At 32.4% G+C, this 113,302-nt stretch overlaps 16 protein-coding genes, 2 long non-coding RNA genes and 1 pseudogene across 57 annotated transcripts; 11 read left to right on the top strand and 8 right to left on the bottom strand.

The window, feature by feature from the left end:
* Positions 1 to 243: 243 nt before the first annotated feature.
* On the bottom strand, positions 244 to 6,509 carry ESP3 (RNA helicase family protein). Of its 4 annotated transcripts, none has more exons than XM_022883299.2 (10): positions 6,436 to 6,509; positions 6,071 to 6,319; positions 5,836 to 5,966; positions 3,232 to 5,700; positions 2,835 to 2,897; positions 2,422 to 2,545; positions 2,233 to 2,333; positions 1,690 to 1,752; positions 1,519 to 1,591; positions 244 to 627 (listed from the first exon to the last, which is right to left on the bottom strand). In XM_022883299.2, the coding sequence occupies exons 2-10, from the start codon at positions 6,192 to 6,194 to the stop codon at positions 557 to 559; spliced, it is 3,219 nt and encodes a 1,072-aa protein (XP_022739034.1). In that variant the 5' UTR covers positions 6,195 to 6,319; positions 6,436 to 6,509; the 3' UTR covers positions 244 to 556. The 4 variants fall into 4 exon arrangements, with proteins under 4 accessions (XP_022739034.1, XP_089624545.1, XP_089624546.1 ...); XM_089768419.1 differs by having other exon boundaries at positions 6,071 to 6,289; XM_089768420.1 differs by having other exon boundaries at positions 6,071 to 6,285.
* Positions 6,510 to 7,190: 681 nt separating this feature from the next.
* LOC111289664 (Leucine-rich repeat (LRR) family protein) lies at positions 7,191 to 13,170 on the top strand. Its single transcript, XM_022880907.2, has 10 exons — positions 7,191 to 7,516; positions 8,160 to 8,229; positions 8,427 to 8,473; positions 8,912 to 9,020; positions 9,171 to 9,256; positions 9,554 to 9,644; positions 10,786 to 10,871; positions 11,868 to 11,954; positions 12,067 to 12,199; positions 12,863 to 13,170. The coding sequence occupies exons 1-9, from the start codon at positions 7,418 to 7,420 to the stop codon at positions 12,175 to 12,177; spliced, it is 786 nt and encodes a 261-aa protein (XP_022736642.1). The 5' UTR covers positions 7,191 to 7,417; the 3' UTR covers positions 12,178 to 12,199; positions 12,863 to 13,170.
* A 9,130-nt stretch (positions 13,171 to 22,300) lies between these two features.
* LOC111290688 (uncharacterized) lies at positions 22,301 to 26,281 on the top strand. The gene has a single exon (XM_022882106.2). It carries the CDS (start codon positions 24,015 to 24,017, stop codon positions 25,689 to 25,691), a length of 1,677 nt encoding a protein of 558 aa, XP_022737841.2. The 5' UTR covers positions 22,301 to 24,014; the 3' UTR covers positions 25,692 to 26,281.
* A 2,092-nt stretch (positions 26,282 to 28,373) lies between these two features.
* On the top strand, positions 28,374 to 30,908 carry LOC111289726 (uncharacterized). The gene is made up of 3 exons (XM_022880995.2): positions 28,374 to 28,757; positions 29,367 to 29,837; positions 30,188 to 30,908. The coding sequence occupies exons 1-3, from the start codon at positions 28,479 to 28,481 to the stop codon at positions 30,713 to 30,715; spliced, it is 1,278 nt and encodes a 425-aa protein (XP_022736730.1). The 5' UTR covers positions 28,374 to 28,478; the 3' UTR covers positions 30,716 to 30,908.
* Positions 30,701 to 36,404, top strand: LOC111290521 (uncharacterized). Of its 19 annotated transcripts, XM_089768413.1 has the most exons (11): positions 31,474 to 31,614; positions 31,844 to 31,975; positions 32,415 to 32,474; positions 33,174 to 33,276; positions 34,055 to 34,652; positions 34,951 to 35,086; positions 35,247 to 35,414; positions 35,514 to 35,582; positions 35,669 to 35,735; positions 35,871 to 35,969; positions 36,057 to 36,404. In XM_089768413.1, the coding sequence occupies exons 2-8, from the start codon at positions 31,895 to 31,897 to the stop codon at positions 35,568 to 35,570; spliced, it is 1,203 nt and encodes a 400-aa protein (XP_089624539.1). In that variant the 5' UTR covers positions 31,474 to 31,614; positions 31,844 to 31,894; the 3' UTR covers positions 35,571 to 35,582; positions 35,669 to 35,735; positions 35,871 to 35,969; positions 36,057 to 36,404. The 19 variants fall into 19 exon arrangements, with proteins under 19 accessions (XP_089624542.1, XP_089624528.1, XP_089624526.1 ...); XM_089768416.1 differs by lacking the exons at positions 31,474 to 31,614; positions 35,669 to 35,735 and adding an exon at positions 30,701 to 30,835 and having other exon boundaries at positions 35,514 to 35,628; XM_089768412.1 differs by lacking the exon at positions 35,669 to 35,735 and having other exon boundaries at positions 31,347 to 31,500; positions 36,040 to 36,404.
* Positions 36,405 to 38,398: 1,994 nt separating this feature from the next.
* LOC111289527 (SNAP25 homologous protein SNAP33-like) lies at positions 38,399 to 42,154 on the top strand. Of its 2 annotated transcripts, none has more exons than XM_022880643.2 (6): positions 38,399 to 38,633; positions 39,417 to 39,976; positions 41,010 to 41,103; positions 41,288 to 41,418; positions 41,552 to 41,649; positions 41,887 to 42,154. In XM_022880643.2, the coding sequence occupies exons 2-6, from the start codon at positions 39,485 to 39,487 to the stop codon at positions 41,984 to 41,986; spliced, it is 915 nt and encodes a 304-aa protein (XP_022736378.1). In that variant the 5' UTR covers positions 38,399 to 38,633; positions 39,417 to 39,484; the 3' UTR covers positions 41,987 to 42,154. The 2 variants fall into 2 exon arrangements, with proteins under 2 accessions (XP_022736378.1, XP_089624524.1); XM_089768398.1 differs by having other exon boundaries at positions 38,427 to 39,307.
* A 637-nt stretch (positions 42,155 to 42,791) lies between these two features.
* Positions 42,792 to 43,152, bottom strand: LOC149516212 (uncharacterized). The gene is made up of 2 exons (XR_016346554.1): positions 43,025 to 43,152; positions 42,792 to 42,941 (listed from the first exon to the last, which is right to left on the bottom strand). It is a non-coding gene; the product is annotated as an uncharacterized LOC149516212 (long non-coding RNA).
* A 1,123-nt stretch (positions 43,153 to 44,275) lies between these two features.
* On the bottom strand, positions 44,276 to 44,766 carry LOC111289528 (uncharacterized). Its single transcript, XM_022880644.2, has one exon. It carries the CDS (start codon positions 44,701 to 44,703, stop codon positions 44,419 to 44,421), a length of 285 nt encoding a protein of 94 aa, XP_022736379.1. The 5' UTR covers positions 44,704 to 44,766; the 3' UTR covers positions 44,276 to 44,418.
* Positions 44,767 to 45,522: 756 nt separating this feature from the next.
* On the top strand, positions 45,523 to 50,010 carry LOC111289768 (uncharacterized). The gene is made up of 11 exons (XM_022881078.2): positions 45,523 to 45,800; positions 46,425 to 46,572; positions 46,977 to 47,048; positions 47,773 to 47,844; positions 48,344 to 48,415; positions 48,525 to 48,668; positions 48,776 to 48,856; positions 48,985 to 49,056; positions 49,164 to 49,235; positions 49,462 to 49,533; positions 49,631 to 50,010. The coding sequence occupies exons 1-11, from the start codon at positions 45,554 to 45,556 to the stop codon at positions 49,719 to 49,721; spliced, it is 1,143 nt and encodes a 380-aa protein (XP_022736813.2). The 5' UTR covers positions 45,523 to 45,553; the 3' UTR covers positions 49,722 to 50,010.
* Positions 50,011 to 50,317: 307 nt separating this feature from the next.
* Positions 50,318 to 55,562, bottom strand: LOC111289766 (heparanase-like protein 1). 7 transcript variants are annotated; one of them, XM_022881073.2, is made up of 11 exons: positions 55,312 to 55,451; positions 54,629 to 54,696; positions 54,203 to 54,465; positions 54,032 to 54,068; positions 53,730 to 53,913; positions 52,843 to 52,991; positions 52,525 to 52,758; positions 52,161 to 52,350; positions 51,941 to 52,066; positions 51,644 to 51,743; positions 50,318 to 50,914 (listed from the first exon to the last, which is right to left on the bottom strand). In XM_022881073.2, the coding sequence occupies exons 3-11, from the start codon at positions 54,410 to 54,412 to the stop codon at positions 50,525 to 50,527; spliced, it is 1,620 nt and encodes a 539-aa protein (XP_022736808.2). In that variant the 5' UTR covers positions 54,413 to 54,465; positions 54,629 to 54,696; positions 55,312 to 55,451; the 3' UTR covers positions 50,318 to 50,524. The 7 variants fall into 7 exon arrangements, with proteins under 7 accessions (XP_022736808.2, XP_089624522.1, XP_022736805.2 ...); XM_089768396.1 differs by having other exon boundaries at positions 54,203 to 54,473; positions 55,312 to 55,446; XM_022881070.2 differs by lacking the exon at positions 54,629 to 54,696 and having other exon boundaries at positions 55,312 to 55,562.
* Positions 55,563 to 59,781: 4,219 nt separating this feature from the next.
* LOC111290289 (uncharacterized) lies at positions 59,782 to 64,985 on the top strand (annotated as a pseudogene). Its single transcript, XR_016346658.1, has 7 exons — positions 59,782 to 59,808; positions 59,926 to 61,493; positions 62,014 to 63,071; positions 63,681 to 63,785; positions 63,961 to 64,116; positions 64,198 to 64,736; positions 64,852 to 64,985. The product of XR_016346658.1 is annotated as an uncharacterized LOC111290289 (transcript).
* A 1,118-nt stretch (positions 64,986 to 66,103) lies between these two features.
* Positions 66,104 to 68,448, top strand: LOC111290792 (uncharacterized). Of its 10 annotated transcripts, none has more exons than XM_089768387.1 (6): positions 66,104 to 66,360; positions 66,770 to 66,824; positions 67,028 to 67,261; positions 67,452 to 67,662; positions 67,840 to 67,921; positions 68,021 to 68,448. In XM_089768387.1, the coding sequence occupies exons 3-6, from the start codon at positions 67,072 to 67,074 to the stop codon at positions 68,210 to 68,212; spliced, it is 675 nt and encodes a 224-aa protein (XP_089624513.1). In that variant the 5' UTR covers positions 66,104 to 66,360; positions 66,770 to 66,824; positions 67,028 to 67,071; the 3' UTR covers positions 68,213 to 68,448. The 10 variants fall into 10 exon arrangements, with proteins under 10 accessions (XP_089624513.1, XP_089624514.1, XP_089624518.1 ...); XM_089768388.1 differs by having other exon boundaries at positions 66,228 to 66,360; positions 67,019 to 67,261; XM_089768392.1 differs by having other exon boundaries at positions 66,254 to 66,360; positions 66,750 to 66,824; positions 67,019 to 67,261.
* Positions 68,449 to 68,951: 503 nt separating this feature from the next.
* LOC111291026 (uncharacterized) lies at positions 68,952 to 71,172 on the top strand. Its single transcript, XM_022882572.2, has 4 exons — positions 68,952 to 69,242; positions 69,926 to 70,140; positions 70,213 to 70,336; positions 70,729 to 71,172. The coding sequence occupies exons 1-4, from the start codon at positions 69,217 to 69,219 to the stop codon at positions 70,790 to 70,792; spliced, it is 429 nt and encodes a 142-aa protein (XP_022738307.2). The 5' UTR covers positions 68,952 to 69,216; the 3' UTR covers positions 70,793 to 71,172.
* Positions 71,173 to 78,264: 7,092 nt separating this feature from the next.
* On the top strand, positions 78,265 to 81,031 carry LOC111290288 (transcription factor PIF7-like). Its single transcript, XM_089768386.1, has 6 exons — positions 78,265 to 78,742; positions 79,165 to 79,654; positions 79,761 to 79,859; positions 79,980 to 80,045; positions 80,154 to 80,552; positions 80,859 to 81,031. The coding sequence occupies exons 1-6, from the start codon at positions 78,621 to 78,623 to the stop codon at positions 80,970 to 80,972; spliced, it is 1,290 nt and encodes a 429-aa protein (XP_089624512.1). The 5' UTR covers positions 78,265 to 78,620; the 3' UTR covers positions 80,973 to 81,031.
* LOC149516211 (uncharacterized) lies at positions 80,036 to 84,787 on the bottom strand. Its single transcript, XR_016346553.1, has 2 exons — positions 84,139 to 84,787; positions 80,036 to 80,558 (listed from the first exon to the last, which is right to left on the bottom strand). It is a non-coding gene; the product is annotated as an uncharacterized LOC149516211 (long non-coding RNA).
* A 242-nt stretch (positions 84,788 to 85,029) lies between these two features.
* On the bottom strand, positions 85,030 to 89,505 carry LOC111290287 (uncharacterized). Its single transcript, XM_089768385.1, has 2 exons — positions 89,157 to 89,505; positions 85,030 to 87,947 (listed from the first exon to the last, which is right to left on the bottom strand). The coding sequence occupies exons 1-2, from the start codon at positions 89,209 to 89,211 to the stop codon at positions 85,363 to 85,365; spliced, it is 2,640 nt and encodes an 879-aa protein (XP_089624511.1). The 5' UTR covers positions 89,212 to 89,505; the 3' UTR covers positions 85,030 to 85,362.
* A 2,100-nt stretch (positions 89,506 to 91,605) lies between these two features.
* On the bottom strand, positions 91,606 to 93,644 carry LOC111291361 (uncharacterized). The gene is made up of 2 exons (XM_022883037.2): positions 93,412 to 93,644; positions 91,606 to 92,886 (listed from the first exon to the last, which is right to left on the bottom strand). The coding sequence occupies exon 2, from the start codon at positions 92,816 to 92,818 to the stop codon at positions 92,006 to 92,008; it is 813 nt and encodes a 270-aa protein (XP_022738772.2). The 5' UTR covers positions 92,819 to 92,886; positions 93,412 to 93,644; the 3' UTR covers positions 91,606 to 92,005.
* Positions 93,645 to 101,950: 8,306 nt separating this feature from the next.
* On the top strand, positions 101,951 to 105,137 carry LOC111290874 (flavin-containing monooxygenase FMO GS-OX-like 9). Its single transcript, XM_022882376.2, has 7 exons — positions 101,951 to 102,604; positions 102,684 to 102,754; positions 102,836 to 102,994; positions 103,133 to 103,215; positions 103,939 to 104,074; positions 104,443 to 104,616; positions 104,714 to 105,137. The coding sequence occupies exons 1-7, from the start codon at positions 102,052 to 102,054 to the stop codon at positions 104,900 to 104,902; spliced, it is 1,365 nt and encodes a 454-aa protein (XP_022738111.2). The 5' UTR covers positions 101,951 to 102,051; the 3' UTR covers positions 104,903 to 105,137.
* Positions 105,138 to 105,677: 540 nt separating this feature from the next.
* LOC111291102 (uncharacterized) lies at positions 105,678 to 111,626 on the bottom strand. 2 transcript variants are annotated; one of them, XM_089768383.1, is made up of 5 exons: positions 111,207 to 111,626; positions 110,616 to 110,680; positions 109,632 to 109,952; positions 108,091 to 108,904; positions 105,678 to 107,950 (listed from the first exon to the last, which is right to left on the bottom strand). In XM_089768383.1, the coding sequence occupies exons 3-5, from the start codon at positions 109,878 to 109,880 to the stop codon at positions 105,939 to 105,941; spliced, it is 3,075 nt and encodes a 1,024-aa protein (XP_089624509.1). In that variant the 5' UTR covers positions 109,881 to 109,952; positions 110,616 to 110,680; positions 111,207 to 111,626; the 3' UTR covers positions 105,678 to 105,938. The 2 variants fall into 2 exon arrangements, with proteins under 2 accessions (XP_089624509.1, XP_022738420.2); XM_022882685.2 differs by lacking the exon at positions 110,616 to 110,680 and having other exon boundaries at positions 111,207 to 111,575.
* Positions 111,627 to 113,302: the final 1,676 nt, after the last annotated feature.

Raw genomic sequence — 113,302 nt, 5'->3', positions numbered from 1 at the left:
AGCCGCTGCTAAACATGAAAGACCAAAAAAATCTACGAGCTTACACTGAATACTGGCTTTTGAGGAAGACCAACAACGAGGAAGATAGGATTCAAAAGCACACACCCAAAAGTGACAAAAGCCCAACCACAATTATCACAGTAGGCAAAGGTTGAAATCAAAGATGAACAAAGCATGGTTGATGAAACAGGGCAATCTGGCAATCCATATCCCATGAAATTTTTACAAAATAAAACCAGCAAAGAAAACATAACATTGACTCTTTTATCCCAAATTGGGAATTTACTATCATAATCGCGTCATACAACAGAATCATCTACAATAAGATGTTAGCTTGTTTTAACTATGATGATAAATTGATGGAGCTAATTCCTACAAAATTGTATTTACAGTTGTCCTCAAGAACTTGTGTCCCAAAACAAGCTGTGCACACCAAATTGTTCTCCTTTTTTTGTTCTTTTCTGTTTTTGGTATTTGAGACTGTCAGGATTTGATCCTGATCTCTAGAACTAAGACTCCAGTACTCTACCAACAGACCAAAGCAATCACGCCCCTCTCAAGACATAGCAGAAGCCAATGGTTGCTCTGCTGCACGCCCCTGTCCCTTTGGCATTTTCTTTGATCCAGCTGCATAGAGAAAAATGCCCCACCTATTTATGCATTCTAAACACTAAATACAAACACTTTATGCCACAAATCAAGCATTCTATACAGATGGTTATCATGTGACAACGAGCATAGATCCACCACTTCCAGTGGCTGCTACACAATTCCTTAAAAGTCATTTTCACTCAATATGTGAATGCAGAGTAAATATATCAGTACTATAATCTGAGTAAAGCACAGCAACCAATGCTATCTCCAAATTTTATTCAAGGAATGAAATATATTACTGGAAAACAAGCAGATGGTTCGTAAAAATGAAATAGGGTGATGATAAAGAATCCAAAGAATCTAATTGAGGGATTAAACTACTTTTATGTTGCTCCTTTTATTTTATATCAACTAGTGTTTTCTTTATTTTCCAAGTAATAAAGCTTTAGAGTTATGTTCGGTATTTAGTATTTAAACTAGGATTAAGAATTTAGCTTATAAGTACTATCTTATTTTAATTTTATATAGCTTATCAATAGTAACAATTTCCAACATTATTCCTCTTATGATTGTGTAAAGCAATCAACCTTAGGAGTGACTCCTAAGGAACCCCAAGTGTGAACTCTGGGAGGAGTCAAGTTATTACTAAAGATTTAATTAGATTTCTTTTTGACATAAAAGATTTAATTATATTTAATTGACAAGAAATTTATATGCATCTAAGAGATTAATGTTGTGCTAATCAATTAGTGTCCCCAACAACATTAACCATGATGAAACAAAACATCAGAATGCACTTGAATGCATAGAATGGTAGAACCGTGTGTATGTGTGGAAGAGAGAAATAGAGATTGAAGGGAGGGTGAGAAGGCAATCGGAGGAACTAGGGTTGAAGATTTTGAGGGGGACTGAGAAAGAGCATACCATCTTCAACATCCTTCATCTGGTAGTAATGCGGGGCTATTTCCACCAACCATTCTGGTTTCAGTTCAGTTACCTGCAATTGAACTCCCAGGTTTTGGCATTGGTCATCAACACATCTAAGCAAAGACCTGGCATAAGTTATTTTTATATTTCAAGAGGAAGGATGCTTACCTGTCTCATATATTCCTTGGTGGTAAGAACCAATTCATGGTATACAACCCATCTTGGTAGCGCCTGAGGACAGCAAAAAATTTTGTAAACAGTGTGGAACATCACAAGACTTGGTTTTATATTGGAGGCATCACCAAACTTGATCCACCCACACCCAGAGAGAAGGAGAGGAAAGAAAAATAAAAGCAGAACACACACAACCATCCTTAATAGACATGTCAATTGTATGCAGCTGAACATTGGCTTATGCAATTGGATACTTGTCAATTGACCGTAGATGAAATTATGGCATCAAGGTAGAATGGACAAACCCACTTTAGTGGCTAAATTTAGTTTTTCTTCAGATCAGAATGACAGACAGGATGATAAACCACTACCATATTCACTCTATGCAACAGCATAAGAAGGCAATTCTCATACTTTTTAGTCATCATAAAAAATTTAAAAACATTTGCAGAAGCAATTATGTTAATCACGCACTACATTTGGCAGTTAATTCCTTTAAATTTAATCATAAAAATAACTAATTGGACTTCAGCTTACTTGTGCCAACCCTGAGCTTGGATGTATGTAGACGGTCTGTGGATGCTTCACAGTCCGGTAAGAACCATTTTTCTGCAACCTTGCTGAATGAGGGAAAAATCCTGAAAGAAGATGTTGAACTTTACAGTCAACAACTGGAGCACTTCCATTTCAAAGATACTGCAAACGATATATATTTGCGAAACGTACCAGATGTTATGGCCTTCTTTATAGCCTCTAAATCATTTGAACTGGATGTTAGTTCAATTTCAACTCTCTCCAGAAGACCCTCTAATTGATCTCTAATGTCTCTGGCACGCTTCATGCTCCTGACCTAAAAAAATTGAAATCACAAATAACAAAAGAAATAGAAATAATAAGTTATCAACAAATAGGAAACAAAGGAACACCAGGAAGCCACGAAATATCATATATGTATATGTCATTTGCAAAAGTTGCGAACAAACAGATACAAGTATAAAGTCAGATATTCATTTTAAAACTCAGTAAATGAAAAAAAGCCTTAAAAGTTTAAAAAAAAAAAGTTAAGCACAGTTCAATCAAAAGCACAAGCATTGACAATAGTCCGCACAATAACAAAATCAAGGTAATTAGCATTATACCTGAATATAATTTTCATAACACCATTGTGTTGAGTAATTTGTTTCCCTCCAAGAGTTGTAAACCTAGAAAATAACAACAATGAAAAGGATCAACAAACCTCTTTTCAAAAATGACTTGAACCACACAATAAAAAATAATCTACAATCCAATGCATTGACAGATGTAAGAAACAAAGAGGAAATGGGGAAAGCAGGCAATCTAAAAGGTGCAATCTTAAGGACACTTACACTACAAATCCTAATAAAAAATTACAACTGCTCAGTTTAACATTTTAAATGAGACAGAAAAACCGGATTGACCAGCATATGTTTATCAAGTTAGTAAAATGCAAGAGCTTGAACGTAAGTAAGGAGTGCCAATCCTTATAAACAAATATTTATTCTTCAAATAACCAACCTTCATTAAAGCAATATGGTCACCCACATTGCCAGTATGAAAATTCATCCTTGCATTATCAGCATGAACTTGTTTGTCCTTTGGACGGTAGAAGATTGAATTCCCCACAGAAAGCATGGCAGCAACGGAAATAACCTCATCTGAACACTTGTACTTGTCGGAAGCAACTATCATTTTGGATAGCATAGGATCAAGAGGGAACTCTGCCATTCGCCTACCAACTTTAGTCAACTCTCCAAGTTTATTTAATGCACTCAATGCAAACAAAAGTTCCAATGCTTTCAGTAGAGCCTCAGCTGGTGGTGGATCCATAAAATCAAAATTTAACAAATCATGAATTCCAAGACTCTTCAAAGAAAGAACAACACTGGCAAGGTTGGTCCGTTGTATCTCTGGTGGTGTATTGTCATCCAATTCTGTATAATAATTGTAGGCAGTGTACAAGCGAAAACACTTTCCAGGACCTGTTCGCCCAGACCGACCAGCACGTTGATTTGCTGAAGCTTTAGAGATGGGACTTACCAGCAAAGACTCCATCCCAGTCCTTGGATTATAAGATTTCATCTTGCAAAAACCGGGATCAATGACATACTTAATCCCATCAATTGTTAATGATGTTTCTGCAATATTTGTTGCCAGGACTACCTTGCGTGCACCTTCAGGAGTAGGTTCAAATATTTTGGCTTGAAGCTCAGTTGGAAGGTTGGCATATATAGGACAGATAATAAGTTCTGCAATTTTTGTCCCAAAACCTCTTACTCTATGCTTCAAAATTTCTTCTGCTGTCTCAATTTCTTCTTGACCAGTGAGAAAAACCAAAATATCTCCAGGTGGCTGTGACACATGGATTTGAAGTACAGTAACAATTGCAGCATCCAAGTAATCAGCTTCTGGTGCTTTTGTGTAGTGTATCTCAACAGGATAACGTCTCCCTGGAATTTTGAAAATTGGAGCAGAATCAAAAAAATCACTGAACTTCTCCGCATCAAGTGTTGCACTTGAAATAAGTAATTTGATATCCTTTCTAAACCGTGCTATATCCTTCACTAATCCGAAAAGAATATCAGTTGACACAGTTCTTTCATGAGCCTCATCCACCATTATCACACTGTAGCTTGCAAGATCAGGTTCACCAAGCAATTCTCGCAACAGCATACCATCTGTCATATATTTCAATACAGTCTTTTCTGAAGTGCAATCCTCAAAGCGAATAGAATAACCGACCTCATGCCCAAGTTTGACACCCATTTCTTGAGAAACTCGAGCAGCAACACTCATAGCAGCAACTCGTCGAGGCTGTGTACAACCCACCTTGCCACGTTTTGTGTAGCCAGCTTCATGAAGATATTGTGGTATCTGTGTGGTCTTTCCTGAACCAGTTTCTCCCACAATAACAAGAACCTGATAATCTTCAACAGCTTGAAGTAGATCATCTCGATATGGATAAATTGGTAACATTTTTCTGTCCTCCTGTAGTTTCTCCAATTCTGATTTTGCCTTGGATGTCTCAGGTGAATCAGTTGATAACTCGTTATCAAACTTGTCACCATCCATCACTGATGCCTTAATAAACTCAATCTGGTCCTCAAACACAAATTGATAGTCATCAAACGTTTGCTTTTTATTTTTTGAGCCAAATTTCAATGTGGCCTTGCCAATTTGATGCTCTTCCCATGCCTCTTGTTCTGCAAATGGATTCATTTTATCCCCAGCAGTAGGGTCTCTGTAACGCTGAAGAGCCACAGCAAATCTCTTTTCCTGGTCAACAACCCCCTCTTGATCATAAGCTTCTGGCATTTTGTACTCACCAATATTATCTTCCTCCTCAGACCGCTTCTTTACAAGCTCATATATTTCCTTCTTGTACCTTAATTCAAGATATTCTGCTTCAGTAAGCTTCACACCATCAAAAAGGTATTGCTCATCTTCTATATCATCCCTGAGCTCCTCAAGCTTCTTTTGCTCCCTCTTTTTCAAGTACTCTTGTCTTGAAACTTTCCTTAAACTATTAATGTCATCTTGCTCCAAAGCTTTAGATCTTCGTATGGCCTCCTCTTCCTCCTTTCGGGAAAGCTTTGGCTCCATTAACTTCCTAGTTGATGCAGCATCACGTTCTCTTATATTTCTCTCTAAATCCTCCTTCTCTCTTTGGTCACGCAACCTTTCTTCCTCTGACTCTGAACCATCATCCTCATCTTGCAATGTCCGTCTTTTAAGTCGTCTCTCTTCTTCTACTCGTTTGATCTCCTCATCATCTTCATCTTCTTCACTTTCAATCTTCTTTCTGAATCGTTTCTTATGCTTATCTCCTTTTCCAGTCTCAGAAGCAGGAGCAAGCTCACTGGAAGACTGGTGATGAACACTGGAACTGATACTGGCATCATCTTCATCATCATCAGCATCTAAAATTGCATAAGTCTTTTGCTTCCGAGCAAACATAGCAGCTTCCCTTTCTTGTTTCTGGTAAAGCTGATGATAAGAAGAATAACAGCAGACAAAAGAATTACATCGAAAATTACAGTTGCACAAAGGAAAAAAAAAAAAAAGAAAGAAAAGAAATGATTCTTGCCAAACTTTTAAGTCGAATATAAAACATTAACTCACATTTTCACCGGATGCTTTACGAGGAACTCTACCAAAGATTTCTTGAGCAAATGAACGAACATCACTTGTGGATGGCAAGCCATATTCCTCTAGCTTGCCTAGTACATCAGCAGGTGATGCTGCTTGCTTAGCTGCAGCAACAGCAATAATTTAGTAAAAATACCATATTTTGACTATTTATCATCTATTGTAGATGCCTAGATGTACATAAGAAGAGAAGGTGACAGTGACTAACCTAGTCCAATGGCATACTCAACAAGCGTAGGCTGGGAGTATCCCAGCAATGACATTAACCTATCAGAGACCCAAGTCTTCAAAGAGTTACCTACCCCACCTTCGAATTTCGAACTGGGTATCATGGGTATATACTTCGCAAAATCAAGCAGGCTACAAAGGTAGATCGATCTTCAAACACCAGCAGAATCAGTTGAATATGGCTTTTTACGAATCCTAGCTATTTGAAAAGAATAGGCTATATGAAACCCTAAAATTTCAAAAGAAAAATCAAGAAAACAACTGAAATTCGAAGCGATTTATACACATAAGAAGGAAATGAAATTTAGGGATATAAATTCTAATTGAACCCCAATGTTGCATTACCTTTGATAAAAGATGGAATCAGAAATCAGACGAAGATCAAATAGGAAAAGCTTTGAATTAGAAACAGAGAGGGTAAGAAAACCCTTACGACGTTGAATTAATTTTTTAAAGGTTAAACTTACAACATAATCTTCTGTTAACTCAGTCATGTGGGCTTTTTTTTTAAAAAAAGAAAAAACCCTTGGAGACCTTTTTTAGTTAATATAATAATTTAAAATTTTAATATTATCATATTTAACTTTAATAAAATAAAATATAAACCTTATTTTTTTATATAAATTATAATTTATAATTTTTGTATAAATATATTATAAATATATAAATTTTAATATTTTACGTAATATAAATTTACGAATCCTTAAATTTTATTATAATTGATGAATTTATACAAATCATATATAAATTATAATGATTTATATTTTTACGAGAAGGTATTCATTAATAATATATTAAATATATGTTATATATTTTGATTAAATTTTTAAATTAAATGATTCAAATATTAAATTTAATAATTTATGTATTTATTTTATATTAAAAATATGAAATATTAAAATTATTAATATATATGTTAGAGATAAAAAAATATTTCACTTATAATTATTATAATATAAATATATAATCATTTAATTATAAATTAAAATTATGTACAATTTATCAAAATTTTGTAAAATTTATATTTATAAATGATAAATTTATATATAATATAATAAAAGAATAGAAGTGATACATATGCGGAGAAAACGGAACAAGACAACCAAATTAGTATCAAAACGACCAAATCAGAAAAAAAAAAAAAAACGACTGACGCCAAAAATCCCACGCAAAACTTAACCAAACCAACGCGGTTTTCGTTCTGCAAAACCAAAACCCCATATGAAGACTTAACCAAACTTGCGACCTTGTTGACCCATCTGCTCCTGACCCATCTCTTAAATCTCCTTCTTTTTTTTTTCTAAGAAAAATTTAGAAAGAGAGAAAGATGGGATGTTGTCCAAGTAAAAGCGCTGATTCCAAAGCTAACAGGATTGCTCGATGGCGATCAACTGGCATTGTTGCTTTACGTGACGCCAAATTGAAGGCAAGCCCCTTATGTCTATCTCGGGTTTTCATAATTTTTTTGTCTTTTATATATATGTTTTGAGTACTTGATGAAGTATATAGACATTTTAAATGATGATCGTTTCTGGATCTTGCTTAATTTCTTTGGTTTAATGTTGTTTTATAATTTTTAAGAGTCCTTAAGTTGCTGATGATAGGCCAATTCTGTTCCAATTCAATGCAATTTCTTATGTTTGTTTAGCTTTATATTAGTTCTGCATAAATGTCTATTGTTTATATGTACAAGGATATTCTCATGTTGGAAAATGATACATGATTTTGAATTTTATATATAACAATCAGGTTAAAACGGGTATTATATTTTTTGTTATTTGGTTATTTTTAATCAGCTATGTTTTTCTTTTTAGCAGTTCTTTTTTGCTTTATAGCACCTTTCTGAAAGTAAGTAGCCAAAGCGGCAATCAAAGAGAGCCTTAATCTAAACTGTAGGCCTTTGTGTGGGTATCAATTACAATTAATATAGATCAGGTTCATGTTAATTTGTTATTGCAAATTTTATGCCTTATTGGTTGAGAAACATGGTAGTTCAAATGACTTCCAATGGGGATTCTTGCATTTGTTCCTTGTGTGTATGCTTCTGATGTGTGCTTTGACTTGAACAGACATTTCCTGATGAAGTTCTTGATCTGGATAAATCTGTGCGAACTCTTGATTTAACGCACAATAAATTAGGTATGGCCTTTTCCTACTTGTGAAACACATCAGGCAAAAGAGGCTTCTTTTCATGGTAGATTGTGCCAAAGTCAGTCTAATACGCCATCCTTAGAAAGGAAGAACAAATATCATTTCTTTTAAATCTCTTAACCTGGCTCTTTGGAGCCTTGATTTTCTTAGGTACTGTTCTTAGTCAACTTTCTCGTTCCTTGCAGTTGAAATTCCTATGGAGATCAGCAAGTTAGTTAACATGCAGCGTCTGGTAAGAATCCTGCAAATGTTGTCTACAATATGTATAGCTTCTTTTGACACATAAATGTCGAATTATGCTGTTGTTATGTTTGATTTTTAGGTTTGTTGGTGGACCCTTTGTTCTATGTATCTGTTCAATTTTAGTAATTAAAGGAAAAAAGAAGGAAACAAAGTGAAGTAGAGCTTTCTTCATACTTTTTAATGTCACTTTTATATTTTGCTTATTGTTTGTGTGTTCATTATCTTTTAGGGCATTAGAGTGCACTGTTATCTTCAGAAAATGCATTCTTATTGGAATATATTTTGTCTAACATGAGTATCTGCATGTCCTTGTTAGCATATTGGCTTATTGTAGTGGATGAAGAGATTTCAGTTCTTTCCCTAAAATCAGGATACTGAAAACTTAGCTACCTTTTAAAGTAGCTTTTTCTTTTTTTTTCCCTTCCAGATCTTACCTACTAATCTTATTGAGCGACTACCAATTAATCTGGGGAAGCTTCAGTCTCTGAAAGTTATGATACTTGATGGGAACCAGATTACTTCTTTGCCTGATGAATGTAATATCCTTTTCTAAATAAGTAAGAAAATCTAATATTATACATTTCTTTGCCTCCATTGTTTGCAGATTTGCTTCATGGCAAAATCTGCAAACTTCACGGGGTAAGTGTACTGTCTCACAAGCTTCTAACTGCATTTCTTCTGCCCAGTGGGCCAGCTGGTGAGACTTGAGAAGTTATCGATCGCTGGAAATATGTTAACTTCCTTGCCTGAGACTATTGGCAGCTTGCGCAATGTAAGTGACTCTACTTGGTGAACAATGAACCTTGTGGTTCTGTTCATTTTATTCCTTGGTTTTACAAATATTTGCATATTTGCGTGGTTTAAGCACAAGTAATAATCTCGAGATCAGCCAACTTGATCTTATTTTGATTTTGTGAGTAATGATAATGTTAATGAAGAAAGAATACTAAAAGGGATCAGACATTCTTTAAAGCACTGATTGAATCTACAATACAAGAGTGGGGACATGATATGCTTAAGAATGTTTCAGATAGTTCCTGGATCTAATTTATGTTGTTTGGTAATGCAGTTGTCTCTGCTTAATGTGTCTAATAATAAGTTAAAGTATCTTCCTGAATCAATTGGGAGCTGCTTTTCTTTGGAAGAACTTCAAGCGAATGGTATGTTTATGTATGCATATTTACTATTTCTCACTTTTCTACTATAAAACTGCTTGTTTCTTTTTAAAAGAATAACTTAAATAATTTTTAGAAATGTTATCTTTGGGTTGTCTATTGACTGAGTGAGATTCTGTAAACCACTTTATGAAAGTAACATAAATCTTAAAACTTGTTATAATTTTGATTTGGTTTTATGAATTTAATGTAAGATTTTATGCTAGTTATTCTCTGCCCTTGTTGTGTGCTATGTTTTCTTCTTTGCCTTTATAAAGTAAATTATTTGTACCTAATCTTTGTTATTAGCAAGAGCTATTAGCAACAGCATTAGGATATCTCCGAGAAACTGTCACAAAATGAAAACTTTAGGGGTAAATTACACCCACAGTCCCTAAACTTTGGGTCACATCATTTTGGTCCCCAATCAATGTGTAACTCGTTGGTACTTATATTTTCAAAGTCATAATGAATTGGTCCTTCCGTTAATTCATCTGTTAGTTCTGATGTTAAATGCCATTTGGACAATTTGCGTTAAAGTCTCAATGTAAAAAAAAATCCAGTTTAACTAAAATAACTAAAATAAGGATAGGATTATTTCATAAAAAAAGAAGAAGATACATACCTTTAGAAAAAGTAGGAAGAGTTAAATGCACAATATGTATCAGATATTGTAGTGGTTTAAAGTGATTTAACTTTCTTTAAATGTTTTTCCATTATGAGCATGGAATGAAAATGATTAATACAATAATTAATATCAATGTATCTATTTGATTGAATGAAAAGGAACATAGAAAGAATTAATTGATAATGAATGAGGGCTAAAAAAAAGTGTTGACAAGTTTATCATGTCAAAGTACAAATTTTATAAAGAGAGGGTCACATGAAAAAACTTTGGAGGGGCCTCACCATAATTTTACCTTATTTTCAAATGAAAATGCAATGTGTTCTAAGGATGTCAAAAAACTTAGGGGGGGCCAACCCTTGCCAGCCCTGCTAGATTCGCCCTTGGTTCTTTGCCCAGTCTGCACTCTGTGTTGCACATAGATTTATGATTAGTGACTACAGTAGTTGTGGCACTACAGTTTCATGTATTTTAATCCTATTTCTACAACTCACAGCTTCATGATTTTGTGTAACTTGGCAGATAATCTTATCGAAGAACTTCCTGCATCTGTTTGCAATCTTGTTCACCTAAAGTCACTTTGCTTAAACAATAACAAAGTCAGCCAGGTAGATGTCCATCATTTTCTAACTTCTTCGTGCTGCATGATGACACTGGTAGATTTTTTATTGTCCTTTGTATAAGTTGTGCTGGTTAAACAAGGATCAGCAACCTGTATGCTTGTTTCTATTAGAAATTCTGATTCCTCTGATGTTTTTCTAGAAACATGTCAATATTTCCTATTATAGTTTCTTCTAGATTGGGAAGCTTTCATAGAAAGCCTTCAGATTTTGGTAGAGCCCTTATGGTTGTTTTGTATGAACACTTCTATATGATCAACAATTGGAATTAATTGATGAAATGTATAAATATGGCTGAATACAAAGATTTGAGCTGGTTAGGTAGGTCTAATGTTTATCACAACTTACCAATCACAATATAATCGAACTAACCTTGAATTTCTATGGAAGAGAATTAAATGTTTGTTGTACCATCTGAAGCTCTTTAATGTGACATTGACGCAAGATACCTATAAACAAGATTCCCAAAGTTTCAACTGCAAATTTGCTGATCACTGTAATTGCAGTGTTGCTTATATGCATTTCTTTAACATTGGAGAGCTTTTACAACTGGCTCTTATTTCTTGTTCCTCAAACTTATCCATTTTACGGTCTGAAAGAAGATCTTATTTATTAGTATCCCAGTATTTCAAAGCATGCCAGTCGGCATGATTTATGATGTAGAAAGGATAGTGCAACTTTCTGCTGCTGTTTGTGCGATTCTATGTGAACATGGAGGTTCATGCAATGACATGGCTGTTTGTGTACCATGTGGGCAACTATAGTCTTTGCAATCAATTATGAGCAAAGTAGAAGCAGCAATCACTCTAAAAAATTTAAGTGGACTTACCTTATTAACATAGAGGGTGGATACTTTCCCCCAAATAATTGTACCAAAAAAACAAAAAAGTCATAGCTTTCTATGATTTTTGTTCAATAAACACTTGTTGAGGGCAATGTTTTGTATTTTGTTTCTGTTATACTCTGATAACTCTTGGTTGACAGATACCTCCTAATATATTGAAAGACTGCAAAGCTCTCCAGAATATCTCACTACATGACAATCCTATTTCAATGGATCAGTTTCAGCAAGTAAGTATCTCCATGATTCACTGCCAGATGTGGTTCAAGTTTTCCAGAAAAAGCACTAAAGCTTCATATGCTTTAATTAACTAAAATATTATATATATATATATATATATAGATGGATGGGTTCCAAGAATTTGAAGCAAGGAGGAAGAAGAAGTTTGACAAGCAAATTGACTCTAATGTGATGATCGGTTCTAAAGGCCTTGATGAGGGTGTTGATCTATAACTCTGTTGCATTCACAGTTCTGGTAAGATTCAGTCTTACAGCAGACTTTTGATAGTGCCCTACTCAACTTTTGAAACATCTATTAAGGTCATTGTGCATATATGGGCAAATATATTTCAGAAGTCAAAACTAGACTAATTTGTTTATTCTGCACTGAAACACATGCTGTTAACGTTATTGATGGTATTCGATGTGATGCTCTCCATTTCTTTAATTTTTAAGTTAGAGGTTTTCTAAATTACCTAGTCAACATTTCTTGCTAGTATGCTATTATTAGATAGAAACTATAGTTATTGGATAAAACAACTTGCAGGATTTTATGTCAGTACAAAAAAAGCTTTTTAGGTCTCAATGTTGTATCAATTAATTTAGCTACATTTGCTACTTTTAGAGCTTTTGAAATTTAAGACTAGAGGATGTATTACATTAAACAGAAAAACATAAATATAAAATCAGCTTTTGCTGTTTATACACATAATTCAGATATCTAGTGATTGGATTTAGAAAATTCTTGTGCTGATGCAAATCGATAGTCTGTAAAGGGATACATGCAGGACCAGGTCCGCACTGTTGGCCGGACATCATGCAGATGTATATCTGATTAAGTTGTATTACAAATTTCGTTTCTTGTCTAATTATAAGTTTGATAGATTATTTAATTCAAACCATTATTTCTTCTGAACAGAACAGAGAAGGGTTGATCAGTTGAAACCAAGAATGGGTGTTTTATCTTGACTGCATTAGATTCAAACAGCTTGGGTGTCAGTTTGGGACAGATCATGTTAGTATTTACTTTTAGTCTTATTTAACAAGACAAATTAAATATATACTTACATAATTCAGTTGGATTTGTTTGTAAATAATAGCAGCCGTTTTATAGTTTTATATGCCTGTAATTTGCATACTTGTATATGAAACTACTGCTTGCCACTCTTGTTAAAGGACGATTTATTCCCATCAAATATTTACCTAGTGAATTACAACTTGCTAACATGTTTCATTGTCCGAATTTAACCCAGCATCCTTGCCTTTTACGATCATGAGGTTTTTTGGATATGGGTGAGAAAAAAAATAAAATTGACTTCTCATCCACGTTTGTTGTGTTTGACATAATTATGAATTTATGATAAAATAATTTTTGTATTTAACATATATTTAACAGTAAATAAATTAAATGAATACATGAATTGTCTTGTTTTAAAATGAGCTTATTTTTTAATGTAAATATAGTGGCTACAAGGATCTGGCATTTTACAATCGATGAACTTTCTGTGCATATGTACTGGGGGAGTGGTGTCACATAGACAGTATCCATCGGCCTGTAAATTGTTCCTTTCTGTTAACTCACCTTTTAGCATTCCAAAATCTATGTTCGTCCCAACTTGTAATGTTGAAATATAGACAAAACAATGTATCTCATTCGCTGAGGTGAAGAACATTGCCATGTCTTTCTGTCACTTCATTTGGCTGTTAATGATATTCCTGTCTGCAACTTTGAGATGCTGCTGGAGTGACGTTGCACAGCAATATCTCGAAAAATAATGGTCAAGAAACAAAGCTTTAGGCAGTCAAAAGGATAAAACTCCACTGAAGTGGAGCTACACCATTCTAATCTGCAGAAACAGTATATCTGATTGGAATATATTCTTTAAAAAATTCCAATGATTTACCCTTTTTCTATTTTCATTTGAAGTCAAGGACCTCGTTCAAATCTAATTACTACTTCTCATGCTTACTGATAGATATAGAGAGGCTTTCGTCATTAAAACTATAATAAAACAACAAATTCTTTGACAAGTTGACATAAAATATTACAGCACCCTCAACTTTACTTGATAATTTTAAGCATAATACGAAATTAAGTTACTCTTTTATCTTTATATAAAGATCATTATGACTCGCTAAACCTCATTTGCTTTCTGTCACGTTCTGTGGAATGCATTTTAGTAGCATCTCATTGCAATTGGAGGCTCCCAACTATACTGTCTCTCCAATTAAAATTTGGAGAGTAATTAATTGTTTAGTGTAAAATTAAAACAATAGATACTTTTAATTATGACAATCAATTGTCTGAATAGTTGATTTTATACTCAATTTCACCGTTATATTCCATTTATATCTAAATATACAATTTAATTATTAATTTTATTATTATAATAATTAATCTTATTATGACTGTTAATTTTAATATAATCAAAATTAATCTCATCACTTATTTAAATTGATTCTAATATAAATAACCTGACCTGTTCTATCCTAGTATTTAGCCGTGATTAAAAAAAGCCATAAGTCTTGTTTTAATCGAATTTATAGCAACAATAACATGGTATCGCCCCCTTGATAAGGAGTCTCAATCATAATAGCAGTTGTCCTTGTACTATTACCAAATACTTGATGGCACAGCTCGTAATTAAATGCAAATCACTACTTTCATTTTTGTGTGAAGAATCTGTCAACTTTTCCCTTTCATTTCCTTTAAACCTTTCATTTCCTTTTCTAAAGAGGATATTTAAGTTGCACTAATCCGATCAGAGATTGAGTGAATTCAAAACTTTGAAAAAGCTTGATTAACCTTGATTACATGATTTTTTTTATATGATAAGGTTAGGATATCTTAAATTTTATTTGAATCTAAATTTTTTTAATAATTTTAAAAATGTATTCTCTTAACTGATATATTATGAAATGAATTTCACAAAATCTAATTAATGCCTTTTGTTAAGAGCATTTAGTAATCCAAAAAGCATTTTGATCTTTTTTTTTATTAGATGATGTCAATTAATGACATTTTGGATATTTGGATTAACATGACATGTCGAACCAAATTGACATGTTTAATATCACATCAATTTGGCCATATCATTTTTATCCTCAAGAGTTTTTTACCTTCTATCTATAAATATGAATACTCAGTTATTATCATTCTAATTCATTTTATTTTCAATTCTTTTTTTTTTCTCCTTATGATCCTTTTGTTAAGAGCATTTAGTAGTCCAAAAAGCATTTTGATTTTTTTTATTAGATTATGTCAATTAATAATATTTTGGATATTTGGATTAATTTGATATGTCGAACCAACTTTACATGTTTAATACCACATCAATTTGGCCATATCATTTTTATCATCAAGAGTCTCCCACTTTCTATCTATAAATATAAATACTCAGTTATTATCATTCTAATTCATTTTATTTTCAATTCTTTATTTTTTTTTCTTCTGATTTTTTTTATTGATTTTTAACTTGTACATCGAAATACAAATACAAAAAATATTTTTTATCTTTACTTCTAACCGCTTTTTTTTCTTTTCAAAATTATTCTCATATCAAAATTCGACACAAATGCCTTTTGAACTAACCTTTGTGAGTAACATGAATTAGCGTAAAACTTTTGTTAACCTTGATTAACATGATTAATTGAGGGAAACCTTTTGTTAATCAATAATCATAATAGTTGATATGATGATGCAATTGATCATAGGTATGAAAAACCTTTTAAGGTTCCTATTCCAAACCTTCCAACCCAACTTTCTTTTCAATGTGGGTTTCTTAGTTTCCTTTCAATGTCAGCTATGGATTAGACTTGCTTGACCTTTCCTAACTTTAGTCGCCCTAAAGGTGTGTAAACTAATCTAGCTAGGATCTTATTTTGCAAGAAATATTCTGAAGGAGACCAGCTTTCAATATGCCAACATTTTCGTATAATTACTAGTCATCATATCTTTGCAAATCACCCATAAACTCAGAGTTAGATTCACTGAAATTATTATCTAGTAATGATTATCTAATGTATCGTTCACCTAACTCGTTAAAATTAAATATGATAATATGTGTATATGTATTATGTTTGTTTCGTATTTAACATATATAAAATATAAAAATTATCATATCAAATTTATATTTGACACATCAAACGTGAAATATATTTATATATAATTTTTTGATAAACTTTTAAATTATATCACTTTTATATTTTTTTTATATTAATTTTATATCGTATTATTATATTGAGTTTAAAATTATTAGATCTTACTATAGTTGATTTTTTTTTTTAATTCAAAATTTCAATTCCTTGGACCTTGAACTGACAAGATGAAATTCTAGGTGGCGTATGATTATGTGAGAAATTTTCCTGCTGATCAAAACTAAAGTATAATTACACCGCGTCTGGCGGCAGAAATTTGATGCAATTTAGTTACAGGGTTTTGGAAAATAATTGGCAATTTTGATTAGAATTAATAGTGGTTAGAAAGGTAAACAAGAATCATCATCAACTACACTAACTTCCATTTTTCTTTTTCCTCCAAGTCTAAAATGGTGGTGGAATGTGACCAATGCTACTCTTTTCTCTGGGTAATCATGAATTCTAAGGCAGATGATAAATCTTTTCCTTAGCAATGTTTTTTATTTTTAGAAAATTAATAATTGGTATTTTTTAATATTTGAAGTTGATAAAAAATAAATTTTGATCGTTGAAATTAAAATTTTAATATTTTATTAACATATCATATTGTTAGTATTAATATCGACAAATTATATTATCACAAACTAAATGCTACTTTATCTAATTATAAGATATAATTTAAGGATCATCCAACAATATTGATCGATATTGTTGATGTAATATTATCTCATATATATTAAAATTTTGGATTTTTTATTAATTTATATAAAAATTAGACATTCCAATCTATTGTCTTAATTATTATTATTATTATTATTATTATTCCTTATCACCAAAATATCTAAAAGTGAGTTTTATCAATTGATCACATCACATGCTTGTGTGGTATATAAATAGAGTAAAATGCTGACTGTTGATTAGGTAAGTAACTTGTTTGTAGGAGCCTAAGACTTTTCACTAACATGATAATTTTCTTGAAATTAATCCAAAGAGAATTTAATTATAATTGAAGTTCAATAATTTCTATGGTTTTAGCAGAATTGTCTTGTTTGTCCCCCGTTAATAATAAATAAATAATAAATTAAGGGGAATATTACGGAACTAGCTATTAATTATGAACGAATCTTTGATTACAACATCCACATGGCATTGGATAAGAAGAATATGCAACTAAGCAAAATGACTTCTTTGTTTGGTTATAAATCATAATGGATTGGATATCGAATTTTAAGTTAGTTGATTTTTAATAATTTTAAATTTTAAATTTTAATATTTACAATTATTTTTATTATTCTCAAATTGAGATATTAAAAATATGATAATATAATAGTAATTATTAAAATTAAATAGTAACAAAATAAGAATTAAATTAAATTGGAAGTGATAATGCTAGTGTGGGTGCTTACTCCAAAGTCCAAAATACCTAGCCAGGTGTGGTGTGGTCCTACATAATATTTAATTCTTTCTTTTAAAGCTTCTAAATTTTACTTATCAATTAAATGAGAAATTCATTGGCTCTCTTGAGTATGTCCTAAGAATTGCTGGTGAGAGCTAGCCCGCCTTCCTCACTAACAGATGCAGCATTATGACTCGTATTCAAGCCACACATGCACCTTTATTATTAATTAGGTCACACATAAAAGACAATAATATATATATACATAAATATCTCATTCATATTTACGTATCTATATGTATATACACGATATATTTTATATTTGAATCTTTAAAATGAAAGATACAATATATATATATATAAAATTACTTTTCATTTTGTAGTTCAAGATTCGTAAAATTTCGTGGATTAAAAAAACTCTCATCATCCAAACTAGTTGCAAATGTAACAAAAAGAATATACATCACAATTTTTTATCATTTATTTTGCTCAATAATGATGAATTATCAACAGATTTTATGATAAAAATTATGAATAAATGGTTTTAATATGTTGCGATAAATTTAGTGACGGATTTATGATGAAACTATAATGTATGATAAATTAGTAAAATTTGATTTCAAAATTTCACATAACAACTAATACATTAATTTTCAATTTAGATATTTATTAAGTAGTATTAACAGAGAGAAAAGTTTTACAAAGTGAAAATAGGCCCAAGGAGAAGATTCTCAACACCTTTCCACAACAAATTCCCTTTTACACTTTTTCCCAAATTATTATTTGTTTTTCAATATATATATTCTTTATTTGACTTGTCACTAAAGCGGTTGGAGTAAAAGAATGCCTCCACCGGCAAGATTTGCACCTATGATTTGATTAAAGCTTGATATGCTTATAATACATGCAACTTAATTTCTAATCATAATTTTAAAGCTTTATATTAATAATACATATATATATATATATATATAGTCAGTGATGAGTGTCGGCTGAACCTTAGCTGACCAATCAAAGTCACTCAAACCTTATGTACTAAAGTTGAAGACATCTAAACTAATTCTCTCAAGGTTATGCTTCTTCTTGTGAATTAACCTATATGGCCACAACCTTTTTTTCTTTTTGCATCCTTCAACCAACGTTTCCTCACTTTATTTTTTTCTCTTAATTTAATTTTTTTTTTGTTATGAAAGGGAAATAAATAAAGATAAGATATTATAAAATCTCAAAAAAAAAAAAGAAATACATCGACAAAACTCAGAACATATAAAAAAATCTCATAATTCACATTCATCTCACGATGTGACTTTGCCAAAACATCTCAATACATGCTGAAAAATACACTATCATCCTCGTAAACTCCCGAATATGATCTTCAATAATACAGTTAAGGGATTCATTTGTGCAGAAAATGGCTAAACGACTTTAGATTTTGCTTTGCTAGCTATTCCGTAAAGTTGTTTATATATTAAAGCATGGCTTCAAAATATAAATATAATGTCTAACAACTTGCATGTAATAGTATTTTATTGTTTAGAACATTAATTTACATTGTTGACTGATCTCTCTCTTCTCTATATAAATACAATTTACGTTGAGGCTGTAGAAATTATTTAATGCAAAAATGGCAATATACAAATTCCATATGATCTAACATGGGTAGCTATTTGTTTGGATTTGCACATCCCTTTAGTAAATTTATATAGAGTTTCACTTCCTGCTTCCAAGGCTGATGCTTGGCAAAAATGGATTGAAGAGGATTATACATACATACATACACAAATAATTCTTTCAACATATAGGGCTCTTAATGATTCAATCTGGTTGTTAACAGATGATTTATTTAATTGGTTTCTTAAAAGTAACAGCATCTTCATATAAAGGTAATGTGAATGGAATGGATATAAGAAATTCTTGGGTGGTGACAAAGGAAGGAATGAAGAGGAGAAAGAAAAAATGAAAAAAAAGGAAAAGGTTGTAGGTGGGTGGTTTGGAATTTTGGGGTGATAGCAGTAGCAGGAGAGGGATAGGGATAGTGGGCTCAGCTCAGAGTCAATGTCCCACCAATGTTGGTTCCGGGACAGATTATGTCATATGACTCATGCATGGTCTGAAACAAGGTGAAGAGCTTCATCAAGCATAAAGCCAAAGTACGGCATCTTATCTTAGGCACAGACGGATCCACGTATATAAGAAGGATGTCCACGGACATTCTAAACATCTGAAAAATAAAAAAAATAAAAAAATTTATTCTGGATACTTCTAAAAATTTCCCTAAATATCATTTTCATTTATAAAATTAATAAATTCGTCGATAATTTTTTATATATATTATAAGTAAATGTTTTCAACAAATATATATATATATATATCTATTGAATTCGCTACTAATCTTAGTATGATATATATAGGGCAGGGCAGAATGAAGACAATGAGTGGCAAATCTTTCCTTGGAAGTTGTCTACTTGTCAATTTGAGCATATCACTTTTGAGGGGCCAAGCTATAGCAGGCCAACACTACTCTTTACTCTCAAGTGAAGTTTCTGCAAGCAGTAGCCACCAGCCAATTTAGCAGCATATGCCAAACATCCACTACACATTTCTGTGATTAATCACTTTGAAGCTTCTTCTACATTATAGTAGATTATTTTTCTCATGCATATAGTACATCAAATTAGGCCAGAAAATTTGATTTCAAAATAAGAAAATAAGCTCAAATTCAAGAAAACAAAACTAATTTCTTTATGTTTTATTGAACAGATGCCTGGGTAATCAGCAACATAAATAGGGGTGATAACGATTTGATTCGGATCAAATTTAATTTTATTTTTTAAAATATTACATAACATTATGAAAATTTAAAATTCAATCCGAATTCAAATCGAACCGAATTTTACCGGTTTAGTTTGATTTATTGATTTTTAATTTTTAATTTTTTATATATTATTTTAATATAAAATTTTAATATATTTAGGTAAATTTTGATAAAAATTAATTTTTTTATTTTATAAAAATTTAAAATATATATAAAAACTAAGAACAACATATAATTTAGTTTGGTTCGATTTTTTTCAATTTTTAAACACTCGATCTAAAACCTGATTTAAATTTAATATATATATTTAATATCCAAACTTTATCCAAATAAAAAAAAAATCAATCCAAACCAAACCGAATATTACAATTTCGAATTGATTTTCAAATTTTTTGATTTTTTTCTCACCCCTAAATATAAATACACATTTTCACTTTAAATTTTGGAAGCAAACCAACAGTTCAATCAGTAAATTCACTGTAGCATCATCCTAAATCAATTTCTATAGGGCGCAGTTTGTGTTATTTGGCTGCTTTATATGGCTTCAAAATTTACAATCGTATATTAAATTAATCATGTTATCATTCATGAGATATAAAAATAGTAATTAAATTAAACATATAATATTTTTTATTTTACCTCTTTATTTCCTTCTCGCAACCTGCTTCTCTTCCTTGCTTCCCTCCTTATACACCCAACTATGGGCACTGCAAAATATTACCTCAGATGTACCTTGACATTTTTTTTCTTAATAAATCTGACATGCTCTCCGATTCAACTTCTAACAAATTTTTTAATTATCAAACCAAAAATTACATCAATATATTGTATTTTAACCAAGCATTCTAAAAGATAGTATATTATTTTCTGAAGCAGTCAAAATAATTGGCTCAAACATTATTGTTCATGACTACTCATGGGACAGCATAGGCATTCATAATGTGGAAGCACATGATCTTTAATTAGAAAACTCTATTTATATGTTGTGCCAAAAGGCAAATAATAATATTCCATTTTTTTGCCCTAATCACTTTGTATTTGACAAGTGCTCACCTATCAGTACACAAGCAACAAAGAAGAAAAAAAAATTTTCTGACAAGTTACAGCTAAACATTGTACTAAACTGCCGGCAAAGAGGGCACAAAAGAAGGGATTTATGGCGAGTAAGATGCGATTATCAGCTGCTACAATAAGACATTCACGTTGCGGTTAGTGCAAAGAAAAGCCGGCTAATTTGATGATCATGAATAAAGGCCGGCATCGATCATCACTCACAGTTTGGTCTTGCTGGACAATTCCTGACAATGTAATAGTGAACATGAGCAAACATCCAAACCCCTTTGGTTTATAAAAATGCGAACACCTCTCAGAAATCACAGATAGCTTTGTATAATTAATTAACGTGTAGTGTAGGGTACTGTTTCATTGGATTAGCAATCCCAAAGATAAGAAAGGAACTAAATAAAATATGTCAGTAACCAATTGAGTTTCACATAACTAGCTAGGGAATCCCCAACTTGTGCAAATTTGTTAATAGAAGTAATTTATTTTTTGCTTATGCCAGTTTCAATAAGTTAATAATGCTTAAATCATCTTGTTTTTGGTAAATTTTTTGTTAAGCAACAAGAGTTTTTTTGGTTTTGTTAAAAATATATTTCTTTTTCGGATTGATTTAAGCATACTTATTTGTGTATAATCTAATAAATTCATGAAAAATTATTTTCTTATGGTCTCCCAACCCAAACAATAAAAAAAGTTTTTTCTATTACTGAAACTAATCATACTTGATCTTATTTATCATAATTTACGTCACGAACTGTATCACCTCAAGTTCGTTTTACCTGCAATATACTTCACAATTATATAGTAGTGGTATTTAATCAAGTTGACCTCCATAAGCAATTTATAATTAGTACAAGTGGCCTGTGAAGCAGGTATTCCTTCAGTGGCTTGAAGAAGTGTGTTACCAAAGGATTAAATGGTGAAAGAGTCAAAGAAATACTTCCAAAGGCAGAGTTTGCATTCAAGTGTTGGAAAAGAGATGGGTAAATTTTTTTTATTTGTAATAAAAAATTCTTTTATTGTAATGCCATTATTTCCATTTTCCAAGACCTTTGTTTGCAACAAAGTGTTTTTAAGTAGATAAGTTCCAAATGGAGGGTGTCAGATATTTCAAGGAAATTACCTGCTCAAGCCAAAATAACTTTCTTTCTTTCCAAACAAGCTGTCCAGATTTCTTTCTTTTCTCTTTAACCATTAGTCTTGCAGTAAAAGATCAGCCACATCTTTCCAATTTGAAGTTAAAACAAACTATATATGATCCATACAAGGAAATTTAGTTGGACATATTTAGATTTTGAGGGATCAAAGATTATTGATTCTAAAGGAAAATAGTACAATAAAATTATTGAAACAAAGAGATAAAGAAGAGGCATTGCGTTGTGAAGCATTTGGGATGCTTACAATTACAAATATGCCAACATATAATAGCGCAGCTGCAACTGCACAAAAATTCACTAATCCTGCAGGCTTCCGATAGCAGATGAAAGTACAGTCATTTATAAGAGATCTTCTCAAAGTACAGCATTCCCTAGTTCCATCACCCAATCAAATCACTCTAAATGTCACTATCTTAACTGAATTGACAGGATAACCCTCATCATTGATAATCCCAAATGACCATAAACCCCAAACTGTACAACAAAATATGCATGCCCTTGGCCTTGGTTTGGGTCATTAGGGACAGGGACCCCATGAAAAGTAAAAAAAAAAAAAGAAAGAAACACTGCTATACTCATTTTTAATATATGGAGTATGGAAAATGAAGTGGAAGCTTTCACTTGGTGGGGTGTAAGAGAAAGAGAAAGTGTGGGGCTGGATTTTCCTTAATAGCAAGACAAAGGAAAGAATAGTTAGGGGCAGTTAATTTTGTAGTAGGTTCCTCAACCATAGGGATGCTCGACTGGACAAATCACAGCCATTGGATGGATGTTTGGGCCGGGATTGGCGTAGGATTCTCAGTTGAGTACACGTGCTGCTATCTTTCCTCTCTCTCCCTTTACCTCTTTTTTATCTTTGCTTCCATGCATGGATTTCTCCTCCAAATATAATCAAGTTTTGAGAAAGAGAGAGAGAGTGAAAGCAAAACTAAAAAAAAAAAAAATTACTTACTCTCTCTTTTAACTTTTTTTTCTTCTTATTTGGCTTTGTTCATCGCCATCATTAGCAACAAAGGTAACAACCACAACAACAAAGTCCCCCACCTCTTCAAAGTTTTTATCTTTTCTTCATATTTCAACTACCCCAAGAAGCCATATTGACAGGGAGAGAGAGAGAGAGAGAGAGAGAAAAAAAAAAAAAAAGATAGCTAGTATAGTTAATTCAGTTAGGCCTCTTTGGTTCACTTTCTTTTGAGCTAGCAGATCTTATTTTTTCCTCAGAATTCTATGAAATCTGATATGGTTTCTTGTATCTGGTCAGCAAAAACCGTCATTTTGAACAAGTGCGCGACCAAATTTCAGCTACTACCTTAATTTTCTGATCTGGGGTCTTCCTATTTTTGTCTTTAGAGTTCTCTGTTTTATTACCATTTGGCTTTTCTAAGTGTAATGAGATCAAGAATTGAAGTTTTGTTTCCAATTCCTTGATCAGATTTAAAGTTTGAAAAGAGGTTTTTTTCTTCTGATTTGTGTTTTCTTTCTTGAATTTTGAATTGTCTTTTCAATGGAAGAAGATCAAGAATTCAAGCATGTATGCAAGTTTTGTAGCAAAAGCTTCCCCTGTGGTAGATCCTTGGGTGGTCATATGAGGTCTCACATGACTAACAACAATAATTCAGCTGAAACAGATAAAAAGCCCGGCAAGAAAAAGCTTATTTCTGTCAATAACGTTGGCAATGATGCTAACACTGAAACCGGTCTGGAAGCTGGGATTAATGGTGGTTATATTCTCAGAGAGAACCCCAAGAAGACATGGAGACTAGCAGATTCAAGTGAAGACACTTCAGTTCATGACAAGGTCTGCAAAGAGTGTGGCAAAGGTTTTCAATCTTGGAAAGCATTGTTTGGTCACATGAAGTGTCATTCAGAGAAAGAAAGAGCTTCCAATAATAGCTTGGTGGAGCAAGATTCTTGGACTAGTGCTAACCAAAAGCTGATCATGGATAGCCAATCTGACAATGAAACTGCTGCCCCAAGTAAAGGGAGGAGATCCAAAAGAAGAACAAGGTACATGGGCACTGCAAATTCTTCTACCTTCTCTTTAACTAACCATGCTTCCTCTTCCATGTCTGAGATTGAGCAAGAACAAGAAGAGGTTGCTCTAAGCTTGATGATGCTTTCTAGAGATGTGAATCATTGGGCTGGCTTGAATTCTGTTGCCGAATCTTCTGATAACAACTCTGTGTTTTTGGAAGCTAAAATTGATATCAAAGCTTCCATCTGTAATGGTAAGGTGGTTCAGAAGTTGAAAAAACAGAAAGAGAAGAAGTTAGAATCTGCTACAGTGGATTCTAAGACTTTCCAAACTGGAGCTGGACAATCAGAATTTTGTGCTTTTGGCCTGTCAAAAACTGGGGTTATTAGAGTGAATAAAAGTAAAAATGAAGTTTCTGTTGATGAGTCAGTCAAGTTTGAAAGAAACAGTAAGTCCCAGTTAGATGGTCAGTTTGGAGCAGAAAATTCTGAAGTTCAACTAGGCAAGAATTTTGTGATACAAACTGGAGTGAATCGATCTCAACTGGGTTCCAATAAGTTGAATTCAAGCAAGAGGAAGTTACAAGACTTCTCTTGTGATCCTGAACTGAAATCAGGTTCTGTGAACAAATTGACAACTGCTGTTCTTGATTCTGAATTCTGTCAGGATCCTCATAAGAGAAGCAAGTTTGAATGCACTACTTGTAACAAGATCTTTCACTCTTACCAAGCTCTAGGAGGTCATAGAGCTAGCCATAAAAAAATCAAGGGCTGCTTTGCTTCAAGAATTGACAGCAGTGAAAATAGCATCGAAACTGAAAACTCTCCTGACCCAGCAGCCGATGGCAAGCTTGTCAAATCAATTGGCAATGAAACCCCCGTTGCTCGCTTAGCTGCCGAGAGTGATGACAAGGCTGAGGTAAGCTATGGGGCTAAGAAGATAAAAGGGCATGAGTGCCCCATTTGTCTCAAGGTTTTCCCATCAGGCCAAGCCTTAGGTGGTCACAAGAGATCTCATTTAGTCGCCGAGGCAAAAGAGAACCAAACCATTGTCATTCAAAAGCCAATTCCTGAAATTCGTGATTTTCTTGATCTTAATCTGCCTGCTCCTGTTGAAGAAGAAACCAGTGGTCATGTGGGGTTCAAGCCATGGTGGGCTGGAAGCAGCCACAAGCACGAAGCATTAGTGGGGTTGATTTCCAACTGAGTTTCCAAATCCTTTCATCGCCATGGTTTTCCAATAAAGATTCAAAGAGTGTACACTGTACAGTACAAAAACAAAGCTTCTGCATATTATTTGATTCATTCTTTACAGATTCAAGAATTCACCAAAGGTACTGCTGCTTACAAGTTTTTCCATTAACCTCTTTTTGTTCTTACTTTCTCTATTCATTCTGATTTTGCTTCTAGGCCTGTTGATCTGTTATGACTTGAAACTTGGATACTGTTGAAACTTGGATACTGTAATTGAATATTTCAAGCTTCTCCTTGTCATATTTGGAATGTACTTTTCAATGAAAAGCAACTGTTTTTGAGGGCAATTATTTTTTCTTGGCACCAAAGGAGAAATGAGTGAAGTGTTGAAAATTGAATTGGTGTGTGAAGTCATGGGAAAAGATAAAAGCATTTTTATAATGTACACAAGGATGGCATGTGAGCTCAAAGATGGTTGTTTAGTCACCTACCATAAAGCATGACTATCCATCTCATTTCCCTTCTCTTTCTCATACTTTGTAGTCAGTACACTGCTGCTGTTAATTCATCGGTCTTTAGTCCAAAGACTAAGTCAGTTGAAAACTTCACGACATGATGACAACACTTAAATTTGATGATATTAATATTTGCGTCTTATAAAATTTCGATAATACGTATATTTATATTATATTTTATACAAAATTATATTATAATTAATGTCAAAATTTTAAATTATTTTTATATCGTATTTTAGGTTATTATATTTTTACTGATTTAGGTCATTTGTTAGTTCAGAAACATAAAAACAGTATAAGCCCAATATCAGTTGAAAATATATTGGATCGAATTACTAACTTGAATCATGATCCAATCAAATGACAAGTAGTAAAAAGAAAAACAAATTGAGCCTAACTCAATTCAACAACTTCAGTTCAATTCATGGATGCACGCTGTGCTGATTACGGGCCAAATCTGCAACATACTTGGCAGCAATGGTCATATATTACGTGTCTTTTTTTTTGTCTTTGAAATTCGGAAACTGAACACAGAAAAATAGTAGAGGGTAGCAACCATGATCATAGACATCGGATCATTCTTTACAGCAGGTTCATTATGAATTTAAAAGCACTTGCAGAATTCAAAATCATTCGGCCACCAATCCATCAACTTTAGCTAATGCCAGGGTGATGGTGCAGGCCCATGATGTTGCTAATGCACCAAATTCCCATATTAAACTTTTGATGATGCTTATGTAAATCAGACTCTTTTTTACAGATTGGGAACAAACAAAGTGCAGGATTAAACTAGTTTAGTAAAGCATGGACCTTGGACCTGGCAGGCAACAAAATGGAGTTGGCTGGGGTGTTTCCCTTGCTTTTACTAGCTGGCACTGGCAGTTGGTGCTAGCTCCTTTGTCAATTAGCAGAAAGAACTAACCAGCAACCACTACCAAGCAAAAATTTTGTATCTAGCTTAAGCTTTTTATCCATTTTTTTATTGTCACAATGGTTCTTGGATTTTATCAAATACATCCCCTTTTTCAACCATCAAAATAGATTTATTTATGTCGAATTTAGCAAATTCATTTTCTTTACTGCTTGAACCAATCTTTCATTGGTTGCTTTTTATCCACTTTATTATTAATAATAGTTTGTTTTGGTCTTCAAGTTAACTTTCCAACAGGAAATGCTTGATTTGGACAGATCAAGCAATCCAAAAAAAAAAAAAAGTGTGAGTGAAGATTGAAAAAGAAAAGCTCAAGGAAGCCTGATGCCTTCTGCCAATGTGTTATTGTTGTACTTCTTCAAGATACTATGGGACTTGTTATTTTCTTTTCTTTTGTCACTTTTTCTTTTTTCTTCTTTGAGCCTTTTTTGTTGGATGTGTGACTATGTTATGAAATTTGCGCTTTTTTTGCAGATCAAACTAAGCAGGAAGCCTTAAGCTATTGCTGCTTTTGTTATTTCATGATGAAAGTCAACTTTCAGTAGAAAAGGTTAAATTGGGTCTTAAAAATGGGTTGTTCATAGGCCCAATGGGGTTTTTTCTTTAAATTTTATTTTATTTTGTATATTTGAGTTTTTTACTCTTTAAATTTTATTTTATAATAATAAATAAAATATTCTGGTTTTATAAAATTAAAAAAAATTCAATTTTTAATGAAAATAAAAAATAAAATTCACCAAAGAAGGTAGTATTTAGTTTCAAAAAATAGTTTCATTTTTTATTTTTCAAAAAATTAAAAAATATGAGTGAAAACATATTTGATAATTAAAAATGAAAATAAATTTTAAAAAATTAATCAAATATGAAAATAAAAAAATATTTTTTTAATTATAAAAATAAGAGATGTACAATATTTTTTTCTTACGTTTTTACAAGTTATCATATTTAAATATTTTTTAATTTCATTAATTAATAAATATATATTATACTTATAATTAAATGATACTAATAATAATATTATTAAATATTTTATTTATTTTTATTTTTATATTTTAAAAAATAATTTTTATTTTCATTGATCATATATATATTTTTTTAAAACAAAAAATAAAAAATAAAATTTATTTTCTCAAATCAAACGAGGCTGAAATTTCTGATAATCCAATGGCGGAAATGAAATTGAGAGCATTGGCCCAATTAGGTTCAACTTCCAAAAGGCCCATTATGAAGCTCTTCCTCTTCTCCTTTGATTTCAAAATGCACAAATCCATGACAGCAGCAGCAACGAAAAAATCTTTAAAAAAAAAGAGAAAACTAAACCCTACCGCTAAAAATTATCTTCAAATTCACGCGAATGTTCCAGTCACAACAGCAACTGCAACAATCTTCATTTACTTACTTCCCTCAACCCTCAAATTCTATCCCCAATTCTCTATTATCATTTCCGCAACCACCAACCCTTCCCTCTCAGCCACTATTGTTCCCTCCAGGGACCGACCCGTATGCCCATACGGGTCAGTTCACCTTAACCCATGTCGAATTTGAAGCGCAGGCTCAATTTTATGAGGACCCAAATGTGGGTTCTGGGAGTTGGATCACTCGACAGGCTGATCCCATTAGATATGATGCTACTGTAAGTTTTTTTTTTGTCCCTTTTTTCGATGCAATTTTTTGTTTTTCCTGTATTGATTAATGTGAATTCTGGATTTTTTTTGTTGGACATGTGTAATTTTTTTGTATAATATTGGGATTTTTATGGAAATCTAAATTGGCCAGTACTAGTTTAAATTTAAACTCCAAAATTTGTACTATTCGAGGTCCAGCATTGAGTTTTTTTCCTAACTGAAAACCGTTAATAGGCTGTGGATTGATGCATTCTGGAATAAATTTTTATATCAGTCATACCATTTGTTATCCTTAATATCTATAGTTAAGTAAATATGAAGAACTTTTCGTTTGTCATGAAAGGGGTATTGTTTTGTTTCTGGGTCGACTAGCAGTCCTATAGTAGTTGGTGACTAAGGAATGTTTCTATTAATGAAGTTTGTGTTTTATGCTTTTAACTATCCTGAAAATGCCACCACAATATGATTGTGCTTATTATGTGTCTATATTCACAAATATCTGTGTTTACTCAATGATCCGGCTATCATCGTTTATATATTTATTTGTGTTAGTAGAATTTATGAATGGCTTTTTGTCATTTAGGTTGTTTATACTTTTTATATTTTGGGTTTTGCAGTCGTCAGTAGTGGCTTTGAATTCCTCTAGTAACAATGATTGGATGAATCAGTCTTTGGTGAATAAGGTACTAGGAAGCACACCAAATGAAAGCAAGCTGATTCAACCAGTGCGGTGCGAGGTTTGCAACATTTTGTGCAACACAAAAGATGTTTATGAGAAGCACCTCATGGGAAAGAAGCATCAGAAGAATTTGCAAGTAAAGATTAACCCTACAACTGCAATATTTCCGGAAGCTTCCAATACAATCAATAATGTAAGCATTGTGGGCCAAACGGGCAATGCTGGTGGACAGATGATATTTGGGGCTTCTGGTGTGGCAAATGGTCAGGAGTTGGAGAGAAAGAAGCAAAAGCTTTTGAGTGCCGGGGCAGCTGTTGATTCTGTTCGAATGTGCACCATATGCAATGTTGCTTGTAATAGCCATGACGCGTTCACTAAACATCTTTCTGGGAGAAGACATGCTGCCCAGGTACATTAATTAGTAAACTAGGATATTTCTGAATAGAGTTAAATTCCAAGTGTTTATTTTTATATTATTATTAACTTGCTTGTAAACATTATTTGACACTAGCCCACTAATGCCTGCTAGTACTGATTTTCTTCATGAGTTTGCTTTTCTTTTTCTAGAAAATGCAAGAAGTTTCAGCTTGGTTTAGTTCCGTATTAGTACAGTTATTTATTCTTTCTAATAACTTTTGCCAATCTGGAACCTATTTTATTAGTAATTCATTTGTTATCTTTGTAACTTGTAAGTTTGGTTTCTGCTTTCCATTTTCATAAGGTTCAAGTAGTATGACACTTATATGTGGGATCATGCAGGCTGGATTAATAGCTGTTGATGGGATTGGACCTTATCTTGCAGCCCTCCGAGCCAATGATCACTTTTGGAAGAAAGGCAAGAAGACAACTAAGATCTATCAATCCACATGGTGTGAAGTCTGCAAAATCAACTGTACCAGCAACGATGTCTATGCAAAACACTTGTCAGGAAAAAAACACCTGAAGAACCTGGAGAATTTGGAAAAATCTAAGAATGGCATCTGTGATCCTTCCATCGATACACCAGCAGCAAGAAATCTGATAATTGGATCAGTAGAGAACCCATCAGCAAATGGTAGCAATGGTGTTAATGTACAACAATCAGAGAAGAGGGCAGCAAAGCCTGAGGCATCCAAAGAGGATTTGGAGATGAAGAAAAGGAAAGTTATGCAGGGTGGAGCAGCAGCTGCTGCCGTTAGAGTCTGCACCATCTGTAATGTGGTATGCAATAGTCAGAAGGTCTTCAGCTATCATCTTACTGGACAGAAACATGGTGCCATGGTAAAGAAGCAAGCAGATGCCAGATAGAGACATAGATGGAGAATGCATGGAAAATTTCTCGTGATTATTGATTATTGTGATTCATGTGATTGTGTATGGCCTGGCCTGCCCACCGTGGCTTAATACATATCTAATTTCCCTCCCAAGGTGCGTTGCACTTAGATATAATGATTAGTTATTGATAATAAGATGAAAGATGGAGAAAGCATTCACCTTCCTACTTAGAGCCAATTGGTCCATGCTTAATCACATTTTTTTTAGTGTGGGTATGAGTAGCTTTCTAAATTCTAACATCATTAAATGCAAATTTACAGAAGGAAAATGTCAAAAGAATGGTATCTAAGACAAATTTTCTAATATCAATAGTTCTTGATACATTAAATTTAGTTTGGCCATTCAAATATAAAAATGAAAAAAAAAATTGTAATTGCAATAACAAATAACAATACAATTTCCATAACAATTTCTTAGAGGAATTATTTCTTTTGAGTCAGATGTTCTATATTATGGTTATGATTAAGTTTTGAATCCGAAACCTTCAATCCTGAAAGATTGGACTGATTTTCGGGCCAGATTCTTTTAAGGCATGTTTCGAGAAAGTCAAGAAACAGTAGATCAATTATGGATCTCGACCGGCAGTACTTTCCAATTTAAATTCTAATTCCTAAAAAGCTGAGCTGGCCAGTAGTGTGGCCATGAACATGATTGTCTTATGTTCTAAAATATTAAAATTATTTCCCGGTTAAATCGCCAACACTTTTTAATCCTTGCAAAAATCAGAAAAACATTGATTCCGGTCGCTTTTTCGAAAGGTGAAAACTTTCCATTGCCCATTTTCGTTTTCCTATAAACAGTTGCATTGTTTGTAAAGTTTGGCCAAATTCATTTTCTTGATAGATTTTTTATACCAAACTCATCAATTCAAGGTGGGTTCTGCTGTTTCTAGTATTTTTTTCATATATGTAAAATATAAATCATGATTTTTTTTCCATTCTTTTGGGTGTTTATAGTTTGTTTTGAATGATAAATTGCAATGTTTCCTTTTTTTTTTTTTTTGGAGTTTCTGACATTTCTGTTGTCGAAGTATCCTATTTACTTATCTATTTCTTGACGGGTTGTTTTTTTTTTCTTTTCTTTTTTTTTCCTGATCTTCAGGTAAAATTTTGATACTTGGGATATAAGAAGATTTGATTGATATCATTGCAAATGTCAAGTAGCTCAAGGAGTGATGGAGACAACTGTATTGATGTTTATGAACCCTTGGAGATTGAAACAAGATGCAAAGAGGTAGATTCTTTGCCTTGCTGTAATAACAAAGAAAATTTGTCTTCTATGTCTCAGGATTCTCGAAAATAGCCCTTTTTTTCTTGTCTTAACATTTATGCAAGTTGTTTAAGTTTTCATGAATTTCCTATAGTTTCTGTAATAGTCAACTTTAGTTGAACAGCTCAGGATAGTGGCTTGATAGCTCAAGCTGTCCTCTTCTTCTGTATTTTCATTTTGTTAGATAATGAAGCTTCATTTCATTACTCTGTTATCTGATGGAAGAACAAATGGTCTTTACTTACACATTAATATTTGAGCTTTTGAAGGTTGTTTGGTGTTATATTTATACAGCCGTTCACTGTATTTGTGCTTATAATAACGTTGTTAGTTTGTTATCAATCATGACTTTTAGTCTGTTCGTGCTTAAATTATGTTAGTCTGCCAATCTTTTTATATGCAGTTATGGAAAGAAAAAGAGATGTTGACAGAATCACAATCTCAGAGCTTTGAACTAATCAGGGTAATTTCTGTCTGCCTTGTAAGCCTGTCATCTGGAACATGCCATATGAAACTTTCATTATCCTTATATTCTTTTTCAAAGGAATTAAATTCCGGGATATGTATTTATGAAGCATAAAAAGTCTTCCCTGCATTAGCATTTCAATTTGCTATGACAATTGTGTTCTTCCTGCCCCCGGTACATTATAGTCTATTTGCCAGTCTCGCTGGAAAATAATTTTTCTGTATCACCTAGTTGGGGTTTCTAGAACTAATGTTTTCCTTATTGTGTACCAAGTAACTGATGGTGAATTATGGTAACACTAACAGCTGGGGATGCTGACGTCTGCAATTGCCATCTATACTGAGCTTTTAATGATAATTTTTTGCAATTGAAACTTTCATTATTCTATCTATATTTTCCAGCGTGTTTAGTAGCATGATCAAATATTGAATTGACTTGCAAGCATGCTGTTAAATTAACTCCTGGGGCCAGTTAATTTTTCCTTCCTTTTGGTCTTTGACCATCTCCTAAGATTTATAAACAAAGATCCTGAAGACTACTTGGTGGTTGAATTACAGTAGTTGAGAAAAATAAAAGGAAAAAAATGTGCTGCACCATTGAATATTTCAACCTTCAAACACAAACAAAAAAGGTAGCAATTGAGGTTTAAATCTTTCGATCTTCATTACTGTCTAATTGTAACTTGGTTCACTGCAGGCACTGGAACTATATGTGAAGTCATTGTCTGAAGCTCGTGTCCAAGACAAAAAACATATTCAGAAATTGGAAAGAGAGCTAAAAAACTGCTGTCAAGAAATAGGTAATGATATTTTTTCCTTGAAATATTGCTGAGGGTGTTAACTTGTGTTGCTTTTACTTGTTTATCTCATGGCCTTTCCTTTTGTGTGGAAGTAGCTCCTTGGCATCTGCTAATAGCTCCCATGCTACAGTTATGGTGCTCGTAAAGTATGCATTTCTCTTTGTGCTTTAAACGTGCAAGCAAGTTCTAGTCATCTTAATTTTCTTGCTTAGCTTAGTTGAATTGGATTTGTATTTTAAAAAAATTATAAAAACTCAAATTGTCACCAAGCTTTTATTTTTAACCATTTTGACTTTTTTATTTCCCTAACATTTGGTTGAGATAAATCGTTTCCATTCCTTCTACTAGTAGCACGGTTATTAAATACTGCAGTGGTGTGTTGTGTAGTAGGTTTCATTTGCCTTTTAGTCCAGGCAGGGTAAGTTAAAAGAATTGTTGTGGATCTTGTGATATTTTGGCTCTTTTGTCTATGGAAATTGTTCACTTGTGATATATCATATGATTTCTCTGAATAGATATTTGCATATGTTTTTCTTTCTTTATCTTTCTGTGAATGTGATCTCCTTTGTTCCTCAATAGTTCACCTTTATGATACTTATGGCATCATAGTATGTGGTATGAAAATTGGTTCCTCTCTAATCTTTGGACCATGTATTGAACGCTTAGTCTGTATCCTTTGTAGCACTGGTTGGATGATTGTCTGTACACTGCCTTGCATGCCTGACTTGAGTATAAGTTATTGTTCCTTCAGGCTTAACCTTATGAAGGTATTCTTCAGATTACTTGCAGAATCAACTAAGTGCTAGGAATGACGAGGTCAAGTGTCTAACTGATCATGTGCACAACTTTGAGATCAAATTAGCTGACATGGAAAGTTTACAGAAGAAAGTGGACAGGCTGATAGGAGAGTTGAACTGGTCGAAGTCTGATTGCTTGTTACTAATGCAGGAAATAGAGGACAAAGAAGAAGAGCTGCAACAGTCAGCTTTGTGCATAGAGAAATTGGAGGAGTCAGTTTCATCTATGGCACTGGAATCCCAGTGTGAAATAGAGAGCATGAAGCTTGATATAATGGCCCTGGAGCAGACATGCCTTGAAGCTAAGAAAACTGAGGAAGAACATGTTCAAGAAAAATTCAAGATGAATGTTTTAATTGAGGAACTTGAGGTTCAGCTTCAGAATGCACAGGAAATTATTGAAGCACTAGATAACGAAAACAAAGAGCTAAGAGGAAAGCTTATTACATCTGAAAAAAATGCCAAGATATTCTGTCAAAAGATCAAGGAATGGCTGAAAAGCAAGGACAGATCACAGCTCAATATGCATTCTGTCTTTGGTGAACCAGAAAGCATGATTACATTATTAAAAGATATAAGGTTAGCTGCAACCTAAAATTTGTTATATTTTTCCAATTAGGTTGCACGGTTATCCTGTGTGATCAAATACATTTTTTGACCGTGTGATACTTTGGGAAACAAAAGAAGTTTTTATTCATCACTTTAACATGTACATGCCTCTTTGTAGCCTATTCAGCATATGCCTGCTAAAAGATTTGTTTTCTAAAACTGTCTGATTCAATTATCCTAAATCATTTTTGTTACCTATCAAGGATCTTATAGTTTTTGATGAATTTCCTTCTTAATTCTTTGTAACATTTTTTAAATACTGTTGAAGTGGCTGCAAGGAACTCTTCGGTGTGCTTCTTCCAGAAGTGGCATTAGTGCTGGAATCTGATTCCAATTCGAAGGAACAGGCTGAAAGCATGTCACATCAGATAAATGATTATGATCTCCTGGTGAAGCAACTTAAGGTACAAATTATATCATTAAGAGAAATTATAGTTACCTTTTGTAGTGTTATGGGTGCCAACTAGGTTGAAATTGAGTTTAGTCAGCTCCATTCCCGTCGTCTATAGCTTTTGACATTTCACTTCTAGATTGAAACCAGTTGATCTTGAAAATGGTTACCAGGATGAACTGAGAGAGCAAAAGTTTAAAGCAAATGAAGAAGCGGAGGATCTAGCACAAGAAATGGCTGAGCTAAGATACCAGATGATGGGCTTGCTTGAAGAAGAGTGCAAGCGCCGTGCTTGCATTGAACAAGCATCTTTACAAAGAATAGCTGAGTTGGAGGTGCAGGTAAACACTGTTATGATAAGTGATCCTTTTTCTCACTGAGTGATGTATTTCGCTTGGAATTCTGATGTTTAGTACTGTTTCCCTTCTTTTTTTGTCAAGATTCAAAAACAGCCCCAAAATTCAGTTGCTGTTGTTAGACATCTCCATGAATCATAAGGACTAGCTGTGGTAAGGATTGTTGATGTCCGATACTTGGAAACCAAGTCGGATGTTGGTACTTTCCTGAATCTTTTTCTTTGCTTTTTTTTTTCTAGATTGCCCTTAAACAGTTTTTATATTTTATGTTTCCAATGCCCTACATGAACGTAAATGCAACTAATGGTAATATTCTTGCACTCAACTTATTTTCTTAAACAGCATGAGAATTTACTTGTCATTGGGGTTTGGTGGTGTACTTGCATTCATCTCCCCATTTTAAGTTATTACTACCAACTGGTTTGTGCTGGATTCGAACAGAAACGGCTTCCAATGGCTAACCTTAGGAAAGATGTATACCATTTGCATTGACCAAGGTTCGTGGAAGGACGGCAGTATGAGGCGGCCAAATATACCAAGGTAGAGATACTGATATAACAGTGTGCATTTGTATACACGTTTCGAGTTGAGTATAATTATTGTGCAGTAGTTTGTTGTTTGTTGCAGCTGGTTATGAAGCTACGATTTGCATTGGTGTTGTACATTTTTTCTACAAATTTCAGCAAAGAAAAGTTCAGTTTTGCAATTACATTCAAAAAGAGAAGACACTGCATCCGGATCTGGCTCCAAGAAAAATGCTGGATATGGTATTGTTTTCTCCCTCCCCCCATTTATACCTTGTAAGCTATGAAGTAAGGACATTTTTGAACCGCTTGTGTAACCATATTGTATTCGTATTTCATACTTTGACGCTTGCGACACGTCAAAATACATGTCTAATTTACCGAATATGACAAAGAGGAAGAAAATTCTCGTGTGGATATCACCCTCTATATTATTGTATTATTGTGTTTATCGTCAGTTTTTTTTTTTTTTACAAAGATTAATATTTTTTAAAAATCAATCTAATATTTATCATATATTTTATTGGATGATTTTAATATATAAAAATATTTTTAATAATGGCCATATCTCCATGTACGTATCATGTGATATCATATTACATGTCTTTATCCATGTTTCATAGCTCGTAAGATTAAGCATCGAGTGATATGAGGCAGCAAGTCGTTGGTATTGAATAGTATATGAGCCCAAATTGGTTTTCACAACAGTATCTCATGATGGAGTGCCAAAATAGTTGGAAAAACTTAAATTGTTTTGTCACATAGTTGTCTTTCCTTGAAGTTTCGCCAATTTTGTTTGGTGATGAGGTGGCATGTCATTTACTGAACGTGAAAAGGGTGTATTATATCATAATATATATATATATATATATATATTTTTTTTTTTTTTCATAGGAGAGCAAAGCTCTTATAAGAGGATAAAATGATGAGATTAGAATTTTTTTTATCACTAAAACGAAATCAAATATTCGGATGCTGATATGCCCTTAATCCAACGTTTTCATTGATTTTGTGTTTGTCAAAATTGTTGCTCAAGATTGTAAATAATCTCAACTTTCCTCGAGCCTTAATTCTAAATAAAAATTGAATAATGACCTTGCCAAGGTCAATAGTGAGCCTGATTTTTCTAGAATCTTGAAAAAAGGAAACCCCATTTGTCAATCTCATCTCTTTAGAAGAAAGAAATTGTCAAGCTTGATATGCCAAGCTTAAGAGAAAAGTCATTACTTAAAACAAATTGATTGTATCACACATTTTTCAATTAAAAGTTTATTCCTTTATTTAATTGCTATTTTTTATAAGATTATTTTGTTTTATTGTATTATGTTTTCCATTAAGTCATTTATAAAATCCGATTTATTAAAGTTATAATAAATAATAATAGATTTAAAATTATATTTGATTTTTCTTTTCAAAATAAAAAAATCATATTTCAAGCAACAAATGCTAAATACTCTGAAAATTTAAAATTTAAAATTTAAAATTTAAAACATTCTAAATGTACCTTAACTTAGAAAAAATAATATTAAAACTTAATTGTTAAAAAATTAAATTAATATTTCATGATTTTTAATATCAAAAATAAAAAAATAATTTTAGTATATGAAAATTTTTTTGATTTGAGACATTTTAAAAAATGAATAAAAAATAGAGAATTAATTTGTAAACGATTTTGGGAGTTTATTTTTTGCAACTTCTATTGTAGAATTAAACACTTAATTAGAGGTGTTTTATAAAAGCTTATCTAAGGAATTGTACCTACATTAAAATCCATTTTGATGTAACTATTCAATTTTTTTTTTAAATTTAATACTATTAATATATTAATATTTTTAAAATTAAAATTAATTAAATAATTTATTAATAAATAACATTTCAATATAAACCAATCAAATGTAAACTTAAAAAATCTTGTCAAGAAACTTGATTCAAATAAGACTAAACTCACAAATAGATTTAATTATTTAAAATATGTTATTATGATATAATATAAAAATAATATAAATAAAATATATAAAAATAATACATTTTAAAATTTTAACAAAATAAAAAAGATATTATATATTTTTTGTTAATAAAAATTATAATATATAATTTTTATAATATATTATATAAATATATAAATTATTAATATTTTATATAATATAAATACATAAATTATCAAAATTTTCTATTGCTCTATCTCTATCAATGAATAAGTCAACAATAAATATATATAATTTTTTTCAAAGGAAATTAGCGCATTAAGGTGGTGGGGAGCCGTTTTGGTCAAAATGGGGTGCGATCATCAACTCCATGTTTGATTTGTTCAAAAGTAAAAATATTTTTTTAGTCCTTTTCAAAAATATTATAATGTAATTATGTAACCTATTCTTATGAGAGGGAAAATTTTTTTTCTTTTTATTTTTTTAAATTTAAAATGGCAAGAAGCAAGATCTCTTAAACAATCTAATTACAGTTTGGCCATTTTCTTACCAGTTTCCATTTTCAAGACTTTATCTTTTGAGTCTCAGACGCGTTTGGCGTTTCATTCATCTCCCTCCCTATCTCTCTCTCTCTTTAAAACTCCTCATTTTTTAACATACCATTCGAAAACTTTTCTTTTCCTCTCGGTTTTGTAGTTTGAACTTCGTTTTCTGTTGAATTTCGCAAGATTTTCTCTGTATTTCCATTTCTTCAGGTACTCACAAGGTTCTATCTTTTCTTCTTTTCTTCCTTTCTTTCGTTTTTGCTTGCTTTCTGCATATGGGTTGTTTCAGTTTTCTTGCTTTTCTTATTGAAACAAAACGAACTTTCTGATTAACCAAACAAAACCCAGTTTTTCTTTCTCTTTTTTTCCTGTATTATGTGAATGATTTTTGGTCTTTTATGGATTTTTTTAGTATGAATTTTTGAGCATCCTAGGTTGATATCTTGAATTCCTGATGGGGGTTCTTTTTGAGTTTTGTACTTTGATGTTTGCTTCATGGGTTTCTTAGTTGCTTCTATGTTTGATCACCTGCCAGGAAAACTGCGAGAATCTTATGACTTGTCCTTTTTGTTCTCGGGGTCTTTTAGGGAGTGATGAAAAATACCAAGTCAACAATCATTCTTTGATGATAAATTTAGCATTTTAACATTCTTCTTCTAATTATGGGGTATTGTCCTTTCTGATTGTGTTACTTTGTATGTGAGTGGTGATCTACTTTTTTTTGTTGCTTTTGGCCTTTTGAATCCCTTTTTAGTCCGTTTTCTCAAGTATTACATGGTAAACTTTTCCCTCCATAACAATTTCAAACGGAAGAGTTTGAAGGCAAGAATTTTTTGTAATTGGATTTCATTATCTTCCTGATAATTTCACCTTTGGGGCTACAGGTTAATGCATATATTATCTACTTACCGAATTCGTTTGGTTTTCTGCCTTATGTCTCTAATTTTTCTTTGCTGCCGTGATTTAATATGTGAATGTTGATTTGATTTGCAGATTAAACAATATTTGACTTCTTCCTGTCAACTGCCTGATCAAGCAGCATATTTTTACTCATTAAAAGAATGTTAGGTTTAAAGAAATCTCCATTTAAGACTGCCAAGCATAATTCTGTTGATCCTGGGCGTGTTGCACCTCGCTCCAACCCGTTTGATTCTGGTGACAAGTTGGACAATAAGCAAACCCTTAAACCTTCCAGAAGGACTTCTTCTGAACCTACATTGAATCCTCCTAATTTTGGGACCAATCCTTTTGATGATGAAGAAGAGAAAGTGAAATCTTCTTCTTCTTCATATTGGCAAACTTCAGCATCACGAAACAACTATAAGAATGATTTTCGTGACTCTGGAGGACTAGAGAACCAATCAGTGCAAGAATTGGAGAACTATGCTGTCTACAAGGCTGAGGAGACTACAAAGACTGTGAATAACTGTATGAAGATTGCAGAAGAAATGAGAGAGGGTGCCACCAAGACTTTGATCACCTTACATCAGCAGGGTGAGCAAATTACCAGGACCCACGACGCGGCTGCTGGCATCGATCATCACCTTAGTCGGGTATGTCTTTTGTTTTGAAAAGCAAAACCTTATGCTAGATGATAGAAGAATAGCCATAGAATACAAAGTCAAGAAAAATTTTGTGATTGCTTCTTTCTTACAGTTTATAATTTCATAAATATGATGATATTTGGGTTTTGTTCATGTTGCTAGCACAATGATCATAGAGTCACCTAAAATTAAATTCTTAATGAGATAATGAGGTTTGAGTTAACACTTTTATAGGATTGATCGGATAGTATTCCCCCAGACATCACAATATGAAATGTTCATGTTATGAAACTTTAGAACCTGAAATCCTCTGTAGTCCGTTCCTCATTCAGTAGACTACTTTATAAGAAACCTACTTGAGGCATATAAGATCACTCACCTAACCTGCTCAGCTTTGTAAAAGCTGCTGTCTTGCTCTGCCACAGGCAATATCTCTGATCTACCCCATTAGACCATCTGCCTTGACACTGCATGGATCATCTCAACCACCTCCATCTGCTATGTAACTCATGATTTCTGCCTCTTCAGACAGTTTATAGAGGGAAATGTTTGATAAAATGCAGGAAGGAAACTAGTCTTTATAATAGGTAGCAATATAGTTTAACTAGAAATAAAGTAATTGTATCTTGGTGGAATTGCCAGTTTTTAAAAGTAGTTGAATTTCAGAATTTATAACTTTGGTGTTCCATGAAAATTTGCTCTTCTATGCATGTTCACCTTTCTTATCTCTTATCCCTCATCTTTCATTTCTTCCTTCGTGTGAAATGTTGTTTTTCTTTAAATTCACAAAATCCTTTCACTTGATTGTTAAATGTTAGACTTTCTGACTGCATAAATTTAGAGCCTAAGTGCTGGAAGTATATATTATTATTGATTGAAAGTGAATAAGTGATACATATGACTTGATTGATTGACTGTTTAACTGTCGATTTGTTCTCTTCTTGACCTTCAAAATATTAATAAATCTTTCAGTTTTCCTCGTCTTGATCAATCTTATGGAATAAAAGGGACACTCTTAATGATAGTATCTTTCTGATTACAGGGTGAGAAGCTTTTGGGAAGTCTTGGAGGCATGTTCTCTAAAACTTGGAAGCCAAAGAAGACTCGTCCAATAGTTGGCCCTGTTATAACAAGAGGTCATTTTTCTTTCCATACCCTGCATGAATTATCTGTTCGTTTTTTCCCTTTATTTGAGAAAAATTTGTATGATTTCCTGTAATTAAAGGTTGGTGGTGACTTTGGAATTGTTTCTACATCCATGTTTATTTGTTTTATTTTTAGGAACTGTATGTATAATACTGTAATTTACTTGGTCTACAGATGATTCACCTAAGAGAAGGGTTGGCCAGTTGGAACAGAGGGAGAAACTGGGATTGAATCCTGTTCCTAGGGGACAATCAAAATCTCGAACACCACCCCCTGAACCCACAAATGCATTTCAAAAAGTTGAGGTGTGTGTTGTGCCCACCCCCCCCCCCCCCCTTTTTTTTTTAAGAAAAATGATTTAAAAGATTAGTGCATGAGATGCAGACATGGAACAACCCACTAAGCTTCTTTTTTTTTTTTTTGGGTTTGTCTAAGCAGGTTGAAAAGGCAAAGCAGGATGATGCCCTCTCCGATTTAAGCAATCTACTGGGAGAGCTGAAGGATATGGCCGTTGATATGGGATCTGAAATTGAGAGGTTAGTTTCTTGTTAATTTTCTTAAATGGTAGCCTGTTTCTTTTTCATTTTTGGGTTCAACTCAATTATATTTTTAACTTCATTTGACTTTCAATCTTCCAATTTTAGATTAATTAAAAGGAAGTAAGTCACTTGTCGATTTTCTATTATGGTCATAAGCTCTGCTGCATTTTGCCTGCATTTTTGGTTACATAAGTACATTTGACACTAACAACTACGCTTAAACACTTATTGCAGGCAAAGTAAGTGTCTGAATGGTCTCGAAGATGATGTGGATGAACTAAATATCCGTGTGGGAGGTGCAAATCAACGTGCTCGTCGATTACTTGGGAAGTAAGACTTGCTTGCATATGCTGCCATCCTGTCCAACCCTTCTGTTGTTTCATTCTCTATCATAATGATCCCCATGCACATGCAAATTGGATTGAGACGGTCTCCTGCTTCTTTTCTTTTTTTCTCATCTATTAATATACATTTGAACTCTTATACAACTTATTTTTGACTACATTTCATGTATAATCATTACCCTACAATCATCTAATCACAATTCAAAATTATGTAAAATTTATCAAAATTTTGTATGAAATTTATACTTATAATTGATAGATTTTTACATAATTCTTTATTGTGATTGAATAATTGTAAGATTATAATAAAAAATATATAATAGGTGAAATGCATATGAAAATTTTCACTTGGTATCACCTTAATTACAGGTCTTGATGTAAAGATTCAAAACTAATAGTATCAACCAAAGGTTAATTTAGTGAATCGAAGTTTCATGGCAGTAATAATTTGTGATTTAAAATAATGTTATATCAAGATTATAAGATAATTTTCACCAACTCAAGCCCATGGGATCATCACTTTGAAGCTATGGTTAACAGATAAACTGTTACACTGCTTGGTATATGCAAGTACTAGCTATCTAAGATTTTTTTACATCAAAAAAATGAAAGAATAGGATTGACGGCGTGACTGAATTTTGGAACGAATTTTGGACCAAGGAGATCATGTATGCTCTTCAAACAACTAGTGTAAATCAACCAAAAAAATTCCATCCTATCTTCTCCTCTTCGTGTTGGAAGAGATGGGGGGTATTAAGGATATTAACATCAACAATGAAAACCATTAGACAAAGATGATGGGCAAAATCCAAGATTACAAACTAACAAACCCCAAAAATTCATAGGGTTAAAGCAATGAAACAGAAAATTTCACTGTAAGCCAAGATAAATCTAGTGACTAGTGAAAGCCAAATCTCTAAACAGAATAATGGCGTGTCCCGTTTTCTGGCAATACAGCAAAAGTCGTGATGTTAAATATGTCTCTAAAAGGCAAACGCAAATTACACAACCTAAAAGAGTAGGCCAACCTTCCCTGAGATTTACAATGCAGGCAGTGACCAGAGGGTTCTTGTATCCTAAAATTTATAATCCTCATCTAAAAGCAAACTGTCAGAAAGAGGGGCATAATTGCATATACCTGATCCATTGCAACGACAGTAGTATTTACTTCAATAAATCTATAAGAACCACAAGTCAGAGTTAAACTCAAGAAACATAATGATTACTAAGACAAAGAAGCCATTTGCAAGCATAAATGTTTCCATGGGTTCCATCTCTGAAAAGTAAACACAGCGATGAGCATATTTACACTAATAGTCGGAAAACTCTATGGGGTTTATGGATCTAGGCATCTAACATCGTCTTTAGGGTGCCTAAATCTGCCTAAACATGGAACATGAAAAAGATTTACCAAGATGGATCATACCAATAAATGATTTCAAACTCACCCTAATCTCTTTTCCAGCCATAAAACTTCATTAATCTCAATACAAGTTCCACTTCAGCAATTGAAGTTTTGTTGCCAAAGTAATATATGGCTAGGAATTGTTACTCCAAAATACCTTCAACCTTTGTCAAAAGCATGATAAAAAGGCCATTGGTTAAGCTAGGAAATACCATCGGACATGCTTCTCAAAACCTTTATCTAATAATTATCTAACTTCTACTGACTTCTTTAACTAGCACACCCTACATGCTAGGGGTTGTTAAAAGATTCCAATCTCAGAATCCATATCCAGATATCCTAAAAACTACTTCAGGTTTTACCTAAAGGAAGGGAAACAAGGCAAAGAGCGAAGGATATCATCAAAGACATTTCCTTCCCATAACAAGCCAATTGCCAGTAACTCAATGCCTGCAAAAGTAATCTAATTCAACTTTCAACTCAACAGATAATAATTTAAATCTCTAATATCATTCTTTTGCCTAAGTTCTCAAAAGGCCACAACTTGAATGTGTAATAAACATTTTGTTACATGACTAACATCTGAAAACATGGCTTCGACATGCTTGATATTTACAAGGATAAAGTGATTAACTAAAATAATGAGAATAACAAATCAATAATCAAATCAAAATTCCGCTTTCCCACATAAAAGAGCAACATGAACTAACAATCTAGCTATGATGAAGCTTCCAAATCTGCATATCTATTCAAGTTACACCTCCAACACCAAAAACCCAGATTATCTTACAGCTAAAAAGGGCAAAAAGGCATTAACTTACTAGCTAAAAGAACCATATAGTTCAATAAGACTAAAAAACCAAAATCCCATATGTCACATAAAACAAACAAAATTCCACATGCCATTAATCCAAACTGTGAATTAAATAACAAAATTCAACTTCATACACTACAAAAACTTAATCTTCACCTCAATGAGTCAAAGTTTATTCGAGCAAAAAGTAACGATATATTTTATTAAGAGGGTTTAATATCCATGATGCTTTTCACCTTTGGAGCATAGAGGGAATACACGATGGCTTGTCTTTTAGCGACTTCTAGCTGAGCTTTACCGTCGGAGAAAGCGGCGAACAGCTGGGAAGGGTCGGTTAAGTTCTTCTTGTCTCGAAACGCGTCGATGGTTCGTCGTTTTGTGTACTCTCTTACGTTGTAGTCGCAGAACTGACGCGCCACTCGGAGCAGTGAACGGTAAAGCTGGAGAACCTCGGCTCTCGTCGGCGCTGCTACCCCCGACGCCGCCATTTGTGATTTGCCTTTTTCTTTTTTTCTTTTTTTTTTAGATATTTATAGTGATTTTCTAGAGTCTTGTGGGAGGAGAGATTCTTCGCGTAGTAGCTTTGCCTTGCTGACTAAGACCACGGAGCCGTCGAGCAAAACGCGTCGTTTTAGCTTTTCATGATAAGAAAAAAAATTAAATGAAATTAACCAATAATCCAATCTGATATTCTCCTAAATAGGAGTAAATATAAATCCACTTATTTGAATTTGGATTTGAAATTTAAATTTGGACGATAAAAAGTGAGATTTTAAGTAATATAAAAAAATAATTAAAATTTTTTATATAAAAATAAATAAATAAATATTTAAAAATAATTCATAAATAAATTAATTCATCTATTAAATTTAATAAATAATCATAAATAATATTTTAAAATTTTAAAAATAAATAAATAAATCATAAATATAATAAAATTAATTTATATTCTTTTTTATATTTATAAAAATAAACAAACAAAATATTTAATATAAATTTAATTAAAATTCGTTTATTAAATTTAATAAATTATAATAAATAATATTTTAAAATTTGTTATTAAACTTAACAAGATGTAATTACATTTATTAATTAATTAAATTTTTAATATTTTATAAATATATAAACATATGTCAATAAATTTAAATTTTGTATGATATAATTTTTCATAATTAAATCATTATATTGAATTTCTTTACTTTTTAAAAGATTTAAAAAATAATAAATAAGTAAATATAATTTCTCTTTTTATATTCTACTAGTATTTTTTTTTTTAACTGGCCGAAAATATTATTCCTATTTACCATTTTCCTTCTAAGTTTTTCCCTCCCTTCATCTATGTCGGCAAAGGCCAGCAATAAAGTAGTAAAAGTTACTGTGCGAATCTTAGAAAAATATTTTTATATAAAAGAAAAGATGGTGTCGGATCTCCGTTATGTAAATTATAGAAAAAGGCGTTTATTTTCAGTCTCTTTGGGCTTAGATCTCTCTACCCCAAAAATGGCTTCCCTTTGGCCACTAACTTTGATTTGCATTTTCGCTTTCTCACTCTCCGTTGCTCATTCCAAAACTCTCAAGAGAGATGGTAAGTTTTCCTTTTGCTCTTTCCACTGGATCTTCATTTTCTTTTTTTGGGCTCTGTTTGGTTACCGAGAAAATGTAGCAAGAAATAGTTAAGAAAAAGAAATGTTTTTTTACTATACCCAGATTGTCATACTTGTTCGTTTCATTGAACTAAAAAAAACCCATGTTTTTGGTGCCAAGTAAGTTGGTTCTTTTAGTAATTGTGTTCATTTTTATGAATTAATGTTGTGATCTTGTTGTTTCTATAGTTACTTTTGGATCTTTGCAGAGATGATTTTTGCTTTGGTTATTTGTCCATACCCGTTTAGCTCGAATTTTTGTAGAGCAACTTAGTTGATATATTTACATAAATTGATCTTTGTTTAATGGTTTTGACCCTTTATTTTTGGCTAAAATCTAAGAATCTGTTTTATCAGTTTGCAAAATTAAAAGATAAGAGCTTTTAAGTTGGCTTTTAGGGATGTCTGATCTTTAATCTTTATTATTACTGTTGATGTTGTGAGAATTTGTTATCCCTGCATTTGCAAATTCCCCTTCCCTTTTGGCATCCTTTGTACCAAAAAGAAAAAATAGAATGTAAATGTGTGCAATGCAATGGCTTAATAGTTGGTTTTTTTTTTGGCAGTCAAAGCCTTAAATGAGATAAAAGCATCACTTGGATGGAGAGTGGTATATTCGTGGATTGGGGATGATCCCTGCGGAGATGGTGATTTACCACCTTGGTCTGGTGTAACTTGTTCTACTCAAGGAGACTATAGAGTTGTTACTGAATTGTAAGCATCATAGGTGCTATGCATCCTTTAAAAATTTTAATTTATGCCTCAATAAAAAGCTTAATATTCTTATTAGTGAAAGGCTATGCCTTTGCTTCATTAATGCAACCTAATGAACATAAAATGCGTTTTGCTCTCTCATTCTATGTTTTATTCCAACTTGTATCTACATCTTATGTTAGGGTTTGGGAAAAGATACTCAAGTGAATACTTTTCTGTCATAATTGAATTCAAATGCCTTTCCCTGTCTCATTCTATGTTTTACCAACTTGTATCAATAACTTATGTTGGGGGAAAGATACTCAAGTGAATGCTTTTCTGCCTTGATCCACTATTGAACATAATTCTATTTGTTTCTATCGATTTTGACCTTGGCTCATGATTATGAACATTTGCTTTTGCAGGGAAGTATATGCAGTATCAATTGTTGGTCCTTTTCCTATTGCTGTAACTAATTTGTTGGATTTAAGAAGGCTGTAAGTTCACTCTTTCTTGCCTATAAGCTAAAATGTTTTCACTCCGAAGATCAACAAAACCTGTTCCTTGTTATTCGTTTTCTGACTGTGCTTCAAAGTGAAAATCAAATCCTCTGTAAACTGGCTTCAAGTTACAAGATCTAATTTTGAGCTCATAAGTTCTTTTGGAGTCTTTTAGGAGTCTTTTAGGAGTTACAATATCGCTCTTGATCCATTGACCATGCAAATGAAATTGGCATTTTAAAACAGTAAGAACATATAAATGAATAAGCAACCTGTGCACTTTTTTTCTTCCTTCTAATAAGGGCAGAGAAAAAGAGAGAAAAAAAATATTGGGCTCATAACTCAATAGCATGATGCAAGAATGGGTTCTTCTCTTCACCTTTTTTATGTTGCTCCAATATCTTTGCACCTGCATCAATTGCCTTACTACACCTAATGTGGATTTGCGTGTCTTGTATACAGTTAATGTGAATAATTTGTACATCACCATTTACATTCAGTGCTATTAATTGTTTACATAATTACAATCCCCTGAATAGTGATGAAATAATGTATCATGTAGCATCTTGGAATGTGGTTAGTCTTGGTTCTCACTAACATAAAAGTAATTATATATACAAAATAAGCATAGGGGCTACCATGTAGATGTTTTAGCCTCTAAAATTAATTTAAGAGTTCTAAGTGTAAACTTTTTCCTTCTTGACTTTGCTAATTTGGGTAGGGATCTCCATAACAACAAGCTGACTGGCCCAATTCCTCCCCAAATTGGACGGCTGAGACGACTGAGAACGTTGTATGTTTTCTTCTTCTGTAAACTGTTATTGGTGTGGGAGACTTAATAATAACTCTCTCTTTCTCTAGATATCAGCATGAATTGACTTATTTCTTGTAATTCCCTTTGAGTTTCACTTAAGAGTATCTGCACTCTTGTTTTCCTTCAAAACTATTTTATACTGTATTTTGCTGTAAGTGAAGCAATTATCATTTCCAGGTCTTTGTTATTATTTAAGTAATTGCTCTGAAATATACCATATGCATCAGTTAGGCTACAGTATGTTATATAAAATATAAGAACCATGTCACCTTTACTTGCTATGTTACACTCGTCAGTAGATCCAAGCTTCATTATTGGATAACCACTAGACCAATACTTAGAATTGCCATTCTTTTTTAATGAAAGAATGGCTATAAAATTGTAGGCAAAAACATTTTAGTTGCTTCAAAATTTGTTATCTTTAATTTGAAATAAAGTTCTTTCAAATTTTAATGACTAACTTCCCCCAATTGTACAGAAATTTGAGGTGGAATAAACTCCAAGATGTCCTTCCTCCAGAGATTGGTGAGCTGAAAAGACTAACCCATCTGTGAGTATTTTTTATATTTGTTGAAATCTCTCTCTTTTAGCGTTCAATGTGTTTGTATGTACATGCATGCTGGAATGAGTTTGGAAATATCTAATTGAAATTTCTTCAGGTCTCTGAGCTTTAATAATTTTAAGGGTGAGATTCCGAGGGAGCTTGCCAATCTACCAGAGCTTCGCTATCTCTACCTTCAAGAAAACCGTTTCACTGGGCGAATTCCACCGGAATTGGGCACTTTACAAAACCTTCGGCACTTGTAATATTCTATCTACTCTTTGCTGTAACTTTCTGTAACATTTTGCAGTTATCCTTTATTGGCATAATTTTCATAACTATGCTAAATGATCATGTTTGTTTCTCCAGGGATGTTGGTAATAACCATTTGGTGGGTACTATTAGGGAGCTTATTCGTATTGAAGGAGGCTTTCCAGTTCTACGTAATTTGTATGTTATATTGTATTTATTAGTGTGTTATGAAACTCTTGTCAATTATTTTTGTGCAAGTTTTTGCATGATTTTGTTTTGCTATAAGATCCAGTGTGCATTTTTCTTAAGGTTTGCATTTGATGCAGGTATTTAAATAACAATTATTTGACTGGAGGAGTTCCTGCTCAGCTGGCTAATTTGACAAATTTGGAGATATTGTAAGTGCCACTAATATATTTATTTAAGTAATAGTCTAAGCAATTTGTATTATGGGATTCTTCTTCGCATTGGAATCACTTAAAACTTTTTTTTTTATCGGTTACAGGTACCTTTCATACAACAAGATGTCTGGAGTAATACCATCAGCACTTGGCCATATTCCTAAATTGACATATCTGTGAGATTTCCTGAAACAATTGTGTCTAGTTTGATTTGGAATTTTAGACTAATTTTCTTGCTGAGTCTCTTTCACTTTTTAACGGAAATGCTTTTCTTTTACTTGGCTAATTTTTAAGGAAAAAAAATAGGGGAGAGGGAGGGTGTTTATTGCATGAATAACAGATTGCATGAACGTATACTGTGTTTGATGTTTAACTTTTGCTTGTGAACTTCAACAATAACAGGTATTTGGATCATAACCAATTCTCAGGCAGGATTCCAGATGCATTCTATAAGCATCCTTTCTTAAAAGAACTGTGAGTTACCTTCATCACTTAATTTGCAAGGAAAATAGCCACTTCGGAAACTGAAAAAGAAATAAATAGTAACTTTTTTTCCTTGTACCAATTGCAGGTATATCGAAGGGAATGGTTTCCGGCCAGGTGTAAACCCCATTGGTGCACACAAGGTTCTTGAACTCTCAGACACAGATTTCTTGGTTTAATCAAACTGTCCAAAAGACTACTAGAAATCTCATGGCCATGGGTTCCAAGAAAGTATGGGGCTCGTATTTAATACTGTATTCTTTTACTATGCTAGAGGAAATAGTTATGCTAGTTATTCAAAGTCAGTGGTGTTTGTACTGTTGGTATGACAAGCATGTCCTTTAGAATTATCTGCAACGATATTGTATCAATATGTGGTGTTTTATGTAAACAGCTGAAAGCTGGAATTGAAGATGGACAATGATCAAATGTCACATTTGTATTAATGAAATTTGATTTTGAAAAGGAGAGGAAGCTGTCTTATTGGCCTTCAATTTATGTATGATGCTCTATTTTGTAACCAAAAAATATTACTGAAACTGAATCATTGTTTAAACTTCAAAAAAAAAAAAACATAGGTCTGAGTTTCTGAGTACTAAAAAGAAAAACTACTGATAATGCCATAAGATATTTTCCTTCTTGAACAAATAATGCCATAAGACTGGCTTTGATCTATTGAATGTGGATGTCAGTAGGGAAAAAAGGGGAAAAGAGAGCCCCTATTTCTGTTCTGCTGACTAAACAAAGCTGCAGTAAGTACTCAAAATATCTGGGATGAAGCATGAAAATAACTTTCTTACAGTAATCTTTTCTATGTTGCCAAACTTTAAATAAATAACTTGACATCAGAAATTACTGGAGGAGCTAGTGATAATTACAATTGCTTGAAACTATATTCGCCATAAACTAATAATTCTGCTATCATACAATTATCATATTCAACACCTCATTATTGCATTACTGCTGTATGGAAAATAGAAAATTATCCACAGGCTTTAGCTTCAAAGTTGGGGAATACTATGAATGCAATCGACAAAGGAGAGATGGATATTGGAGATTTCACGTTAACATGGACAGGGTCTAGCCTTGGGATGTTTCCAGCACCGGTAAGTTCCAAGGGAATGCCGTTAAGAACCATAGTTCGGCTTTGAAGGTACCCATCTTTTGGAGTTAAATGATATTCCTCTCTGAATAAAGGTTCATCTGAAGCTTTAACTCCAACCCAGGAAAATGTTTTCTTAAGACTATGTGAGAAACTGTCACTGCTGATGTATTGTTCTTCCACAGCCAACTTGAGGTTGATGCTATTTTGAACATTCATTATGAAATTTGTCTGATTGCTCAAGTTGATCACGAGTAAAGTCACACCAGCCTGCAACAGGATGCCAAGTTCATAGTCAAAGAAACTGTAAAAAGATCTACATTAGAGAAATCGTGTTTCAATTTCAAAAAGTATGATCTAGTTGGCTCAATGCAAACCAAATAAAAGATGAATAGCACCAATCTCTACACCTAGATGGGAAATCACCGTGACACGTTTAAAAGAATGAATTTCAGGTTTGAAATGTTTGATAGTCTGCATTAATTAAAGGAGAAGAGGGATGTGAGTAAGTGAATGTTCAAATAAAGTAAGCCTTGGAGCGTGAGCCATCAAATTCCTGGTGTGATCGCAAATAGAACCTCAGGCAATATCTCACATTAGCTATGGTTAAGCCCCTGCCTAGAGAAACAAGCTAGGAAAAACGCAACTAAAAGTGGACTGTTTTTTTTTTTTTGAAGATATAAGTACACATAATTGGGCAAGTTTGTATGCTTGTTCTTACTTGGTCCATAGCAATAGGTGGGATCTTACTTACGTAGAACTGCCTATGACTAATGCTGAAACTGGAACAGCAGCAAGAAGATTGTCCTTCAGATGGTTACTAATTAGCTGAAAGTACTGGTGGATTGAAACCTTCTCCATCATATTAAATACAGCTAGAAATCTAAGAATCTGAGGCTTTTTTTTCACTGTCAGCCTTACAGCTAGGATTCCTTCATTCTCATTATAGTCTTTCTTCAAGAATAAACTGGTATAAAAGCAAAAGAAGAATTGACTTACTCTTCCTTTTGAACAATGGGCATAAGACCGCAGAAAGGGTGAAGCATCGCTATCAACAGCTAGAACCACTTTTCCCATTAACCGATGCCATAGAAGTGCACTGTTTAGGACCATTATAACAAAAAGGTATAAGGACTCCGCGTACAAGTCCAGCGCAGTCATATATGAAAAAACTTTTCAGTATCTTCTTCATTGTTACCCCTCCCCCTTCAGTTTGATCAAACATTTAAATGACACAAGCAAAACAAACTAAAATGTATACACTCTGGTAAAGAATTTCTAATCTCTTGCTCTTGCCTGTAATAATCAGGGTTGGGAACATATGTTGTTGCGTTGAGAAGGCCATAGTTCCCACCAATTAGTGTTTGCCTACAATATACTTTGGTATGGTACTTGGATGCCATTCCAAGCTGATCTAAATACCTAAAATCGTGTACAAGGGAAATAAAACTTGAGCATTCATACATGAATAAAAAGAGAACAAAGATAATTAAAGACGCTGGGAAAGTGTTATTACCAGAAGCTGTTTACAAATGTATCAGAAACGTTAAAACCTCCACTGTTATAGGCTCCACCAGATTCTCCAACCCATGCAGAAGCCCAAGGACCATACCTCTGGATTACTTGAGTAAGATTGCTGAATGTATATGCTGCCATACTTAAATGGGTGGGATCCAATATCCTACTTACAAGTTTGGGATCAACACCTGAAATAAAAACAGGGTTTAAAAAGCATAAAATGGAGGCAGGATCAAACAGTAATGTATCCATGCATTGAGCATTCATTCTGTGACTATGGATCCTAAACCAATAGTTCATTTGTAGGGGAGTTGGCTGTAAAAGTACATCCTGCAAAACAATTTGGTAATACCCGAACTCACCTGCACCCAAATTGTATATGTGATGACTCATGGCATTGAGTATGCTCGAGCCTGAGATCTGAAGAAGCTTGGCAAACCACTGTTGGTCAAAAAATCCTCCAGGTGCTACAAGTGATGGTTTAAATTGGGAGCCTTTATATAGCTCATTTAAAATTTTCTTTAGGTGGATCAAGTCTTTCCCGTACTGGTCAGCAAGAACATGTGCACCAACACCATTTCCACTCAATTCGTTACCTAAAACAACGAAGGCAACATTAGAGGTGAGAAGAAGAGAAAGATGGTATGCGTATGTAAAGTGCTTTGCCTAAACTTCTGTACCAAATTCCCATGAATCTATCTGGTATCCCTTTGAAATGGTGTACTTCATAAAATCTTCTGCATTGCTAGAGTCCCAATCCCCTCCCCAAAGGCTCCTCTTTACTTTATATCTCCCATGGAGTGCATTCAAGCCGAATGTCAACATCACACTGCAAATGTAGGATTAGTAATAATTGTATCAGCAGCATAAGCCTAGTCTACTCCTTCAAATTGAAAAACCTTGAAAGCTATAGAATAAACTCAGAGAAAAACTTCCTAAAATATACATTTTTCTATGAGAATCTACAAGAAAATTTATTGCCATCATAAAATTGTCCATAAATCCATCTTTACATCACCTGATTAAAATCTCATCCAACTTTCTCTGGGATTGAATTTGTAACAAGCTTATTTCTTACATTAACATGTTAAATTCAATAACGAACGGATTCCGTCAAACTTTCTGATTAAATCAGTAACACCAAACCCAAATGACATTTGGATTAGTTGAACATATTAGCCATAATATGACATGAGGTCCTTATTAAAATTTTTAAAAATAGTTAGACTTATACTAGAATATCTTCATGTCTTAATGGCTTATTAGCAAAAGAATTGGTGCTAATATAAGTACCCTATTTTGTATTCGGCAAAACACTTTGTTCTGTCCAGAAAAGAAGATGTGAGATTGTAGGTCTCAAAAAATCTCCTCTGTGGATATCGTAATGGATCCTTACAAGTACTCGATGGAGGATTGCGGGTGTCAAAAAAATCACCTTATTAGATACGAATAAGAAAATAACCTAGCTCAAGCCACTAAGTTAACAGACCACATGCACATCAGAGACCGAAAACATTTGTCCTTTGGGTGAAGAAGGAGAATGATATTTGAAATTCTAGGATCTTACCCTGTTGATTTGAAGAAATGATTCAGATCATCCCACCTTTCCATGTGTAAACATCCCTTTGAAAATCCAAACAACCCACCTTTCATCTTAGTAAATGCATGGCAAGGAGACTTCAAATTTCCAACATTATACAACACTTGATCTTGCAAAGAGCCTCCAACTCTTATCCTCAAACGGTTGAAAGCTGACAATGTCATGAAAATAAAATAGCATCATGCTTCAGGACAACAGAATTCAACAACATACTCATAACATCTATGTCACAAAGAAAGCTACATCATTACTGAAGTAGAAATACAAACCTTGGACAGCTTTCGCAAGGAAAGTATGAGACAAGTCCTGTTAAAAAAAAAAACAGAATGAGATGTTACTAAATTCCTTCAATTTTTCCAAAAGCTTTACAGAATGAATTGACAAAATTCTATGAAAAATCATTTAATCTTATGAAGAGGATAGTTCTTCTTAATCCTCACCAGATTTATTACAGATGTATAGTGCCATGGACACTGCTTGTAATCACACTTATCATGAGGCCACCAATCAATTGTAGCACAGATGAAGTTATCATCAGTTTGAGCAACCACAGTAGTCCCATCAACTACGATTGTCCCATGACTAATATCTTCAGCCAAAGTTGCAGGGATGGAAGCCACAAATAAGAACAAAATGAGGCAAAATTCCATTTCGTAAATCAATTGTAACAGCCTGCTCGCTCCAACCTCAACGTTTAATTTAACTGTGACCCTCAAGGGTATACAATTATATCAGAAACAAAACCTCTATGGTAGCATTTGGTAAGAAATGAGTGAGATTCAAAGTATATTTCAAACAAAAAAAAAAAAAAGACAGTAAGTTGACCCAAACTACAAAGTCTATCACCTTTCCAGATTATTACTCACTTGGAAGAAATCAAACCTTAAGACCTTGCTCAGCTGTTTACAGCATCCAAAAATATATAAGCAATGACCTAAACCAAAGCAGTGCTAAGTAAAGATACAGTGGGATTCAGACTTAAAATTGGATAACACACAACTTCCTACTTCTTTTATTCCATGGAAGAATTGCCACTGACAATGAGCTAATTTAACATTTTCTATGTAAATTCCAGAAGAAGATACCTCTTTTCTGAAGAAAAGAAAAGTATTAATCATAGAAGTAGCATATGTGACTTTATAGCTTCAGTGAGATTACCATAACAAACAACCATAAAAGCATACACCATCAACATCAATATCAACAATGTTTGATGAGATAATGAGCTGAATAAAAAAACAGATCTCAAAATATCAAAAACATTCTCACACATCAACAGACATATGCCTGAAGAATAGAAGAAGAAATTTTTTTTTTTTCACATCGTTTACTCTTAAAGAATGAGAAGATACAAAAGCAATGGAAGTTTCAAAATTTTAACAAAACTAAAAGCAACCATTGAAAAAAGTAACCTGAAATTGCCAAAAACAAAGAACACAAGCTCAACTCTAACAGGTACAACAAAAGGAAAAACGCAAAAGTATCCAGTTGCAATTCAAGGAAAACAAGGACAACCCAGATAAAAAAAAAAAAAAAGAAGAATACTTACCTCCAAAAAAAGCTAGAAACCAGCCATTGGAAAAGCAAACAGAGAAATGCAGTGAAGTTTCCTTGGAAACAAGTACACCAATAATGTTCAAAAGCTTTAGTTTTTCTTTACCCAAAATACAAGCTTAATCTGTCTGTCTTGGTTCCTTATCCTTAGGCTCCTGTTATTTTCCCATGACGAGATAAACATGTTTGGTGAAATGGGTGGGTCTCAGATTTGTCGTTTCGACAAAAAATCATTTTAAGATTCTTGTCCAAAAACGAACGTAGAGCAGTAGTTTTTAGTTTAGCACCCAAAAAAAATGACACAACTGCTCTAGAAACGGAGTATGTGTGGCCGTGTGGGGCCAACAGTCAAGTGACTGTTTGTTTCCAAGAAAAAGCCAAATTGAAAACAGTAAATCTTGTTTGGTTTCAAGATTCCAAGTTTTCTTGGAGAGGTTGTAGTTGGTTTTAAGTTGAAGTAATGCCTTAACCAAATCTTTACTTATACTTGGAACAATGGTTTCGTTCATGGTTTTCATGATCCTTTCTTTTATTGGGCTTCCTATAAAAAATATTTACGTATATATATATATATATATATATATATATATATATATATGACAAAGAAATGTGGTCACCTACACCACATGAACATCATCATTCTCAGTGTTACAAAAAGTTTGGCATCTATGCTTTTAAATTTATAAGATATTTTAATTAAGCATGCATTATTTTATTACTATAAAAACATTCTTTCAGACAACCTGGACAAGTGAGAATAATATTTTTTTATTAAAAACTGTTTAAATTATTGTGAAATGTTTCATTCAAGGGAGGAAAGCATCGTTACTTTTGCAGGAAACATGTAGTATATGCCATTTTTTAATGAATAAATAAATAAGGACAAATGATTTTGATTTATGATAAATTTGATTTACTGTAATGGTTGGTTTTATTTTTAAAATTATTATAATAATTTAATTATTAAGATAATTTTATTATGATGGTATTTTTAAAATGATTATAATAATGTAATTATTGAGATAATGTTATTGTTATGGTGATTTTATCATTGATGACATAAAATAATCATAATTAACAATCATTAATTTTTAAGAATTAATAATCATTATGTTGATATTAGTGAAAATTAAATATTTTCTTATTTTCAAATATTAAAATAATTATGTTATTATAGTTAAATAAATTAATAATTTTAATGTTGTTTGAAGAAATCAATTTATAAAATATTAATAATATTTTAATATTTATATTTAATACATTGATAATATATAAATAATATATACCATCAATACAGATTAAATGGATAATATTAAATATAATTAAATTTATATATCAATTCATCTTGATGATAAAAAAAATTTTTTTAATAAAAATTAAATCATTCTCTAAGATAATAATATAATTACTCTTTATGATCTAATATCAATGTTATTTATAGTCATTAAATTCTTAAAAAATGCGATAATTTATACACCATATATGTCTAATTCATCATAATTACATAGATCAATTTCTTTAAATATCTTAATGTTGTGATAAAGAAAGAGAGTTGAGAAGCATGTCGGAATGGACCACACGCACCATTACATGGCTCTTTTTTATTTTTAATGGCTAAATCCCCTAGAATAATTGTTTTTGTTTTCTAATCATGGTTTTATTTTTTTATCATTGCTTTTATTTTTAAGCTTAAAATCAATCATCCAATATTCCTTTTCATAAAAAAAAAAAATCTTAAAAGTGGAGCAAATGAGTGTATGAGCAAAATAACATTTAAATTTTAATGTTAGTAGAAGTTGGCAATATATTTTTAGAAATTTTAAAAACTGAATTTGCAGAATAAATTTTTTAAAACTAATTGTAAGAAAAAAACTAACAAACAAAATTTAATAGAGTTTCTTCACAAATAATTTTTTTTAAATAATTTTAATTTCAATATTTTTTCATAATTTTTCATTTTAAGTACAATACTTATAATTGAGTTAGACTCCTGATCATGAGATTGATTTTGATAAGATTAAAAATTATAATAATAATATAATTAAAAAAATTAATAAAAATTTTATATTAAATAAATTTTATTTAAATTAATATTTAAATTTAATTGACGATATGATGAATTCAATCACACAGTATAAAAAATACGGTGGAATCCTAACCTAAAATTATCGCGACTTCACAACCAAAAACAAATTTCTATTTTAACTGGTTTTCCAAATCCTAACCCATGGTTTTCATTCATCTGCAAAATAGCATTTGGACATTGTTTTTTTTCCCTTTGTTTTGGGTTTGTTTGAGGGGAATTTGGTCCATGTCAACTTGCCAATAATTAGAAGCTGCAAACATTAAATCAAGAGAATTGCCTTTTTCATTGTTATAGTGGATTATAATTAAGGTTTGCATCGAGTCAAATTCGGGATGAATTTTATTCATTTTAAATTCGATCATATTTTATGTGTTATTAAACTCAAATTTGATCTTATTTGAAAATTTTTTTATTTTTTAATACTCAAATTTAATTTCGATCCGATATTATATAAATCGTACTCGATCTGACTCAATTTGAAATTAATAAAATATTATTTTTTAAAATATAAAATATTATTTTTAAAATATAAATATTTAAAAATATTATTATATAAATATATATAAATAATTAATTAAAAAATAAATTTTTATATAATATCGAGTCGGGTTGGGTTTGCCTAAAATTCAAACTCGATTCGATCTCGATTGTTTCATAATATTATCCAATTCAACCTGACTCGAAACTCGAATTTAAAAAAAAAAAATTGATCTTATTAAGTCAAATCAAAATTCGTCAGAGACGTGTTGAATTATCGATCTTAATCATAATGACTGATAGCTGTTTTCTTTTCTTTTATCATCTTTTTAGTGATAAGGGGTTTTAAGTTTTATTCGGTATTTAAAAAAAAATCAAGTTAAATAAGTTTATTTATGTTAAATTTGATCATTTATAAAAAATTATCTTTTCATAAATTACAAATTTTTAATAAATTTGAATTTATGTAATAAAAAATAAAATTTTTTATCACCTGAGTTAATATTCATTGGTAACTTTCTTTTTTTCTATTCTACGTAATGAATTGCCCATTGTCTCTTAAATGGGGCCAAAGACACCTTAGAAATTGGTCAAAAGCAGCAGCCTTTTTTATTTTTCAGCATTTTTGTTGATAATTATTTTAATGTTGTTGATTTTCACATAGTTTAAAAAAATTTTAAATTTTAAATTTAATTTTTTTATAAAATAAAGTTTCAAAATAAATTTAAAAAGTAAAAAATAAGAATTTTAGATTAAAAAGAACATAATTTTGAGACATTAAAAAAAAAAGAATACTAGAAATTCACTGTCGAATTCAAAGCTCTTGTTTCCCCTCATTTTTTTTGAATAAAAATTCCTCACATTTGGGTTTTTTTTTTTGCTGACTGCTTCAATCACCCAACTATTTTTAAAATTATTGATTACCCAATTCGATGTTAATCATGTTGATTTTAACAAAGTTTACATTTTTCTGTACAAATTATTTTTTTTTAACTTTTTTCTGTTGTAACATTAGGGATTTTTATGATAAATTTTATTTATATTTTATGTTGTAAAGTAGTTATTTTCAGAGGGTTTTTTGGGGGGTTTCATTGCTTGCAGATGATGGAGAGCAGTGAAGAAGCAGTAGATGATCAAAGCTCGGGATGGTTTCAAGTGAAAAGGTTTTCTTTCTTAATCAATTTTATTAATACCCATTCACATTTTTTCATATGTTGGTGATTTTTGTTGCCATTTTGTGTTTATTATCTGTTTTGGTTGCTTGGAAGTTGACAAAAGGAAAACCTGGGAAAGGAAAGTATTTTGTCTCTTCTGATTATTAGCTTAATTAAGCTTGATTGCTGCTTTGAGCTTAGCTGGCTGAAATTTATTTATTTTATTATGAAAAGAATATAAGTTTTGAAATTGCTCTACTTTTTTAAGCATCTAAACAATATGGAAAGTAATTTGTTTATGTCTCTTTATTCTGATTGCTGAGTTAAAAATGGACTTAAAGTTAGATTATGAGTGAAATGTACTTTATATTGTTACTGACACTTAAGTAAATTCGTCATGAAGTAGCTGGGGAAGTCAAATTGTTTAATGAAAAATTATTTGTGGCTTACCGGATTGAGGGTACTATGTTTCATAAGTCTTTCTTTGATTTAACAAAGAATAATTCCAACAACAAGATTGACAGGGAAATGTTTTTGTTGAAAATTAGAGTTGGGAGTGTCAAACTTAAAAGTTCTATAATGTTTGCAAACATTGCTTTGTTGAAGCTGTGTTCTGCCTTTCATTACAAGGCTTCACTTTGCTTAACTTTGTTCTTAATGTGAGATTGTCAGTGTTTTGTTGTTTGTATTTCTGGCATAAAGTGATGATGGCGCTTCCTTCTTTGATATCACCTACTAGTCCTTCTAGATGGCACCACTTGCTTGGAGGCCTCGAGTTAACTAAAATCTTGCTTAGAAAACTACCTTAATATCCTAAGTGTGCCTTATAAGACTACCACATGATCATTTTATGTTCTATTGTTAATGTTTCTCTCTGGAATGGCGGGGATAGTCAAGGAAACTCAGTGGAGGTTCAGATTTTACTCAAGGGAGCGAAATGAAGAGAAACGAAGCATTGAATCAGGCAAGTCCAGCAAATTATACTCTGTCCAAAATGGTCGTGACCCACCAAAGAACCATATCTCTTCTGATGTTGCTTCATCTAGGCCGCTTCTTAAGGACATTTCTGCTGCATCTGGTTCTGGAAAGAGCGGGAGAGAATATCTCGAAACCGAGAAACTGCTTTTTAGGAAAGATAAAACATTAACAGAAAATATTGTTGAAAAAAGCTCCAAAAGTTTGGATCTCATTAAGAGGCAAATTCGTCCCAAAAAGACAAGGATAAGAGAAATGCTACTTCATGGAAATCCATGGATGCATGGAAGGAGAAGAGGAACTAGGAAGACATGCTTTCATCTTCCATAGTTCTTCCCATGTGCCCGGCATTAGCAAGAAAAGTGCTGAACGTGTACGTAATTTGCATGAAAAACTAATGTCCACTGAGAAGAAGAAGAAAACTGCTGTGGATTTGAAGAAGGAAGCAGAGGAAAAGCATGCACGAGCCTTGAGAATCTGAAGTGAATTGGAAAATGAAAGAGTTCAAAAACTTCAGTGCACTTCAGAGAAACTGATTCGTGTCAATGAATGGCAGGCTGTTCGGACTGTGAAGTTACAAGAGGAAATGCATGCCCGTCAGAAATGTAGAGTGAAACTTGACATGAAGCTTTTCTGGCAGAAGTTGTGAGGAGAGCTGGTGATGAAAGCAGTAAAGTTAATGAGGTTCATTTCATTACCTCACTAAATGAAGAAAATAAAAAGCTTATGTTGCACCAAAAACTGCAAGCTTCGGAGTTGAGAACTGAAAAACTTCAAGTGATAAAAAGTAAGCAGAAAGAAGATATGGCTAGAGAGGAAGCTGTTTTAGAGCGCAGAAAGCTCATTGAAGCTGAAAAGTTACAATGTCTTGCTGAGACACTGGAAAAAGGAGGAGGCTCAACTTAAAAGGGAAGAAGAATGGAAGGCATTGAGTGCAGCCAGGGAGGCAAGGGCCATAGAGCAGCTTCAAGGGAGGGAGGAAAGAGCTAAAAAGATCAGCAAGAGGAAGCTGAACTTCTAGTCCAGAAATTAGCTGAAAAACTTAGTGAGAGAGAGCAATGTCTTAAATTTTACCTTGAACAAATACGGGAGAGAGCTTCTGTGGATTTTAGGGATCAGTCTTCACCTTTTCTGCACCAATCCGTTAATAAGGATAGTCAGGGCAGATCTACACCAACCAACAAAGGTGATGATTGTCAAGTAGATGGCTGTGCTATTTTAGGAAACTCTGTACTTGCAATAGGCAATTGTGCTTTGCAACAATCACTGAAGCGAAGGATTAAAAGAATTCAGAAAAGACTTATGGCTCTGAAATTTGAATTTTCTGAGCCTCCTGCTGCTCCTGAAAATACTGGTATTGGATATAGAACTGCAGTGGGAACTGCTAGAGCAAAAATTGGGAGGTGGCTTCAGGAACTTCAGAAACTTCATCAAGAAGGAAAAGAAGCCTCAAGTATAGCATTAATAACCGCAGAAATGGTCAAGGTATGTCATTTTAGACCACCATTCAAGGATATTATGAGCCTTAATATTTATTATGCTTCTGATGTTTCAACATGGGATGTTTGCTATAAGGATATTATGAATGATAATGGAATTTCTAGGGCCCTTAGTGGTAAGTTTCAGAAAATATATTCTTTCAATCATTCTAAGAAATACTCTGATTAATGCGCTCTTTTGATTGTTAAGAGGATTTTGGCTGGCTAAAAGTTGCCATTTCCTTAGATTTAGACAACTGTAAAATCTGCTTTTATCTTATTCAAGCCTTTTCCTCTATATGCTCATCTTTGTTCTTTCATAAAATATAGTAGCTATAGATAAGTTCTCTTTTTATTTATATTGAAATGGTGGTAGAATAAATAGTTCTAGCCAGTCTTTCTCTCTCTCTCTCTCTATATATATATATGTGTGTGTGTGTGTGTGCGTGCGTGGAGGGTGGGGTGGGAAGGATAGGGAATGACTCTCCTTCTAATTTATTGCTTATGAAAATTTCCTTGTGAATTAGTTTTTGGAGGGAAAGGAATCTGAGCTGCAGGCTTCTTGCCAAGCTGATCTGCTTGATTTTATTGCTTCTGTCCTGCTTCACATACATCAAAACCTGAAGCTTGTCAGGTGACAATACATCTTTTAAAACTTCTGAGGATGCTGCTATCTACTCCTGTGAACAGGAGTTATTTTCTTGCTCAGGATCTTTTACCTCCTATGATCCCCATGCTGTCCACTGCACTTGAGAACTATATAAAGATTGCCACATCTTTGAATCTCTCTGGAAGCACCAACACACAATTTTGAGTCAGTCTATGAAGTATTGGATGGTTTTTTATGGGTCACCTCCTCAATTATTGGTCATATAAGCTCTGATGAACAGCAACTCCAAATGCGGGATGGTTTGCTTGAGTTATTAATTGCCTATGAAGTTATTTACTGGCTGCCAGATCTTTTTGCACTGTATGATAGGCCCCAGGTTGAAGGGTCATCTTTCCCTTAATCTATTCACGAGTATCCATTTACTGGTGGTTTTGACATCCAGTCCTGGAAATAGTTCCTTCAGTTGGGAATCTTTACCTATTGAAATCGAACTGGGTGATGCAAGTCTAGAAACTAAGATTCCTGCCTCACCTGATTCTGGATGTTACTTTGTTAGTAATAACACTGGAGACAATAATCCTCCATTATCTGCCCTAAACGGTGGCATAGTTGCCGCTATCTGATGTACCAGAGGATAGACTATCAGATGAACCATGTAGAATAAATAAGAATGATAATCTAGCATTCATTGGCAAAGATGGTGAAAACAAGACAACTGATAGTTCAGTTGAGTTGAACAACCTTATCACGTCCAAGATAGATGTTACAGATGTATTACAGAAAACTGTAGTTGAGCAGAAGGAAGGGAAACTCAACATGGTTGCCAGTGAGGAGAAACTGAATGAAAACATATCAAGCTTGAGACAGCCATTGGGATTCCTTCTTTCAACTCTATCTGAAACTGGATTAGTCATTCTTCCTTCACTGTTGACAAGCATACTACTTCAAGCAAACAATAGATTACCTTTTCAGCTGGTAACTTCGCCGGCTCTTGAAATGTCTCTTTTTCCTTCTTTTCTTTTTTTATTTTATGGGATGGAATAGAACAAGTTTGTTTTATGGAATCTTTTAAACTTCCAGCAGTTTGGCTCTTTTGTTTTGGTCCTGTTATCTTTTATTCTGATTCTGTGATAATTTGGTGTGCCTTATATTACCTGGTTTTTCCACTAGTGTTTTGTGGATTCTGTTTACATTTTTGCATCCGCTCATGTTATATTGTCTTTTGCTCTATGGTTTTTGAGCAGTAAGAAGGAGATTCATGCTAGGACACGGCCAATGCAATAGTGAGTGGCTTTTTCTGAAAATTAATTTTGGTTTGAGCAATTTTTATCGCTATTGTCTGTTTGTGGTTAGATGGCCTCATTTTACTAATTAAAAATCGTTATATTATGAATTATCTATATTTGGAATGAGATTCTTACTAAGGGCATGGTTTTGAATAGATAAAGTGGTCAATATCCATAGAACTGAGCCCACTTGTTGGAAAAATGCTTACTTTGTGGTTGTTTAAGGAAGGAGCATTCTAGTGGCATTATAAAATGCCAAAGATACTATTTTGGTAATTAATCATCGATTCTGTTTCAGGCTTCAAATGCCCTTCCATCTAATTTCAAAGAGGTGGCAACTGGAGTACTGAAGGTTCTGAACAATTTGGCTCTATTGGATATTACATTTATGCAGAGAATTCTGGTTAGTAAATTCTGTGCATTTTGTTGGATGTTGGTTGCATGGTGCTTGATGATAGTGGCTTCTCAAGCTTAACCCCATGATTCTTTTCATGTTTATGCTGATTTTGATATATGTGAAAAAGAAAATTTTTTTGAACTAATTTGGTCCTCTTTTTTTATCCCTTGAACACGTTCAGGCTAGGGCAGACCTGAAAATGGAGTTCTTCCACTTGATGAGTTTCCTTCTTTCTTATTGCACGAGCAAATGAAAAGCTTCTTGCTTACTTTGTCTTGTTCCACCCTGGGAATCAAGCTGTTCTTAGATGGAGCAAAAGTCCCAAATCCTTCACAAGGTTAGTGAACTCTTCATAATTTTTTTCCTCTTATCGTTAGATGTTACTTGAGAAGCTAACTGTTGAGCTGGAAGGACACAGGTGTGTGATCTGCTTTTCGTGCTCTTCAGCGACCCAGAATTGATGCCAGTCTCGGCAGGGATACTTCTTGCAGCCTCTTATGGTCTTTAACAGAATAAGGGTGTAGTTCAGCAGGAACTAAGTATGGATATGCCACTGTCCTCGCTAAGATCTTGTAGAAATATCTTACCAACAGTCAGATCCAATTAAAACCTGGAAATTCTCTTAGGAGAGGACTTGAATGAGTGTAACAAGCAGGATTCTGATTTTAAAAGATCTCAGAGGGATGGATATTCCCCTAAGATCTAACCGTTGCAACACCAGAAGCACAAGGGTCTCTGGGGGAAAGAGCAGTGCTTTAGGAAACAGCCTCAGAGTGGGCAAGATGAGAAACCAAAGAGATTGCAAATCAACAAAAACTTGTGAAGAAACAATTATTAGACAAAATCTACCAGTTTTGGGGACTTCAATAATGTTGTTCTGTAGATTCCCTAGCTGCTTCATTGACAGAGCAGAGCAGTTCTTTTCAGATGGGGTCACCAATATTGGTGAAGTGTGAGGTAATCTACATGAAATTCTTTCTCATCATATTGGTTTTTACTGGCTTTGCAGCTGAAATTTCCTGAGGTCATATGCCTTAATACTGCACTAGTGACTCTTTTTGTGCTGCAGCAGATGCTTTGCAGAAATCTGCTACAGTTTAAGATTCTGATCACTAGGCTTCTTCCAAGTTATTTATTGTTGGGCTTGGAGTTCAACTATTAGTAAAATAATGAGTTCTGGTTGGGGTTGGGGTTCAAGTTGCAACTTTCAATACAAAAAGACAAGTGGGATATCAGCTCTTTTGCTATTGGCTTTGAATCCATTGATCAAATTCAACCAATGAGTTTTATCATTGAATATTGCAAACCATCCATGGAAGGTGGGCTCCCTTTTTCCCAAGCATAGGGGCGCATAACAATGTCAAATTCAAGTCTTATGTAAAGGAGTATGCAATTTGTGCTGCTAACAAGAATCAAAGTCAAATAGTATCAGTTTTTTAGAATATTAACATGAAAATTTTATAATATTAATTTGCTTGGACATCAACAGAAATAGGAGCAGATTATTAACATTTGTCTTTCCTTGAACGAAAAGAAACAAAGGCTTTGCCCTGTGCCATTAATACTTATTTTCGATCTGAGTAGCACATTCCAAAACATTGAATAGGGTTAAGGAGAGGTGAGAAAAACCCCAGAGAGAAGCCAGAGTGTATGAAAACTCAAAAGAGAAGGAAAGCAAGATTCTTTCTTGGGTAAAATAACATGAGCCCAATCGTATCTCATCCTTGTCCTGTACATGCAATATCGCAGCACTCTTGGTCTTGCATTAGATGATCAACCTTGGCAAGGAACAGTGTTGATTTTGCTTGTGCAGGTGGGCCATTGGTATCCATATAATTTGCCAACTTGTCCACGTGTGATTATACCCTACCATTCAAGGAGAATAAGGCATATATAGCTGCATCAGAACGGAATTGACGTGGTGAGAAATGAGAATCCTTTTTGATTGATTCCATACCTCCATTCACATCTTTGCTACTTTCAACATAGAAGTAAGGTTTAAGTTTCCTTATTAATGATAATTTTACAAGCATGGTTTAATCAACTAATTGGAAAAGAGACCGACTTAAAAAAAATTCATATTCTACTTTTTAAGAGTTTTTTATGGTAAAAAAAATATATATAAAAATGTATTTATTATAATTCAAAAATTGATTCAATTTATTCATATAATTATCATTAAAGAGTAATATTCAATAAATTTAAGACTTAAATCTTAATACTTGTAATTTTTTTTCTTGTTATGGCTTACTTTGTAAAAAAAAAAAAAAAAAGTTTTTACTGTAGAGAAAAGAAGGATCTGAAAATGGAAACAACTTGAAAATACAGGCATTTTTGCATGAGAGATTCTTTGCTTTCATCAAAAGCTGGATTCCCTGAATTGTGTTCCAGCCCCTGGAGGAGTCATGGTTAAAGGCACCGTTAGACTTTCTTGATCTCCAATCTTTTTATTCCAATTAACAGCCAATGGATCTTGTCTTATTTAAAATCAAACAGTTCCCACGGGGAAAAAGGCAGGAGAATCAGACAAGAGTTGGTTGCAGAGATTTTGCATAATCAAAAAGTTAATTGAGCAAAGGAGGTAAGTACCTCCAATTCCAATGAAAAAGCTTTCAGTTAATTAATAATATTGTTGTCAAAATTCTGTTACAGAATTCTCTCATTTATGGCTTCAAAATGCTTGAAGAATTTCCTGAACTTTACCATGTAAAAATTGGAAACACTTTTTTTTTTTAATCCTGTCTGGTTGAAGGGCTTTGGTTTCATTTACAAACTGAAATTCTAAAACTATGTACCGCTATTAAAAACCAATCACGCCGAAATTCAAGGAAAGGCTAAAACATCGTAAGTTATCATCATTATTGTTGCAGCTGAACATGTCTGGTAAAGATTTATGCCAAAGTGTTTTGCAGACCATTGTTGTTATTCTTGGTTGTTGTCTCTCTTGTTTATGGTTAATAACTATATCAGAGTGAGGTTTGCTGGTCCAGGACGAGGAACGCAGAAGCAGTGCCGGAGGAAGAAGAGCATAGTCTTTCAAAGGAGGTACAAATTTATGTATTTTACAGTATTAGAACCTACTTATATTGAAACATCATATACCTAGTAAGAATTGTACATTGAAAGAACATCACAGAGGAGAAACCAATGCTACGAAAAACCGTCTTTGAATAACGTCGAACTTGAAAGGATAATCCCATGTAATGATAATCATGAAGCGAACGTGTTTCAATTGCTAGCTTTTGCAGATAACAAGGTTCAGATCTGGTTCCAAAAGCAGTCTTCCTGGCAAATGAACAAGGAGTATGACACTGAATTTGCTGTTGGAGTGGCAGCTGCTGCATGTGCCATCAACTCAATTGAAGAAGATGAAGCACAATATAGGATCAAGATAGAGAGATCAAGAAAAGACACCACAACCAGATTGCAAAAGTCTGATAGAGTAACTAAGCGATACTCTAGCAAGGAAACGGAAACTGCAGGTAATAATCAATATTTGGCACTGCCTAGTAATAGCTTTTGCAAGATCTTTGTTAAAAGTAATTCAATATTCATGTCATGGTATTTTAATCCCCATATGGGTGAACTGATTTTAGTTTCGAAGACCCTTGAAGTTTAACAAGTCTTTTGTGAGAGAATAACAATGGATTCCATTTTTTTTATTCTCCTCAGGTGAAACTTCCAGCAGAAAGTCAATGGAACAGGATTATAGGAGGCAAGAGAGCACTTTACGAACAACCAAACCTCGTCGTTCATCAGCTGCTAGGCCTATGACAAAGGAAGCTGAAGACCAAAGGATGAAGGGAACTTATTCCCCACTCAATGTTCTGGAGACAAAAGCTGATGCTTGGGAGAAAGCTCAGTTGGAAAAAGTTAACAAACGGTAATCGTTAATTATTTTCAACCCTTCAGAATAGGAGAACACCCTGAACAATCACAAGATGTTTGTGGCACCACCAATAAGTATACTTACAACATGAATATTCAACTATGAGATACAACCTTTCTCATGCTCAACAACTTCTGAAATATGTTGTAATACTAATATGCAATAGTTCAGGTATGAGAATGCGAAAGCATCAATTCTTGTGTGGGAGAACGAAAAAAAGCTTCGAGCCAAAGTTAAGATGGACAGGAGAAAGGTTAGACTTCAATTTTTAGCTACTATTATTATTTAATTCACTTCACAAATGCCATAAACTAAATGCCACTTGCTTGAGTCCTGACTGCCTGAACTGCAGAAAGAATTGGAGCAGAGAATAAAAAGGACCGAACTACTTTACCAGTCGAAGATAGCAAGAATTGATCATATTGCTGGTGGAGCAAGAGGACAGGCAGATGAGAAAAGAAGAAATGAGGAATTGAAGATCAAAGAAAAAGCAAGGAAAATAAGAGCCTCAGGAGAGGTTCCTGTTACATGTTTCTGCTTCTGAATGACATGAAAATCTAAAGACATTTGAATCAGGAACAAGATCTACTCTTTTAAGTCAGATAAAATGCATTTAGAAACCCAAAATGTTAATCATGTGTGAGAACATGAAATGTCTACAATATTTCTATGTATTTGCCAGTCCATCTAAAATGTAATACATTCTGAGAACTGTACACAATTGTATATAGTGAAAATGTTAAATACAGTTAAAAACCAGATGAATGATTGACATGTTTATAACCCCTTGCACTTTTCTGCTAAATTTTTGGACAGGTGTATGGTGAATGAGCTTTGTTTTATATTAGCAATTCATATACCTTTCTTATCAGTACCAGTTTTATCAGCGAAAGCATGCATCAGAAATTGTGGTGTATGTATAGCTGCCTCTAGTTCCTAGTTAAGGGAACAAATGCTGGTTATGAATTCTCAGGCTCTTTCCAAAAGATGCAGTGTAAATACCAGCACCTTTCTTGGATCATACCGCCCGTTCACTGATTTTCATGCATGTTGAATGTTATTAGCCGTGAGGGATTTCAGTTGGGTTAAAAATATGCCCACCATGGCTGTAGATTCCATTCATTCACCAACCGGCTTATGGAGTTTGCATCCTTTTATTGAACGGTAATGGAGAATAAGGAATATATAGCGGAAAAGAAAGGGAATAAGAATTGGTCCCTTCTTAGTTTCCACCAACCTTTTTCTTTGTTTAATGTCTTTTATTCCCTCCTTTTTCATACTTTGAGGCTAGATGTATGCTGTGAATCATGTTAAACAAACAACAAAGGAAAACTTCATAGAAAAGAGGTGCATGGTAGAGAAAAGCAAGCAAGAAAGTTAACCTAGATTTCATTAAATTTGCATGTGAAATTGACTTAGTTCACTTTCCTTTTCCTGTAAGAAGCTATAAGTACGTGTCTTAGCAAGTGTTCTTTGCAAATCACACACTTCTTCTGGGAAAGATCAAATTGCACAACAGGGGAGTTTCTAGTATAGAGTTGTCTGAGAATGGAAAACCAAATCAAGCAAAGCAGGTTTGTACCTCCGACTCGTTTTTGTTCTACAATTTGTAAATCTTGTTGAAGTAAGGAACCTGCTGGTGGCTACTGTTGTACCACTTGGCAATAGATTTGTAAATCTAATGTTCCACTGTGGTAGAAACACAAATTTGACAACATGACAAATTAATTGGCCTAATTTTTGCGTGTACCGATTGAAGTCTTTTGAAATGAATTGTAGAATAAATGCTTTCTTGGCAGGAGGAAAAAACTCAAGCCAGGAAGCATCTTTTTCATATTTCCATTCTTCCTTATTCTTATGTAGCAAGATGAAACTAGTTAGAAAATCATATTATCAGTGGAACACTAGATTCTTTCACTTTTTGTGTTTCGACACCTTTTAGATTCTTGGTGGATCAAAATATAAACAAGTGGTAAAACCAGGAAGAATTCAGTATCATCACTGAAAATATATTCTATAACAAAATGTTCCTATTGTCGTACGGTTCAAGTAAGGCCCCCAAAGATGACAATAGAACATTATAAAAAGTGAAGCCATGTTTTGAAATTATCATTCATTACAATTCTTTTGCATATTCTCTGGTGCTTCAGCATAGAACTTTTTGTACTTTAGACGGGCGGATTGCGTGTTTTGTGGTTGATATATGCAACAAAAATACTGGAAATGTTTGTTATTGCTTCTTTTTTTTTTTTTGAAGAAAACAAAACTGGTTCCAGAAGCATTTTTTGAGTCGAAACAGTCAAGATAATCGTCCCATAGAAGGTGCATATGAAGCTGCAGTTGCTGCAGCTGCATTTGCTATTCAGTCGGTTGAAGAGGCCAAAGCCGCCAAGCTCAAGAGTGCCAGCTGGAAAGAAAATGGCAGAAATGGTATAACCAGCCAAATCTCATTCAAGAAAACAAAATATGCAGGTAGCTTTTGACAATTGATATGATTTGCTAAAGTTTTTTCATTTCAAGAAACTAACGAAGACTATGTAACAGTTGAAAAGTCCAAGGACAAGCCAATGGAACAAAAAACCAAGGAACTAGGGAGAGTTTATTCAGCTGCCAAGCCAAGCTCTAAATCGGCTACAATACCAATAGCACCAGGAGATAATGTTGAATGGTAAGTGTTTACTTTTCAAGCATATCTTTCTTCTTCTATTTTTCTTTCTTTTTGAGAGTTTCCAAATCATAACAAGTAGATCTGGCAATTTTAAAGATACATCATGATACAACACGAAAATGATGTGGAATTATCATAATTTAAAATTATAAAAAAAGCCTATATATGGGTCTATAAAAAATAAAAAAATATATGTTTCATATTTGGTGCGTCAACGTGGACACAAATACACCAATTGTCAGATCTAATACCAAGGAAGCAGCTGGTATTTTTATCACACAGACTATCAAAAAGATGCAAAACAAATTTTTTATGCTTCAACATGCCTAACATCGTTTAAGATAAAAGCCGAAACTAGCTTTTGACTCTTTTACTAACCTTCATGATCTCAGGTTTAACAAGCTGAAATCGGTTGTTGCTTGCGGAAGTGACAAGATACTGAAAACCAACGATTAAACAAAAAAGAACAAAGGTTTTTATTTAACTTTTATTGTCAATTATCATATGTATTTCGTGAGTGCCTATGGTAAAACACTAATGCCACTCTTGATTATTGACACTGCGGAACACACTGGAGCTGAGAAGGGCAAGCAATGCACAGCATTACTAAAAAAGGCAAGACAGGAATCTAGATTTATCAGATTCCTGGATAGAGAAGATCACCAGATCAGATAATGAAGTAAATTTTTATATACAATCAACATCTTTCAGGCTAGAACATGTAACAATTTGATATATATGATCATGTAGCATGAAGGCAAAGGGATTAGCAATAATTTTGCTCTATATGTCCCTTTTCTTCTTGATCTTTAAACTATATTTTGCTTTAGGCTGGATACATCCTTTTCCACTCAACAATTAAGGTGAAATAGAAAATACTTAAAAATTTGGTATTCACAATAGTAGAATGAATAACTCATGGGAAAGAGGAATATTTGATCTGAGCTTACTGGAAGACGCTTCCAAGTCATTATTTCCTTGGTTTAAAGGAAATAGTACATTATCTGGGCCATACCATTGTCAATGATTCTCTAGTTTTTCTTCACAAGATAGTTGTGCTCACCGACAAGGCCGCCACGAAAACTGTCATCACTTCCTTTGACACTAACAGGATTGTAACCATCATCACCATTAGATCACTGCAATATTTTACCATGTGGTATCATATTAGTATTCATTAGCACTGCCAAGGATCAATGATGCTCTCCAAGACTAAAATATGATACAAAATTGTCTTCAATTAGTCTCACATTACAATGATTTGTACCCTGATTCGAGTCCAAATTGATAATAACCAGTGCATTTAAGAAATAAGTCCCTAGAGTACTAGCAAGAAGGACTGCAAGGCTATGACTTTTCGGAATGTATTGTCATCTGTTGGTTTAATTCAATCATTATTGTGGAGATCAATCATATATATACTGATGAAAAGGATATTGTGATTATTTCTTATCTGCACATATTAGAACAGTAGTGTTGCTAGCCTATATCTGTGAAAAAGAAAACGGCAAAGGAGAAAGAAAGTTTAGAATTGCTGGCTGCCTCAGTCTAACAAAGGGAAAAACGCAACATCTATTGAAAGTTTGAAACCAATGACACTGCACATCTCCCATCTGGATTGCACCAACAAAAGCTAACATGCATGATCAAAACCTTTGTTTTTGATCATTTTCATGGGGTATAAAATGCTTTAACAGCCTAAGAAAGGCAACCTGTAAAATGAGATCAGTGATCAGTTATGATCTCAGCAAAGACCTTCGGGAAACAAGTTTACATTCACATCAGAATGAAAGCAGAAGGCAACATCTATACTCTTCGAGTACCATATATTTTCAACTGCTTATACAATTGATTCCACATTTTACTCCAAACGATTTCAGTGACATCTGGCATCCCTTTCTAGCATTAAATTCCTCATTTTCTCACCCTCAAACCCACATCACAAGCTGCCTCCTCTGTCCCTCTTTTCTTTTATTTCCCCTTCAATTCTCAAATGCAATGAATTTTGGTCCCTAGTTTTAAATAAAAAATCTCCTTGAGATTCGTAGTCGAAATCTAATGCATGAAAATATTGGTGATACACGTGGTGGTTCTATACGGCTCAAATGAATAGGTCCACGTGGTAGATGATGGCTGTGTTCACGTGTCATTGCTTCCTACAGTCCAATCTCTGGTTGAGAACAAAGAAAATAGCGAAGGTTGTGTCGGTTGATTTTATGAGTTTTAGGTCTATTGAGATATACGATGAAATTGATTATAATAAAATTGGAAACAATAATAAAAATTATTATAATTATAATTAAAAAAAATTTTATTAAAAAATTTATATTAAATAAATTTTATTAAATTTTATATTTAAATTCAATAAATATTAAAGCTACGGTAGAATCTAAAAATAAAGATGTCACATCTAAATGATTGGTAGCTTTGTTCCGTTCATGGGCATTTTTGTCTGTTTCTTTTCGTGATGGATATGATCGCACTGATATCTATGAATCTGCTAACAAAATTGGTAGCTTTTCAAGGATGTGTACATATCATATATGGACAAATTTGACCATATTAATTTCCTTTATTTGAGTAAAATTGGAAGCTGAATTTTGATTCGAATTTAATTTCAGTTATTAAATTTTAATTTGTATCAATAAAATTATTAAATTTTGTTAATTATATTAAATTTATTCATTCTAACAAAATTAACAAAAATATAATGTGATTGTTAGGTAAGTGATCACATTAATACCATGCTAATTTTTATTTGATTTTTAGCTTATTTATTATGAGTTTCTCTTTGTATTTTGAATTGTTTTTCAATTGATTTTTTAATAATTTTTTTATGAAAAATCAGATTTTTAATGGAGTTCGGTTGGATTTTTTCGGATGTGATCGGTTTTTATTGCCGATGCAGAAATTGATGGGGGAATTTACGTGGAAACTATATCATTTTTCGTCAATTTTTTTGATAAAATATGTTGGTTGACTAAATTTAATATAATTGTCAAAGTTTAGTAATCTTTTTAGTACAAAATAAAGTTTAATGATCTAAATGACATTTTGGTCGTCAAAGGTGAAATATTAATAATATTTGTTATTAAAATACTTAAATGAAATCTTTATTAGATACAATTAAATGAAAATCTAAATAAAATGGTAGTGTTAATTACTCAATTAAGGTTGTATTGAATATTTATATAGAGATTAAGATAATATTTGGTATCATCTTTAAGATCATCATGATAATTTAATTATTATAATGATATGATAATCAAAGTGATTTGATTACTAATGATTTAAGTTATCATATTTGGTACAATATTATAAATTATTAGTACTTTCAAATCAATGTATTAGGTATTATATGAAAAAATAAATCATATAAAATAAAATATCTAAAATAACCTTATAAAAATATTTAATATTTATTGATCTAATAATTTATTTAACACTTAAAGGTTATTTTATAAAAAATTACAAAGTATAAATTGATTTTGATAAAAATAATTTTTTTAAAATTATTAAATAAATTAATTATCCTTTTTTCAATTAATATAAATTTATAACATAAAAACTTTTTAGAATAAATTATTAAAAAGTTAATTTTTAAAAAAAATTTATTAGTTTATTTTTTGTGAGAATAAATTAGTTAGAAAATGATATTGAAATTTATTTTTCTCACAGTGATAAAATTTTTTTATCTTTTAAATTGAAAATTAAATCACTCTTTAAGATAGTGATGTTATGTGTAGACATCGAATTTTATCCGAATTTTTTATATTAAAATTATTAATTATAATAGTAAATAATAGTAATAAAAAATAAAATAATAATAATAAAAAATATTTTTTTAAAATTTTTTTAAACAAATAAATACAAAAAAAAAAGAAAAGTGGTAGAAAGCAGAACGATTGATGCCTGACACCAACCACCATGTTGCCCCCTACAGTTTACCCTGTAGCTGCCCCTGTCCAGCCCAACCAACCACCCTCTACAACCTACCCCAACCACTCCCTATAGCCACCCCTCCAAACACCACATGTTCTCCCTTTAAAGCTCTTTAAAAACCCTCCAGTTTCTTCCCATTAGGACTTTTCTCTCGAACATATCTTCGAACGCCCAAGAATCCATTCATTTTACCCCTACCAGAAACCCCCAAGCTTAAACAAACTATCCTCTTAAAATATTTTCAACAACCCCAGACAAAACCCACATCTAACCACAAAAAAAAAACAACACAAGCAAAACTAAAAAAAAAAAAAGATAAACACAATCCTCTCTACGGGGAAGAATTCAGCGCCGAGCTACCTGTAAAAGTTAAAAAAAAATCACATCAGTTTCGTTTAAAAAAAAAAAGAAGAAGGTCGAAAACTTCGAGCCCCGATCTATGACAATCGAGGCTGTTTCTGGTTTAAAAAAAATCAGATTTGGAAAAAAGACGTTGAAAGGAGTTTCTGAAAGATTTTTCGGTGTTTTGACCACGGACGATGATTGTCAGGGGTGATTAGGGTTGGTAATTTAACCCATCACCGACAGGTTTCGACCCAACTCGACCCTACGGGGTCAATTTTCTTTTTTGAAATTCGGGTTTCATGTCGGGTCGGGTCAGGTTCTGGTTTTAGGCAAACTCGACCGATATTATATAAAAAACTATTTTTTAATTAATTAATTTTTTTTATTTATATATATTTATATAATGATATTTTTAAATATTATATTTAAAAAATAATATTTTATTAATTTCGGGTCAGGTCGGATTCAGATTCGAGTATGAAAAAACAAAAAAAATTTGGGTAAAGTCAGGTTCGAGTTTGATAACACATAAAGTCGAATCGGGTTCGGGGCAAGCAAGACTCGCCCTGAACCCGACTTGATGTCAACTCTAGTGGTGATCCAGACAGCGACCGAAGCGACGGTCCGGAGGTCGGACGGTGGGAGAGCTCTGAAGTTTTTTTTTTTTCTGAATGTGGTATGAAATGAATAAAAAAAAATGGCTTTATATAAAAAGCAAAAGCCCAAAACGACACCGTTTTAGGTCAAAGAGGATCTGCGCATGGACCCGTATTCGACCTAGGATCTGCGCAACCCAATTGAGTGACCCGCTTTAGCCAACCTTGAACCGGTCCAAAAAAATCCTCAGTGAACCGGTTCAGACCAGTCTGAACCGCCAAATAGTTTAACAGACTAGACCAGTCGTTGACCGGTCTAGTTCAGGTAAAAAGAAAAATTTTTTGAATTTTTAAATTTTTTTATTTTGAGTATTTTTTTTTATATTCATGTATGATAAATTTTTAAATTTATTAGAATAATTATTTGATTGTTTTTAATAATAAAAAAAATGAAATAAAATAGGATAATAACTAAAAAATACTAAAAATGCTAAAACAATAATAATAATAATTTTAAAAAAATAATAAAAATTGAATAATATTATTTTATTTTATTTTCCCTGCCTAAATGTTGGAGGGAATAAAAATATACTTCTAAAAATAATTTCGTCTTGATGTTGGGGAATTATTATAAAATAAAATTAAAATTAAAAAGTATAAAAGGATATTAAATAATAAATTAATAATATTTTTAACAATAAATTTTCATTAAAAAATATATATGAAAACTTTTAATTAATTTTTAAAAATTAAAAAAATTGAACTTGCTTCAAAAATTCGTCTAGATATTAAAAATTTTTAGAGATGTTCATATTTTCATTAAACCCTAAAATTAAAAAAACTTAAACCTTAAAATCGAAAACCTAAAACCAAAACCCTGAACTCTCCAACCCTAAAACTAAACTTTAAATCCTCCAAACCCAAAACCTTTCAAACCCTGAAATCAAATCCCTAAACCCTCCAAACCATAAAACAAATCCCTAAATCTTCTAAACCCTAAACCTTTCAAATCCTAAAATTAAAACCCTAAACATCAAAACCTTAAAATTGAAACCCTAAAATCAAAACCCCAAATCTCAAACTTTAAAATTGAAGCCCTAAAATCGAAATCTCAAATTTCAAACCTTAAAATTGAAACCTTAAACCCTAAATTTTAAAATCAAATCCTTAAACTTCTAAACCATAAAATCGAAAACCTAAACCCAAAATTTTAAAAACCTAAAAATTCAAGACCCCATAAAATCCAAATCCTAAAATCCAAAACCTTAAAATCCAAAATTCTAAAAGCCCCAAATTCGGTATGCATTCCCGAATCATTACCAAAAAATCATTCAAACTTTAAAACTTCAACCCATACCCAGGTTAAAAACCATAAAAAAATCCTAAAAACACATGTGAAAATTTCACTTGAGGTAATTTGTTCTCGAATACCGCTTAGATGATGGGGTGTTTAAGAAACCTTATTTCATTAAGTTTTTCATACATGTCCTTAATTCGTTTTAATAATGGAATTAAAACTTTAATAAAAAGAATAATAGTAAATTAAGATCTTAAATATAAACAGTCGCACTTAAGCTTTATCTAGATATTGAGAGTCAAAGTGGTCTCATTATATTTAAGAATTCATTTTTTTTAAATTGCATTTTATCATTTGGCATAATATCCATGAGCATACATGCATCACTATATTATTGTTGAAGCTCATTTCGTATTTCTCTATCTTTAATTTTTATTTATCACCTGACAATTCCATTCTTATTTTCTCTTATAAAATGTTTTACAAGACAAAAATATATATTTTTAAAGTGGTGATGTTATAAAATAAAACAAAAATAACATTCTGAAGAAAATAATTCTTGGTATTCTACCTAAATGTTAGAAAGTCACCAACAATAATCTTCTACAAATAGTATTATTTTTATTTTAAGGAATATTATGTTAAATTTTAAGCGAAAAGAGTTATTTTAAATTCTGCCTAGATATTAGAGAATTTTAAGATAATTTTTTAACTTAAAGATTTCTTCAATATTCCTAAAAAGGAATTTTAACCAAAATTTATTTTTTTAAAGTGAAGGGAATTAATGTTAAATTTCAAATTGAAACCTTTTTTATCCAACACCGAAAATAGTGCTTAATTAAATAGTACCAATTTATGGGCGTTGTGGGGGTGTTAATCTTTTCTTACACGTAACCGACTTCCGGACTCAACTTGATTTTTCGTAGATCAAAATTTATCTTTTTGATAAACTTTAAACTCGCTTTTATAATTTTATTAAAAAAATAAACTTTTAGGTGATCAATTATATCTTAATAAAAATTAGTGATGACTCCCTTTTATTTTTTTCAATATAAAACACTTTACATCTGACGGTCCTAAAATTATTACGATATTATGACCTCAATGATTTAAGATCACTATCATATAAATTTTTTAAATTATTATTGAGCAAGATAACATAATTATTGAGTGCAAATCATCATAATTTTTAAATAAATCATCTTATACCGAATACTTTCGAAGTGTATGAACAGAAAAAAAAAATTGAGAAATATTAATTTGAGAAGAAAATTTGATAATAAGTAATGGTGAACATGATTTGAGTGGATGATTCAAAAATTAAGATTATGGATCATCATTCATACAAAATTGGTCCTGAAATATTTAGATCACGGACGGATCCATGACTTTCTAGAACCACAAAGCATCATGTAGAATCAGTTTGGTGCGGTTCAAACTTTACCTTAGATCCTAAAATATTTTCATAAGAACATATAAAATAAATAATATTGAGAAATATCATAAATAAAAATTATAATTGCACAATCTAAATTTATGAACCCACATTATAATTCATATTAAAATTAAATATTACAAATTATAAAGTACAAACATCAACAAATTTATGAGCAGAAAATCTTCAAATTCAAATATTGTGATATGTAAATTTTTCTATTACCTATGATAAAACAAAATAAATTAACAAAAAAATTAGTAGGATATAAAGAATTATTAAGAACTAAATTATTTATTAAAAATTATTTTTATCCAAGTATTACATTTAAATATCGATCTTAAAGTCTAATTTAATTTATGACATTGACACCGCACCAATGAAAAGTTTTAGAAAATCAGGATCCCAACAATTAAGTCACAGGGTCCCTGCATTAGGACACTCCTAGGCCACTTGTTAAATATATGAATGGTTTATAAATTAATGGAGTCAAAGCACATATATTTATATTTTTGGGATCAAATCCATCCTATGGTCCCAAGAAATTAAGAGGCAGTGAGAAGGATTGATTTAAGCTCTTATTCTTTATAATAATTAAAAAAAAAAAAAAAAACTCATGGAATCTAAAGACTAAAGAGTAAGAGTTGGGAGAATCAATTCATCATCATCATGAGTCAGTTGATAGTACCAAATTGGAATCCAAAGCACCAAAGCCAAGAACAAGTCGTAGAAGAAGGCAACAGATCTTCCCACGTGCTCAACCCAAGTAACAGTCATCACTTTGTCCCCATGTATGAACTGTCAGTCCATCTAGCTATTCTCTGTTTGCATGCCTGGGCTGCCCTTTCAGTTTCTTTCCGTGGTTATCTGATACACTTTTTTTTTTCCTTTTACTTTGTGTTCATGGAGTTGAACTTTAATTTGGGAGGAATCCCACTTTGTATTTTTATGCCTCCCTGCTGTCTGTCTGATTTCTAAGGAGTACTCTTTTTCTTGTTTGGAGGGAATCAAACAAAAGAAAACAAAGCTGAAAGCATAGCTTAAGAGCTATACTCCATTTCCCTTACACTTTTTGTGTCAGCTGCTTTTGTTTTTCTTCATAATTACCTTCTTGCTCTTCCAGTTTGAAATATTTGTTAGTCTTTTGTTTCGGAGCTCACTTCTTCGATCATGGGACTGCCTTGATTCAAGCATTTTTGTACTTGAAATTCAGGTCCAACTATGAACTTGCAGGGCTAACATGGGAAAATGGTCAGTTAGTCATGCATGGGCTCAGTGGGCTCCTTCCTACTGCCCCAACAAAGCCAACATGGGGTAGGTCCAGTGACACACTAGAGTCCATTGTCCATCAAGCCACATGCCACAACCAAAAGCAAAACTTCGACTTACTTCGACTTGGCCAGACCCCGACAAACAGGAGTTCCATTGCTGCGTCATCCGGGGGAAACTGGGCGGAAAGCCCTGGTCGATTGCCAGTGGCAACAGCAGCGTTGTTAAAGAAACGGGCACGGTCGGATTCTGATCAATGCAGGAAAAATCTAGGTGGTGGTATTCAAGAAGATAGAGCAGACCGTAGCCCATGTGCTAGTGCTACATTTTGCAGGGACAATGATACAGCCATGATGACTTGGGCTTCCCATGAAACTCCTCAAAGCATGAAGACCGAAACCACCGATAAAGACTCTGCTTGTCATGATGGATCAGTAAAATACTAACCAATATATGATTCCCCCATATACCACAAAAGTAACATGTTACATATTCCCCGTACTTAAAAACTGCTTTTGAAACAATTTGCCTAACTTGTAGGAAAACCGAGGTGAAGATATGGAGACCAGACGTGAAACAGGTCGCTCCCACTCCACAAGACGAAGTCAAGCTGCAGCAATTCATAATCTGTCTGAAAGGGTAAAAGTGCAGTCCCCTGACCAGAATTACGAGTCAAAAATTGTGATATTAATTCATTTATTTATTTTTCTTTTGTTTTATAACCATTGCAATAGGTAACATTGTAGTTAATTGTAGCAGAGACGAAGAGATAGGATTAATCAAAAGATGAAGACTCTTCAGAAGCTAGTGCCAAATGCAAGTAAGGTAAGATGGTCTTCTTTTTTTTTTTTTCATTTTATCTATTGAAATTTATATAAGTTTCATAGTTCACTCTAAATACATGAGTTTGAGATTTGGGTTTTAATATTATAGACAGATAAAGCATCAATGCTTGATGAAGTGATTGAATACTTAAAACAACTCCAAGCACAAGTCCAAATGATGAGTATGAGAAGCATGCCTCAGATGATGATGCCTCTAGGAATGCAGCAACATCTTCAAACGTCTCTTTTAGCTCGGATGGGAATGGGAGTTGGGCTAGGAATGGGCATGGGAATGCTTGACATCAACTCCATGGCTCGTAATGCTTCCCAATCTCTTCCTCCTCTCATGCATCCTTCACCAGTCACTGCTCCCACTCCCACATTTCTTCCTCCTACCTTTGTGGCAGCGCCTACGATTCCAACACATGCGGCAGCTCAACTGAATTCAAATGCTGGCTCCAATGCTTCAGTCCCTTTGCCTGATCCGTATTGTGCTTTCCTAGCTCAAGTATGTCTGTCAAATTCACATTAATGATCCATTGGAAGCAAGTCAAGCAACTACACTGAAAATTGATTCAAGCAAAAATGGTTTCTACCTTAAGGTTTCTCACCAAAACCAACAATGTTTGATAATTTCTACATTGAGTTTTCCTAATCAAAACAATCAAATATCATTTTTAGTTTTCAACCAAAAATTATAACTTTTACAGCAAACCAATTAATGGCATATTCCTCAGTGATGGCATTATTTTTCTCCATCTTTCTGATACAAAACATTGCTTGATATACATTAATACTGATTTTTTGGCTGCAGTCCATGGATATGGACCTCTACAAAAAGATGGCAGCACTGTATCGACCACAAATTAATCAAACCACACGGACAGCAAGCAGTCCATTGCGACCAAACAATGTACAAGAGGATTAAGATGAAAAACTACTAAACCGTAAAAATGAGGAAAAGGTATCCAAAGTCTTTGAAGTAAAAAAGGCATAGCCTATTGATCCACATAAATTGTGAGAAGAAAATGTGTCTTTAAACACTTTATGTTAACTAAAGATATTGTACAATAGGACCTAGATTTGTTTTAGTCATATTGCATTTTTTTATATATATATGTATTTGATTGGTCATTGGAGTCAATTGTGTTTCCTCTGTTGATAGTTTGGAAGTTTAACTAAAACCCTAGCCATGTTGTGATGCTTTCCAAATTATGCTGTATATATGATAGAAAGAAGGGGGAGGTTGTGTGAGTGTTCTGATCTGCAACTTGGATAGCATGTTTTCTATCTTTTGAATATAGTTTTCCAGAAACAATACAAATCCCCTAGTAATAATCAGCATGGAATGCATATTTATTGCAAAATGGGCCCTCATAACATGCAACAGCATGAACAACAAGGAATATATGTATGTATGTGTGTGTGTGTGTGTGTGTGTGTATATATATATATATATATATATATGAATTAATGAAAAATCACTATCTGATAGAGATGATTTCTTGTTTATGATGCTCCTGAAACGATGAAGAGATTACAAATTACAGGGCTATATATCTGAAAACATGCTCAATTGCCAATTGAGGGGCCTAACAGTTAAAATTTGTGTTGCAAGCTAAACCATATATATACAAGTTACAACAGCTAGCTTAGGCTTCCTTGCCTTAAAAAGCTTGAGAATTAATACTCCTTTTCTTTGCTTCAGTTTCTTTATCCTTTCTTTTCCTTTTCTTTTTCCTTTGCAAAAAAGATAAAAAAAGAAAAAGAAAAAGAAACTAAACTTCGTCGGAAACATTATCGGAGTCATTAATTAGTATCAATAAGTCTTGAAAGAATCAAGAATAATTATATAATTGTTCTTGGCTATAAGTAAATATGACATCAAAACAAAGTCTTTGTCATCGATCAAAAGCTTGCTACTCCTTAAGTATGCACATAAGCTACACTTCGATAGCACACATCCCATTTTTTTTGGTCACCATAAATCACATCTCTTATCTCTTTCTTTCTATAGTTAGCATGTTATGCGGATCTTTTCTTATCTATGGAGTAGCCTACGCAATTTAAAGTGTCCAAGGTGATTAGAATATACTTGGTTTACAGTATGATTTGTTGAAAAACTTTTTATACCTAAGAAATTCTTCAAGGTTTAAGCCTATTATCATGAGATTTTCTACTAATAAATTCTCTTCACATCTTTGTAAAAATAGTTAAATTCCAAAATTAGAAAAGGCTTAGAGACAAAGTGCTTCCTCAAACATGCACCTAGACTTGTGTCTTGGACCATGATTTATTAATTAGGCTAAAAACATCAATCCACAACCAGAAAAAATAAATGTGGCAGGCTATAATTAGGCCTTCAAACATCAATATTGGCAACCCGAACATTGGAGTTGATTAAAGAACCTAGTGTGTGTCAAATCTTCTCAAAATGTTAACTTTGATAGCAACTTTGCTGAAGAGTTAGTGATGAAGAATAACAAATTTCACATAACTATGAGCAAGAAAACAGAATGTTATCAGACAATGTGATTTTCAAAAAAAAGAAATGCTACTCGCTCAGCATGACATAGGTTCAAATTAAAAGCAGTCATGACTTATCTTCTAATGCTGAGGATGGTTCCAGAGATTCTATCAGCTTATTATTCTACCTGTCGATTGGCATAAGGCTGGTCGTGCATAAGTCTTCCAACTAGGGGCAGAATAGTAGCCTAGCTAGCTATGCATGTGGTGATGTTAGGAGGGGATCTTGAAACATTGTTCGTACAACCCGACTATTCCATGTGCAGATGCACTCACATATACCAGACATGCATTAATTTAGATTCTCATTGCCCTACAGACTTCCAGGATAGCCAATCCAATCCATCAAAAAAATATTTTTTTTCTCTCCGATAATAACAAACGGTTCACCAGAGAAAATTCTTTCCAAGCTATCAAATGTTAAGTTCCTTTTCATCATTTCTTACAATTCATAGAAATTAATTTTTTGTGGTTCTAAGAGTTTTGGGGGGAGTTATCAACTGAATTAATGGAATTACTCATTTAAATCCTATTCAATGTGCATATTACAGATCTAAGACATATATACCTATATATATATATATATATATATATATATATATATATTCAGGATACATATTGTTATTAACTGGATTTGCAAAGATGTTAAACAACAAAGAAAGGTATTCTAGAAGTATTACATCATCACAATTATACCTTGGACAACCATGTCGCCAAAACTTTATCATGCACAATTTGAACATTTCCCCATTGCCTATGACATGTATTCATTAGTCATGGAGTCACATTAAAATCATAGGATATATAGCTATAGGTTTTGTTTTTTGGTGAAGACAAGGGACAATCCTTTCTACATGATGTTGTTTTCTGACAAATTGTGGAAGCTCATTTGTCTGGCAGTTGACGGGACAAGAGCGGCATCATGGGAGGGAACTGTGTCCATGTTCATGGTTGCAACCAAATGACTGGTTAATCTCAATCTCTTATTTAATGTGAAAGGAAGATTGGAAGTGATTTGCAGTTATTAAGGGACCTAGTTCAAGATGTAGCTGCACCTGCACATGATTTTATCCCCGTGTAATGTGTTTTTTTCCATTCTTCAGTGGTTTCTGATATGTCATAGTCGAAGAGGGAGAGATCTAAATATGACAGAATCAGAGCCTTAGTGGAATCTTTCATGGTTCCAAGGCACAATCCATATCCCTTTGATGCTTCACTAAATGTCCTAGCCAAGTAAAGGTGCAAAAATTATTTGAAACACCATAACATATGAAGAAATTATGAAAATACCACCGCAAAATAGAGAGTTTGAGTTTGACCATAAGAGATGATCAGATCACCATGGATCTGACATCTTAATAGCAATAGTTAATAGGTACCACAAGGATGCTGTGGTCATACCCTTCTTCAAGGGGACCATAGATAGCATTATATCCAAATTGACATTTCAATTGGGTTTCTACTTGGAGCTAGCTTCATTTCCTGATAACAATGAAGCAAATCAAGTTGTCTCTAATAAGACAGGATGAGTCTAAGAGTAAAGTATTGGATTTGGAGCAAAGGCTGACCTCATATTCTGAATTTAATTTCCTAGAATGTAGAGTGAGAACCAATTGCATCCTTGTCACAGATTGGATAGAACGGACTGGCCAGTTAGTACTGGAAATTTTGTACACTCTAGAACAGGTGCCAGTTCTAACATGAAGGCGACCTTCCTTTCTATCTCCTCCTTTGGTGCATCCAGCTCATTCTTCCAATTCCAATCCTTTTGAACTTTGAATGAAATATTGGCTTAAATGAGAAGAAGAATGGTGAGAGCTTGTAAACTTGAGTGGCTAGGTTTCATTGCCCTGCTTGTCCCATGGGAACTATAAACTATTGAGAAGCAAACTTCTTTGCTCACTAGTTAGCCCAATGGGCTGCAACTTGTATTTCGTGGATCCACAGTTCGTAATTTTATTGGGTTTTCGACTAAGTCTCCTTTCTTTTTTTTGTTGGTTTCATCTCCATTGGCTTCTTTATTTATTTATTTTTTTCCATATTGACTCACTCTACTATGCCTTTGCTTAGATTGTGATTCTTGGGTCTAAAAGGTTGAATTTCAAAGAAATGGGAACATGCTATGTCATCCTTTATGTTTTTTGGCCAATGTATTTCATCCTATTTAAAATAACAACAGCTAGCTTGTTTTGACATGTATAATGAAAATGCTATGTACTTATTATTGCCCTCAATGGAAATGTGTTCTTGAATTCTTGCATGTATGTAGTTAGAAACATTGATTTTAATGATCCATAAATAACCTTATCTAGTCAAGGAAACAAGTAACCACATATCGTTTATGTACAATCTTCATTGGATCTTTGGTACCAATACATGTATTTCCTCAACGCAACAAATTGATCATTGTATGAAGCATAATTTTTGCCAGAATTCTTATCAAACAATACAATACCTCATAGATTCATAATGGAAACTTTCATTTACTCGAAATAATTTAAATAATAGAGGACAAAGAAGATAAAGTTTGATAACTATCACATAGTTAAATGAAACAAAGCAAAACAAAGTTTGATCACTATCTAAAGACAAGTTTACCATCTATAAGGTATCAAACTGGATCACAGATTTACAGGGACAAAGATGAAACAAAGCGAAACAATCTTTAGGTCCAATATACAGGGCAAAAGCACAAGGATAACTCTTAATTACACAAACTTTATCATATTTTGTTACTACAAATTCTCCAGAAGTTTGTTATTCCATATCGGCCTTCAATAACTCAGTGTATGTTAGAACCTCGTATCCAGATGAGAGATGACAGTTTCGAAAGCACTGACTAAAGCCTTCACCTTACTTGAATTGGTCCTGACAAGCTGACTTGCAGTCTGTTCAATCATATTGTTGTATAAAATTCCTGAATCTTTCTTTTCTTCAACATCATTATGTCTCAAAGAAATTCTTTCAGATTGGACTTCAGTGGCATTATCCTGGGAAACATTGGCTGCTGTTCCTCTGGAATTGTTTTCGCTAGTGCCACCTTCACTATTTCGGATATAACTAGTTTTATTGTCATCCAGCACTCTTCGCCTGAACTTAAGTTTCCTAGGAGTACAGTCCTCACCTTTACCATTTTGATCATCAGAATTTCTGTTGTCTACAAGAACTCTTCGCCTGAACTTAAGTTTCCTTGGAGTACAGTCCTCACCTTTACCATTTTGATCATCAGAATTTCTGTTGTCAACAAGAACTCTTCGCCTGAACTTAAGTTTCCTTGGAGTATAGTCCTCACCTTTACCATTTTGATCATCAGCGTTTCTGTTGTCAACAAGAACCCTTTGCCTGAACTTAAGTTTCCTTGGAGTACAGTCATCACCTTTACCATTTTGATCATCAGCATTTCTGTTGTCAACGAGAACCCTCTGCCAGAACTTGAGTCTCCTTGGAGTAAACTCCTCACCTCTACCATTTTGGTTATCACCATTTCTGTCATCAACAAGTACTCTTCGCCTGAACTTGAGTCTCCTTGGAGTGCAGTCCTTAACTTTGCCGTTTCTGTTATCATCATTTCTGTTGTCAGTGAGCACTCTTTGCTCGATTGCAAGTTTCCTTGGAGTGCAATCCTCAGGCAGAACTTCAATCATCTTTCCTCTCTGAAAATTCAACTTTTCACCTTGCAAATGTTTATCTTTTGAAGTAATTATCAAAGCCGTTTTAGGTCTACCCTTGCACGTCATTTTTGAGGTACTTTTTTGGTTTTGTGCAGCCGCTTTATCATGTTCAGACGAGCCATCACCATGGGAAGACTTGGATGATGCCAATAATGACAAGGATGTTAAAGATGGTTGAGTGACATTCAATCCTTTTGGAGTGGATCTCAAGCTTTTCTTACAAGGCATTGAGGATAAGGAAGGAGGCAATTCACAGGCATGAATTCCCTTTGGCCTGTATATCATGTTCTTCTTTCCATATGCCCAAGGTGATTGGCCTTCAGGAATTCTGTTTCGATTGTGTTTCATGCTCTTGTCCTCAGAGGATGAAGATGGCATTACAGACAAAACACTACTTTGAATAGATTCTGCAGGCTTGTTCTCAGGATTTGACTCAATTAGGTACAAAGTCTTCTCAGGAATATTTGAAAACTTGGCTTGCTCAGAGTTAGGTTTCTTAACATTCTCTTGGTCCATCAAATGAGAAACTCCCTTTAGGTTATCAGACCCTTTGGCATTCTTACAGCACAACTTCTCAGGCTTAATTTGCTTTGCATTCTCCTGCTTCTGGGAATGATAAACTCCTCTCAACTTCTCTTTTTTGGCCTTCATGCTTGAAAAACTGGTATTGGGTTCTTCAGGAGACAAAGAAATAGTTGGTGGCATCACATTTTTCTTATCACCAATATCAGTGGACCTCATGCCTTTGCTTATTGTCATTTCACCTTTATTTCTTCCACTAGAAACTCCTTGTGAAGTCATCAACAAAATATGTGTTTCCTTCCTTTTCCAGCCTTCAAAGTTCTGTTTGCTACTTGAACATGCCTGCCTTAGGAGAGACGATGCCTTTGATTGAGGCTTCAGCTTTAAACCTTTTGCATGTGCAATGGTAAAATCAGTTTCCTTGAGAGGTAATAACATTTGTTTTGGTGAGACAAATTCTTTATCAGTCCATGAAGATGCTTCACTTTCAATGCAATCAGGAGCAAAAGGTTTCTGGCTTTTGGAATCAGGAGAAGGCTTCACGCTAACTTCCGGATTTTTCTCTCCTCTTGATAATTTAGTTTCAGTTTGTTCTTCATCTTGGGATTCATCTTCCACTGCCATAGTTTTGATGTCAACTAGATCTTCAGGAGAGGGCTTAAGACTGACAACAGGATAGTCTGGTTTCTGCAGTTTAGTATCATCAGAAGGCTGGACACTAATTTTGTATTTCTTTGCACTGGTTAAATTTGCTTCAACGTTTTCCACATGGTGTTCTCCTTGTGCTGGTGCAATCTTGATGACAACAGGATCATTGGGTTCCTGAATTTTGAAATCAGGAGAAACCTTGAGACTAATTTCTGATTTCTTCCTTCTCTCCCCTAACTTACTTTCAGTTCTTTCCAGAGTTCGACCTGCACCTTGTTTTGTTATAACTATTTTAGGCATTGGACTCCTTGGGCACTTTGACTCTGTTTCAAGTGTAAAACTTGTTCCATATTTGCAAATATCATGGCAAGAACCCTGTGGACTTCTGAGATAACGTGAAAAAACTGTTAGTCCACCATTTGGCATGAACAACTTCCCGGTAGAGTGCCTCCTCATGTTAACACTTTCAAGTTTATTTATCCTTGGGATAGCTGGGACATCAATTATTGCTTCTGCCATCATTATGACTTGCAAGTCTGCAGCAGATCGAAAAGTTTTCATGTTAGAAGCACTTAAATTGCCATATATGCAGACACGGACAAGGCTTGAAGCAAGGTGTGAAACAGTAGTCTGATACAAGTTGAATGAAATTATTAACTTGAGCAGCTCAAAGTAGAAGAGGTTTTTCGCAAGCAAAGAGAAATAAAATTAAAAAACTAAACGACTTGAGCTAAAAAGTCTTCAGGGATCTTATGGTACAAATAATATCTAAAGAAGTTATGCAAAGCAACCTCACAAAGGAAAGTATGAACAAAACCATTCTCCCCTAAATTATAAGAGTTCATTCAGCTTTTCAAAGTGCTTAGGTAAATAATTTGTTTCCTCAAAACCTGCTGAATTCAAGCCTTTTTAACAATAATTAGGCCAACTTTTGTTTCCATTGTTCTTGATACAGCTAAAGAGCCTACAAACTGAAAGAATAAAGGTCATCCTTCGTGCCATGGTAACATCTATGCCCTCTCATAACGTGTAAAACAATGATTATTAGAAAATAATTCACGGTAAGGTACTAAGGTCAGCCTATTCAACCAAATTATTGTTACAATATCATTTTCCAGGACAAAAAAGGTTCTTTTGTAAACATTAAGCATAACCACACAGAAGCCAAGAAGAAATTTCATGCAATCCTATAAATGTCTTTTGATCTCAATTTGGGTGATAGCTGCAAATTTCAATAACAGCTACTGCATTTTAAGTTGCATTTCAATTGCTCCATAAAACAAACCAGGGAATTCCATGTCTTAGGGAGGCAATGACTAATAATCTATAGGAAAAAAAAAAATCCAATGTCTCCAATCATTTTTGTCAACAGAATTATCAAAGAATTGACAGAAAAAAATAACAACTTGTCATCTAAATGCAATTGTTTAGAAGCATTGCAAAGAACCTAAAAAGAATTACAAGCATTTTGGCAATTCCCCCCATTGATGAAAACTATCTGTTTAAAATGAAATAAAAACCATTTTAAAAACACAAAGATTCTCACCAACCAACACATTCATGAAGAAAACAAAGAGCAACCCATTTGTAATTGACATATTAAAAGCTCAAATTCATATTCAGAACAGAGACCAACCATTTGCAACCCTCACAGATTAAGAAACCCAAAAAAAAAAAAAAAAGACCAACCCTAAGCATGGCCAAAAAAAAAACTGAGAAAAAGGTTAATGTGCAGAAGACCAAACCTTTGTGTTTTTGCAACTTCGAAAGGATGGAAATGTGCTTTGCCAAAGCAAACATAAGCAACCAAAGGAAAAAGAAAGAAGAAAGCAACTGCTATCATTTCTGTTTTCCTATTTTTGACAAATGCAAACGCGTTTGTTGAAACCTTAAAACTTAACATAGGTGATTCTTTTAGATATGGACTTTGCATGGTTTTTTTGCAACAAAGGAATATTCCAGAGAGAAAAAGTAGGGGATCCCACCATGAAAAATGATCTTTGTAACTTTGTTAAGAGGAGAGATTGAATAAATATATTTTGTTGCTTTCTGGCTATTGAATAAAGATATTTTCTTCTTTTTTTTTTTTGGTCTCATTTTAACATTTTTTTAATTTTCGAAATAGTTTATTAATATAATGAAAAAGTAAAAATATATAAAATATAATCAATAAAAAATAATTAAGTAATTAAATTATAATATCTATTATAAAATAGTTACTTTATAAACAAATAAAACCATGCATTTTGTTGCAAAACAATGTATTAAAAGAAAAAGAAAAAAAAAAAAAAAAAAAAAAAAGACCTACCATCTAATTTGTTTGAAGTAAGGCAAACACCAATTATTTGATGCTAATAAGTACTGAGTTAAAATGTTGAAGTTCCCCTGTGAAAATGAATTAAATAAATTCAACTAGCAAAATAGGGGTTATGAAGGATTTGTCAAATTAATTAGGTTTCTTCTTTCTTAAGATTTAAAAGAAAATAAGCCACCAATATTGCCTTGAAAAATAAAATTTTTTCTTTAAAATCAAAATAAGCTGAACTTCAGTCAATCTAAAGAAGATTGTAAATGTTAAAATCTAAATTTCATTTTTGTTGGATGTCGCAAGTGATTATACGAAGCAACTAATCTAAACTAAAGCTATCCAAGACTTTTATGATTGTAATGTGCAAAATGCTTGATAACCTCTTTTAAGTAGAGTTGACATCGAATCGAGTTTAGGATGAGTTTTGTTCGTTTCGAATTCGATCCGATTTTATGTATTATCAAATTCGAACTCGATTCAATTCGATTTTTTTTTTTTTTATATCGAACCCGACCCCGACCCGATATTATATAATCGTACCCGACTTTCGATCCGACTCGAAATTAATAAAATATTATTTTTAAAATATAAATATTTAAAAATATCATTATATAAATATATATAATTTAATAATTAATTAAAAAATATTTTTTATATAATATCGGGTCGGATTTGTCAAAAATCCGAACTCAACCCAAACTCAATTACTTTATAATCTTATTTGACTCGACTCGAAACTTGAATTTTAAAAAAAAAAAAATCGACCCATAAAATCATGTTGGATCGAAATCCATTAATGACGGGTTAAATTATCGACCCTAATTTTTAGAGACTTTTCCCGGTTCCTTCCGGCCTTAACATGAAAGTGTAGCAAGCATGAGTAAGGCAGAGGAGGAAGGGACGAAAAAGCAGGTTTGGGTGATTTCATTCAATTGCAATAATGGCATCACACAACCAATTACTATCTTAATCAACTCTTCACTAAAGGGAGTTATAGATTAAGGAGAAAGATGGTTGTGCTAATTGTTTACAAAATAAGGATTAGGGTTCCCAAACTAGCAATCTATACCATGGTAAAGATCCTACATATTTTGTCAAAACACTTCTTTCTTCCAATAAACTATCTATTTGTTCAATTTATTTTTATTTTTTGCAAAATTCATTTGCTGGGCTTTGTATCAGAACTAACTTCTTTTCTCAAACAAGAAAAATCGTAACTTAAAACTAAAAAAAAAAAAAAGAAAGTTATCGATATTAAAATTTGAAGTTCATATCTCCATATCTGTTGAATGTTATATCTTAAAGGTTACTTGGTTATCCTTTAAACTTAAGACTCAGGTCCAAAAATCTCTATCCTCCTTAATAACTGGTTCACTAATGTCATTGGCATTTATGGGAATTTTCAACCATCGCTAATGACTCCTCATGGGGATTATAATTTGGTGTGTGACCATTTCATTTGCAGTGTTAATGATTCTCTCTCAAGTGAGAACTGAGACTGGAAAAAGGGAATTGGATACCTCAACAAGCTGCCTTCTCAAAAATTTTTGAATTTCTTTCCTGGCTTTGTTTGGCCACCATCTCATCATTCATGGTTTTATATTCAATTGGAATATATAAGTACTGGTTAAAATAAAGTATCATAACACATCTCTTTCAAGCTGGTAAAGCTAAACCAACTATCAAAGGCACCACAATGATCAATGATAGTAGAATCGGACAAGGCTAAGACTATCATCCCACATCTTTGATTTTCTATCATGGACCAACAATGCAGGAGCTGCAAATAAAGACTTGCAGCTCATCGACTCCCTGTCGGCAGCAACTGATGTTAGGCCCTGAAAACGATTGCTAGGGAAGGGTAAAGAAGTTTAAGGCAACTATCATATATATCAATAGTTCAATATTCAAATTGGACAGTAAAAATTTACATGCATAACAAGGTTAATTCATAGAAAGGGAGCAAATGTTCCATTTATATACAATAGATTTTTAACATCTTTAGCAGGAGAAGAGTGGATTCTATTGATTCTTTGGAGGATCTTTATTGCCGCTGCACTTCATGGATCATGCTGGCAGGTACTTGACCATCCACACATCCATTGCACTAAGAAAGATGCCAAAATGAACTCAACTGATCTGAAAGATAAATTTTCATGACAGAGTTTGAAATACATGGTTCATGGCATCTAACATGGAGAAGTTGTCGAATTGCATGATGGATTCATATGGAGCAATCCCATGCTACAAGATTTTATGGCATAAGAAGGGAATATCATGGGCAGTTTAACTGATGATTTCCCTAACCAGCCAATCTACACTGGGAAAGGCAGAGTATAAAACAAGAAAAGAAGGGACAGCAAATACAAAGGTGATAAGAATGTAAAGGGCCAAAATGGCTGCACTGGCAGGTATGGCATATAAGACCATCAGCAGAAATATGACAATCAAAGGGAACTTAGCTGTTAAGTGCAAAAAGAAAACCAAGGACTTATGGAGTGATGATCGGAGTCTTTCAACGCTGAAATAGTTAGTGATCAGGCGGCCTTCACTAGAGCTGGAGTCTGAATGTTCTGAATGATGAGTAGCACTCGAAGCTCGCCTGTTGTTCACACGTCTAAGCTGATTTCCCCGATCTATTGCTCTATTTGTAGAACAGGCAGGTGAATGAGCCCCATGAAAGGAAGAATGAGACTTTGACCTATCACCATTCCTGCTCTCAACCATCCAGAGGAGAAAGTAGTTCTTGCTGGGAAACTTGACATTCCCCTTGTAGACTAGCCTCAAAGAGAATAGATTACACCATGGGCAAGAGACAAAGAATGGAAGATGGATTGGTAATGTAGGGAATTTCACAAAAGCCCGTTGCAGCCCTAAGACGCAATTTTTACATAAAGTATGGCCACACCATAAAACATAGGGTACATTCTCTACAATATTGAAGGATTCCCAGCATATGGGGCATTCCAATCTTTCCTCTCCACAGTTGTTCAAAGAAGTATCATCATCTGAACATTCTGAAGAAACCTGACTTGGTTTCAACGAATCAGTCTTCAACCCTCTGGCTCCAGTAAAGATCTTTGAAGCAAAGTTCCACATGGCGAATGTGAGATTAGTGGCTTTACAGAAGATACTTGTTCAAGTGAACTTGGCCAAGGATTTTAAACCTGAAATATTGACCATAAAAATGGCAAAAAGCAGCAATTGCCCGTTACTGCTGAATCTAAGTTCAAATTCCCTAAAATCAGATAATTAATCTATGTTGTAATGGCAGAGAATTCTGTGCATATTGAACTCTAGCAATGGTGAAAAGCAATGGCATTTTGAATTACTTGAAATGGGACATTTCTCCAATTGTCCCCTAAAACAACTGCATAAACAGTAAAACCCACCAAGATAACTGGATTTTATTCATCATCATGCAAAATTGGAGCCATTATTTCCATTCTTCCCCAAATTTTATTTACATTATCAACATCCATTTTCTCTAAATCCATGGATTTTTCTTCTTTTAAAAAATTACTAAAACTACAAGAATCAATTTCAGTCCAATTACTTGATCAAAACCCACCAAGTTTCTTCCTTTCCTCACTCTTTCTTAGATTAACTTTTTGAAGAAACAAATCAATACCCATAAAAAAAGAATTAACAAAACACTAGGAAAAAGAAGAAAACAGAAGAATTAAACTTACCAGAAAAGAAAAAAAAAATTTATTTCCTTTTGCCTTTGGGATTTGGGAGAGAGTCGGGAATGTGTTTAGAAAAGAAGCGAACAAAGGAGGATCTGACAGATGAGTGATTACATGCACTGTGTGTGTGTGTTTGTGTTTGTGTACTCTTCTGTCTCGGCTTTCTTTTGAATGACAGATGACGCAATCAAACACCGTAAACGTGTCTGAATTTTCCTCATTTATCATTTCGTTCTAGGTATTAACTATCCATAAAAAAGAATAGATAAAAAAAAGGGTTGGTACTTGGCATGGAATGCCATTAACGTCAGGATCTTCATTCAATAGTATCTTATCTATGGGCCATCGTCTTCAATCTTAATCCAAACCTCAATGATGAATGACCCATATGATGCATTAATAATACGACATTATAATTGGGCGTGCCGATCACGTGGATGAAAATATATATATATATTTTTTGAAAAAAAAAATGTTGGGTAATTTCTTTGTGGATAGTTATTTTTTCAAAAATAAAAGTATATGTATTCAAAATTTTATATTATTTTTTATAAAATACCCTTAACTGAAGTTTTAGCACTTGACTCGTACAAATGCATTAAATGATTCTACATCAGTTATTACTACAAAATCATCATAAACATCCATACCATATTTGTCTATCATATCATTATATTTCACAATTTTGTTGATATTGGATTCAACAACCGGTGAATTTATATTTTGTAAGGGCTTTTATGCTTAACTTCTTCAGACCATTTTCAAGTTTCAAGGCCCGACTTGAAAACTAATTGGCTCAGCCCAATCCAAGTTGAGTTAAAAACAAAAAAACAAACAATTCAGGCTGGATTCAAGTCCAAACTTGAAGTGATTTTTGTTTTGGTTTCTACAACCATCTTTCTGTACTCTTAAAGTAGGGTTGATAATTTAAAAGACATAAAAATGATAAAAAAAAAATAAATATTATTATTTAAAATTTTATTAAAAATAATATATAAATTTAATAAAATTAAAAATATATTATATATTTTTATATGAATTATAATATATAATTTGCATATAAAACATATATGAATGTATGAATTATTATTATTTTATATGATATATATATATATATATAAATCGTCAAATTTACTCGTAAAAATAATTTTTGAGATAATATTTTAAGAGTAATACTTTAAATATAGTAAGCAAATGAGGGAAAGTATGTCACGTCTTTAAAATCGTTTGGAGAGGAGATTAGGTTCAAACTTTAGCCTAATCAAGATTCCTTGACAATACTATAAAAATTAAAAAAAAAAAAAAAAATAATAGTTTGACATAACTGATCAAGTGATCATAGTAATCCACAATTAATAAGATGGATAAAACACCTCTTTTGGAAGATTGATGGTGTACGCCTAACGCAAGCAGGATTAAGTTTTGCCTAGCCTTCAATTCCTATCAAGTTCTTGTGTAGCTGGCTAGGACCGGACTTGGGCAGCGGCCGAGCCAGTAATAGGTGGACGGTTTCTTGGATAAATACTGGTGGAAAATCCAATTAATGATTCCTATCTAATTGAGACTTGAGAAAGAAGACGTACGCAATTGCTAAATGCTTAAGCAGCCTTGGTGTTACTTTCATGCGTTAATCTATTTTCGCTAACAGATCACGCGACGGCTAATATTTTCGTTGTTAATTATGTACTTTTTAACACAGAAATATTGAGTTTTATATCAATTAAATGGAGATTGACAACTGTTTGAATTAAATTTCAATTCATCTTCCTCTCAAGTACATGCTTCCATTGCTATCAAGTGCGAAGAAAGCAAGATCTAATAATGGAGAGAAATTAGAAGCTGTAATATCCCATGTTTGAATGGTATACACCAACCGTAAAGTAACATACTAAATACAAAACTTACTCCTGCCTGTAAGAATACTCAAAAGATGCAGTGCACTTGAAACAATTACAGCTTGTATTTTCCATGCATGCAGACATATATATGGAACAAATACCTAAGATAGAATTTTTTTTTTTTTTTAATAATACAATCAAAGATATTTTCAGATTTTGTCCCTTTTCAATTCTAAAATTAAATTTCTGTTACTTCTAGTAAAAAAATTTTTTAAAAAAATCAGATTCGTAAGTAAGATGCATAACTCGATTCATAATTAGATCTAAATTAAAGTCAAAATTTATCTTTTAACGAATGAAATTTTTTTTTAAGAAACTGAACCTCTAAATTTGTTTCTCGAGGCAATTAAAACATGCAATAGCTAATAGATTTAAATTATTAAACATAGCTTAGACACCATTCACCTTTAACATTAAAATAATAGTATATAATGCTGCAAAGAAGTTGTTAGCAAAACTTTTCTTTTCATGAAGAAGCCATTAAGCATGGGAAAAGAAAAGCAATCTCTGTTTAACTTTATTTTAAGCTTTCCCCCAACATGATTTTGGTAGTTGAAAGATTTGGTACCTAATAATTTTCTCTTTTCTTGTAATCCTGTACCAAATTTTTGCTGGTCTCTAGGGAGATGTTTGATCACTCCACTTTTGACCACGCAAAAAAACACAAAATATATGTTATAATGACTTCCTACGTGTGTCTTAATGCACACAACTCTATGATTTGCACTCTAAGTACTACTTAACTATTTGCTTTAATTAATCCTTCATAATCCTAATGATCATAAATGTAGAGATTAACTTAAACTATGTGATTGATTAAGCCAACAATACAATAAGTGTGTAAATTTTGTTTGTAATTTAGGATAATCTTTTGGGGGGAGACAAAGGTTTAGATCTAAGATATTTTGAGGTCTTATTTTATTTTATTTTTTAAGATCATGATCGATAATGAGAGTTATCGTGCAAGTTTCACATCGCTGTTTTATTAATAAATGAATAAATTAAAGTTCAATCATAAGATGCACGTATCGATGCAACGAGAGCCAGTGCCTCCAATAAGATTTTTAAATGAACTGCTACTCCTTAACGAATTGTTGGTAGAATGGAAAGGACAAAGAACAGGGAAATGAATAAGAGATCCCTTCTTCTCAAAGTTATATTTTTATTAAAAAGACATTAAAAATCTAATCTGATTTTGTTTTGTTTGTCTTTTTATTGTAATATTTTTCTAGTTTTACTTGTTGTGGGTTACAAGCAACAAAAACAAAACAAAAAAAAAGAGGAGGAGGAAGGAAATAGGGTAAGAGAGCTAGCTAGCTTGACTATTTGTAGTTAAAATTTCTAATGATAGCCAAAAAAAAAAAAAAATGTGTTCCATGATTGTTCATGTTTCCTTGGCTTCAAGAAGGGGGCATCCCAGATCTGGGGGCCTACCTTGCATTGAGACAAAACAAAACCCATCATTTTAACTCTATCTCTTTGTCTCTCTCCTTTGTTTTAATTTTTTTTTATTTGATGGAAATTTTGAAAGAAAGATTTTATTTCGAATTTGTCAAAAGTTTAAAAGTGAATTTATTTATTTTAATAAAAAAAAGGAGAATTTCAAATTTTAAGAGGATTTTCAAGAGAAGATTTGAGTAGTTTAAATTTCCTTTTGAAATTTAATTTAAAGAGGTGATTTTTTTAAATTCTTCCAAATCTCTTCTTACTATACTTCGCAATCACATAAACCATTGTAAAATAGAAACTCAAAAAATAATATATCATTTTATTTAATTTTAATATTTATTAATATTTATATATTTTTACACATATAATGATACCCATATTGTAATTTTACATATATTTTTTTATCTTTTATATCATTATTCTTTTTTTATAATTATTTTTTTATTTTATCAATTTCCATTAAATTAAATTTTCTTCTAAGAAATATGTATCCATACAAAATAATTACAAATGCTTACATTTTGAAATAATATATTTTAAAATATTTTAATTCAAATTAAAAAAAAAATTTCTATCTAAACGCAATGCTCACTTTGTAGTAATAAGGACATTAGTCATTTATTTAAAATAAATTATTATTATTATTACCAATAAATGAAAAGTCTTCCTTTGAAATATTTAAAAATTAGCATCATTGATAATAATAATAATAATAATAATAATAATAATAATAATAATAATAACATGTAATATTCGCATATATCATCATCATTTGTTTATGATAAATTGGTAAACATTCATTGGGTGAAAGTTTCGTACAATAATAAGTATGATCTCAAATTAAACCTATAGTATTTACTTATGTGTTTCTCATTACATATTGCATATATATTTTTTATTTTGAAGAAAGCATATTCGAATTCAATTATTTAATAAGAAGATATACAAGGTATACATACATTAATATTATAAGGTAAGTTAATGTCTATAAAAATGCAAAATCAAAAAGCAACTTGATTGCCAAAATCTTTGTAATATGTTGATAGAATATTTGACTTTTAATTTTAATAATCATGTTCAAACTTTGACAACTTTAATTTAAAAAAAAAAAAAAAACAACTTGATTTTTATAATCTTTATATGTTACAATTTTCCATTATTTTATATATATTTAATGACCAATTTTAAAAGTAATAAAATTTTTTGTTGAATACATGTATTACTATAATAATAATTACGATCTAACATGATTTTCATTTTTGTTTTTTCGTACAATCAACCTCAAAATTATGAGATATAAAATCAAATTTATCGTTCTTCTTGTTATTAAAAATTATAACTAAGCTAACTTTGATTTGTTCACAACACTTGCTAATTTTGTATGTCAAGATAAGCTAATTAATTTCCAAATAGTAATTGAGGGATGTTTAGGTTTAAAAATAGGTCACATGAATCAAGAAGTCTACAATAATACAAGGTACCTTACCAATTATTTGATTTTTAAATTAAAAGAAGTTTATTTTATAATGTCAAATATCAAAGACACAATCCTTTCATCTAGAAGTTATCATTTTAAAATTCATTATTAATAATTATATATATTGTTACTTGGATAGATGTAGCACTCAACTTGTTAAAATAAGCTATTCCACCCTTCTAAAAAAACAAAATCAGTACCATTCCATTTCATACTCAAATTAATTAAAATGATACTCACGTTAATAGATAGGATACATAACAAATTTTTTTGCTAATATTAAAGAACATTTTTTTAATGTTTTGTAATATATGTACTTTTTGTAATCACAATTTTTTAAAAATGCATAAATTTTTTAAAATCACAATTTTCTATTATTTTATATATAATAAATGACCAATTTTAAATGCAACAAAATATGTTTTGTTGCATTTATGAATTACCATGGTAATAACAAGGTTAAAAAAGAAAAAATACATATTTAAATTTAATATTTAATGGATAATGCTTTAGTTGTTGGCTTGTTGTGCTATACAGGGGGTATTGTTATTTCATTTTATTTTTGAAACCTATAAACTATTTAATCATAAATTATAAAATACAAAAAATAGAGCAAAATTAAAGGAATTTTTTATTTTTACTATTGTTTATTATTATCCTAAATATTTTTTAATATGATAAGACAAAATAATCTTGTGTTTCTTGTATAGTTTGTTAGTTAATATTTATTATTTTTAAAATTTTTATCATATGTGCTTTTTTTTTTTTTTGCCAATCTATGATATAATGGGCGGTTTGTTACATTGATTTTATAGTTTTTGTTATTTTTTATTTTTTTTTATATTTGCAATTGTTAACTCTAATTTGCTCCTTGATTTTTTTTTCATTTTTTATTTTTATAATACTTGTAATAATTAGTTTTTGTTTTTTTATGATTTTTTGAAAAATTTAATTCAATACCCTTTTAAAGAAAAAAATGCCCTTCAAAAGATTTTATCTTATCATGGGATATTTTAGTAATTTCAAATGCATATTTCTTACTTTTGGAAAATTTTAATTTAATATCCTTTTAACCTGATCTTTTATCTTATTATGTGATATTTTAGTAATTTACAATCATATTCCTTTCAAGGTACTTTAGATTATTCATTGGCTTTAAGCTTAAGCAATGGCTAGTTTTTCAAGCAAAAATTAATTAGGACCGCAGCTAGGTATGTAACTTGGGTTCAGAAATTTTGGATCCGGGTCGACTCAGTACGTGAAATTTTGAATCCATTCAAATTAATTTTTTTTTTTAAATTTAAATCATTTTAGATTAAAATCATTTAACTATTGTAAATCATTTTCAAGTTTGAATCGCCTTTTGTATTACTTAGGTTATGATTATTGACTTTTTTTTATTTAATTCACATATTAAGTCAAGCTCATGTCAACTTTTTATAGTAATTTTATTATATTTATCATTTTTGTAATTAAATAAAATTTTAAAAGAATAAATAATATAAATTATCCTTAATTTAAGTTTCATATTATAATTTTGAATTTGAATTAAAGTCTAGTATAAATTGTTTTTTAGTCAATAAATTTTCATTTGGTGGATATATAAATATATATGAAAAAAAAGTAAATGTAGTTGACACAATAATTAATATTAATATATTTATCAAACTGATGAAAATAAGAAAACATTTTATTTAAAGAAATAAAATATTATATTATAAAACTAAAAATTTGAAGAGAATCAAGTTAATAATGAGATTTAGTACTTAAAAAATTAAACAAATTTATCATATTAATGTATAAATTTCATAATAAAAGAAGGGTCAAAACAGACTTTTACCTTTTATTATGATAAGAAAATAGTAAACTAGTTGAATTCGCCCTCGGCTATATAATTCTGGGGCGAATGACTTGTCATAACCTTATATGATAAGTAGAGTTGGCAAAATGAGTAAGATGAGTCAACTCGACACGGTTCATAATTGGATTCGATCTTAGTTGGATCGTGTCGACATAATTCATCTATCGTATAGCTTGTGTTAGATATGATTCGGATTTTTAATCCTTTAATCCAACATAGCTTATGACTCAGTTATTTTATAAGACGTGTCGGGTATGGTCCAAAACATAATAAGCAGAATCGATTATGATATAATAATATTTTAATTGTTATTTTTTATAAATTTATTATTTTAATGTCATAATTGTTAAAATGATAAAACAAAGTTAGATATATAATTAATGTGATTCGACTTAAATATTTATATTCACGTGATTTAATTTAAAATATTTTAATTTTTTTAATTAAAAGAATTTATTTTTTTTAAAAAGAGCTTTGGGGAATATAACCTACTTTGAATCAAATGATATGAACTTTGGTAATTAAAAAATATATTAATGAGTATATTATACGAAAAAAATAGAGATGTTACTTATTATTCATTACTTAATTTAAAGAAATGAAGATGTGATGGGTGAGAATCAAATAAAAAAAAATCAATCGTTGCTAGGCTATGTCATGTGTCAATTTATGATCACTCATCATGGGCCATACCTTTATCAATTCAGCTAAAAATCTTAATAATAATATAAAATATGATACAATAACATAACAAAAATAAAATATAAAAATAACATAATTTAAAATTTAATAATTATTATATATAAATTTAATAAAATTAAAAATATATATTATATTTTTATATTATTATAAATTATAATATATAATTTTTATATAAAATATAATATTAATATTAATATTTTGTATAATATAAATGTGCGAAGTATTAAATCTACTAGCATGGCCTGCCCCACCGTTTTCTCACTTATAATGGTAAGCGGTAAGCCGCTGGAGACATCTTTAATATATGCGAAAGAAACGATGCTCTGGGTAAGAAAAATTGAAGGTCACCTTAGATCCCATGGCCCAACTTTCCTAATAAATCTGACTCACTTATGGCTGGTCCAATTTCATGCATGGAGATAAATGTGCCAGCTTAGGCCTTAGCATTTGGCAATAAGTACGATTAAATTAAAATCACCCACCCAACCATTTAACATTTATAACTTTAGAAAATTTTTTATAGTTATTAAGTAAATTAACAAATAATATAATCATTAAATGATCACTTGTCAATTATATAAATTCAAAAATTTTATTAGTGTATTGAATATTATATTAAGATTTTTTTAAATTATATAATAAAAAAATTTAAGGGAAAAAAGAAAAAAAATGTAATTTGTTATAATAATAATTTTTTTATTAAAAAAATCATAAACTGAGATTATAAAAAAAATGTTATAAATATTTATATTTGAATTTCAAATTTATTCAAAATTAAATTTTAAAAATAATTATATAAATAAATTAAATTAAACTTCATTAATAAATTTATACCAAAGACATCTTTCTTTTTATGTGGTAAACCAAAAGGGATTTCTTCAAGCAAAAAATCATAATGTTTGAATCACTTTTGAAAGTAAAAGCTATAATCTTAGTTAAAAGCTAGAGAAAGCCGAAAACATGATTTTGATTCGTCACGTGTGTCTCCTAGCTAGCAAACCGTCCCTATCTCAACATTATTATCTGCTTTCTTTCATTCTTTCTTTCTTTTTTTTTTTTTTTCATTTTATATATGTTTTTACATTTTCTAATGTTTAGCTTCCTAAGTTTGCGTGAATAATGTTTACTATAAAAGGCCCACAAACAAGGACATAGCTCATAACAAATTCGTATCATTCACCCTACAAAAAAGTTTGTGCAACCACATATTTTTGTTGCATACCAACCTCTTTGCCATAATCCGGCAGTGAACAACCATGGTTTCTGATGGGGGGCACTCGAAGAATGTGTGTGTTATCGGTGCCGGACCGTCAGGGCTGGTGGCGGCGAGGGAGCTGAGGAAGGAAGGTCACACTGTGGTGGTTTTGGAGCAAAACCATGATGTCGGTGGCCAGTGGTTGTATGAGCCTAATGTAGAGAGTGAAGACGCTTTAGGAAAGAACAAATTTCTAAGTGTACATAGTAGCATTTATGACTCTCTAAGGACTGCATCCCCTAGGGAGATCATGGGATACAGTGATTTCCCATTTTTGGTGAAGAAAGGTAGGGACATGAGGAGATTTCCAGGTCATAAGGAACTTTGGTTGTACCTAAAAGATTTTTGTGAGTGGTTTGAGTTGGAAGATATGATAAGGTTTAACACAAGGGTTGAGTATGTGGGAATGTTGGATTATGGTGAGTTTGGGAAAGATCTAAAATGGGTCGTGAAGAGCAAAGAAAAGAATACTGAGAAAGTGGTGGAAGAGGTTTTTGATGCTGTGGTTGTAGCCACTGGTCATTACTCTCATCCTAGATTGCCCTCAATTAAAGGTACTGTTTAATTTATTCTCTTTGTTAATTTTCCATTCATGAATTTCCTTCATGATTAATTATTTTGTTGATGGTGTAGGAATGGAATCATGGAAAAGGAAGCAAATGCATAGTCACATTTACAGAGTTCCAGAGCCATTTCGAAATGAGGTAATACAAATACAAGAAACTAAAATTCTTTTCAGATCTCAAAATGGCAATCAGTTTGGTGATTTTTTTTTATTTTATCAGGTGGTGGTGATTGTTGGGAGCTCCCAAAGTGGGCAAGATATATCAATGGAGATTGTGGAAGTGGCAAAGGAAGTTTACATGAGTGCCAGATCCCTTGATATTACTGAGGGTTTATCCAAAGTCATTTCCAAGCATCAGAACTTGCATCTTCATTCACAGGTATAACTGTCAGCTTAGCACAAAGCTTGAATTCATTGATTTCAGCTCAACAGAATTGAATGTTAATAGAAGAAAAAAGGCTGAGTATTAGATATATTGGAAAAGTAGGTTTGAATGGAAGCTTATTTTTGTTTGCAGATAGAGTGCCTTCATGAAGATGGGATGGTTCAATTTGGGGATGGCTCTTGTGTCATAGCTGACACTATCATATATTGCACAGGGTAATGTACCAAGTAAACTAATCAAAGATTATACAAGCAAAATGAATGGTCAAAAAGAATAAAATTTTGAGACTTGAGTTGAGATTCCCATTTTTTTTTTCAAAAAAAAAGATCAAAATCTTGTTGCAAGACTTTCAAACACAATTTTTTTATTTGAATTTGTCAAAATTTGATTTTAAATTATTAAAATTACAAGTTCAACATTTTATTAATATATCACGTAGTTGCTGATAAACACAAATTAATTGATATGCTAATAGTTTGCGAGAATTTAGGTTGGATTGAGGCAGTGCCAACACAAGTTAATTGAAAAGCTTTTGTGTCCCAACTGACCAATGATGAAACAGACAAAGTGAACTGAAGTTTCCAAAAGAACACTAAAAGTGGAAGAAAGACCATAGAAAAAGGAAAGAAGATTGACCTTATTTTATTCATCCCCAAGCAACCATTAGGTTTTCCATTTCAAAAGCCTGTCTGTCTGATTGGATGATTATTATGAAAAATCAAAAGAATCTTCCTGGGACCCTACTTTCCCATCCCTGCCCTCAAATCTTGCTTAACCAACTTGCTCAACAATAAACTAAAGTTTTCCATTAATCTGATCATCATCACAACTATAATTTTTTTTATAAATTAACAGTCGTATAGTTTATTAATAAAATGTTGAAATATTAATTTCAAAAATCAAAATTCAAATAATCTCAAATTATACAATATTTGCAGGTATTCATACACATTGCCATTTCTTGACACCAAAGGAATAGTAGTTATTGATGATAACAGAGTGGGACCTCTTTTTGAGCACACTTTCCCTCCATCACTTGCTCCATCCCTCTCCTTTGTAGGCATTCCAAGAAAGGTGCACATCTTTCCATTCTCCCAATTCTACTTACTTATTCCAACATTCATACTTTTACTTTTACTTTTATTATTATGGTACTTTGATATGCCTTTAAGCATTCTTCTTTTATTCTAGAAGTAGTAGTTTTTTTGACCAACTACGAATTATATATTGTATATATTGAGTAAATTACATCAATATATATATATATATATAATTTTTTCCAAAATTTTTGCTTAAGCATTTGATTTAATAATAAGTTCTTCGTCAAAATTAATTTTTAAAAAAAAAAATTGTGAAATTTGAAAGTTTATAACATTCTTGTAAGATTTTTTTTTTTTTAATTTGTTTCTTTGGTTGATTTATTAATGAGGGAGAGGGTGCAGCTGATAGGGTTCCCTTTCTTTGAGTCACAAGCAAAATGGATAGCACAAGTGCTTTCAGGGAAAAGAAGGTTGCCATCATGGGATGACATGATGCAGTCCATTAAGGAGTTTTATCACTCTAGGGAACTTGCTGGTATTCCAAAGTATAACACACACGACCTTGCTGATTTCCAGGTAATTTATTACTGACGCAAAAAAATATATTAGTAGTTTGAGATTTAAGCTAATTATAAAATATTAATTAAGAATTGTACTGTTTTGGGGTTTGCAGTATTGTGATAAATATGCAGATTATAGCGAATCTCCACATTTGGAAGAATGGAGGAAACAACTTTGCATGTCATCCATAGTAAACTCTATTGCCAACTTGGAGACTTACAGGGATTCATGGGATGATGATGAGTTGCTCCAAGAAGCTCTCCAAAGCCCTCATTTCACTCAACTTGGGCCTCACCCTTAATTTTGCTGTTTATTTTGCTTTAATCTTCTTCATCTTGTTTTTATTTTGAACCTAAGTTCTAAGGCTTTGCTTGTCAAGAAATGTGCATTTTGTTGTATTGTATGGTGATTGGTGAAGGTTTATTGGTTAAATATGTATATCTTTCTTTCAATTTGTAAGCAAAAATTGTATTATTTTTTGCTTTCAAAAGTCATAGAAAAATGCATCACAAAATTATCGGAAGTGGATTTGATTCAATTCTTGTCGAGATATACGTATTAAATTTCAATTTATTTATTGATTTATTGTACTAAATATAATAATCATGTTATATATATTGAAAATTCTTTAATCGTGATTGTAATTGTAAATATAATCTCATAATTATTCTATTTTTTTATTATATAATCTCATAATTACTTTATCTAGGTAGACTTGGCTGCTTGTTCTGTCTTTCAACAAATGAAGAAAACAATACCAACTAATCCTATGATTTTCTACTCTTCAATTTTCCCAAAATCAAACCTAAATCTTGTGGAGCAACTGAGAAATCTTCATACAGTGAAACCTATTTTACTTCCCTTTTGAAAAATTTCCATAGATTTCCTAGGCTAGTTGGTTGATCTTCCCTGACCAACCATAGCTGCATGAAGCTGTTTGCCATTCTTTTCTCAAGGCTAGACCTATCTTAGACAATGACAAAGAGATTAAATTAAGCAGATTCTGTTCAAGTAATTGGCATCCTGACAGGATCTCCCGAGAAAGCATTCCAGAGTTCAAGAGGAAATTTCAAATCTAGAGGCTTCAATACACAAAATATATTGCTATATTGTTGATTTTCAATTAAGTTTTGAACAAAATCTAGGGTTCAAAAGAGCATATTCACATTCCATCATTCACTTGACAGTACCAAGACCAAAAGCCATTGAAAGTTGAAAATGGACTTCTATTCTCCTATACGATGTAATAATTGGTATGCCATATTTAAGTTGACATGTACATGATAATCAAATGACTCGCTGTTAGCTAACCCCAAAAGTCTTTCAAGTTACTCTTTCTATACCTTGCCTAATATAAGCCGAGGATTACTTGATGGACATCTTGGCCCCCGAGGTCTTCTTGTTATCTTCCCCCACTCTATTAGTCTTCTCTGCTGGATACCCACTTCACTAGTACCAGACTGCTGCTTCAGCAACATGTTCATCGTGCTCTCCATTACATTGGAAGCACGGGGATTTGACCGTCGCCTCCCTTTTGTGTATCCACTTCTACTAGCAATTCCTGAAGAACCACTTTGCCACTGAGCGCCAGCGGCTTCCATTAGCCCTCCTATCATCTGAAGATCCTCAGTGACCTCATACCTTGAAAGAGAGGCAAGGCTTGGAAGAATTTCACTTCGAAAGTCCTTCCTCTGCTGTCTTCCCCTCCTTGTTCGGCCCCTCTTGGGCTGGTTTGTCAAAAAAATTGCATTTGGTTCTTCCTCTTTTTGGCCATTGCTTTTACACCAAGACTCTTCTACCTTTATCTCTGTTAGGTTCAATGTCATGGCCTCAAAGTAATCAATTCCATCAGATGGATACTCCTCATGATCACCACAATCCTTAACACCTATGTTAACTCCAAATTCGCTTCCTGGATCATCCACTACTGAAGAAGCTACCCTTGCAAACCAATAGAGGGAATTAGAAGCTTTAAAAGGTTCACAACTGGTCCTTTCTAGACAAGTCTGGATCTCAGATGATGAAATGGAAATTATAGCCTCCACTGCATTCCAAACTAGTGTCTCTTGCAGATCCCCATTGTCTTGTCCTGAAGATAGCAGAGGTGTCTCAAGCTGGTTTTCATCAGATTCCCCTCTAGGAGGTGAACAATCCTTGTTTTCTGGACTTGCAGGTGGCTCCAAATCTATTTCTATTGAATGTGAAGGCATTAGCAGAGATTCATTCATAGATAAGCAAGAATTCAGGTCAATTACTCCATAACCTGGAAACTTTTCACAAGGTTCACTTTTTGCAACCGACTCAGTTTTATCTAGTTGTTTTTCTCTATCAGACACATGATCAAATTCCAAGTTCATATCAGGTATCCTATCTTTTTCTTTGTCTTTGATGTCTTCTTTTGCACAAGAGCTGGGATGGTTTCTGAAAGGGGATGCATGTGATGAGCACTGGCAATTGGCAATAGAAGGCTTGTTGTACATGTGAAATCCAGGCATCGTCTTAAAATCTAGGGAGTTGCTTGCCTCCACCTTCTCCAAACCAGCATCATGGACACACAAGGAATTAGCTTGTTCAAGGGTAGATTCCAGTGGGATTGATAAGTATCTCCTTTCACCAGATTTTCTATCATGTTCTTGAGTTTCAGCAATCGAACAGGCAGTAGAACTTTGAAGTATATTTTCACCATGTATATGAGAGGCAACTTGTGAACCAGCCATATTGTTGGAGAAACTAGGCAAGACACTATTGAGATCCAAACTTTTTATGGACCTTAGACACTCGAAATCCTTGGAGTATTTTACAGGACTATGCTCAAATGCAAAGTCATTGTCATTATTGCAGTTCAGTGAAAGAGAACTTGTAGATGGTGGCTGACCCTCCAGCTGGAAATCACTCAACCAGCTGGCCTGCAGTAAGGTAGCACTACACAACTTTGGGCTAGATAACAAATTTTTGCCTTGACAAAGCTCATTTCCAGGGAGCCCAGGGCTTGAGGTAAAGGATTTAGAACTTCTCCCCTGAAGACATGAAAGTGCTTGAACTTCTATAGGGCTCTGCTTGAAGGCATGACTCCAAGATGAAATAGAGGATGACTCTGAGTTCATCATATCAGCCAAAGGGGCAATCTGAGATGAGCTGCACATGTCTGAAGTAGCAACTGCTTTATGGTTACTAGCAGAGTTGTCTCTTGCAACATGCTGTAAATTTTCATTGCATTGGTTTCCATCAGTCTCATCCAAACCATGGGGTATTGCACAATCTCCAGCTTTCTCACTGTTAATGAGCTCAATTGATAATTTTTCAGTATAGAAATCTTGCGGGAAAGAATTCGAATCATTTCTGCCTTGCCCTAAAAACAGAGTTATGAACCATGTAAAATCATCAGCAGCAGTAATAAGTTCTACAAAATGAATGATTTGGGGACTGCTATATATATATATTGGCCAGTAAAGGCTGATAGCTTAATTATAGATCATATAGCATCCTTACCAGCTTTATCATTACAAGGTCCGTGTGCTCTTTGCATTTTGTGTTTATCCAGGTGCGAAGCTTCCAAGTGCGCTTCTGGGCCCTGCATGATCTGGCTATTTGGAATTACTTCTTCGGACAGAACATGAAAGTTCAAATCTGATTTTCCAGAGGGATCCTGTAATAAAGTTTCACTGTGGCCAATAACAGGATCCTGAAAGTTACTGAACTCAGGAATTATATCTTCCTCAAGTTCGACAGGAATATTTAAATCAGCCATAACTTTTTTCTTCGAAGAAATGGAACTAGGAATAAAATTCCCTTCAGGGAAAACAATGTTGCAACCACTGCCATTATCTCCCCTATCTCTAACCTCAGGAATTTTCTTTAGAGAATTAGCTGCTATATCAGTCACTTCAGGTGCCATTTTCACTTCTGAAAACCCCTCTTCTTCACTATCAAAGTAATCATCAGCTGGTAGTTCAAGATCCAAGATCTTTTTGCCAAACTTTTTGCAATTGGACTCTGTGAACTTAGAGGCCTTTGAAGAGCTTTCAATACGAGTAGGATCAAGACCTGCTTGCCCTCTATTTCCATCATATAATTGCAAAGGCAAAATGCTACCTTTAGCTTCTGAATTAGAGGGCTGACAATGCACAAAGTTAATAGAGGTGGAAATGTGGTGTGGTATTTGTACATAAGTAGATGACTTTGGAGATAAAACATGATTTGATTGTAAGCTCTCCATACTGCAACGATGTTTATATAAGTTGTTCTTTTTCATTTCTTCCATTAATTCCTTCTGTCTCCTGTAAAGCTGATGGAGTTCACGGATCTAAAATAAAACACATAGCAGATACATTAATTGCAGGAATAATAATATGTTATCAATGATATCAAATTTAGTTGAACCAAAAATCCCTGATTGAAGGGATTACAAATGGAGAAAAGATCTAGATAAACAAAAATGAGGCCAAAAATACAACCAGGTTGTATTTAAATCATGTTATGGTTTCAGATTAAGGATCACTAGGATGATTTGTATATGTACCAATCAACAAGACTCACTTCTAAAATAAACACAACGCTAGGACATACATCACTGGCAAAGATCCAAGGAGACATAATTAGTAGTCTCCAGAATTAGGACTAAGATACTACAGTTACGTCACAACCTCCTGGTGAATGGGGCCCTTCATATGCAAATTATCTCTTTATGCATTACATGATAAGCCGTAGTGTATGTTTGCTTAATTTGCCCAGTGCATCATAAATCTATAGATCCCGAAACCTACTAATGAGGATTTCCAAATAACCTTTCTCTCATCCTAGTTGAAACTTCTATCTTTCTTCCTTTTCAAATGACAATTAAATAATCAACTTAAAGATATAGAACTCTCCATAGGTATTCAAACTCCATCTAATAAGGTGTATACAGTAACCAAAGTTTTTACTTAGGAGATAGAGTATTGTATTTAAGCACATAGAACAGGATTTTACTCCTGCTATACATCAGAATACCGGGGTCACGAGACATAAGAAGTTTATCTTGAGAGAAATACCTGATCCCTAAATTCTGCTTCATGCTTGAGCATTGTCTGCTTTAGTAAACCCTTGTTGTAAAACATATTGGAATCCGAAGACAGTGGCCAAGTACCATTATAGTACTGTCTATTCCTTAAGATTTTACCAACATTATTATCTGTGGGCCATACAGCGCCATTGGCATCCAAATTGAGGTCCCAAGCAGTATAACACCCTGGGAAGTGGCTCTTGTGCTGTACGTCTGCTTGCATTCCTAGCATTGTCATGAAAGTTTGAGCACAAATCTCAATTGCTAATACAATAGATTTAAACTGAGCCTGTACCAAGACAAAAGCAACCTGCATAAAGGCAAGGAAAAGTTTAAATACACATTAGAAAACCTATTGATCCTTTTTTTAATCTGTTTCTCCCTTTGACAAGGAACACATCAACTATAAGAGCTTAACAAAAGTATTTAATATATGATAACTGATATTAATCAAAAAGTCATTGTCCACATCCTCCATGGTCGCTCGGATAATATTTGTGTTCAGTTAAAACGTTCAGAATGGAAGGCCATAAGGAAACCTTATCAGAACCTCTGCATATCCACTGATTTGGTTGCATTTTAAAATATATTCTGACAATACCTAGCATCAAGAATTACTTGAAAAAGCAATTGCAACACGATATAATTCAAAACAACCAAATGCGCATGTACCATAGCCATCATACTATTTCTGGATACAAATTTTCAAAATGTCTAACATCACATTCATGATAGCACCATGCTGTAACAGTATTAGAATACTATTAACAATGACAGTGCAAAACACTATCAAATGTCATACTAGAAGTTTTCACAAGAAGAAATGCACCACATTGCAAAACACATTCAAATGTAAAAACCAAAGAAAATTCAAAACCCAAATGAAACCAATACTATTAAAGTAAGTCCCAAATCCCAACCTCACCCTCTCATTAGAACAAAATCATAGAATTATATGTGAAAGATGCCTAACCAATTTAATCAACCCCTACGCTGCGTTCATAATGAACCAACAAAATGTACCTTCAAATCAGGAAACTACAAATACAAATATGAGTTAAAACAATTATCAGGTTTCATACTAATAATTATATTAAGCTTTAAATCAGTTGTAAATTAATCAAAAAAAAATCTATGATCAATGATCAATGAAATTAGAAAATGATAAATTGAGATTTATTTTCATGTAAATAAAAAATCTGCCATATGTCACTAAACCACCACAAATTCAACTAAAATTAAAAAAAAAAAAAAAAAGAACAGAAAGGCGCCAGCATCAGATACCCTTCAATCCATAAATCCCACAATTCAGGAGAAAAAAAAACGTATCTACATCTTCCACATTAATAATAACCCAATCAAGGTAATAAAATTTAAAGCATAAATGAAAAACCAAAATTAAATTTGAAACCCATTCGATATCTTCATTGTCTACGCGATAAAAACACTATCCAAATATAAGCAACTAAAAATTTATTAAAACTCAAAAAAAAAAAAAAAAAAAACAGAAGAAGAAGAAGAGAACCCATCAAAGCCATTAAAAGAGTGATCTTTTTAACCTTACCTTAAAATAATAAAAACAACTTTTTTGAGCTCATGGACTTGGTTTTCTGCAAAGTAGAAGGAAAACCATCGTGGGTATCCTTTGAGAAAGGTTTTAGACAAGGATCAGATACAGAGAAGATAAGAGGAAGATTCTCTCAAAGAAAAGGAAAAATGAAGTGGGTATTTCTGAAACTCCATGTAAAGTAGCTAAAAATGGCGATTTTTGGATCTGCTGGATCCACGTTTTCTAGGAAGATTTTGAGAGAGAAAAAAAGAGAAAAATCAGACACAAACAAACGAAGCCCACAAAAAAAAAATTTTGCATGAGAAGATACATGAAAGTTGTCAAAAAAATTTTAAAAAAATGTACACATTTGCTTTTTCTCTCGTTCATATCTCATTTCATGGCCTTTTGGAACCTTTTTTTTTGTGTAAGTTTGAGAAAAATTTGGCTCGGTGGGTCCCTAAAGTCTAGATTCTCTCCTCCATTTTTGTTTTCTTTTGTACAAAAAGAATTTAAATTTTCAATTTTTTTCAGAAAATAATTTTGCTGTTTTTTTTAGAGTTAAACGGCCTTGATTTTTCCGAATTTTGAATATTTTAATCGACCTTTTTAAATATAACTTAGTAATCAATATTTTATATTAGTATTTTATTTATTAAAAATCGATTTTAACACTGGTCAGCAGTAGGGCCCCCCTTCAATTTTTAAGTAATAAGCGTACAGATTATGGGAAGATTACGGGAAATTTCAGATTTTTCTTAAATCCAAAAAGAACCCTAATATTTCGTTTTTATTACATTAGAGGACATTTCCATTTTTGGATTATGTTTAAATGATAAATTTGTAAATATTACGAAAATATATTTTTTAATGATGTTGGATGAGTTATTTGGATTAAAATTTAAATTATATTAAAATTTAAAAAATTAATAAATAAAAAATTACATGTTAATCTTATAAATATGTTGATAAAATATTAAAATATCATATAAAAATCGAATTTTAAAATCATATATTATTTATTGTCAATAAAATTTTTAAACTCCATCAAATTAAAAAATCAAACATGAATCCTTGTAGAATATATTAAAAAAAATTAAAGATTAATGTTATAAATGATCTTGAATTATAATGAAATATTTAATATAATATTTAAATTTTAAAAATCTCTAATATAGTATATGAATTATAAATATATTAGCTAATTAGATACTTTAAGGCTACGTTTGACACATAAAATTTATTAAAGGATAAAATATTAATCATCCTATCACATATTTGTTATACATTTAAATAAAAAGATTGAATTATTAAAATGATTAGATATCAGGTATCGATAAGATAACTCTATCATTTAAAAAAATAAGAGATTATTTTTAATTCATTGAATTAAACTTACATGTCCTATTATACCCTTAAAAATTACATTAATAATTTAAATTATATAAATTTTGAAGAAGAATAATTTTAATCAATAAATAAATTATTCTATCTTAATCATTACATACATCAAATATAAGATAAAATGATATTATTTAATATAATCATATTCATAATATTATCTTATCTTATTATAATTTTTTGTACTATGACCTAAGAATTATTTATCCGTCACATATCATAATTTAAAACTAACAATATTAAAAATAAATATCATATTAGTTACATATTCATAATTCAGATATTATATTAATTTTTTTTAATTTAATTATCATATTAAGTATTGATTAAAATATGTCATAGATCCCTATACTTTTCAATTTTTAAGAATTTAGTCCGTATAATATTATTTAAAAATTTTAATCCTTATAATATTATTTGTAAAATATTTAGTTCTTATAAGATTATTTTTTAAGAAATTTAATCCTTGTGCATTGTTAACGATTAAACTAAAATTTATTAAAAAATAATATTATAATAATTAAATTCTTTTAAATAATATTAAAAGGATTAAATTTTTAAATATAAAAAAATACAAAAAATTATGACATATTTTGACCATTAAATAATATATTATAATTTAAAAATTATTTATGATATTAATTCAAAAAAATTTTTAATTTTATAGTAGAAAGTCTTTTAATTTCGCTAGACAAAATGGGGATTTAGAG

Source organism: Durio zibethinus, chromosome 11, assembly GCF_047325235.1.
Source record: "Durio zibethinus cultivar Kanyao isolate XHJ-2024 chromosome 11, ASM4732523v1, whole genome shotgun sequence".
NCBI lineage: Eukaryota > Viridiplantae > Streptophyta > Magnoliopsida > Malvales > Malvaceae > Durio > Durio zibethinus.
Note: the sequence above shows the minus strand (reverse complement) of the source record. Positions and strands in the feature narration are given on the sequence as shown.

Coding starts and splice junctions, on each gene's coding strand:
- ESP3 (XM_022883299.2), bottom strand. CDS start 6,194: ATGATACCCAGTTCGAAATTCGAAGGTGGGGTAGGTAACTCTTTGAAG. Junction 1,753..2,232: donor CAAGCTCAGGGTTGGCACAA/GTAAGCTGAAGT, acceptor TGCTGTCCTCAG/GCGCTACCAAGATGGGTTGT. Junction 1,592..1,689: donor CCAAGGAATATATGAGACAG/GTAAGCATCCTT, acceptor GTTCAATTGCAG/GTAACTGAACTGAAACCAGA.
- LOC111289664 (XM_022880907.2), top strand. CDS start 7,418: ATGGGATGTTGTCCAAGTAAAAGCGCTGATTCCAAAGCTAACAGGATT. Junction 8,474..8,911: donor TAGTTAACATGCAGCGTCTG/GTAAGAATCCTG, acceptor TTTCCCTTCCAG/ATCTTACCTACTAATCTTAT. Junction 9,645..10,785: donor GGAAGAACTTCAAGCGAATG/GTATGTTTATGT, acceptor GTAACTTGGCAG/ATAATCTTATCGAAGAACTT.
- LOC111290688 (XM_022882106.2), top strand. CDS start 24,015: ATGGAAGAAGATCAAGAATTCAAGCATGTATGCAAGTTTTGTAGCAAA.
- LOC111289726 (XM_022880995.2), top strand. CDS start 28,479: ATGTTCCAGTCACAACAGCAACTGCAACAATCTTCATTTACTTACTTC. Junction 28,758..29,366: donor CCATTAGATATGATGCTACT/GTAAGTTTTTTT, acceptor TGGGTTTTGCAG/TCGTCAGTAGTGGCTTTGAA. Junction 29,838..30,187: donor GGAGAAGACATGCTGCCCAG/GTACATTAATTA, acceptor GGGATCATGCAG/GCTGGATTAATAGCTGTTGA.
- LOC111290521 (XM_089768416.1), top strand. CDS start 31,895: ATGTCAAGTAGCTCAAGGAGTGATGGAGACAACTGTATTGATGTTTAT. Junction 32,475..33,173: donor AGAGCTTTGAACTAATCAGG/GTAATTTCTGTC, acceptor GGTTCACTGCAG/GCACTGGAACTATATGTGAA. Junction 33,277..34,054: donor AAACTGCTGTCAAGAAATAG/GTAATGATATTT, acceptor GGTATTCTTCAG/ATTACTTGCAGAATCAACTA.
- LOC111289527 (XM_022880643.2), top strand. CDS start 39,485: ATGTTAGGTTTAAAGAAATCTCCATTTAAGACTGCCAAGCATAATTCT. Junction 39,977..41,009: donor TCGATCATCACCTTAGTCGG/GTATGTCTTTTG, acceptor TTCTGATTACAG/GGTGAGAAGCTTTTGGGAAG. Junction 41,419..41,551: donor ATGCATTTCAAAAAGTTGAG/GTGTGTGTTGTG, acceptor TTGTCTAAGCAG/GTTGAAAAGGCAAAGCAGGA.
- LOC111289528 (XM_022880644.2), bottom strand. CDS start 44,703: ATGGCGGCGTCGGGGGTAGCAGCGCCGACGAGAGCCGAGGTTCTCCAG.
- LOC111289768 (XM_022881078.2), top strand. CDS start 45,554: ATGTCGGCAAAGGCCAGCAATAAAGTAGTAAAAGTTACTGTGCGAATC. Junction 47,845..48,343: donor CTGAGACGACTGAGAACGTT/GTATGTTTTCTT, acceptor CCAATTGTACAG/AAATTTGAGGTGGAATAAAC. Junction 49,057..49,163: donor TTGACAAATTTGGAGATATT/GTAAGTGCCACT, acceptor TATCGGTTACAG/GTACCTTTCATACAACAAGA.
- LOC111289766 (XM_022881070.2), bottom strand. CDS start 54,412: ATGGAATTTTGCCTCATTTTGTTCTTATTTGTGGCTTCCATCCCTGCA. Junction 52,992..53,729: donor CATTTCTTCAAATCAACAGG/GTAAGATCCTAG, acceptor CTACATTTGCAG/TGTGATGTTGACATTCGGCT. Junction 52,351..52,524: donor CATATACAATTTGGGTGCAG/GTGAGTTCGGGT, acceptor TTTTTATTTCAG/GTGTTGATCCCAAACTTGTA.
- LOC111290792 (XM_089768387.1), top strand. CDS start 67,072: ATGAACAAGGAGTATGACACTGAATTTGCTGTTGGAGTGGCAGCTGCT. Junction 67,262..67,451: donor CAAGGAAACGGAAACTGCAG/GTAATAATCAAT, acceptor TATTCTCCTCAG/GTGAAACTTCCAGCAGAAAG. Junction 67,922..68,020: donor TTAAGATGGACAGGAGAAAG/GTTAGACTTCAA, acceptor CCTGAACTGCAG/AAAGAATTGGAGCAGAGAAT.
- LOC111291026 (XM_022882572.2), top strand. CDS start 69,217: ATGGAAAACCAAATCAAGCAAAGCAG. Junction 69,243..69,925: donor AACCAAATCAAGCAAAGCAG/GTTTGTACCTCC, acceptor TTTTTTTTGAAG/AAAACAAAACTGGTTCCAGA. Junction 70,141..70,212: donor CAAGAAAACAAAATATGCAG/GTAGCTTTTGAC, acceptor ACTATGTAACAG/TTGAAAAGTCCAAGGACAAG.
- LOC111290288 (XM_089768386.1), top strand. CDS start 78,621: ATGAGTCAGTTGATAGTACCAAATTGGAATCCAAAGCACCAAAGCCAA. Junction 78,743..79,164: donor AGTCATCACTTTGTCCCCAT/GTATGAACTGTC, acceptor CTTGAAATTCAG/GTCCAACTATGAACTTGCAG. Junction 80,046..80,153: donor TAGTGCCAAATGCAAGTAAG/GTAAGATGGTCT, acceptor TTAATATTATAG/ACAGATAAAGCATCAATGCT.
- LOC111290287 (XM_089768385.1), bottom strand. CDS start 89,211: ATGTTTGCTTTGGCAAAGCACATTTCCATCCTTTCGAAGTTGCAAAAA. Junction 87,948..89,156: donor GAAGTTGCAAAAACACAAAG/GTTTGGTCTTCT, acceptor GATCTGCTGCAG/ACTTGCAAGTCATAATGATG.
- LOC111291361 (XM_022883037.2), bottom strand. CDS start 92,818: ATGTGGAACTTTGCTTCAAAGATCTTTACTGGAGCCAGAGGGTTGAAG.
- LOC111290874 (XM_022882376.2), top strand. CDS start 102,052: ATGGTTTCTGATGGGGGGCACTCGAAGAATGTGTGTGTTATCGGTGCC. Junction 104,075..104,442: donor TTGTAGGCATTCCAAGAAAG/GTGCACATCTTT, acceptor GAGAGGGTGCAG/CTGATAGGGTTCCCTTTCTT. Junction 104,617..104,713: donor ACGACCTTGCTGATTTCCAG/GTAATTTATTAC, acceptor TGGGGTTTGCAG/TATTGTGATAAATATGCAGA.
- LOC111291102 (XM_089768383.1), bottom strand. CDS start 109,880: ATGACAATGCTAGGAATGCAAGCAGACGTACAGCACAAGAGCCACTTC. Junction 108,905..109,631: donor AAGCAGAATTTAGGGATCAG/GTATTTCTCTCA, acceptor GTTTTATTTTAG/ATCCGTGAACTCCATCAGCT. Junction 107,951..108,090: donor ACCTTGTAATGATAAAGCTG/GTAAGGATGCTA, acceptor CTCTGTTTTTAG/GGCAAGGCAGAAATGATTCG.